This window comes from Lagopus leucura, unplaced genomic scaffold (assembly GCF_019238085.1).
Source record: "Lagopus leucura isolate 7727_CA_CO unplaced genomic scaffold, USGS_WTPT01 Super-Scaffold_100159, whole genome shotgun sequence".
NCBI lineage: Eukaryota > Metazoa > Chordata > Aves > Galliformes > Phasianidae > Lagopus > Lagopus leucura.
The window spans coordinates 31,201,108-31,345,286 of record NW_024962335.1 but is presented as its reverse complement, the minus strand read 5'-3'; the positions used below and the strand labels follow the sequence as shown (position 1 = coordinate 31,345,286).

General features: G+C 40.0%; 1 protein-coding gene across 3 annotated transcripts; it reads left to right on the top strand.

Moving 5' to 3' along the window:
• Positions 1 to 39,470: 39,470 nt before the first annotated feature.
• SHISAL1 (shisa like 1) lies at positions 39,471 to 81,966 on the top strand. 3 transcript variants are annotated; one of them, XM_042890258.1, is made up of 5 exons: positions 39,471 to 39,537; positions 49,466 to 49,679; positions 57,581 to 57,910; positions 60,683 to 60,712; positions 62,652 to 62,692. In XM_042890258.1, the coding sequence occupies exons 1-5, from the start codon at positions 39,471 to 39,473 to the stop codon at positions 62,665 to 62,667; spliced, it is 657 nt and encodes a 218-aa protein (XP_042746192.1). In that variant the 3' UTR covers positions 62,668 to 62,692. The 3 variants fall into 3 exon arrangements, with proteins under 3 accessions (XP_042746192.1, XP_042746194.1, XP_042746193.1); XM_042890260.1 differs by lacking the exons at positions 60,683 to 60,712; positions 62,652 to 62,692 and adding an exon at positions 81,608 to 81,966; XM_042890259.1 differs by lacking the exon at positions 60,683 to 60,712 and having other exon boundaries at positions 62,652 to 63,106.
• The last annotated feature ends 62,213 nt before the right edge of the window (positions 81,967 to 144,179 follow it).

The following is a 144,179-nucleotide window of genomic DNA, read 5'->3' as shown; positions in this document are numbered from 1 at the left end:
GCAACAGGGTGTGTTCCGAGGTGAACTTAGCAGTACAAATACTTACCTTGATCTATCACCAGCACAGTGTAAAGCTGTGACCCCTTCTGCTTCCCTAGACAGGGGCTTGAAAGCATAAATGTGTATCTGTGTACATGTGCATATCTGTGCATATATTTACCCCTTTGTAAATCATGTGACCATGCATGTTTGCACTACTATCACTGAATGTTGTTTTACCATTGGTATTTTATGTTTGTTTTCTTTTTGATGTTTCTTTCAGAAATCTAACCAAATTAAAACAGTAACAAAATGTTTCAGCTGTAGTTAATCCTTCCAAAGTCATTGCTCCAGTAAAGCTAACAGAAGTACATGCCAGTGTTTTTGATTCTCACCCATGTTAAGTATCAGTTTCTTCTTGCAAACAGCACATACACATACATACACATGTTCGTGAATATACAGCTTGAAGAGAAATAGTGAGGTCTGTCCCTGAGTCATTTCCTTGACATTTGGTTTTGAAAAATATCTTTGGCAATCATTCAGGACCATGTGGTAGCCAGGGCCATGTCCAAACCACCTGAGTTTGGACTTCCCTGTTGGCAGTCAGCACTCTGATTATTAATTCTCTGCAGATGTCAACACTTCTCATCTGGTAGGATCTAATGCCCTGAGTGTAACTTGTTAGCATGCAAGTGCCTCACAAAAAATTGCATGGAAGTTCTCCCTAGATGATACTCAAAGATGAGTTATAAAAGATGACTGAAACAATACTAGAACACAGTCTCTTTTCCAAATACAATGTGGAAACACTGTGCATTCCATGTTGTAACAGTCCAATGAAATCTATTTAAAGTACTAGCGAAGGTGAATTAGCCTCTTCACAAATGAATCTGATACTGACATATGCTATACTTCTGTGCTTATAGGGCATCATTAAGATTCCTTCGCATGGCATAGTAAAAAAGCAGTGTGTATGCTAGTAGTTACACAGAAAATAAAAACACACGGAATTGCAAGTATGGAACAATACACCCTTGTTGGGTTTGGCAAAGTATGATCTTTAGTGATGACAATCTGAGAAACTTGGGGTCAATCCCACAAAGGCTTACACATATGCTTATCTTTATGTATAACTCGTGCATGCAAATCATTACTGTGCTGTAAAGCCTGAGGTGTGATCTTGACATTATTGGAGTTAATAGATGGGACATTCTGTGTAAGCCAAGTTATCTGTGAGCCAGCATCACTGTTCACTGCATTTGGAATTAGTACTGATCAGAATTTAATTTCCATTTCTTGTTCTAATTTGCATCTTCAGCCCCATGGGTTTGGGAGCTGACCAGCGGAAGGCTCATGTCAGTAAAAGTCCAGTATTTCTTTCTGTCCTAAAAAAAGTGTCAAAAATACACATCTTCCCACCTGCTTTTTCCTCTCATGCATATACACACTCTATAATGTCTGCTCCTCAGGACATAGGCATAAATAATCCACAATCATTTGTGTCTTATTTAAAGAAGCTTTTCCTTTGGTCTCTTAGGACAATGAAATGGAGTGAAAGTGGCACTCTAATAGAGAAGCCCAGTAAAGAAATAGGGATGTCTGAAGCCTGAGCACCTCGCAAGAATGGCTTTGAATCTGCATCTATGCAGGGAGAGGTTTCGTGCTACCATCTGCTTAAGAAGAAAAATAAATGGAAGAAATAGAAAATAGTTTATTGCTCTTGTCCTGTCAGGTTAAGTTAAAACAAGGTATCAGCACTACTACAAAATTGTAGGAAAAACAGCAAACGTGTTAACTGCTGGTCCACCATTCCTGTGCTCTGTAATTACTTTATGAAAAAACAGCAGCACCCACCTAGTCATAGAGTTTTATTTGGTGTCTGTAGAAGAATTAGTCCCACTGGGGCAGTATAGCCTAGTTTCATGCGGCTGTGTAATGAGGGATCCTCCTGCAAAAAGCTGGTACTAGATGACAGGGGACTTTGATTTCTGTTTGGAATCATTCAGCTTACAGATTTAAACAACTGGCTGATTTTGGTGATGTGAAGGAAGTGAGAGTATATATTGCTGCCCGATTTCAGAAGTACATCTGCAGCCACTCCTTTCCGCGTGCAACACCTATGCAAAAAGTGCACTTCACTTGCTCAGATATCCAAAGCATACCTTCACCCGGGACTATCAATCAAAATATGTCAGGGAGAGAGATCCTGCCTGTAGGAAAGCAGTTAGAGCGTGAGACTGTGTTATCCAGCTGCCTCATTTAACGTAGCTCCATCCCCAAACAGTAAATAATGTACATGTGGTGGGCATGAGTCATCGCAACAGCGTCAGCGGAGCTCCCTGCTCTGCACGGTTTACGCATTAAAGTGTAAATGAAAGAGAGCTTTTATTATAGATCGAATCCGTACGAGGGACCATTCCGAGGCAATGGCTTAGTGCCGTCTCCTCCGGTTGGGCCGAGCGACTGCGGCACAAGAGGAGGGCGGGCGGAGGGAGGCTTTGCCATTTTTAGCAAAGTGAGCCCATAAACCGGCGCGCACCCTCTGTGTCTCCCGGAGTCACGCCGTCAGCGAGCAGCGCCCGGCTGTCGTCCGCATCAGGCCGCCCCTGTAGTACCGTTAGGAGGGGGCTGCGCGGCGCCCGCCCCGCAAGGCTGAGGAGAAGCGCTGGCGGCGGCGCCCCACCCTAAGGCGCCGTCCCGCCTCGGAGCTCAGCGCCTCCCATTCCCCGTCGAAGGGGCCGCACCTGGCCCGGCCGTCCTTCCCAGCCGGTCGGGGGGAAGTTTGCGGGCGGGACGAGCACAGCCGGCAGCCGGTGCGGGGAGAGGCGGGGCTGGCTCTCCGACGTTCCTCCCGTCACACGGGGGCCGCGCGTGGGAGAGCCGGCCCAGGTGGAGGGAGTGTGGCTAGTTGGGGCGGGGCGGGGGAGGGGACGCGGGCGGGGACGGGGAGCCGGGCGATGGGGAGGGAGGTGGAGGCTCCGGAGCGCCTCGTCCCCTGTCTCGGGCTCTGACGTGCCGCCTCGGCAGCCACCCAGCGCTGCCCCCGGGACTTCCCCGAGCGACCGTGGGAAAAGGTGCCCCGAGAGCGACCGGGTGCCAGGTGAGCGGGCCGCGCGTTGGGGTGCTCTGGCTGTTTAGGGGTTGCGCTTTGCCTTTTGGCACCCGGGCGCTACCTGCCGCTCTTGGGAAACTTTGTGCGGTGTGCGAGCGGCTGAGGGCGGCTGGTCAGTTTGGCCAGGAGCCGAGCTGCTGGCAGCGGGATTGTTGTGTGTGCGCTGAGCTCGTGAGTCAATATTGATTTGCGGGACTCAGGTATTAACCGCTCGCGTCTTAGAAGGCTCATTAGCGGTGACTCGTTTCCATGACAACGGGACCCCTCTGAGGCTTCGGGGTTATCTGTTTGCCCGCCTTCGTCTCTTTCCTGTTCGTGAGATGGACTCGTGCCACTGTCATGTTTTGCCGCCGAGGAGAAAAACAAGCAATAAAAGCGGAGCGATCCGCGGCCCCAGTTCAGCGTTCCCGGCTGCGGTGCCTTCCTTAACGATGCACGGACGGGACTGAGCAGCAGTGTGAGTTGCACTAGATCTCTTAGTGTTTGTTTTACTTCTCTAGCCATAAAGCTCAGACTAAAACATAGTTTGAATCGTCACTTGCTCCGCTTCTTCAAGACGCCAGAAGTGCGATGTTCGTTGTCTTTGCGTGTCGTTGACCCCCTCCCCCCGGGGCGGCTCTGTGCTGGGATCTCTGTAGTTTATTGCTGCAGCACAGAAGTGAGGATAGGCTTATTGACTTCTTGTGTAACTTTGTCACCTTCTTGTGGTGTGACCTTCACAGGTCCTTAACTGCCCTGTAACCTCTGGGGTCTTAACGGGAGGAAACGCTGCCTGCTGGTACCTGTGGTGCTCTGAGCTAATCAGGCAAACGGTTCTTCTGAGGTGAAGTACTGTTACATTTGAATGTATCGTTTTGTTATGAGTAGTAAATGCATCTTTCGTGTTCCTCTTCTGTAATGACCTAGGTGCAAATCTCACCCTCTTTTTTTCTTTTTCTTTTTTTCTTTTTAATTCCTATCTTTATTTAATATAGGGTAGTCGCCTTACCTCTTCAAGATGCTGTGTCCTGTCATTATCTGGCTGAAATCAATAATTCTAATCCCATTTACACAAACAACCAGTCACAGCCTTCTTATGTTAACTGTGTCGGGTTCGGGTAGAAATGGAACTCTTTGGCAGTTTTAAATTTGTAGAGATGTCAACTATGATAAAGAGTATATCTCTAGGAAAGAGATAAAATAGTAGAGAAAGAAAAGTCTGTAGAATTGAATGATAATCTTGGTCACTTGTCTTAGAATTGCAACCAAAAAGGGGCTAAGAACCTTTTTTTTTTTTTTTTTTTTTTTTTTTTTTGAGAGAGAGAGAGAGAATAAGCGCACACTTTTAACTGTATGTTGTTAAACATCTGAAATAATTCAACCAGTTTTCATAGTTTTCCAAGAAACGTTTTATATGTAGCATTCTTCATAGAAGCATTAAGAAGGAGTGTGTAAACGTTTTAAGATATACATGTCTAAACCTAACCAGTGCCTGACTGATGTTTGGCAATAAGAATCTGAGATGATAGCAGTAGTAAGTTAGAATAGCAGGGGAGCTTCAGTAGGAAGTGTACGTTTCTTTGCTGAAATGCTCCTTTCAAGTGAGTAAGCCATATCTGTTCTAAAATACGCATTTCCTTCATACCCTGAGGAAGAGCCTATCCCAAGCTCTGTTCAGCAAAGTGCTAAAACATATGCCTCATTCCTAATGCATTAGTGTTCTCTAATATCAGCAAACTGTGCTTCCAGCATTTACTTAAATATTCTAAAGAATCAAGCCTGTGACCTTGTCTTCTTAGCAGCTTGGCAGTGAAACATCTGTCTGAAAATATCTTCTGGGAATTGAGGACTTTCTGACCATTACCAGCCCTAGTGAAGAAACTTAATGACAAACCTACATAAAGAAAGAAAAAGAAATGACATCTGAATATCTCATCTCCTTTAGTTGTCATTGAATTATGTTTCTATATTGAACTATTAAATTTTTACTACTTAGTGCTGCAGTCAATGCAGGTAGACAGAAAGTGAGCCAGGTTTTATTCTGTGCATTATGCTTTCTGTAAAGCTCCTTATAGTAGTAAGAACAAAAGATATTCCATTTCACTTCTGAGACCCTAGTTGCTATGAGAGGGTGGTAAATATGTATTTCTTAAGACTGATAACAGAGTGGCAAGAAAGATACTTTCTATAAAGTCTACATGATTTCTATAGTTGCTTTTGAGAATACTATTCTCTGAAGATGTCTAATTGTATGAGCTGATACTGCTGAAGGTGTTCTGTTTGAAGAAGCAGAGAGGAAAAAAGCAAATAGATATGGAGACTAAACCCATAGGTATAGATGATAACGTGGGTTCTGTATTTTATTACACCAATGTAACTTGGTTATAATGTACTGGTTATGTATTTTTTTAATAAACTAAAGTGCTTCTGGGAACGTTCATTTCCAAGCTATGTATTGCTCAAGCTGTATGTTGCTTCAGCTTTACTGGCATGTAAAAGTAAACTTAGCATTGTTTCTCTGGTGTTGGAAGTCCTTCAGGTGGTTTGGGAAAAAAGTAAATACAGCAGATGGTTGAGCTACTTTCTCTGTAACTGATCTGCTTTGGGCATATTGCTTTACACCCCTATTTCATCTTTTCCCTATTCTCTCTACTTATCTGTAGTCTTATTTGTTTGGAGTGTAGGTTCTTCAGTGTAAAATCTTGTTTTGTGCGGGTATGGTGCCCCGACAGATCTCTGTTGGAGCAGCAAAACGTTGCTGCAGTACAATAATGAGAAATGATAGGCTACATTTTTCCTGTATCAGTCACCGAGGTGTTTGCATGAACACTTACTGCTGTCTGAGAGGCAGTAAGATTGTTACACATCAGTGTGAAGGTATAATGGAGGAATTGTTTCTATTGCTAGAGACCCTTTTGTTCCTTTTGTTGCTGGAGAAAAAGTTCACGGATATAGAATTTGAGTAGTGGCTCACTCTTGCTTTTCTTGTATGTGTATGTTTGTTGTCAGGGCAAATGTACTAGACTTATGGAGGTAAAAATAATGCAGTCATGCATTTAAGATTTGCATGTTGGTGGAGTAGGCTCATCAACAGCAGAATCAAGCACTAAAGAAATGAAGTAGAATCCCTATTATTCATTTATTCATTCTTTCTCTTTTTCCTGTGTTTGTAGGTGGGAGAAAGGCAGATGAGTTTCCAAGTATCCTTTTCAAGCTTATAAAGCACACAGCTTCATATAACAGCAGTAAGTAATAGCATTAGGCAGGTATGAGAGCTGTCACTGTATTATTCCAGCTGGGAGCTTAATTATGCTCTCGATAAACTACTGTAAGAATGTTTATACTTCAAAATATGATATACTTGGGGTAAATCCAGCTACAACTTTTTTGTTTGGTCTTTTCAAAATTACTCTCCTAATGGATAGTGGAGATTTCTGATAAACTGGGCTTTTAGGCTGAGGTCCTTTTCCAAAAAAAAGGTTTACAGATGAGAACTGATTTTTTTTAACTAATCACATTTCTGCTATAGATAATAGATTGACTTCTTTTGTCAGGATTTAACTGAAAAAAATAAAATAAGGCGAGGAATATATTTTTGCAAATTATTGGAAGGTGAAGTAAAGCTCTTCTACTTTGTTCGTTTTATTCCTTTTAAAAATGAGAACTTTAACATATGTAGATCTAGAAAAGTTCTCTTCTATCTTTTCATTTATTTGCCTCATTTTTAATGAATTCTGTACAATGATTTCAAAGTGTCTAGAATTTTAAGGCACAAATATGAAACAACCCAAAGGATTTTTTTAAGATATCCCTGGTGGAGAAAAGGACAGGTCTCTAAAACACCTGATGTTGCAAATCTGCAAGTTGACCCGTGCAAATTCACTGGTGACTCTGGAAATTTTGGACCTGGATCTGTTTCCTACTTACAAAATAGATACAAGGGTACATCAGCTCAAATTTGTTACCTCCAAATTTTGTTGCTCAGACAGTGGAATTCAGTGGCTGTAGGGCTCAGCCAGTGATTAATTTGTACATCACTGCAATATAAGTTGTAGGAACTCTGAAGGGAAAGGCAAAACTTCCTTCTCACAAGGTCCCACTGGGTGTGATATGGACTCCTACATGAAAGAAGCGAATGCATGGAAGCTTATAAGGACTTAAAAATTCAGGAAGGCATAAGGTCTGTGAAGACAGACATTTCAAAATACATGTGCAGATGCTAGGGCTGTGGGTAGTAACAGTGGCATTAATGGTCACGAGAAGCCTGGCACAAGTAGAATCAGACCTGAGAGCGAGTTGTCTGGGCTGCCTTACTGCTTCAGAAATGCCAAATAAAACAATCTGTTTTCAGAGGCCCTGAAAATAAAGCTATTTGCTGCCTTTTATAGATTCCCCAGTGTGGAGTGCGAGTGTTATGTTATGCTTTTAGTGCTAGTGGTGGCAATGGTAATGAGGAGACGATTGGACTAGATGATCTTATAGGTCGTTTCCAACCTTGTGATTCTATGATTCTATGATTCTAAGTCTTCATGATCTGCATGCCTTACTTAGCCTCAGTTGTAAAGAGTTCATCTTTCTGGGATTGGAAATGTCTGTGGTGTGCCTGATTCAGACAGGATGTTTCTTTTCAAGAGAGAAGCAAAAATCACGTGGCAAACAATTTGTGTTTGAATGCCAGAACATACGATATGGCAGATAATAACCTGTAGACTTGAGAATCCACTACCATCTTTAAAATCTAAGAACAGCATAGTGCAACCTTTGGAGCAGTTAACTTGCTTTAAATCTGATTTTATTTTTTAATAATGGTAAAAAAAAAAAAATAAAGACAAATTAACCTATTAGCAGTTTCCCCAGTACAGGACAGATTTCTGCCTTTATTGGCACCCTACACGCACATACACTGCACACCAAAATGGAAATGATGAGGAGTAACACCCCGCCCCCAAGAAATCAGTACCAGCATGCAACACAGATAGTATTGCCCAGGTACACCTCAGTGCCCCCTGTCACTGTAGAAAGTCTACAGAGGAGCCACTGAGTACTTCACGTGACATCACGTCCTTTTGATGCTGATGCTGCATCTGATTACCTTATCTTCAGCTGGCAGCATCGCTGCTTTTATGGTAGGGCTGTTTTCTTCATTTCTTCACTTGCAGGCGATAGGCTCGGAGCACAACAACAGGTGGATCTACCTGGCAGTTTGTGCAGGATGGAAGCTAAGGTGCTGATTTTCTATGTTCTCTGGAGGTAAACAGGGAGAGATCTAACGTCTGTGTGTGCAGCAGCTCCAGCAGTGGCATTCGTGCTTCTCCCTTTGAGTCTCTTGATTTGTAGTTTGACCTTTTCGCAGTGGTGAAGCTTAGCAGGCCCACACGATTTTGTCACTTTATGCTGGGATGTCTGATGTTGCAGACAGGGAGTCTGTTCCCGTTCTATTTGGAGTCAAGGGCAAAATTCTCACTAATTTCCATAGGAACAAGTTGTGTTCCTAAACATACTTCAGTAGCTAGAACGAAACTTCCTAATAAAGAACCAAACTATAACACTGAGCATAACAGTGAGCATTGTTTTATGCTTCAAACCCCTCGACAGTAATATGCTTGCAGACCAAGCATTGCAAGCAACAAACCTCAGGGCATTCCTAGAAGGACTGTGGAGGATTGCCAGCTCTCAGGCTGTGCTGAGAAACAATTGAGTCTTGATCATGTTACTGATAAAAAAACAAAAAAACAAAACCAACAACACTTATTCTAATGGGCACTATTCAGTCCATTAGAATTCCTTCCTGATACAATCTAAAAGCAGTGAAGTTTTACTTAGTGGCATTAAACAAAGGATTCACTACCTCAGAGAGAAAAGGCAGAGGGATTTCTGTTTACCTGGAGAAGGAAAAGGCCCAGCACTGATGGAGGAGACATCTGAAAGACACCAAGAGAAACTTTGGACTGCATCCTGTTGTCTGGAATTGTGATACTTCAGACATATTCCTAACCAGTTGTCCTCCTCTCACATTTGGGTATTAGTTTTTTTCTTTTTCTCTTTTTTATTTTTTTCCTTACTTCTCTTAATCTTATCTTTGCTGCATTTCCTATGGCTCACGTAACAGAGATGCTTGTTCAGTTACAGGCTGGGAGGAGCTGAAGTGAAGTGCCTAGAACCCATTGGAGGAAGGCAATTAAAAAAAAAAAAAAAAGTATTCTGCAGAACTCTGCAGCTCCATGAAAGCTTTTCAGAATCTCTGTATTTCACTAATTTGTTGCTAGAGGGCTACTGTGCTGTACAAAACTGTCAAGGTATAAGGAGGTAGTTGTCTGGGTCATTTACTTTGCACATATGTTGTCTTTGTAGCATTCCCAAATACGAAGACACCAGGACTAATTTTTCCATACCATTTTCAGCCTGTAGTAATTTGAACACTTCTTTCATTGTTAAACATGCTTCTTCTGGTAATCTCTCATCTTGTGCTAATTTGCTTTTTTGTGGTGAGAATATGAGAGATTTTTGTATTCTTGCCCCACTCAATACTAGCAGTGTCAACCTCTGACCAACAATACTTACACTTTAAAATTATGTCACTTTTGCATTATCTCACTTCCAAGACAGTTCGTCTTACTATTCAAAAACATAGGGGAAGTTCTGCAGAGGTAAACTTTTGCAAGGAAATTTTATTCTTTTTAGATACTTTATCTTGAGTGAAAAATATGAATTTTCAGTACATGATAACATTCAAAACACTGGATTTTTTTTCTACATGGTAAAGGATGAATTCTTGTATTCTTTCTTTTTTCTGTCTTTTTTTCTTTCTGTCTTGTCTTTTCAGAATTACCATGGTGTGTAGTTTGGAAGGAATGCTACCAAAATAGATTAAATGAGAAGTTATTCACACAAAATATCTCCCAATAAGGGAGCTGAATACAAACCTGATTGACTGATATACTGTAAAGTTATAAAAGACAACATAAACCTAAAGGCAGAAATAGCATTAGCCCACATGGTGAGAACTTAAACTATCCAAATGATGGGAAACTCAACAATTGTCTTTATAGGACAGACTTCACTACTCTTCTGTGAAAAATGTTATGGCTCATTCTTCTGAATATGTTTTTAATTGTACCAAGTGTTAAGTTACATTTACAGATACAGACAGGAGCTCTAACGTGAATAAAGCACTAGTTGCATCTATGGTTTAGTGAAAATACTGAGCATTGACATACTGGGCTAGAACTGAAAAGTCATGAGAGAGTTGGGTTCCGGCTGTTCTCCATATTGGATCAATGTTTCTGAAGTAAGTTTTGTATAATCATCCTTGTTATCTTTTTTTTGATTGTGTGGAGATTGAGTAATTCATTGTGATCCTGTTGTAAAGCGTAGTGACACAGCAGTATTTCCCTGATTAAGACACTGCTGAATTTTCATACTTAGAAGTAGTATTGGCAGGGATTTAGAAAGCTGGATTCTAGCCAGAGAATAAACAATCCGCAGAAGCCAACTATGCAAGAAGATTCTATATACACAAGTCAGAGACTGTTAATTATTGCTTTGCATTGCAGGCTCTCTTCTGTGTTTGGGCAAATCTACTTCACATGGGTGAATTCCCATGTGAAGTAACTCAATACCTATGCAACCAGTGCAGGGGTATCAAGGTATGAGCCAGTGCAGTGGCAAATGAAACGGATCCTTTGGGCTCAATGCTTTTCTACTTCTAATCTGTGATTTACAACAGTTCAGAAGTTGTTCTATTGCTAGAAAAGTGGCAATGTATACAAATCATATGCAGTGTGGATCTGTGCTGCAAAGATCAAATTCACTCAGTGCTATTTTTCATTCCTATTCTTCTTCTTTTTTTTTTTTTTTTTTTTTTTTAAGACTGTGAACTCTGCCATTCATCTGTTGACTGTAAAGGTGTATACTTTATGTAAGAAACTGGCCCACATCATACATTACTGGTATTCACTTTTTAGGAGCCTCATAAATAGAACTGTGTTTAAAAATTAAAAGCTCGTATTGGATAAAAGAAACAATTCACTTTTTTTTTTTTTTCCTTCCCCTTCTCCCCATTCAGAGTAGAAGAGCACAGGTGAGGAATTACTTAACAAGTCTCAAACTTTTATTTTTAATTTGAAGTAACTATTTTCAAGACACAGACCCAAATTTTATAAGACTGTGGACAAATTCCTGTTTATTTGAATGGAAGCAGAGATGAGCCCCAGGTGTGTGAAGAATGTTATTGTGAAAGCAAAGCCGAACCCCTTCTGAGTCCTCTCTGCAGGAATCAGGGTGGAACTACTGGCCAACAGTCTTAAGTATAACAATGTGATATTTGTGAAGAAGGGAACTGACACTAATAATACTTTTTTTTTGCCTTTCTACTTTTTATTGCTAGGATCCCATGTTTTGGGGTCATTCTTGGCAGAGAACTGTTCAGTCCATTAATTGTCTTTCTTAGACAGATTCTATCTTCCCTGCTATGAATGTGTCATTATGAGAGAGAAGGTTTTATCCAACTTTAGTCTCTTCAGCCCTAAGGCCAGAGTCTGAAGCTTCGTTTTTTCTTTTTCCCCGAATCTATTATATTCAAGATAAATTAATGTATCTACATACACACATATAGGCATACGTACCTAGCTTTCATTAAAAAAAAAAATTGCATAACGTGTTCATTTTGTACTTTTGTAATAATAATTACTTTGTAATAATAACTTTTCCCAACTCTTCCTGGCTTTTCCCTACATCTTCTGACTTCAGGCTACAGTGAGAGATTAACAGTAGCTTGAACACAAATCCAAATGTCTGATTACTGCTAGGAACAAAATGTATTGCTTTACCTATTGAACATAAGTAACAACTTCCTGTGGTGGTGGAATTGAAATATGGAATAAACATATTCACAATAGTTTGTTTAAAACATTTAATAGAGTATTTTTCTTTCCTTTTGTTCTTCTCTGAAATACAAAATTTAATCCAGTAGTACAATCTAATGACTAGTACTTACAGTCCAGCCTTAAAACATCAAGTAAGAGCTCTAAAAATACACACATGCTTTTTAGATGTGTTCTTCACTGCACCTGTCTCACTCTGAGCCTTAGTGGACTCTTGGTGCTAGGTGCTTTTCAAGGAAAGATGAGAGGAGCAATATTCTCAATGCATTCAGCACCTTTCTAAGCAGGCTGTGTTTATAGTGGTGTCTGTTTTGATAATGAGGCCTTAAAAGCAAGCATTGTTTTTGCATAATAGTTATGTTTACCTATAACAAACAATTAAAAGCCATGTATAACATATAAATAATGCAAATGAAGCTGTAGTGATATCACTTAACAGTCAGAGTGGAGTATTCTCTTCCTTTCTTTCTTTTCTCTTCCATCTGCCTTCTCAATCACATCTCTCTCTTCAGATGGATTTAGACAGGCATATAGTGGAGAGCTATATAGGACCTTTGTCCTTTTTTTTTTTTTTTAATATAAATTATCAAACTCAAGACTATGTTCTGCAGCATACTGATGTCATGGTCTGGGTCAATAAAGCTTGGTGTCCAGCAGCTGCCCAAGACCACCTAAAATATGCCCAACTTTTTTTCTCAAAAAACATTTATTGTACTGTTTTCCACTTTGTATCTAGCCTAGCTAATGGTAGTAGGAACAGTGGCAATATTTTTGTTTCGTACAGTCCTGATCAAACAAGGAAAATCCTCTTTCATGAGCCTAATCTCTATTTCCTTTAATTTTTACTTCACTTTTCTTTTGTCTGATTTGAAGTAAGTGTTTTGGCGTTTTAATTTCATACACCAAGACTAAACAAATGTTTATTGCATTTCAACATGAATATCCGCACTGATTTTTTTTTTTTTTTTTTCCAATTCTGCTGCCAAAACAACAAAAATCAGTTGGTTGCATACCATTATTGGAGAATTTATATGTGACACAAAATGGCCTTGCAAAAGAACACGTTTTTTTCATGAATTGAGATTCTGCGCTCATAATACAATCAGTCTGGTTCCAAAGTCATTGCTGTAGCAAGTGCTATTTGGAAGAGAAGTCCTGCCCTCTTGCACAAGAGCTTTCTCCCTGACTATGAAGCCAGAGGAACTTGCAGTTAGTGAAGGCTTTAGGAGAACATTGTGATGAAATGAAAAGGTTGGAAAGAGCTTGTTTTAAGAAAATAAACTGCACGTGGCATTTTCTTGGGAACAAAGCCAAGTCATGGTTTTTAAGGAAGTTTATAATTTGAATTCTATAACCATAGTGGCAATGCTTGCTATAGAATCACTTTGTTACACAAGTCCAAATAAAGTGTTTTTACTATGAATTATATATAAGAGAATAATTTTACAGGTACCAACTGGTCATATGGCAGCATTGTCTCACATGTAGTTTGTATATCGATGCTGAATACAATCCATCAGTACAAAGATTTTGCTCCTTTTGGGAGGAGGATAGTGGGCCTGGAAGAGGAAGTTGCTTGAATTAAATTACCTAGTTATTAGTAGCAAAGCAGATCCAAAGAAGAAAGCCATCTGTTGTACAGCTTATTATTGGTAATAAATGTAATGATACTGCAAATTCAGAGCTTGGATTTTGAAGCATTGAATGATGATGGATGTAACTGAAATTCAGTGGGATGGCAGAGACTCAGACCTTCCTGCACCTGTGAAAGAGATCCAAACTTTACAGCAAGACTAAACTTGCCAGTGTTTTAAAACACATAAATAACTTCATGTCATGGAGTTATCTAGATCAATCTGTGTCCATGACAGGGGCAGCAGGCCTGCAGGCTTACCAACCCCAAAAAAAAGGGAAAGAGAAAAAAGGGCAGGTAGGGAAATGGGAGCTGGGCCTCCCAAAAAACAAAACAGAGGCAACAATCTAAGGAGGAAACTTAATTTTGCTTAATATGATATTGGAATGCCAGATAACACAATAGAATACAATGTAATTGGAATTGAAGCCAATAAATCAAATAAAATGAGAGTGAGAGTGTCCAAAACCAAAAGCCTTATTCTGAGCTGGAGATGCACAGCTGGGGAGCACAACCATGCACTGCCAAGCAGTGAGAGAGAGAGTATCCCATGAATTCCTTCTGTGACTTATCTTCCCCTCTGAACACAAAGTCCTCTGGGGTTTGTATATTCTTCTGAGAACCAGGTATCCGGTAAGTTGTCAGTCCATGGGACTGGAGTATTAACACTTTAATTCTCTGTGCTTCACATGATGTTATGATGTAGAATATTGATAACAAGCATCATAAAACACAACACTTCAGTATTGCTGAGGTGCTTTGTTCTATCACAGGAGTGAAGGATCTCTGAAAATGCAACGTTATAAATGATTAGCTGTGCATCTACCCCATTAGAAGGCTGAAGGCTGATATCTGAAGAACATGCTTTTTAAGTTGGAGGTAGTAGTCTCAGAATCAACAAATAAATGAAAATGCAGTAGAAAGCACTCTCAAAAAATACAGGATATCAGGAAGACAGAAGTAAGGCATAAGAATATGTGCTGGGATTTAGACTGTGAGTCGGGACAATGGGAAGATTCTAATTCCTGTCTCCTTATAATAACAAATGGGATCTGCTGCTTTCCTAGAAGTAATTTAACCACAATTCTTTTTTTTCTTCTTATTCTTCAGAAACTTATTCTTCAGAAACTAACAGCTCAGTAGTATGCAGACTAATCACTTCAATCTGCAGAAGTTTTTATCTGCTGTATACCCTGTGAAAGGTTATGCAGAATTTTTGAGTTAAATAGATAGTAGTTTTCTATACATAATAATAACTCTATGTTAGTACAGGAGCTTTGTCCTTTTACAGGAATCGATTTTCAAGGTGTAAATGTCCATTTGAAGAATTCTCTTGTGTGCTCTGACCCTCATTAGTGACTTCATTGTATGCTGTGAAATGAAAAGTTTCAAAGATGGGCTAACTCTTCAGTGAGACACAATGAACAGTAGGTTCTAAGTATCAACTGGTGACGTCTTTATTCCTGACCATCTGAACTTGAGGCTTTGCTAGTTTGCATGTGCCCATAAGCAGCCTGGAATAGGTCTTCTAGTACCGAGTTATTTCCAGATATATGCTCTCCCAGATATATACTCTCCCAGCTCCTGGCCAACTGCATCACAGGTACTTTCTGCATTAAAGATCATAGGTTGGAGTTTAAGAGCTGTTGATGGATGCTTTTATCCATGAAATGTGTTTGTTTTTAGAATGTAAGTAGGCTGTTGTCATCAACAAATCCAGTTAAGCTGTATGTTATGTGGGGGGAAAAAAAACAACGCACCTCTTCTTGTTTATTTTTGACCTGCTGCCTGCCAACACTGTTTGACTTGCAATTCTTGTATCATGAGAAGTGATGCACAACTGGTGCTTATTCAGCTTGTACATGCCACTCCTATAGACCTTTGAGTTCTCTTTGCAGCTGAATCTTCCTTGTTCATTTAATTGCTCGGAAATATTTTACCTCTCTCCTGTTCTCTTTCCACAGTGCTGTGTTGTAGCTCTGTGCAATTGTTATTGCACAGATGAAAGTTTCAGAAACAGAAGTGGTACTTGGTGTTTGTTGTTACGCAGTGTTTTTGTCAGTAGTAGGAATTAAACACCGCTAGTGCTGGGAGAAGAGACTTTCAAACTGATTTAGATACTACATGACTACTTTAAAACCGAGACTGAGGTATTCAACAACTTTTTTTGCCTCAGTCTTCACGAGCAACTGCTCTACACAAAGCCCTCAAGCAGATTATTTGGAAAGTGGGATCTGGGAAAGCATTGCCCATTCCACTGTAAGTGAAGATCAGGTTCACAACCACTTAAGGAACCTGAAAATCCATAAAACTATGGGTGGGTCCTGGTGAGATGCATCCCAAAGTCTTGAGGGAATTGGCTGATGTAGTTGCCAGGTCACTCTCTATGATATTTGAAACATCATGGTGGTCAGGCGAAGTCCAAGGTGACTGGGGAAAGGGAAATTTCACGCTCACTTTTAAGAGGAGTAGAAAGGATGACGCAGGGAGCTACTAATCTGTTGGCCTCAGCTCAGTGCTGGGGAAGATCATGGAGCAAATCCTTTTGGAAGTTAAGGCATATGGAAGAGAGGGGGGGGTCCAGAGAAGGGCAACTAATCTGGTGAGGGATCTGGAGCATGAGCCTTATGAGGAGTGGCTGAGCAAGCTGGAGTTTTTCAGTCTGGAGAAGAGGAGGCTCAGGGGAGACCAAATTGCCCTCTATACCTGAAGGGAGGTTGTAGTGAGCTCGGAGTCGGCCCCTTCTGTCATGTATCTAGTGACAGGACTAGAGGGAATGGCCTCAAGTTGTGCCAGGGTAGATTCAAGTTGGATGTTAGGAAATAATACTTCTCCATAACAATGGTCAGGTGCTGGAATGGGCTGCCCAGAGAGGTGGTGCAGTCACTGACCCTGGAGGTGTTCAAGGAACATTTAGAAGTTGTGTTCAGGGACACAACAGGGTTTAATGAGAACTACTGATGATAGGTGAACAGTTGGACTGGATGGTCTTGAAGTTCTTTTCCAACCTCGGCGACTCTGATTCTACAAGGTGATAACCTTGTGGGATAACCAGCATGGCTTCACCAGGGGCAGGTCCTGCCTGACCAACCTAGTGGCTTTTTATGATGGCATAACTGCATCAGCGGACAAGGAAAGAGCCTCTGATATCATCTATCTGGACATGAGATAAGGCCTTTGACACATTCTCCTATAACATCCTTCTCTCCATATTGGAAAGATACAGATTTGATGGGCTTTTCAATGGATGATGAGCAGGTAGTGAGATCATACCTAGAGAGTGGTGGTCAATGATTCAGAGTCCAGATGGAGATCAGTGATGAGTGGTGTCCCTCAGGGGTCATTACCAGGACTAGCGCTCTTTAACATCTTCATCAGTGACATTGACAGTGGGATCAAGTGCACATCCAGCAAGTTTGCGGATGATGTCAAACTCTGTGGTGCAGTCAACACATCCAAGGGATGGAATACCATTGTGAGAGACCACACTCCAGCAATGGGTCCAGGTGAACTTGATGAAGTTCAGTAAATCCAAGTGCAATGTCTTGCAGCTGAGTCATGGCAAATCCTGCTATTGGTATAAACTGGAGGATGTAAAGATGCCGAAAAGGACTTGGGAGTACTGTTGGATGGGAAGCTCGACATGAGCCAGCAATGCGCACTTGCAGCCCAGAAAGCAGCCCGTATTCTGGACTGCATCAAAAGAATCATGACCAGCAGGTTGAGGGAATTGATCCCTCTGCTCTGTGCTGGTGGGGCCACACCTGGAGTACTGCATCCGGATGTGGAGGCCTCAGTACAAGAGAGACATGGACTGTGTCGAGAGGAGGCCCACAAAAATGATCCAACGGATGGAACATCTCTCCTATGAGGACAGGCGAAGAGAGCTGGAGCTGTTCAGGCTGAAAAAAGGCTCCAAGGAGACCTGATAATGGTCTTTCAATACCTAAAGGGAGGCTGTAAGAAGAAAGGGAATGGACTCTTTTGCAGGACAAGGGGAGATGGTTTCAAACTGAAAGAGAGGAGATTTAGTTTGAACATTAGGAGAAAATTTTTTACAATACAGGTGGTGACGCACTGGAAAAGGTTTCTCAGAGAGGTGGTGGAAGCCCTGTCTTTGGAGATGTTCAAGATCAGGCTGAATGGGGCCCCGAGTGACCTGATCTAGCTATAGGTGTTCCTGCTCATTGCAGGGGAGTTGGACCTTGAAAAGTTCCTTCCTATTCAAAGCATTCTATGATATGTGTGTGTGGTACTTGGCCTTCTCATGTAAGGGAATCTCAAGATGTGTCTCCTCGCAAAATTAAGAAAATCTTTAAGGTTGTCGAATCAAATCCTCAACTCAAGTTTTTCTCATTTGGGAAACAAACAGTATCATCAGATATTTAGGGTGTTTCCCTCCTCCGGTCTTTACTTTTCTAAAGGGTAATGATGACTCATACCCTACCCAAGGTACAATTCTGTAACTGTAAAAAATGATCTGGATCAGTGTCTATTGACACAAAATGTGCCTCGCCAAAATAATGAAGGAGTCTACTAATCAGTTAGTCTTTACAACGGTTTATATCAAGGACACAGAACAGTATCAGTTCATATCAGATTTCAAAGAAAATGCAGTCATTTTTGCAGTACTCTTTTCTATGTTGTGGCATCCTTGTGGTCATCCTCAAAATTTTGAGGTGCCTTAATTTCCAAGTATGTTAATAGGATTTTTATTTTTAGTTGACTTATTTTCTTGCTTTGATTTTATCTCTCAATTCTAGTTTTTTCCAGAGCTGTTCAGACTCACAAATCATGCTCCTTTTTGATGTTTCTTTTGGATTGAGGCATCAGCATTGAGAGCATTAACCTTTTATGTAATGAAAATATCTATGATTTTCTTTCAATTACTTTCTTACTCGGAAATTAATCTCCAGAAAACTTTCCCATATAGGAGGTAGGTACCAAGAAGGCGTAAATACCCTCTGTTTCTCTAAGACCTTTAAGCATAACCTTTTGTTGCCTAAGGCATAGGAAATATTTGGAGTCATTAGTACCTCCAGGTCTTTCTTTTTCACCGTATTTGGTTCTTCTGAGGCAGTGTCTTAAGTTCTATGTTCTTTTATACTGCAAGTGCATTTACTCTTTGCTTTTGTATCTTTTAATCCAGTAGCCTAATGACAAAAGTCTCCTTTTGAGATCTGTCTTAAGGCATAGATTGTAGGCTTGGTCTTTTTGAGTTCTCTTCTTTCCCTTCCTCTGACATGATAACAATGTCCTTTGACCTTTCATTAGCACTTTTAGATACATATGAATTGTCTGTCTAGTGAGCAGTGTGATAAAAGTGATGGATAATTCTTCTTCTGCCTTATTGTTATCAATTTTGCTTTTTGTCTACAAAAACTTTGTAACTCTTAGAATGCTTTTGAATTCTTTATTGACAGTATTATCATTTGTATTATGCAATTTCTGGTGCTTTGTATATCTTGGTAAGTGATGTGATCCCATCATATTCACTGAATCTTCATGAAGCAAGAAGCTATCTTGGCATCAGTTCGCCACAGGTTCATAGGCAGTGTTCTGTATCAGATTTCTTTTTTTTAGTAGTTCGGGTTCTCTGCAAGTTATATGGTGACTGTTCACCATATGCTTACTTTGCCTCACTTGACAAATCCTCATCTATTTGCAAATGGTCAAGCTTTCATCTTCCTATGTGGCCTTTCTTAGCTTCCTATTGTAGTTACAGCCTGATGTCTTGTCAGTACAGTATTCCTCATTCATCTCCAAGGACGTCACATAGCTGGCCACATCTGCTGAACTGGGATAAAATATTTAAAAGGTAATTAACTGCTTTCAGAAGTAACATTTTCTAAAGCCAACATTCTTTGGAGATAGGAAACTGTGGAAATGGAAGATGTGTCTGTGAAGATCACACAAAGGTGCCTGTTGCATGGTACTGATTAGATGTTTGCCAAAACAAAGCAGACATTAGAAGATTTAGTTGTATCTCAGATGCTGGATAACAAAACTCTGGAAGTGTTTTGAATGCATAAGTGACTCATAACATTGTTCAATAATGATTACTATGGAAATACAAAATACTACTCTTGTTATTTTCATTTAAGTCTTTCAGCTGCACTGATTTTTACAAGAATTGGAACAGACTTTGAATTTTATTCCTGCATAACTGGTCATAGTTTCGAAGTGCATTTAGGGCAGAATATCCTTTTAACTATTACAGTGTTCAAAAATAGTTTCTACCTCATAATTGACTTATCAGTAGTGAATAAGTGCCAACATTTTTAACTAAGTACATTGCCCTAAGCATTTAAAAAAAGTGCTTTTATTACTTGAAGATGGATACTTCTTCAGTAAGAAGCTTTTTTCTTGCCTCATGAGCAGCACCATTTTCATTTCTGTATCATGTTGCTAAGAAGCTTTCTCACTCATGGATGCATCTTCTCACTCCTCATTTTTATTAATATCCCACTTCATATTACTGTTTCTTTTTTCCCTTTACATGTGTATTATGTTCCAACACTGTTATCAGGTGATACTACTGAAAAACAATAAAAAGGTTTTTGGAATAGAATAACCCATTTTCTGTGGGTTGAAAACCTGGTTTGTTACTTCTAGCAACTTATGACAGTGTATTATAATTTCTTAGTTTGTGCAGATACAAATGATCAAGCTAGTAAGTGAATGTGTCTTCATGAGCTCACCAAAATTTAAAGTTTTATGACACTGCACGTGTAATATATGTTTTGGTGATGTAGATCATTGATTTGCTAATCATTCAAGGTTTAAATGCTGTGTCCTAAGTGGCTACTGTTTTTCTGAACCTGTCCTGCTCCCAGGTCAGAAAGTAGAGAAATCCTGAATAACAGGAGAAGTTACTCTGGTGGAATGTGGTACCAAAAAAACAAGGCCCTTTTATAACAAACCATTCAGGATAGTGTGTCTCCTGCTTTGCAGATTACAGAGTACAGCAGCAGTAGAGTGGGCAACTGCATAGCATTATTGGTGCGGGTGTAACATTGCTGAAAAAGGATCCTAGCATTATGGCTTGTTTAAGAAAATGGTAATTGTTGGCTTGTTTAAGAAAAACAGGTAACTGATTTTTGAATCACTTTAGCATGAACAGCTGAGAACAAATGTTAAAGCAGAAAAGCCTGAAATGCCATTTCCATTGCGTTGTGAAGCATGTGTAACAGTCAACTTTCAGAGGCAAGTTTTCTGTGATTAAATTAAAATCAAGAACGTTGCCAAATCTTTGGCATCCATTTCTGCTCCCATCTGCTGCTTGCATTAAATATTCTGAATTTCTCCAGCACGGAATCCTTCTCTGTGACCAGAAGAACCAGAGTAACAATGACTTTGCAGAATACAAAGGGTTAAAGTTGAACTACTACATGCAGGTGGGGGCTTTGTTGTTGTTAAGGCGGTATTAATAAATGCATCAGATTTTAAAACCGTTTAGAAATTCTGTGGGGAGTGGGGGAGAACATTAATATCCAAGAAAAATCCCTGTCACTTAAGATGAATGCCTGAAAATATGTTGTCCCCAGATCCTACAGGAATCTTTCAAATACTAGGGGGTGAAGGAGAATCACTTTTATATCATGCACTTGTTTTCCAGATGCAAAATTTCCTAGTGTCTGAATAGAAGTTATGCTGCCTGCATTAGTGGCAGAACCATTTTACTTATTTTTTATAAAACTTCTTCACAAAAGGAGAGACATTTAAAAAGGTGCAAAACCATTGAGAGAAGTAAAATCATTTATTTTTTCAATCTGGCTCTCACTTTCTCAGAAAGCCTTTGTTAAACCAGACTGCATCAATGCTTACATACTGCAATGCTGTGACAGAGCTAAAAGGGGAAAGAGGGTGTGCATACAGTGATGTGTCAACTACTCAATTGTCAAACATGAGATCTAAGTTCTTAATTGATCATGGAGTGCTTAAGTAACTGGACAGATTTTTAGCCTCTGTGTAGGTAAAAATATAGAGTACCTCTTAGGGCTGTTTAGGAGCTGCCTGCAGAGTGTGCTTAAGTATTTGGAAATAATCTGTGTACATGCTTTCAAATTGAATCAGGTTTGCAATAGAGGAAAAAATACTACTGCATTTTCACCAGTAGTCATATTGTATTGCAACACTGCTGATTTTCCTGATGGAAAACAGCTGTATTTATTTATGCGATTATCTTTTTCCAATAAGAAAATTCTGGAGGATTAAATCATTCGCTTCAAGTTATATAGTTTTAAATTGCATCAATTTCCTCGTAGCATTGAGTCCATGGAAGAACAAACATATTTGTCTTCATGTGAAAGAACAATATGATGTATGGATTTGTATGTCAAAGCAATGTGAATTACACAGAATATATAAAGTTTTTGTTGTTTTTTTTCTTTTCAAAAATAAACTTTACTAGAAGCAAAAAAGTCTGCAGTTTGTTTTTTAGCTGTAAGAATGGATAGCATCAGTATATGTTGTATAATATAAATACTTGAGGCTTATCATTTCTTTTTTCTGAGAGTACGACAGATCCTTCCAGATCTGTTTTTAATGCTCCAACTATAGAGGTAAATTAAAATACAACAGAAGGTGGATAAAAAGTAGCAGGCTAATTAGGTGCTGCAGTATGGTGCTGACAGGTTGCTACATACATAATAGTGGAAATGCTTTTGCTGTAATGCCTGCTATGTTACTTGTAATAAAACCAAACAACTTTGATATTGCATTGCGTTTTCTCTCTTAAATACAGAGACACACATATACATTTTCCCTTGTCTATTTCTGCTCACGCTTTGCCGGAAACTCTCTGGCATACAAGAAGACCAGGCTTTGTAACTAGCAGACGTGCTGTAGGGGACAGCTATCTCAGCTGCTTCCCTTCTTTTACTACCTTCTTATTAACTAGTAGCTTAGTAGTGGAAGGAGAGGCTTGACTGAAGAAACCATGGGTAATTTGAATGCTATTGCCTTGTGAAACAAAGATTAGAGTTGTCACTGATATTCCTGAGGGTACTGATGTTTGTGTGAGTAGTTTCAGGTACCCACCAACATGCTGGTATGCTGAGTAAGGCTGAATTTAGTTGACTCTTTTTTTCCTCTACCTTTAAGACAAATAAGAGAACTTAAATGCTTGCCTAAGTTAAACAGGCAACACTTTTGATCCCTAATTTGCTGAGAAACCTTGTATCTGTACTTCTGTGGTAGTGCTGCCTTTTTAAGAGCGGTGCTGGCTTTCAGAAAGCCATGCTGATTGCTCTGTTCTAACCAGGTTTTTGTTTATGTGGGTAGTCACACCAGTACACCACCCTGGCTTTTAAATGTGTGGCTTAAATTGCAAATGCTTTGTTAACTATTAACATGGATATACTTCTCAACTGGTTTTGTTATATGGCTGCAGTGGAGACAGCACTTTATTAACAGCTTGTTTCAAATTCATTGAGCTTATATTCCCACAGGTCCCTTTTTAAGTGCCTCTATTTGTTTTGTGTTACATGTGTTTAGAACTCAATCAGAAGTCTTTAGTTTAGAAGTCTATGCACTGCCAACACGTGCATTGCTGTTTGGCTCCTTTCATTGCTTGTTGAGTTACAAACATCAGTAGTCATATTTGTCTTCATCCCTATACAGTTTTCATTTTTGCCTGCTTTAGTAAACAATGTTCTCTAGTTTTCTTATGAATTGCTTCATCCCAGATACATTCCTACTGGATAAATGAATTGGTTTACTCTTGTGTACATCAGCGATTCTTAGATGTGTGCTTTTTGCAGCTTTTACCTTTATAAATTATCAAATTACTGTGCCTTGCAAAGAAGCAGACTGTGATGTTTAATTTCTTATTCCTGCCTTCTGACTTCCCTGGAAAAAAAGCACTTCTTCGTTTCACTGTCACTTCTTCAGATGAACTTTGATCTCATCTCCAAGCATATTTTGCAGTTGTTTTCATTTGAAGAGACCCTTTTTGAAAAGGTTTATGACATTAGATTGCAGTTCCAGTGCAGATGCTTAGCCTGATTATGAACCTTTTTGTGAAAGATTAAGTAGAACTTGGTGCAATTTCAAGCTGCAAGCCTTGATTAACTGAGAAATGTTTTTTTTTTAAGTGTGATTTTCTTAAAATAAATTCTTTCTTAATCAGTGCTATACTTCTCGGTGAGTTTTCTTTTTAGGCTGAAAGGAATTTGTGTTTTTTATAAGTTAGAATAGCCTTCCTAATTATTGTGAATTACCTTATAATATAAGGAAGGTAATTGCATGAGTGGCTTTGGAAATTCATTTGTTTAAAGTCCTGTTCAGAAACTGCTACACCTAGAGCTTAGAAACAAGATGAAATTGCATTTTTAACCATGTTACTTGGGCATTTTCAGTATACAGTTGATATAATGATTTGGGTAGGGTGGAAATATGAGCTGGAAGCATCCAGAGAAAGAAAATAGCTCCTAGCAAGGGGTATGCTAGGTTAAGAACAAGGCTTCCTTTGACTTTGTTATTCCCTGACTGGCATTTGTAATTGATAGGGTTTTTGAACTACTTATGATGTAATTTCTTCAGGAAAACACAATTTTTAAGCTATGTAAACATCAATCTAATTTAATAACTTTGAAATCATTTCTTTATGTCTTCAAATTATTGGTGCTTCAATGCACATTCATTTTCTAAGTGTAGCTCTGAAATAATCATTATGATCCAAGTTCTATGAAGAAACAATTCTAGCTTCCTAATCAAAGATTTTTGAACCCCCATATTCTCACAGGACACATGACACAAAGTTTGCACCAGGCAGAGTACTGAAAGGATTGAAACTGTATAGTGGGAAATGGGTTTCAGAAAGGGCATACAAAATTAGAAATGATATAACAGAGAGAATGTTAGTCTGTTCAAATAGCATTTACTATTCGTTTAAAACTAATCAAGAGAAGTAATTGAGCTAAAAGGCCTGTGCTGATAAGAGCTCCACAGAAGAGCAAACACAGAAATAATGAAATAACTGTGTAATAATTCAGTGTTACAATAATTAGAGTTTCCAGTAGTAGATTTTATTTTCAAGACATTGTGAGCCTCTAATTACAGGGATATCAAGGAAATTTACCTGTAAGACAAGTTTCTGCTTGTGTCCATTTTCAAAAGCTAGCAGTCTGGTCTGGTAAAAGAAGATGGAACACATGACTGGTGTGACAGACATTTTTGTTAGGGATTTCACTGTAACACCTCTCCTATCTACTGAAATATTTCTAAAAATCAACTATTAAGAGTTGAAACTTCCATTTTTGTTCTTTTATTGAAACTTAAGGCATTGACTTTATTGTAATGAAGTTGGCATTAGAATTAGATTTTTGAGTTAGTCAAATGGTAAAATTAAATCATATTATATAGGAGAATAGAGTGACATTAAGTAGGGTTAATCAGAAACATTTTTGCTCTTTCAGGGAAGGAAGAAAAAGCTGTCAAGTCAACCAAGAATGTTTCATTTGACCCAGGGCAATGTGCATTTCTCTTATGCTATACATCAGAAAGAAATTGAATAAGCACTCAGATATTTCTAGGAGAATATTTTATGGTTTTTGTTGTTGTTGCTGTTGTTGTTTTTCTCGTTTTCTTTTTCTTCAGTGCCTGCATTTAGAATGTTTAGAATTTTTAAAAAACAACCTTTTTAGTTGACTTTGAATAATTATTCTCCTTAGAAATCTTAAGTTTTGATGTATACATTACAGACAAAATATCCTGTTCTGATGTACACTACAGACTAGTAGGAAACAAAGGAAATGGTTCTTCTGCTCAGAGTAGACTTTATAAAAACCAGTAACTTGTGTAAACTCTTATGATTTAAATTACATGGGAGAGAAGTAGATAATTGGATTAAGAGAAAGATTGGAGCTGAACTTAACTGTCTAGAGCATAGCCCTTTGAGAGCAGTGCCAGCCTGGCCAGTAAGCAGAAAGCCAGAATGATTAAACTAATATAGTGGCTGTAGCAAGGTAGAAGCTACCAGGAAAGAAGGAAGGTGGGAAACTCACATTTTCCACTTCCAGTGATTAATCTAATCTTTTATTTCTACTATGCTTAACTGTCATGAATACACATCATTTTCAGAAAATGTGTGTTTATATCCCATATTAAGATGAGGCTACAAAATTAACAGTGTCTCAATGCAAATAAGAGGCAGAAGAAAAACATAGAACTCATGCAAGTGGAACAAGATATTACTCTGGTTTTTGAGAACTATGTAAGCCATCCTTAAGGCAGCTGATTTCCTGCAATCAATAGGATTTCAGTGCTTAGAATCTTTTCCATATTGTGAACGGGGCAGGTTCAACTTTTCAATTGTATTATCAAAGAACAGATAAGATGCTTAATAAGAACAAAATTTATTTTTAGCAGAAGACCTTGGATTCCTTAGAACTTCTTGGGAAGGCTGTGTTCATTTGATACCTTTTGCTATAATAACTACAAAGCTACCTGATTACATTTAAGATCTATAGTAGCTACAACAGACAAGGCACTGGCTATTCAAAAGCCCTTGGAAAAGGCTGAAGTGGGTCCTTCACTATTGTTGTAGTGCTTGTAAGGCATTGGGCTTCAAAATAGGGCAGTAATCTTGAGTGGAGATGACATGCCACAAAGTGCACCTTAACGCACTGCAGGTTAACTCCACCTTATAACTGAGGTGGAGACCAGCTGTTATGTCATGAGAGTTCAAGGGAAAAGAAGTTTATCAGTATAAGGATTTTTGTTTTGGATTTTGTGTGAGAGGAGGGAATAGCACAACCAAGAGAACACAGGTTAATGTGTGAACTTTGCTCAAGTTTCACAAACTAAAACAGAAAATAGTTGGTTACCAAGGAAGCTGAAGAGCGGACTGCTGACTTGGAATTGGGGATAGAAAAGATCATATATCAATAAGCTTTAGAGATGACAAGTAGATAGAGAAGGATTTTGGTGGCAACCAGAAACAATAAAATTCAAGATTTGAAAGTGTTCTTCAGAAGTCCTCTGGTCACTTTTATTTCCATTATTTCATCTGTAGGGATGAAAGCATGAATCTAGTAACTGAAGTGGGTAGAAACTGGAAAGGGATAGGATAGTTTAGACAAGAGAGGGGAAATCACCTCTTCATGTGACTCATATTTCCTTACTGGAAGACCCCATTATTTTTCATTACAGTGTCACTTAGTTTCTAATTTATCTTCTCTTTTGCCTCTTAAAACATTAATAATCTCTTCCTCAGAGTTTTCCAGAAATGTCTCTCTGAGTTGATACTTCAAGTAAAATGAGGAGGACAGATTTCAATTATTCTTTCTGAATACCAGACCTTTTCTTCTGGGGGTTGACTGGAAATTAGATTTGGAACCTATAGCTGAAGTGAGTTAATCCAAAATGAAAAGCCACTCTGCACTTCACAGACCTCGTTAGAGTCAGTTTTACTACATTTGAGTTCTAAGGATTTCATAATTCAGTGTATTTTGGATCTGATTTACTGTCCCAAGATGGAATTGATTGTCTGGGGTATATGACTTCATCCATACTGATAAATATATTACATAGTAGGCATGAAAAGCCTTATGGTTAGTGAAAAGAAAATCACTACAAAATGAGTATTTGTGGAAGCTGCCAAAAGAATTACATTTTTATTAGTCAAGAGGATCCAAAAATGTTGTGACAATAGATACAATGTTTGTGAGCAGACCTTGAAAACCCATAAAGATATTACTTTAATCTTAATATTCTGCTCATAAAATTTGCATGCACAGTGTTCTCCCTTTGGAAGCTGTAGCAACAACTTCTCTGTTGTATGTGAAGTTTTATGATCAATTTTTTGTGTTGCTCATTCGAATAAAATAGCTTAAACTATTTGTGCTATAGGATAATAAAATCAACAATTAACAAATTAACAAATGTCACTTTTCTAAAATACCCCAAAGAATGGATCTTTGCGACTATACTGTGAGAAGTAATTCCATATGCAGTTAAGAGATTCTTTACTTCGACCTTAGTGAGGTAATGCATATGATATGACATTACTGCAGAGAGGAAGTAGTCTTTTGACAGCAACTTCCAGAGAAAAGTATCATCAAAATTTTCAAATCATTCCTATTATCTAAAACTCTGCCTACTTATTTGGTTTTGCTGCTACACCCAAGTCATGTCCTGTTCCTTAATGTTTCTGTATGTGAAAGTTCTAACTCCTCTGTAAGCATGTTTTGTAAAAAAATGTTTTAAAGCATGATTGTCCCATGATTTGGCTTGCCTGGGAATATTCTCGGGCCATATATAGTATAGTCAATGTATATAAGAAACAAAATATATTTGCCAACTCTCCACTATTCTGTCTGCATTACTGCTTTTCTACTAATATCTTTGCTGTGTAACGTACAATGAATGCCATACTTTATTCCTTATGTATGAATTATTGGGAGTTAGTGTTTTGTCAGTGATGTTCTGTGTGCTGGTCTGCAAGGTAAAGAGGAAGTGATTGTTACGTTCAAAAAGACAGTTTCAGAGAGTTTTTCAAATGGAACTACATTGGTTATTGCAACCAGAAGTCACGTAATATGAGAGTTGCTCTGAAAGTAATGTTTCCTATTTTATTATGTTGGTCCATGGTATCAATGGTGGAGGTTGGTGGGCTGGCTGCAGAGGGGCAGCCTGACAAAATGATATCTGACATGGAAGTGGGTATCAAGCAAAGGTGTGTCACTGAATTCCTTCACATGTAAAAATTGCACCCACTGACATTCATTGACGCTTATTAAACAGTGGTTGTGAGCTCAGCGAGATGGCAAGTGATGCATTTCAGCAGTAGCCACAGCAACAGTGGGTCATCTGCACTGGTGCAGATTTTTACAAGTGTGGCGTGCAGGTTCTTGTTCATCACTGATGAGAATGCATAGCTGGTGGTGGTGACTGTTGAAAAATAGCATTTTGTAGATGAGAATTTGCTCTGTCAAATAGTGTTATAGTGCTCTTTGTATCTGTTGTATTGTCCATGGAAAGAAATAGGTGGTGTTGCTTTTGGAGTGACCTACATAGTTTGAAACTGCACGTGTGAGCAGCTGATCCTATTGACTTCAAGACTAAAGTCCCACCAACTTCAGTAAAACCAGTGTTTTACCCTAGAGCTTAATTATAAGTTACCTAAAGAGCTAATCAAAACACCATGGTAAAGTAAGTTTGCACAATATGCAGAAATAGATGCCCTTTTTTATGTGAAGGAAATTTATGTGTCATAAATCAATTGATCCAAATGAAAATGTGTGGATGGGTCATGTTTATTTTATGCATGACTCAATGCACTTTCCATCTGCAAGTCATAAGGTGCTTCCTGTCAGGGCATGCTGATTTAGAATGATGCTGACACTGGAAATGAAATACTGGCTTAAAGATGGATAAATGGTTTTATAGGAATGCTTTGTTTTCCACCACAGAGCACAGTTGTCAGCTCAGCATCTGACACATGGACAGGGAGGTAATGCCTCACTTAGTTGCTTAGTAGTCACGAGTGTGTGTTCTTAGCATCATTCACTGTCGAGCGCAGTGTGGGATGATTGTATCAGCGTATATCGAGAATACAGTGTGGGCTCAACTTCCTACCAGACTTGCACATGTACCAAGCCAAGGTGAAATTGTTTCAAGTGTAGATGACAGCAAAATTTTATTTCTGTAATGACACAGTTCAGCATCCTGCTGAATTCAATGTCTGATGCAAAGTACGTTCATCCATCTTCATGACAGCATTTAGTGCAGTTGCATTCTTACAGGCATTCGCTGTTTTGCATTTAAGCTGCACCGTTTAAAAATGGAAAACTAATGCCTATCAATACTAGAATTTTTGAACAAAGTGAACTATTCAACTGATTATGCAGAGAGAAGTGTACAGATAAGTCACATGATCAGTGCTAGCTTTGTGCAGGTATGATCCAGAATAGCCTGTTAGAACCTGTTTCAGGCGTAAGCTGACCTTCAGTCTCTCCTAGCCTGTATGTTAAGCTTTCAGAGCTTCTTTTGACACAAATTGTCATGTGTACTGCCATAATTAAAGACATATGAATGGCAAGTATTTGGGGGTAGAAGCTATTTCTTAGATATGTGGCCATTTGAGCACAGTATGGCGTTGATGTCTGTGGCTTATGACTAGGTTTCATTGTACTGCTGTGCTATTTGAACACCAAGGAGTGTATATATAAGGCATGGATGTCCAATGAACGCACATATGTATTGAACAAAAGATGTCACTCCTAAATGACTTGTAGCTTCAATCTGAAGTTAAAACTTCTGGTAGATCACTGGGGTTTTTTTGCTTGGTTCTTGTAGAGTCAGTGGGGTATGCATTTCTCTGCTTGATCCATGTGTAATCAAGAAATAACATTTTCATGAAACTCATACAAGTCTCTTCAAGTAGCTTCTCTCATACCTGCCTCTGCATGAGAAAACGTGCAGAAACCGCAGGCTATAAGTAATAAGCACTTTTTGCATCCTGTAAAACAAATAATGTGAAACAAAAATGATGCCTTTGATGTCACCACCAGCAGCACAGCTATGTTTTACTTGATATTTCAGCTTAAAAAATGCACATTGAAAAAATTTCTACATTATCAAAAGCCACTCTTCTGTTGCTCTGCTTCTTTTTTTTCCTTCTGGTTTGCAATCTTCCCACCTGCCAGTCTGACTATTAACAATTGTTCTTTCCTTTTGTCCTCTAAGTATCCCTGACTAAGAGAGGAAAAAGGATTCACTAGCATTCTTGTTATCAGTTCAGTGTTTTGAAGACTCCAAAATCTTGGTGTTTTGTTTTTATTAGAATAGCAATACACTAGTGTGATTGCAGTAGCACTGGCACATAATGTCCTTAAAGCCAGCTTTCTGAAGTATTTTTTAAATGTACTGGAGTGAAAAAGTGCATTTTCTACTGTAGAACAACAAGGCAAAAAAGGAGGTGAAAGGACTTACTCCAATCTTCTGGCACAAAGTTTTTCTCTCTAGCAGTTGTTGGTTCAAGGTTTGCACACGAGTTCCTTTCTCCTTAGCTGATGTGGCCACAGATCCTTATCCTTTTTCCAGTCTGCATTAAGAACTGCCTTCACTTGTGATGTTACTGGTGGAATTTATAGAGCATTTTGGATATACCATCACAGATGTCACAAAGAGGAAGGCTGATTGTTTCTCAGTTCACTCTGACAGGTGATTTTCATCATTTTCTTTAATGAGAGCATAAGCAAGATTTGATCATAATGTTTCCTGGAATCCAAAGATGTATTTTACTTTTAGGGGAATGCTGATGGCCGGTTTCAGATTTGAGAAGTGAGAAAGTGTTGCCCTTTGAGCAGATTTCTACAGGAGCTGTCCCCTCCAAAACCAATGACACACAACGATAAATTGTGTGGGATGTTCCCAGTTTGCCCCATGTGACATGACTAAAGATTTTTCTTTTGCTTAACTTACTCCCTGTATTTTTTCTACTTTTGAGCAAAATAATTTTTGAAACCATTTTACAAACCTGGAGTAACGAAAGGTTAGAAACAAATCTATTTAGAAACAGATAACAGTATTCAAGAACAAGAGAATGAAGTAAGATTTGGATGCCAACAGACTTCTACAAAATACTTTTCCAGAAGAGGCAATTGAGAAGTGATCTTGCAAAGTTGTTCTTAATTTCAGCGTATTCCTGAAACCAAGGATTTACCAACTTATTTTTCACTGGATAAATTATTTGTTAACATGGTACCTTTTTTATCAAGAGGATGATAAGAATTCACTAGCCAGGTTCTCTTTCATCTCGATATGTACATGTTCTCAGGTTCTATTGCTTTTCTGTAACACAGATTCAAAATATTTGTCTGTTAGACTAGGGAGATTTCAAAACATGTTAATAATAAAACTTGTATGCAGTTTTACCTTCACAACTTCACTGTAATTTTCCATAACATCTTTAAAATCACATGAAAAAACTGTTTCCAATAAAGTAGTAAAAATTTGCTTTATTAAAGACTCGGGGTACTGTGATATTTTCAATTAAAATGTTTGCTCTATGCTGACATAGCTCAAAACGTAAGCTTAACTTTCCTTAGAGAATTTGGCATTTCTTGCCTAATAAAATGATATCTTGATTACCAGAAGAATTTGTAGTAATTTTAAAATGAATCCCATCCTGCTTTTTAGCGCTTATTGCAAATCTGTGTATGTTTCATTGTCATTCCTGACTCATGAGAGACCAAGATGATCATTCATAATTTCAGAGTCATATTTTAGTTGTTTCAAATTACTTCATTCTGTGAATGTCAGAACAGACTTGACAGTTTCACCTTGATTATGTATGTTTGTATTAATTAATTTAACCTAGCAGTCCTATTAGCCACCTGTGTAAGCTGGAACTGGAAGTTGTTTGCACAGGATCACTCAGCTGCTTTGCTTAATGCAGATATATATCCAGGTACATTTCTGAACTGAGGTGTGTCTTCAGAAAACTGGGTTGAGTTGATTAAAAATAAGGATCCCGGATGGCTATAATAAGTCTTTGTCAGCCGCATATGCTTGTGCAGATACAGTACACGGAAATGAGAACGTATGAATATTTCAGCTTTCAAAAAGAGGGAAAAGCTCTGTTCAGAATATTAGGAGAGGTTGCTGCTGCTGTCTGCAGAGGGAATTTTGCATTTGAAAAGTAAGAAAGTTGCCAGTAACTTGTAGCTGAAGTTAGTTACTGATGTCAGTAAATCATCACAACTGTAACTGCTATTTTTACACATCTGACTGTCTCCATGAAGAATTTAGGTATTTTTTTCCCCCAAGTGAGGTCTAATGCACACAATGGAGAGGTAATTGTGGGACAGAAAGCCATCTATCATTTCCTGACCTTCACTGGCAATAAATCCAGGAAATCATGTATTTATCCTACCAAATCCAAATAGAAAATGAATTGCACCAAGAAATTGATTACCTGAGGTTTCTTTGGAATTCTGCAGTAAAACTGCATTGCCACAGTACCTTTAATATCTTTACTTTTCTAACAGAGATGGTAAGGAATTTGGCAGCCAATAAAGATTTCACGCTAGCTTAGGGAACTTTCTCATCAGTTCTATTTTGTGAATTTAAAGTCTGAATATGCCATTGATTCTCTAACATCAATTATACTGTTTTCTTAACAAATCTTTCTTACTTCTCTGTCATTCTGCTGTGCAATATACTGCATGGTCAGAGTAGGAGCTGCTAAAATCCATTTCCACCTGGCATTCACATGTATCTCTCAGGGTGTAGGAAAGTATTAAATGTATGGATGAAATGGGAAAGGGGTAAGAGTGGCAGGAGATAAATGAGCAGCTTTGGTGTTTCTTGATGACAGTTGTAGTATGGTGTCTTGGTGACAGTTGTAGTATGTACAAGTTTCTTTGCTTTCTCTTATTAATAACAACAATAGAACTACTTGAAGCTTGCAAGATGATCTGCAGGAAGTCCTTCATTCATAGCTTCATGTTTTAGCACTTACGTGTGTTGTTTCCTCATAGCTATTTAGCAAATAGGAATAATAATAATGACAGTGGGGTGCATGTGAAACAAATCCATGTTTTCAATTTTAAATTTTATGAAATAAGGGGGAAGAGTTTCATGGCCAACAGTTTATTTGCAGTTGTGTAGAAACATAAGTGTCTCTACATCTTGCATACTTAACTTTGAATATATGTATTAAGATGCTTTTGGGGAAGTAATGAGCCATGTTAATGGTGCACTCTAATCCAGAAGGTTTCTTACCAGCAATTCCTTCGCATAGGTCTGTTTTAATTATTTAAAGTAATCTGTCAACTTAAAACTAGTACCTGTTTTTCATGAACACTTTTTGAGGTTATTGCAGTGTGAAACCATTCTTTCTTTCCTTCCAGTTACATTACTACCTTTGTAATATGGCTGTAATTTTGTTGTAGTAGCATGCATGAATTCATTCTAGATGCATTTTTTCACTCTGTTAATGTGAGAATTTAGCAGAGCTGATCTAGAAGTTAGGTTTAGATCACAGCCTCATTTTTGCATTGAATTTTAAACAGTTTTCTCAACCGCTGTGACTGCTACAGTCCCGTTACTACAGTCACAATCCAGGCTGTGTTGTCTGTTGCCTTGTAAAGAGCTAATAGGTTGAGAGGAGGCCACTTCCCTGCTAGTGACCCTCCTTGTCCATGCAGTGTAAGAAGTGGAGCAGAAGATGGTTTCTGTGCCCTTCAGCAAATGGAAGACGAAGAGGAGGGAAACCCATCATCACATCTGCCACTGGTATGATTTCCTGGGGCAGGTCACTGGTACTCACCAGGATTGGAAGGCCTGTTGAAGATTGGTGAGAAAAGACAGTGTCATCCTTAATTATGCACATGTAGAGGCATGTATCTGAGTACAGCATACCTATGTATCTTTTGATTAACTGTGAGGGTTAGTAGAAGATCTGTGGCTCTCTGCACATTTGTAATGCTGTGATTTTATTTAATATGGAAGAGTTAGCAACCACAGGGGAATTTAATAGAACCTTCTGGGCGCCGATAAAGTATAAATTAAACAACTGAAGTCATGTGAACAGAACTATATTACATCTTTATCATAAACTGTAGAGCAAGATATATGATGAAGTATAGAAAATATATTCTTAAAGGAAAAATTGTAAGAAGTGGAAGCTGTTAGCCTAAGAAAAAAAAAGACTGAGTGGATAGATAGGATGGCACTTACTGAATGTAGTAATTGAAGACTGACATGGAGAGGTGTAACTGACGCGTATCTGGGCAAATTATTTCTGGTCCGCTGAGTTCAGGATGAGATTTAATCAAAGCAAAGGAGCTGCAAGTTAGGCATAGGAAAACCTTTCTAGCCATGAGATTAGAGAAGTGCTGAAAGGGAAATACCCTGGGAAGTCTAGGGAACTACTCTGTTGGTGGTGCTACCTGTGATTTAGGTGCACTTGATCCTGTGACAGTTGAATTAGGTGATCTTCTAAATCAATACTAGACTTCTGCTATTCTTTAACTTCTGAGACAGTGCTGATATAGTTAATAATCCTCTAGCTAGCACCTTTTGTTCTTTATAATAACAACAACAAAAAAAAAAAGTTCAAAGCCTCTCTTCTAAACATACTTGTCTTTTCCTTTGAATTGAGGCGGAAAATATTTCTGCATAAAATCTCACCACATTAATTGGTTATTTATCTGAGCAGCTTTTCTTTTAAATGATTCACTGATCCCCCTCAAGAACAGGCTGCTAGATGAAACCATAAGGATAACTGAAACAGTGTACACACTAGCAAAGAACGAGCTAGAATGTCACAGTGTGGGACTAAAGAGTAAAGTCTGGTGCAAAGATATGATATGTATATTTGGATGTTAGGGGGAAATTCTTTACAGAGAGAGTGGTGAGGTGCTGGAACAGGCTGCCCAGAGAGGCTGTGGATGCCCCGTCCCTGGAGGTGTTCAAGGCCAGGTTGGATGGGGCCCTGGGCAGCCTAGTCTAGTATTAAATGGGGAGGTTGGTGGCCCTGCCTGTGGCAGGAGGGTTGGAGATTCATGATCCTTGAGGTCCCTTCCAACCCTGTGATTCTGTGATTCTCTGCATATCTTCATCTAGGGATGACATGGCGAGGGGTTAGGAAAATGAAGTCAGTTTCTGTAGTGGTGGTGGTGGGAGTAGAAAGTGAGGGGCAAACACAGGTTCTGTCGGCAGGAACAAAAAGCTGCCCACCTGCTGTGTCTCATATTAATGTCTCTGCTCCTTGATCTTAACATCTCAGCACCTTTCTTATGAATTATGTTCTCTTTGAATCATTCATTGTTGCATCGTCATCAAGGGAAAGCAATATTCCTGACATAATCTCTATTCTGTAAAAAGAGAGCTTAAGAAAAATGTGTAAGGACCATTATTTCTATTTCATAACCGAAATGTTGAAAGAGGGAGATAATTAAAAAGCAACTGTCCTCTAAAGCTATGGTTCTTCAACTATTTTGTTAGCCTTCTTTATTGTGTAGCTGTAGTGGTACTTAGGATTGCTAGCAGAAAACAGAATGTGGTGTAAGACAAAGAATGGGTTGTCAAAAGCCAAGGAGAAGGATGACCATATTGACCTCAAATAAGATTGAAATGGTGCACTGAAAGTTAAAATTGGGCATTAGACCACACATCACTGATTTACAAAATGAGGAAGAAAGCTTAATTGCTTACCTTCCAAGCCCTTTACCTTTCTATTGGATTTGTCACGTGCTGTTCAAATTTTATTGAAATAACAAAAAAGAGTTCCTTTTTCCTTATTTTTTTTTTATTTTAAAGCATTCTGTCAGTCTTGACTAATAATAATCATAACAAATTATTCAGCTGTAAAATAATTATAATACATACTTATATCACTCCATCATGTGGAGTAGCATTAGGATGATTTCTTTATGATTTCAGCCCTTTCTTTTTCTGTACCACCAGTTCTCCTGCCTGTCTATTCCACCTGGCTGATTGAGTTTTATGAGGGCTGCTCCAAAAGTAATGCCTCCTATTTTATTGTGTTGGTCAACAGCATCAGAGGCATTGGTGATATGGCAACAGAGACTGAACCTTGCCAACAGTACTCCATTACATTTTGTTACTGCGCAACAAATGGCAGCAGAGAGGCAGTCTGACAAAATGATGTCTGACTTGAAAGTGCATGTGAAGCAAAGATGTGTCATCGAATTCCTCCATACAGAAACAAAATGGTACCTATTGACACTCATCAACACTTGTTGAATGTTCATGGAGTCCAAACAGTGGATGTGAGCATAGTGAGATGATGGGTGTTGTATTTCAGCAGTGGCAAAAGTAATGTGAAAGACAAACCATGTTCCAGAGGCATTATTTTTGGAGCAACCTACTCCGGAGCTCAGAGATATCGTCACGATGATGCACTTAAATATGATTGCTTTAGTTGAACAACAGTATGGAAAGAAAATAATGATAACAATAATTGTAAAGTAGTGAATGATTAGTTGTATCTCCATCTCACTGCAATGGTCATATTCAATTTAATGCACTGAATCAGTAGTTACAAAATTGAACATTTCCCTATGTCTTTCTCTATATATATGTATCACACATATATATTTGTATCCCTTCTAGGAACAATAAACACACACTCACTCTGGTTTCATGGTATACCATATGACCATGTGTGTATATACAGAATGACTGATAGATGATGCACTGTATCGTTCCTACACACAAACATACCCAACTCTGTCATTTTGTTGTAGATCTTTACTGTTTTTGTCTCCCCACTTTTATCTTCTGAGCTGGCACTTAACAAAATTGAAACATCACAACCCTTGGATTAAAATGCCAGTATCATTGTTGCTACTTCTGTTGGACATAAGTATAATGTTCCTCGTCTTGAAAATGTTCTAGATTTCTGTTGTAAGGTTGTACTCTATTACCTATAAGAGTGAAAATTAAAAAAGAAAAAAATGCTTCTTTGTTATTGTCTGAGTTAATCTTCTGTTGACAATTGACATGCAGTGTTATTATTTTGCATTTTCGTCATTTTTTATTAAATTGCATACTACTACATAAAATATTTTATTGAAATCTGCTATATTATTACTATCTTTATTAGGCAACTTTCATCAACAACAGAATTGAGAGCCATAAAATGTACTTTTTGTAAGCCCAAAGTGATGTACATTAATTACATTAGTCTCCTTAATTAGTTATTAATTGTTTTTTACATTTACCATTCCATTAGTTTTCTCTGTATCATCATCAGGCTCACAAGCTTATATTTACCTAGATTATGCAATTTACTGCTTAAAATGTCATTAAGTTTCTTCTGAATGCTACCATGTTTTTCCCACCGGAATAATGGGGGAAAAAAAAAAAAAAGGATCTATATACTCCTTTGCCATCCCTTCTAAGATAATGAGATACAAATTACACAGAACTGTGGTTTTAAAATTATAAACTTTGGTATCAACTCATTAATGTCATCCTAAATTATTCTTGATATGGAAATATTTAATAGTCTCAGCCCTACCAAACATCTGTCTCTTCCCAGATACACAACAGAGGTGCATATTGATCCCTTTAATTAACTGTTACTAAAGCCAAGGTTTCCTTCTGGTAATTAATCACTATCAGAATTCTTGCAGTTTTGGTTTACTCAGGAAATTTTTCCTTACACAATATAGGAGGTAACTCATCCTTTGTACCTGTTTCACTTGATTAAACTTCCACATTCTTAATCTCTGTCTTATGATCAGTATTACTCTTTTCTTATGAAATTCTGACTTTATATCTGCTTGGTGTTTTAACTGATGTGATGTTCCTTCTGGAGAAAGATAATGACTTTTTCAAACAGTATTGATGTTTAGAAGTATTCTTAATATGCTCCTAATTAGCATTTCATGATTTTCTGTAATTATTTCTCATCTCTTACTGGCATGGTCTCCAATTGTTTTTCCTTTTGAATTGATTTATTTTAAAGCTACAAGTATGATAGTGGTTTGGACATTATTCACGTTTGCAGATTACAGTGCATTCTATCACAACTTCTTGTACAAAAGTTACCACTGATTTATAGGTCTGTGATCCGTTTTCTTCATCTGCTAAGATGACTTCTTACAGAATCTACTTGTTCTGGACATAGTATTTTTTTAGTGAGAAATCTGTTGCCTCTAAGCACTGTCAATAGAACTGTCTCCCCTCCCGTGCCCACAAATGTTACTCATAATGCAGTTATTATAAAACTGATATATTCCCCTTCTTTTTAAAGTGCAGGTGCAATTGTCTTGGGATTTTAATTTGCTTCTCTAGTCTATGGAGGACATCAATCAGTAAATTATGTTGTATTTATCTGATTTCATAAGCATTTGGCATCATGTTGGTCTTGAGCTGTCAGAATCAATTTAATTTTTGACATAAAATGCCATTTTCCTTTAATTTTTTCCAAGTCACTCCTTTATAAAAGCCTTAATTTTTTTTTTTTTGTTTCAACAGCCCAAGTATAAGATGCAACCCAACAGCCTTCAGTAGTAAAACCTAGGTTTTCTGATGTATAGGCTAATCTCCCAGTGTTGTACAGGCCAACAATTTACCTTCTTATTATTTTCCAGTGTCCGTGTGAGTTCAGGATGCTGAAGACCAGCATTAGTCTGCATTAGCAATGACAACAGGTACCAGATGTTCCTGCTGGTGTTGGTGACGCTGTTTGCACTGGAACAGAACCTCTGCCATAGCTGTGTGAAATGCAGCTGGTGATGTTGAATCAATGCAGATGTAAGATGCGTTTCCCCAGCTGTAGGGCTTTTCTGCAAAACAAACTAGGCTATCCTTTTTATGAACAACTGCCAGCCAAACTGATCGCATCTCACCCTGTCTTCCAGGAAAACCAAGAAATAGGAATAATTCTACAAAAGTCTTTTCATTAGAATCAAAGTAGTTTTTTCAAATGTTTCCAGCCATCTCAGTTGTTCAACCCACTTTCTGAACGACTGCACCCTCTATTGGAGTAAAACAGATCGACTTCCAAAGCAGATAATTTATTTTTACGTTGTTTATATCCTTCTGGTTCTTACAGGCATAATACAACAGCCCATTCATGTGACAATAAAACAAGCACAGTCTTGCTGATCTTAGATTACAGGGGAAGTGTGAATATCCAATAAATACTTTATATGATTTCTCTATACCCTGAGTTAATGAAAAGTATGTAAATAGCTCTGTACATTCAGGGTAAAATGAGAAAGGAATAATAGAAATATTTTTTTTTCTTGTTGTGTGAAGCTATTTCAATTAACCAAAGCTCTGTGGGGAAGTAAATGTTTGAACAAACGAAAGTGATATGAAATAGACGATTAACCATGATGTTGCATCTCATCAAACAGGTGATTCTCTAATGGACCAATGAAAGCCAACAATGACAAGTTGTGGTCAACAGTCCTTGAATGTGCTGATGGTTTTGCTTTCATTACTCTTGTCAGCAGGTAACTAACTTTCATATCTTGAATTTATCTATCAATGTCATGAGGAAAAAAGTGTTGCAATTTGATATCAAATTCCTAAAAAACCAAAATGTTCAAGTGAGTTGTTAATTGAATAACAAATAAAGCATCTTTACATCTAACAACCAAGGCTGAAATGTGAAATGCAATTGAAAATTCAGCTTAAGAAAGAAGAGCTGGTGGGGCAATGACATAGTTTAACAGAAAAAGACACTGTTTTGCTATAGTAGTTTTTCAGCTCACTTAAAAGAAAAAAAAAAACAAAATCTGCACCACCATAAAATCCAATCATTTTTCTGAATTATCATCTATTTGAAAAAAAAGCAAGTTGGGTACCAAATGTATGCTTTTATGTGTACACAAAAACACATGTGCATGTGAAAGATTGAGCACTGAACTTTAACTGTATTTGAAATGAGTTCACATCAGATATGATGTAACTTACATTATATTTATATATATACACACACACATACTTAAAGAAAAATGTATGACATGATAGAATGCCAATTTTCCCAAATCTGAAGAACTGACAGAACTAGAAGGGAATGTATGTTTATTTCTGTAGATACTCACTAGATCTGCCCTAGATATTTGGTACTAGCACACAGATTTTGCAGCAATCTGTCAGCTGTTATATTGAGAATTAGTTGAGTGCTATGATTGCTAGTTGCATTTGTTCTTCAGAAGATATCTGCGACATTGAAGACATGGAATTTATTTACTTATTTATTTATTTATTTTGTAATGATAGATGAATGTTTTCATTTACAACAAAAAGGAGGGGTGAATATTCACAGGCCAAATAGATTTGGTCTTAGGAATTATTAACTCTGACTAAGGCTTCTTTTGCCCTCCTTTCCTGAAGTGCTTTTTAACTGAAAATGTGGTTGATGTTTTTTTCCATCATTGCTCCATATTCCCTTATACTGCACCGCATCCATAATCACCATGCTTAAAACTTTACCAGAGATTATATATCTTCAGATATCTTTGTGCTTCAGTAAGAGTTGGCATATTATTGCATATGTGTGATGTCTGTAATGTGCAATGTTATATCCCCATCAGTTATTTGATGTATGGATTTTCTTTCCCACAGTACTGGTGCTTGTTTGCAAATGTTCAGCTTGATTCTTACTAAGGATAAATAATTACCTAGCTATAGATCTAATCTCCTTTTGTGAAAAATGTTACACTATTATCAGCTAAACTACTTGTTGGTGTAATATTAAAATTTTATTTTCTTGTGGAGTCTTTTCATTTCTACCAGCCTCATGTGCACAAGAATCAGGCATGGGAGATCAGAGCAATCTCTTTGTGTTTTTTCAGGTTCAGGTCATTTCAGAAAGCTATTTCCCTGGTGTAAAAGAAAAGTCAGTTATTCAAGAAGACTTCAGTGATTATATCCCACTGATCAAACATCACAAAGCTGTTCTGGTCTCTTCTTTTGATTTTTATTATGTTTTCGTACTTTTACTGCTCATTTTAGGGGACTTCTACTAGAGACCACCTGAGACTTCACTTTTCCAATCATTTTCCCCAAGATAATTTAAATATATCTGTGTTCGAGTAGAATGGATGATAGCACTATGCTTGCAAACAGTAGTAGTCATCTGCTGCTACATAAACACCTGTTACCTCAAACACAAGCAAAAAGCCAATGGCTTGACATATTTTTTTCTTAGGAGACAAAACTTAGTGCCTCTGATATACAGTTTTTTATTTGAAACTAGTTATATATGACCTTTAGTTCTTACATAATGTACGTACCAATAGTAGTAGTCAGTGTAGAGTGCAGGCTTCATTTGGAGTCACCACAAGTCTTTCATGCTAGCTAAGTTCCACTCACTGGGGAATTTTACTACTGACATCTGTAGGATTAGGTTTAAACAATTGCTAAATGACCTTTCATGGGACATGAATGAAAGGATAACATTTATTATTTGTTATTTTGTAGACAGCATGTGTGTACTTTTTTTTTTTTTTTTGCCTAGGATCAGCTTCCATAAAGGAAAACTAATGGCTTAATGCACTGAGAGTGATGAGGGGAAAAAAGAGATTGCTACTCTCACTGAAATTATACAAACAGCATTCTTAAACTGAGCTGAAATGAAAATCTAAAGGCAAAACTTCTTGAGTTTCCTAGATTTTCAGATTTTCACCTGTGAAACTGTGCCTCACTTCCAATCTTTGACGTACAAATACTCAAGTTCTTAAATCTATACGCATGCTTGTAAACTGCACTCAGTAATTTGAAGTGCAATTGGCTCTGCAGGCAGAAGGAAGGGGCAGAAGTTAACAGGCAAGTTCCCAGAACAGCTTTTCTCAGGGCCCAAACTCCTTTGTGTCAGAAAAGGAAACAGTGGCAGTAGGTCTGGTACTGTGGTGGTGGCTAAGGATGAGGCTAAAATTCGGCAGCTTGAGCTGTGTGGTTAGAATTACAGAATCGTGGGGGTTGGGAGGGACCTCCCTGCTAAAGAATGTACCCTATAATAGGTCGCACAGGTAGGCATCCAAACAGATCTTCATATCTTCGCAGAAGACTCCACAACCTCTCTGGGTAACCTTTTCAAGTGCTCCTCCATTGCCCATTCTGTAAAGAAGTTCTTCCTCATGTTAGTATGGAACTTCCTATGTTCAAGTTTTGGCCATTGTTCCTTGTCCTATAGCTACACATCACCAAGAAGAGTCTGGCCTTATCTATTTGCCTCCTAATTCCTTTTAGATATTTGTAAACATTTATCAGATCCAGTCTGTCCTCTCTTCCCCAGGCTGAACAGACCCAGGTTACTCAGCCTTTCCTCATATGGAAGATGCTCCAGGAGCTTTATCATCTTTGTGGCTCTCTGCTGGACTGCTTCTAGGAGATCCCTGTCTCTTTTGGACTGGGAAACCCAGAACTGGACACAGTAGTCTAAACATAGCCTCACCAGGGCAGAGTAGAGAGGGAGGATCACCTCCCTCAACCTGCTGGCCATGCTCTTTTTAACACACCCCAAGATGCCATTCCTTCTTTGGCAGCAGAGCACACTGCTAGCTCATGGCTAATCCTTTGTCAACAAGGACCCACCCTCATGTCCTTCTCCACAGAGCTCATCTCCAGCAGATCATCCCCTAACCTGTCCTGATGCATGCAGAAATAGTTATAATAGAAATATATAATAGAAATAGATAGAAATATATAAGAGAAATAGACTGTGACCCCATGAAGGAAAAAAAAAAAAAAGATAAAATCAAATTGGGCATACTAAAACTTCAGACTGATTTTGTTTTATCACAGTGATGCACAATTTCAGAATACATGGACGTTTATTAACTGTACTAACTGAATAGGGAGCGTCTAATAGAGGGAGAAGCAGCATGCAGTCATACGGTAAGAATATCCTCTCAGGCCACTGTAATGGCTATTTTTACTGTACAGGAATATTGATAGTTAGATTCATGTAATGGATTGAAATACATAAGGGATGGCATGGAAGCTTATACTAGCAAGCAAAATTTGACATTATTTGCATGTTACATTAATTATCCTTTCAATTAAAACATGAATGTTTACATAGCAAAATTGTCAGAGACTCTCAGATGATTGGTGTTGTGCTAAGTAAAATGTAAATATGTGAGTATTTGTATGGATTTATTTGGAAAGCTTATAATGATCAGCCATTCTGAAAATTCTGGTACTTGAAAAATTATGTGACTAAATTAGAAAAAAAATTGCACAGTTTAACCATGAACAGGTAGGGCTGCAGTAGCAGCTTCATATACACTGGCTGTTTACTTTTTATGGTAGACTGGATAAATTTTAAGATGAGCTCAAATCAGTCTGTTGAAGCATAGCAGACTATTCTCCGGAAATTAGTAGGAACAGAGATAGGAGCATCTATATCATCAACCTGTTCAGTAATGCCTTTTAAAAACAGGATGATAATTTGCACATGCAAATCCACTCCAGAAACAGCTGCCATCTTTGCAACAGACAACCCACAGCCTTTCAGCTACATTACTTTTATCCTAAGTATTGCTGTAGAGACAAGGCTCTTTCATGCTCAGGATTTGAGTTATTTTCAGGAAAAATATTTTGTAAAACATTATACTTTAGTTTGCTCTAGGAATCAGAGATCCAATAAGCAAATACAGCAAGTGAAATGATTGATTTATTGTAAACTGTGTAATGCTTTGTCACGCTGTACTGGATTTGGCTGGATGGGATTATTTTGCTTTCCAGCAGCTTCTGTGGTGCTGTGTTTCAGACTGATGACCAATACAGCATTGATAGCACAGCAACGCTGCAGCTGTTGCTGGACGCTGCTTACACAGCATCAAGGCATTTTCTGTTTCTCATTGGGGCTGTACAGCCAGACCCCCTGAACCACAATGACCAAAGTGATATTCCAGAGCAGATAATGTCATGCCCAGCCATAAAGCTGTGACAGGAGTTTGTTGCTTTTTTTTTTTTTCCCCCATTAATTGCCGTTGCTTGGGGAATGGACTAGACATCTCTCCACTGGTGGTGCGTGATTGCCTTCGTGTCACCTATTTTTTTTCTCCTGTTCTTCTTCACAAATTAAACTGCCTTTATCTCAACCCACAAGTTTTCTCACTTTGCCCTCCTGATTTTCTTCCCCCTCTCACTGGGAGGAGGAGTTCATGAGTGACTTTGTGGTGATAGCTGCCAACTAGGGTTATCCCACCACGCAGTGACTAGCAAATTCAGACCAGAACTCAAACATCACTTCATGCTTTTTTTTGTCTATTTATTGTAATCACTAGCACACATTTTACTATTTAAGGGTTTGTTTGGGAATACATTTTATTAGAAGCTTAACTCACGCTCTGACCCAATGTTATCTTCTATTCTGCCTTCTCTCTGTAGTCACCCTTCCCCATGTTTTCACCACCAAATTCAGCTGTGTTTTAATTTTCCTTCAGAATGGTCAAAGAATCTGCCTAGGGATCAGATTTCACATGTGCTGATAAGTAAACTACTTTGCAGTGAGGAAGAATCTAAACCTTCCTGGAGCCTTTTAATGCATTCTCGCAATGCAGTTTCTTTTTCAGCACTGGATAGTTTCAGAAGCGTGGAAGTATTCCATTGCTTATGAGAAGGAGTTTCAGTTCTGACAACATGCACTGGAGCCATATACAACTCAAGCCTAACCTCACAGGGCTGTTGTTCTCTTGCAGTAGTTTAACCTGGCTGTAATTTACCCAGGCTAAGCTGCAGAACTATATATGAAAACTCGTAGTTTTGCTATCCTATTATTTTCAAAGCTAGTTCTAGCATTTTCTCTTAAAATGTCCCAAATTTGAAACAACAATCTATACTAAACACTGCAAAAATTACTATGTAGCTGTAATGTAGTAATCTAACACTTTTGAAGGAAAAAGGCATCACACACACAAAAAAAAAAGTCTACATTTAACATGTATATGTCATAACATTCATCTAATTATATATCAAGTAAGCATGATAAATGAAGGTATAATGAGGTACATCTGTAGGTTGCTCTGAAAGTAATGCTTCCTATTTATTTCTGTGGAAATTGTAACAGATACAAAGAGCACGATAAGAGTATTGAATGCAGCAAATTCTCAGCTACAAAATGCTGTTTTTCAACATAATCACCATGATTAGTTGTGCATTTTCATCAGTGCTGAACAAGAACCTGCATGCTGCGTTTGTAAAAATCTGTACCATCAGAGGTGATCCACTGTCACCGTTGCCACTCCTGAAATGCACCACCCACCACCTCACTGTGCTCACAGCTACTGTTTGGTCTCCAAATGTCAGTGAATGTCAATGGGTGCCATTTTTTTTCACACGGAGGAATTTGATGACACACCTTTGCTGCCTCCACACTTCCAGTACAGACGTTATTTAGTCAGGTTGTCCCTCTGCTACCATCTGTCTCACAGCAAGAAAATGTAATGGATTATTGGTGGGAAGATTCAGCCTCTGCAGTCATACTGCCAACACTGCCTCTAACGTCATTAGCCAGTACTATAAAACAGGAGGCATTACTTTTGAAGTAGCTTGTATATATCTTAAAAGAACATTTTTTGCACAGCATAACACAGATATGTCTTCATTTGAAGCATCTGAAGCAGGCAATTTATCAGAGAAAGATTAAATGGATACTCTTCAGCTCACTACTGTGAATAAAAATGCTATGAATAAATGTCACTATTGAAGTGCAAGGCTACTCCATGAAGGCTACCATTTCACTCAGATTTACTAGGCCCAGAAACGTGACTAATAGGAAAGCTCCCTGATTGTAAAGAGATCTACAGTAAAACACAAAGCAGGCATTACCTTGATATACTGATCTGTATGACTACCAGAAAGGAGGTCAATGTTCTTTCTGTTTGTTGACATTAGACATGGATGCTTTTTTCCTAGTAACAATGATTAGTAGAACTATATGCATTAGAGTGTTTGTAATGCACCCCTGCAAGCTGGTATTAAACATTTACAGAATGCCTAGGGCACTTTACAAGAGCTTAACCATGTTAATTTAATGCCATTTGACTTGCTCTAGCTCATCCATGTGTGCACTGGAGCTATGAGAGACCTGAACTTCCTTCACTGAAAGCTGGAGAGGAGGCAGGACAGACTGGGGAAATCTTAACGGGCACCAGAGTTTTGTATTTAAGTAAATGAATCAAGCTTCTGGTCATTTTAGAAATCAAATCATTACTGAAATACTCTGTTTGGTTTATGAATTTCTTCTGTGCCATAGGTCTCAGCTTTAATAATAATAATAATAATATAATAATAATAATAATAATAATAATAAATAATAAACGTGCATAGTTAAAACTAAAATGTTGATGGAAGAGAGTGCACCCCAGCAAGTTTATTGATGATGCAGAAGTGGAAGGAGTAGCTGAGAGACCAGAAGTTCATGCTGCCTTCCAAAGGGACCCGGACAAGCTGGAGATTTGGGTTGACAGGTATCTTGTGTGGTTTAACAGGAGAAAAAGAAGGTCTCGTCACTAGAGAGGAACATGCACATGTGCATGCTGGGACTGCCCAACTGAAAAGCAACTTGGTAGAAAAAGACCTGGGAATACTGGTGGGCATCAAGTTGAAAATGAAACAGTGGAGTGCCATTGTATTTAAGATAGGTAATAGTGTCTTGGGTTGCAAAGTATTGCCAGCAAGTTGGCGAAGGTGATCCCTCCGCTCTACTCAGCACTGCTGAGGCCACATCAAAAATACTCAGCTGTGGGCCCCTCTGTACAGGCAAGAGACAGAGATAATGAAAAGAAACCAACAAAAGTCTATTAAGATGAAGAAGTTTCTGGAGCATCTCTCATATCAGGAAATGCTGAGAGACTATATAGCTTAGAGAAAAGAAGTCTCAGGGGAATCTCATTAATGCATGTAAATACCTGAATATGCAAAGAGGACAGAGCCAGGCTCTTTACAGTGCTGCCTAGTACCAGGACTAGATGCAGTGGGCACAAACTAGAATACAGGGGGCTCCCTATGAGCACTAGGAAGCAATCTCATCCCATGCAGTTGACAGAGCCCTGGCACAGATTGCCTGGAGAGATTGTGGAGCCTCCTTTTTGGAGATTTTCAAAAGCTGCCTATCGGCTTGATCAGCAGCTCTCTGGTGGCCCTGCCTGAGCAGGGGTTGGGCCAGGCAACTTTCTTTCCAACCTCAGCCATTGTAATTTTTCAAATGTGGATCAATCATGGAACACCTACATTTTACTGCTGTTGTTTAAGGTGATGGGGCAAGGGGAGAGAGAAGTTAGTACTTGTTCAAACAAATACATGTGTCTGTATTCCTTTGGTAATCACAGCATTCTTCAAGCTCTTCAGATCCCGAGTGACATTGTCTATGAAGGGATTTTCTTTGTTGTTAAAGTAATAATGACAGGTGTGTGTGTGTACATAATGTGCATAATAGTTGCATTATCCTACCAATCCATATCTGAGATTACTTGCCTCTCTGAACACTGTGCTACACTAATACTAGAGCTTAGGTTCATCTCAGCTAATTTTAGGCATGGAGCTGAGGTCTGTTTTTGGAGGATAACTGCTGTAAGATCTTCAATCAGTAGAAATAGAGACAAGTGGAGATACGAACTTTCATAAAGGGTGAATCAGGTTTTGTACACATTTGATTGTCCTTGGAGGCCCTCATCTATCTGGTTTGGTGTTTTTTTTTTTCTCAATAAATTTGTGGTTACAAAACCTAAGTTTGCATTCTAGGCACACATGTCCTATTATCAAGGAGGACCATGTTTCAGGTAAATGAAAAACTAAACATTGGCATGAGAGGATGCAAATGAATTCCTGCACTGATTTCATGAGATTCTCATGCAATTTTTTTTAGGCCTCAGTTTAGCCATTAAAATAAATACATATTTCAGACTGTAAAATGTTTAGAGTAGTTTTCCTTCATTCAGAAGGGAATATGTGACCTTGTTTTCTCCTCAGTTTAATGCTTTGTTCTATATCCCTCTATACGCATAAATAAAGAAGTCATTTCCACTGCAATGATCGTTAAAATTTGATTAAGCCCACAGTAAAAGAATGCGAGAAACCTGAAAATAAAAATGAGAAAGCAACGATTTTCAGTCAACAGGAACTGTGTGTGGAGAGATGCTGTACAGTTAAGCTCAATCTATGCCAGTCATTATAAGTATCCTCATGTACTGATAAACATATATGAAAATCATACATCAAGTTAGAAGATTTAATTCTGCCAGCCTAAAGTGAGCATCTTCAGTCCGTGTGACCTCACAAAGCACAGTTGCCCACAGCATTACTGTGCCTCTGTTCTCTAATCAGAGTAAAAACATTTCACTGCCACTTGTGCATTCAGATTCTTGACTTCTATATTTTGTTCTCTTTAGAGTGGAAGACCTTTGGGCACCCTATGGTACACATAGCCCTTAATACTGCAGGGCCTTCCACAAAAATGAATCAGAATGGTGACGGTATATGGAGCTTTTTTTGTACAGGACTTTTCAGATGTACAAAGTACTCACATGTAGGTGATTAACAACCATGCTGGAAGGGCTCTCTCTGCTGCCCCTCGGCACGCTTGCTTAGTTCAGGCAAACTGAGGTGATTGCATGGCTTCCAGTTCAGAGCTGCTGGTAACCAGCAGGCTGCCTGCGATCTTACCATGCAGCTGTAACCACAGCGTGCCAGTCACTGCAGCAGTCAGCTGCATTCAAAGGGTATGGATGGCCTTCCTTTTATGTCTTTTTCAGGAAAAGTGATGGTAAAAGCATTGCGACAGTCCAGGAAAAAATGTTCTCAGAGGGGTAATAAACACTTTACATGAGAATTTAATAAAGAAGACCTGTAAGAATTCCCAGGAGTAGCTGTATTTCTATTAGTTCTGTCTCCTTGCAAATTCAAAGTTGTTGAGATCTGTTAAACTGTTTTGTACTTCCTATATCTGACAGAATAATCCTTACTGAAGAACTACCTTCACAGTGGAAAAGAGATTTCTATCAGTAACAGTGACCAGAGATCAAGCATCTTCAAACTTTTGTTGCAGTTTTTATATCAGCTTTTTGTTTCTATGAAGTCATTGATGGAAAATCAAACATGGACATTGTTAGGTGTTTGTGGATATCTGTGTACACACCGTGAAAATGTTTTCCTAAATACTATTGTGTTTCTTGGCTTGGAAAGCAGTTCTTCCCTTGAAATAAATGGCAGTTATCAGAATTATAGCAGTAGTAAAAGTCAAAAAACAACAAATTCTAAATGCTATGGTTTTTAATATAAAATGTTATAATGTTGAAAGTTCTGAAATATTAACTTTTTCAGAAATCAAAGAACAGTTGTTTAAGCTTAACCAATGAAAAACTGTAGTTCATAGCACACAGATGACAGAAATGACTCACCATGCTAATACTGTTCTTTGTTTTACAGTGTTGTCCGCACATTTTCGGGTCTGCGAGCCATATACAGACTACAAAGGACGCTACCACTTTGGTTTTCACTGCCCCCGTCTTTCTGACAATAAATCTTACATCTTTTGCTGTCACCATAACAACACAGTGTTTAAATACTGCTGCAATGAGACAGAATTTCAGACTGTTATGCAGATGAACTTAACAGGGAATGTAGATGGATATATGCATAAGTAAGTACATGAGTTTTAAGTGCTCTTCACCAAACTGTTCCTGGTCTAGTAATGTAGTCTGAGGTGTACTTAATGATAGGAGCAATTAAAATATTCACACACAGAGAAACATTGCTGAAAGGCTTTTGCTATTGTAGAACTTTTAAAAGAAATGGTATTTTAGCTTTGCTTTCATTGCTTTGGTGCATATTATAAACATTGTTTGGACAGTGTGTAAGTAAAAGCTGCATATAAATACAAGAGATATAAAGATATATATAAAAGTTACAAATGAACAGTCTCTCCTCAGCTTCAGTCTTATCTGAACTATATTTAAATGTACGTCTGTAAAAATAAACCTCAAAACCACATCCATGGGGGAAGAGGGAGGGAGCTGACTTTTTCCATGTCAGCCCTGTATTGAATCTCTGATATTTCACATGTAAATCTCTTGTAATCTCTGACCTTGGGGAACAGAATGTATTTGCTTATATACCAACACTGTGTGGTCTCCTTGCCTCTTACCTGAGATACTTCCATGCAGTTCTGGGCCTATCCTTAGGTTAAATATCAGTTAGTTTTGTTTTGTTGGTTTTGTGGGTTTTTTTCATAAGAAACTAATCTGTAGCAAGCAGATGTTTGTTACTGATTACTTATTTATGATGGCAAAATGCTCACTTGTGATCTGTCTTGTATCATATTTTATATTCTGGCCACACTAATCCACTGTAATTTCTCTTGGTGCAGAGGGCAACTTTCAGCTGATGTAAACTCCCACAGTCAAATTCTGATCTGTCTGCTTTTCCCTGACATTTTATTCTGGTATCCAGGCCCTTCAGGGCAAGAAGGGGACAGTTTAAAGACAGCTGGAACTCCAACCTATTGATTTTTGGTTACTATGGGGATTTCAGTGTTTTGTTTTCTGGTGCAAACCTTGGTCAGCTTGTTGTCATTCATCTATATTGTACAAGGTGCAGAGCTGGAATACTGATGTTCTGATGTTGGCTCCTTTAGCTTTTAACTGCAGCAAGCAGCAGCCAGCTCAGTGTTGTCTTCCTTAACACCTTTCCTACAGCTCTGCCTTCTGATGTTTGAATCTTGTGTAGATTGCACACTATAACTTAAAAGGTGTTAGCAACAAGCACCTAGAATGAAGGAGCCTGTAGCATACGTAGTGTAAAAGAGTGATACTTGCATAGTATCTCCTGGGATGTAGAACATTTCTCTGCCACTTGCCTTGTTGTTTGCATGTGCATTCACGTGTACATGTACACACACATGCATGCACCCACAGAAGTAAACACAGAGTTCTTTCTATTTCAGGGCTGTGATGTGTAAGCAGTTCATCAATGGGAAAGAAGGTCATTTGGTATTCTATGGGCTATGGGATCTGGCTTTAATTAAAATACTTAGAGCCTAGTGTAACTTGATTTTAGTTTTAATCAAGCAATCACTTCTTTAAAAGTCACTTCATGCAGCTGTGATGGAGAAGGGGCTATTTCTGTAGTGTTTGTTGGTAAAAGTCATTGAGAATCACTTGCAGAGTGCATAACTTACATATGTCTTCAGTCCAGAATTTCTTGTGGACATTAGCTATGTGCTGATCAAAGGTGCAAAGCAAAGGTGTGAGAGAAAATGTTAAATACAAAAAAGAGCTTTTGGAGAGATAGTTTAGAGAAGTGCATGAGTGAAACCACTGTTCCCCTTTTGTAACTTTCTGAGATATTAAATCCATCAGGGCCAGGAAAATGAAGAGAAGCTAACTGTCTATTAAAAATCCTCCAGTGTAAAGAGACAGAGAGAAATCTCCTCATCTTGAGCTCACTGAGATTTGTAGAAGACTTTCTTATGATTTTAATGTGCTGTAGAAGAGCAGAAAGAAGCGAAGCCTAGATGCCTGCACTTAGGTCATTATAATAAACATCTTAACACACTTGGACTTCATTTAATTTTTGTAATTTTATTTGGATTCTAATACATCCAGGATTCACTATACTGTTACAAAGTCAGCTATTTGTTTAGATGTAATTTCACACACCAGTGAAAAAAAAATCTGGTGAAACCTATTGTACTGTGGCTGCAGAGAATTAATGATTTAGGATATGGGAGTAGCAATGAACTGAAAAAAACAGCATTATAGTTATTAGAGTTTTAAGGGAAGAGTGATTCAATATTATTAATATTTTGTTATTTTTCCCCTTTGCCATTCTTGTGATCATCAAAACACATCTCTTGTTTTATCAGGCAACTGAGGGGAAAAATTAATGAAGTCATATGTAATTCCTTTGTTGTGACATGGCTGAAAAACCACATTTGTCTTCTGCAGTCATACAGTGTACTGATAGTGGGTTTATTTACATTACTTAAATTTCCATAACTAAACATTTCTGTGTTTTGGTAACTGCAGAATACTGGTCTATATCTTTGCAATCACACAGACTAATCAGTTTATAATATTTTTAAATGTTAGCAATTCATGTAGTATTAAATATAGGAATACCAGTGATGTCTAACAGACAAAAAAAGGTTCTGCCATCCAAAAATTTTTCCATAACACTTTGTCTAATAAGTTATTTGATTATTCTTAAAAATTGTATTAACCTGAGTCTTGTATTTGTCCTCTCTCAGATTCTCTGTTATGCATGTTCTGGTAGGAATCAGCAGCAGTACTGTGTTAGGAGTCCTTGATCTGACACTGGAACAGTGTTATGGCAGTCTGTAATGCATCCGTGGTTTTTTTATGTTTTATTCCAGTTTTTCAGAGTTGAATGGCTTTAGCATAGCACACTACAACACTGCACCAAAAGCAATGTGAGACCAGAATAGCAGTATCTTTCTCCATGTGCAGCATGTCCCCTGCAGAGCTGGCATTTGGTTAAATATCTCACAGAAAATCTTCTTTACAGAAAGCAAAGCTAAATAAATACATAAAATTTTCATTTCCACCACCAACTGTTCCAAAAAGATGCAATCTAGCTGGGAAGACCTCTTAGGTACTGCAGCAGTGGATTCTTCAGGAAAATAGAAGATGGGACAAACATCTTTAGATATCTTCTATTTTAGTGTGTATGTAAAAAAATACTGAGGTTTCCTCAGTGATAGAAGTACCAAGGAATTTGCAAGGAGGTAAGCTTGCATTTGCTTGGGGCAACACTTAAAACGTGTTACTACTGCAAGCAACAGTCCTTTTAAACTAGAATAGGGAAAGAAGCATTTTCCATGGCCATCTGCCCACATTTATACTGCAGCTGTAGAATTCTGCTCACAATTGTTTTGATTTGTTGGGCTTTTTTAAGCCCGAATTCCTTAATGAATTATTTTCTGTTCGTGTGCGGCATATAAAAAAAACCAACAAACTCTTCTAAAAAGCAGCCTAGTCCAAAACCTGCTTGCCATCTCTATTGAAAAGGTAATAAATTAGATTGAAGGAATTGCATGGGTAAAAATAATAACATAATCTGACTATTTTCACTTCTTTGTAGGGGTGTCAGAGAAATCTGTGTAGGATTTTGTACATGGAATTGGATGAGACGGGTAAAAAAAGTATTTATTTTCCTCAGAGAGCCCAATTCAAGGCTTCTTGAAGCCAGAGCAAATATTTACAAAAGTAAATATCTGCATCAATTCTATAGCATATTATGTACATTCTATTTCTTTAAAAGCCGAAGTGTCTTGAAATAAAGAGCTCCTAAGCTTTTGTGGTAGATCCATGAATTATTCTGTTTCATGTACAAGCTAGGAAGGAATGATCATGTAACTTTACTCCATATTCAGTTTTTCTATCTGTGGGTCTTTGACAGCAGAGGACTGGGCAGGATGGCCTTGGAAGTCACTCCAGCATTACTATGCTAACCTTGTATGGAAGCTAAAAGCAAAGCTCCAGAATCACCTGTTGGGAGGGTGGGAGAATTAGGAGATGAAGACAGGCTTTTCACCCAGAGAGGGGGAGAAGGAGATACAACCACACCAAAGCAACCAAATTAGACTTGTCTGTCCTGGTGAAGGAACAAACTCCAATAAATTGAATCTTGACAGATTGGGAATCCATTCGGACTTATTTTTTTTATCAAAATGAAACTTCTGCACAGAAGCACAGAAAATACAAATTGCAGGGTGAAACTTTTAAAATTAAATAATTCAGCTCAATGAAATGATACAGTCCTAGGTGCTTTGATTCCCAGTTCTTTGCCCTGTCTCTGGCCCTACTGTTATTCAGCGGTACAGACGTAAGGTTGTTTATTATCTAATTAAGGTATCTTCTCAATTTGTAGGGAAGTTTTAATTTTTAATGTAGTTATGAACATCAGCAAAATTAGTATTTTCTACCAACTTAATAGTTTGAGAAACAAAGTGTATCAAAATACAGCATTTCTCTCTGTGTATGAAGCGCACTACTCTATTAGTTTTGCTTGTGATCTTTCACGAGGCTCCTTTGATAGTGATGCTGGCCCACTGTCTGTTAAGTTAAATAAGGCACTCTTTCATTTCAGTACTTGTGAGGAACAGATGTTATTTAGAAGGAACAGATGGAGAATTCGTATATGGCATGATTAATAAATTGTTGCTTTAAATTGGAGCACTCAAAATAACTCTGATTTTCACTAAACCAAAATTCTGATGGGTAAAACTAAATGCCTGAAATAGCAATGAATTCTTCTGAGGTAACAATAAGAAATGTTCCTCCCTCTCAAATTGCTGCTAAACAAAAATAATGTTTTCTAACATTTCCATTCTTCCTGTGGATCAAACACAGTTCACATCTTTGTAACACAGACACTGTTGGCAGTAATGGTGCAGAAAGACAGGATTTGTTACAGTAGATTTCTTTCTGACTTTTGAATTAAGGGCTCTTGGAAGCACTATGCTTTGTCTACTTCCAGTCCTTCTAGGAATTTACTGAAAAGTTTGAAATCCTAGGCTAGCTTAATCCTGCAGTTACGCAGAAGCGCCTGTTAACAGCCCCAACCTTCCTGATCGTTTCCTTACGATCGTTTGCTATGGAGCCTCATTTAATCTAGGTGTGTTTATCAGCTTAGTGGAAAGATCACTCACTGAAAAGGGGAATCAGTCTTGTTATGTGCTTACAGGCAGCAACAGAAATTAAAATTCTGATTTCTCATGTGATTTCTTGTTTCAATTACTGACTTTTTTTTTTTAGTATAAAATGAAAGAGCCATACAACAGTTTAAACAGAAGTGAAGGTTCAAAGCAGGAGCTTGAAATGGTTTAGGTTTGAAAGAGTTTGGGACATTTTTTCAAACTGTCAAAATATCTTTCTTTCTTGTGTCTACAATACATATTCCCAGCCTTTTTTCTTCAGGCTTGACTGATGTTCTGATGAAATGCAATTCCCTCAAAGTTTCCCTGAGTGTCTATGAATGAGTATGGTTGAGCTGGTACTAGATTCTCTTTGTGTAAGTTCAGCTCCAAACAGATGGGAGTACTTACATAGTACTATTACTCTGAGATCATTTTCTCCTATGGCTGTCTTCCTAATGACATTTTTTATTAGTGTCTCTTCTGCTTGTTCATTTTCATAGCCTCCACACCTATTTCCACATAAGCTCTTAAGTCTAGATCAGTGTTCTTTCCTGCACACCTAACAAATTCATTTTTACTTGTTTCTTTCCTTCTCTGCTCTCACCTCATCTTCCTCACTCAGAATTTCCAATCCAGACTGCACTTTCATCTGATAGTTGTTTACTTTTAGTATTGTGTTGCCTGCAGAGCTTTAGCACTTTTTCCCCTTTTTGTTCTCCCAGTTCTCGACCTCTTTTCTTTCTTTTTTCTTTTAATAGCTTTACTCATCTGTCCTAGCTTTAAAGCTCTGCATACCATGCCAGCAGCAGATAATTTTACTGCCTTTATCCATATACACCCTATAGCTACACCAACATGTACATACAAATGTAATAATTTCTTCTTATTGAATGCATAATATAATAAGATCTTGTCAGTATTTTTCCTTCTTAAATTTACTACCAGCAAACTAATGATCTGAGAGGTACCTGTAATAGCATCTGCTGCATCCAACAATAATTAGTCAGAATACTGAAGGCAAGTCCAAGCACTGTGAGCTACTTTTAAGACTGGAGTTTTGTAATACATGTCAGCAGTGACTGTTTTCAGTAGTAGACACCTCCTCAGGGTCAATGATTGCAACATATTTTCATATGGTTATCCTCACCCCTATGTGTCCAGAGAAGGGCAACGGAACTGGTGAAGGGTCTGAGCACAAGTCTTATGAGGAGCAGCTGAGGGAGCTGGGATTGTTTAGTCTGGAAAAAGGGAGGCTCAGGGGAGACCTCAGGAAGACACTCTGCAACTTCCTGAAGGGAGGTTGTGGTGAGGAGGGATTTGACCTCTTCTCCCAGGCAACAAACAGGACCCAAGGAAATGGCCACAAGTTGTTCCAGGGGAGATTTAGAGTAGACATAAGGACAAACTTTTTCTCTCATAGAGTGGTCAAGCACTGGAATGGCTGCCCAGGGAGGTGGTGGAGTTGCAGTCCCTGTCAGTGTTCAAGAGATACCTGGATGAGGAGCTATGAGATATGGTTTAGTGGCTTGTGGTAGCAATGGTAGTGGAAGGATGGTTAGACTAGATGATCTTGTATCTCCTTTCCAACCTTGTGATTCTATGTTTCTATATAAATGCCTTGTTGCTTCCAGAGAGGTTATTCTCTGGGAGAAGGAATTTGCAGAATAAAACACAGGACCTGTCTGTAACGCTATGTGGAAAGAGAATGTCTGCTCTTTTAAGGGTATCTGGTCAAGGACCTCTTTCAATGAAACAAGAGGTAACAAGACAAGGAAGCAGTGATGGACACCAAATCTGGTCAGTCACACTAACTTATGAGAGCAGGTAAGAGCGTAGGAATGTTTATTCCTTTAGGGTTAGCTGATGGATGACTTTTAAGGTGGGAAGCATCACAAGAAACAAACCTTCCAGTCACATGCATTGGCAGGCTAATGAGCTGCAGGTACTGCTTCTAGGAAGTATGAACCTTGCAACTGATACAACTGTGATCCAATGGGGCCTGAACTGGGAATGTGCCACAGAGCTCTGCAAACCCAAGGAGGTGTGCAGGGGAAGGGGTAGTATATATTCACCAGCAAACTTCAAGCTAGACCATCCAGCAAGTAGGACACCCACGGGGCTCAGGGTGTGGGGAGGGGTGCCGGGCAGACTGAAGGGCTGTGCCAGGCAGTGCTTAAGGATCAGGGCAGAGGAGTTCTGGGCAGACAGAAAGGCCATGCCAGTACCTGTGGGGTCTGGGGAAATACTAGATGGACAGAGGACCCATACCAAGTGCTTGAAGGATTGCAAATGTGTGTGTGTTCATGAACGTAGAGGGAGATGTGTGTACGCCTGTACTGGTGATCTTATGTCTCTGCCAGGCAGAGAGAAGGAAGGGGTCTTGGCTGCCTGTGTCTGTTCTACATGAGTGCTGTGTGTAAGTGCTGTTGAAAGCAGCCCTTGGCTGGAGCAGCCTGTCTGTGACTCTGGAATGTATGCTCAGTTTTGCTAATGGCTAAATCTGTGAAGGGAGAAGCAGCAGCCCTATCCCTCAGCCTGAACAGAGACCCCAGGGAACTGGGCTGCACTCAGTGGCAGAGAAGGAGTGGTCCTAGGCCAAAAGAGATGGACATTCACTCTCATTGCTCTTCTTTACCACACCTAACATCAACTCTTCGTTTGTGGTCTCGTTTAAAGCACTGGAGTTAATCACAGACCACATTTATACATTGGTATAAATTGGTATGTCACACAGTATTTATAATTTTTAATTATATACTTCAAAAGAAAATTTTTGTTTTCTATGCATTCTACTGACATAATTGAAGAAACAAATAACTCTTAATACAATGATGATTACTGACGTATTACCTGACTTGTTTTCCCTTCTTTTTTTTTCACAGCAACTACAGCGCACTGTTAGGGGTGTGGATCTATGGTTTTTTTGTGGTGATCTTGCTGGTACTGGACCTTTTGTATTACTCTTCAATGAACTATGATATTTGCAAATTTTACCTAGCACGGTGGGGAATCCAGGGAAAGTGGATGACACAAGGACAGAGCCGATGGATTAATTCTGCTCAGGACCCAAGCCAAGTACAGACTCAGCCTCAGCCAGAGACACAGCCTCAAACTCAGCCTCAGCCACAGCCTCAGACGTCACAGACAGTACATACTCTAAAAGGAGATGCTTTAAGCCCACCCCTGATGTCTTTTCAGAGTACATCTGCCTGGTAAGTAAATTAAGCCATACTGTGATGTATTTTTTTACTCCGTTACCTTGTAGTGTGAACAGTCATTTGCGTTTGGAAGCATCTGCAAATTCAGGGTTGTGGTACCATTCAAGTACCTAAGACGTAATTCTTTGTATTATGAATTTTCTTATGTAATTGCTGCTTAGGAGTTATTTGTTATTCTGGAATGTCTTACATCATCTTGTAATACTGTTCTCTCAGAGAAATAGATGCTGCCATTTTTCAATGGTAAATAGTTATGTTACTCCCATACAACATCCTTGTCTCTAAATTGGAGAGAGATGAATTTGAAGGGTGGACTATTTGCTGAATAAATAATTGGCTGGATATCCATATCCAGAGAGTTGCAGTCAATGCTCTATATCCAGATAGAGATCAGTAATGAGGAGTGTTCCTTAGAGGTCTGCACTGGGATTGGTGTTATCTGCTATCTTCATTAATGACATAGACTGGCATTGAGTGCAGCCTCAGCGGATTTGCTGATGACACTAAGATGAGGATGCAGTTGATACGACAAAAGGAAAAGATGCCAGCCAAAGCAACTTAGTGAAGCTTAAAAAGTGGGCCTACATGAAATAAATGGGGTTCAACAAATGCAAGTACAAGAAGCTACACTTGGGTGGAGGCAGTCCCAGACATCAATAGAGACTGGGTGAAAAATGGATTTAGCCCTGCACAGAACTTGGGGTTCTTGTAGACAAAAGGCTGGACATGAACCCACAGTGTACACTTGCAGCCTGGAAAGGCAACTGTAAATTTGGCTTTATCAAGGGAAGGTTGGCCAGCAGGGCAAGAGCGGGGACTGTTTCCCTCTGTTCTGCCTTTGTGAGGCCCCATCTGGAGTACTGCATCCAGGGCTGGGGCACCCAGCACAAGACATGGAGCTATTGGAGTAGGTCCAGAAGAGGTCATGAAGTTTCTTGGAGGGACAGACCTCTTTTATGAAGAGATGCTGAAGGAACTTGGTGTGTTCAGATTGGAGAAGAGAAGACTCTGGGGGACCTCCACAAGGCCCTCCAATACCTTAATGGCACCTATAGGAAAGATGCATTCATTTTCAGAGAAATATAGTGACAGGACTGTATTCACTTTAAGCTGAAGAGAGTAGATACAGTTTAGATATTATGATTTATTTTTTTTTTTTTACTTGGAGAGAGATGAGGAACTGGAACAGTACAAAATAGTTGCCCACCGAAGCTGTGGAAGCCCCATCCCTGGAGGTACTCAGAGTCAGACTGGATGTGGCCCTGGGCAGCCTGATGTAGTGGGAAGTGATCCTGCCTACAGCAGTAGGGTTGGAACCAGATTGTTTTATTAGGTCCCTTCCATTTAAAGATTCTATTCTGTGGTATAAATAAATTATATATTTTTTTTCTACATCAACCATTATGAAGTTAATTTTCATCTAGTATCAAAGACTATTTGTCGTGTGTATCTATATGTCTGTTGGTCTGGTTTTAAAAGACTGTATAAATAGCAACACTTGCTTCAATGTAAGATGTCACAATTTCATTTGGGGTATGAGACACAGAAACAACATGAAAACCGGGTTAGTTTTTTATATGCATAGCTGAAAAAAGCATAGCTTAATCTAATTTGACAGGATGACACAAGTAGGCTACTGTAAAGTTAAATGCAACCAAAACAAAACAAAATTAAAAAAAAACAAAACAAAACAAAACAACCACAACAAGACCAAATGGGAGACAGGTTCAGAAACAGTGAGAATGTAAAATACAAACAAAAGAAACCAAAAGACTGATAACCATGGAACAAATTGTCACAAAATGATTTTTGACTGTTTTTTACCAAACAGAAAAGAATCAAAGGAAGAGACCTGAATAATGTGATATTCTGAATAAGATGTCAAGTGAGGCAGGTGATTTTTTTTTAATTTTCTTGTCAAGAGGAGTTTTCTACACAGCATACAGACTCAGCCTGGGGCAAGAGGGTGCACTAGTGTGTTTTAGAAGTGTTTCAGAGAGTGGAGTTTTGGCAAAGTAAAGTGATCCACGAATGAGGAAGGTGTAAAAGATGATGGTAATTCTGATATCATGAAGCATGTAAAGTCACAGCGTTGGTCTTGATCTGAAACATTTGGGGAGTACTGTGTTGAAAACAAGATGATGGTAGAAACAGTCCTTTTATTACATAACGTGTTCCTTAACTTTAAATGTAAATCTAGAGTGAAAATCATTGAAGATTTTTTGTGATTAACAGAAAACTTGGTGATGGAAAGGATCAGTGAAAGAGGAGCTCATCTGTCATAGCAGTCAGCACTGAATGTATGTGGTGCAGTTTAGACTTAGCAGGTCTTGTCCAAATGGGAGACTCCTAATAGTGTCACTTAAGATTGTATTTAGATAGAAGCATTCTTCTTTTCTGTTCTTCCACTTCTTTTTTTTTCTTCTTTTTTTCTTCTCCTTTCAATCCCTGAAGCTTTTCTGCATGTGGAATTCCCAGTCTTTAGTCCAAAATGCCATTCAGGTTAAAACCAACACTTCAGTCACACACCGATCGTGTTTTCAGCTTAATGTGTGTGTGTATACAAAAGTGTAATGACTGTGTGGATATATGCACTTATGTTTAAAATATTAGACTCGGTGATATCAATTGGTAATTCTGCCATATGAAAGAAAACTATCCAGTAATTTTTGAAGAATTCTTGATCACTTTCTTTTACTGACTTCTGTTGTTTCTTTGCTTTTTTTTTTTTTTCTTTTTTTTTTTTTTTTTTTTTTTTTTTTTAAGCATTAAGCGGAGAATGTACGTTAGGATCAGGTGAGCATATCACATGCTCTTTTTTCCTGTGTTTGCAGGAGATGAGCATTGATACATCACTGTACTAACTCTGATGCCTTCCCCACCTCACTGTCTGTCTATGCTCCTATTAGTTCCCATAAAATCATTTACTTTTTCTAGTTCCTTTCATTGCTCAATGAAATAAAGAAGTAGCTGTTTCCTTAGCAAATCTGTACTTATCCCTTGTGTTTCAGGACACAGCAGAAGATACCATATTTTCAAGCTTATAACCTGCAACTTTTGAAAGCTCGCAGCCCTTGAAACTAAATTCATAGATGTCTCAGTCTGCACTTAACACAGGAAAATACAGAGGAAAGTGCAGTAGGCAGCGACGATCACAGGCAAGGTGATCAGTGTGTGCAAGAGGTTTTTAAATAGGGAGCTCTTTCAGAAAAAGTTAAGTCTTGTCTACTACAGCACATGCTAAGACAGTGGGGAATAAGTGTAGGTTGCCTGGCTATTTATTTCCCCATTAGATAATCTGCAGGTTATATACATGAAAATATGGAAATTTTGCCATATATGTATGAATTAGACTTAGTTTCAAAGTCTGTTTCTGCTGCAGCCTGTGTTTGATAAATGATCTCAGTACTGTCTTCTCACAGTTTAATCATTCTGTCAGTGAAGGAGTATAACGGAGTTACTGGATTTATCATTTCCATCACTTCTTTTAAGACTGCCAAGTTATTAGCCTCTTTTAGTTCTGTATTTTATAGTTGAATTTCCATTATTCCTGATGATGACATCAACCTCTTGATCTGCTCTGATAACAGCAAGATTTTACTTTATGAAATCAACTTAAAGCATCAAAATTATCCCTGCTTTTTCCTCCACTGAGAAAATAAACATTCTTTTTTAACACCTCACAAATACACTCACATATATATAGTTGGTGTCATACTGTAAGAATAGCTCCAATTTATAAATGAGCTTTCTTTCTGCTCAAAAATAATAAAATACTATATGAAAATGCAAAACAGATTTTTTTAGTCCTGTGAGATATGCATATATCCCAGGATATAAAACTTGCATACTGTTAAAAATGTTTTCCAAAAAAGTCCACAGGGTTTCATGATGACAAAAGATGCCAAAGTTTTAGTTTCCTGTCCTACATTTTTCATAATACAATTAAAAAACATCTTCATTCTAGAAGATAGTACTGTATGATAACAGGAATGTGATTCTTGCATATCTTGCATATCATTCTGCCCAGAGAGGTGGTTGATCTCTGTCCCTGGAGACATTCAAGGTCAGGCTGGATGGGGCTCTGAGCAACCTGATAGAGCTGCAGATATCCCTGTTCATTGCAGGGAAGTTAGACTATATAACCTTTAATGGTCCCTTCCAACTCAAATGATTCTATCATTCTATGAAGAATCAAAGCAACACTGCAGACTTTTTCTCCTTCCTGTCCTTACTGACAGCGTAAGCAAATATCCCAAGAACAGCATCAGGATTAACACACGGCTTGTAAAGCAATGTGGGGTCTCCTTGGATTTAAAAATTCGTGTAATGCTCATTCTCTTATCATTTCATTTAATGTTTAGTTTACATACTGTGAATTGGCTATGAAACGAGTAACTGAGACAGAGATGTCAGAGAGAAAAGATAAAGCAAGCCAATAGGATATGGTGGGTGGAACCATCCCCGAGGTGTTTAAATCTTGTTGTAGCAGACTGCTCCATTATTTACTTGAGACAAGGAGGGCCATGTATAGTCATAATATTAGTATAGCTAAAGAAGTCTGGAATCCATTCTACAAGCTGCTGACTGATGTGTAGAGGGCTTGCAGTGTTGTGTAAGGACAGGGAAAAAAAATCATTAATCTCAGAAACATCAAGCGTGATTTAGAATAACATTTCTTCACCATGTAGTGTATAGATTTGTGTAGCCCAACTAACGTTGATTTCTTCCTTAGTATGGAAACCATCTGAGGGCTGTCCTAAGGCCTTTGTGGTCTGAGTCCAGGTCCTGTTGGATGTACCTCCCACAGCCCAAACACCGTCACAGACTCAAAAAAGCAGCCTGCAAGTGGCTGAGCTTAAGCCATTGTGGTGGCTCCTCCAGGTCCTTGCTGAAGTGTGTGAGCTGTGTCCTTCCACGCTTATTGGTCCATGTGAGAATCTGCAGGTGGAGCAGATCAAGAAGGCTTTTTAACAGCTGGATACCAAGCAGCAACAAACAGCGTGGAAATCCTTACTGCTGCTCAGCTAAGTGCAAGCCAGGGAGCAATACAAGGAAATATTCTAAGTTGAAGAATCAACATCCAGACCAAAGCAAAAAATGGTCTTGCTACTCCAGGAATATTCATAGTCAGTAATGAATAAAAAAGGTCAGGGTGACCACACAAAAGCACTGTGCACAGGGGCAGCCTAGCAGTGTTTTCCAAATTTCCTGTGGCTGTGTTGTAGCTGTTGAACAGATGAATGTGATTGCTTTGTTCTGGTGATGTGAAACTCCTCCCCACATCCATCAAGGATGCATAGTGCAGGGATGCTGTCATGAAGGTGAACTGCTGCCTCTGTCTTCAGGGTTATGTCTACTCTGTATGTGACCATATATGTTATGCCACATGAGTCACAGTTTCAGAAATTGCTGCTTGCCCTGGATCAGAAAAGTTATCAGCCCAGCAGGGTGAGCTTGTGATTAGTTCATTTATGCAGTTGGAATGGGTTAGACAAAAGCAAGTCTGTTTTAACTTCCCTACATGAAATGTTGCAGCCTGCTTTGGCTGCAAGTTCCTCTGAGATGCATTGTCTTTAAGACAAAAAGTAGAATAACTTTTTAGCACACCAGTACTTCACACCTCTTCCAGTGACTACCAAACATCTTACAGAGAGGGAAGAAAACAAAAACATATTGGCTGAATACAAAACCTAGCAGGTAACTGAGCACATCCACAGTAGCTGTGCAAAAAAAGCCACAGCCACTTTGCTGGTGGCTAAAGACTACGTGAAATAATTCTTTTCTTACTACCTTTTGAAACACCATCCACATTTGGTAGGTCCTCTGATTCAGTAATTTCCAAGAGCTGCAGAGACAGCCTTACTGCTGTCACCTCACTAGGGACACTGACTCTGAAGAGAGGCATCTGTGCAATGTGACCATGGCACATGACAGTACAGCAAAAGTACTCAGTGCTGGGGCAGTGGGAGGATCCTGGGCAGAGGCTGCTGCCATAGAAGATACTTACAGCAACAAACTGAACAAAATCTGCCAAATTCAAGGCAGACTTTATTTACAACTCCCTAGCTAGACTGTGGTATTGTGTTCAAGATTAAGTATGGCAAACTAGAGCACCAATAGTTTTTTTTGTTGTTGTTGTTGTTTTTGTTTTTTAAAGAAAGAAAAGAAAGAAAAGAAAGAAAGAAAGAAAATGAAATTATCTGTTAGAGCTTTTGTGAGAGAGCTACCTAGGAGTTAAAGTCCTGGAATATCTGCCTAGTAACAAATGTTAAATGTATCTGGTAACATCTACCATTCCCTTCATAATTTATTCATTTAGAATAAAGATATTGTTAAGCAGATTTTGTCTAAATATTCTTGTATGTTTGCTAAGAACTGCATAATGTAAAAAGCAGAAATTGCTTAAAAACAAAGCTAGGTGAATCACTTTATGGTCCTGGAAGAGCCAGAGGATAAAACTGATTTTGCATTGCAAATCCATTCTGCCTGGGCTCCTACTTGATGTCAGGGAAGGAAACCAAGAGCAAAAATGGACAACAGACTTGGAACCGAGCACCCCAGAGTCATTAATGCTCTGATTCCTGCCTACTTGCCCCATGCAAACAACTTGAAAGTTTTGAATTTCATCATTTTGCTTTAATCAATTCAAGATAACCAAGTTACTGTGTGCTTTCTTTCCTGTTTTTTGAAATTTGCTGCTAATGAGAAGTAAAGACAGTATGTAAGGGTTCTGCCCACTTCAGTCTAAATCCAGGCAATCCTTTGTATATGCTGGTAGACACTGCCTCTTTTGTTGTTGCATAAATGATACATGTGCTTTGTTTCATACCTATCCTCCTTTTCCTTTTGTTAAGTCAAACCCAATATTGCAACATTTATCTCTGTATGTTCTTGTCACATACAGATTCAGTGGATATGGGATGATCAATACTGTCTACATACTTATTTCTAAGCCTACCCATCAAACACTGTATTTATCAATACAGACTGCTGTATTTATCAACTTCATGAAAGTCTTTTCTTTTAAACAATCCATTGAAGTCATTTAACTAACTTAAATGCGGTAACAAATTGTCAGAAAACAGCAATTAGTAGAAAAGTGAGTAGTTAGATGATTATCTGAAGAAATTGCTAAATAAATTCTACACACTGAGAAATGAAAGTAAAATACTGAACACTGGCCCTGAACAACTTCCATTTTCAATTTTTCTCTTATATTTTGAGTAGATTCACAGAATCACAGAATCGTAGGGGTTGGGACCTCCAGAGATCATCGAGTCCAACTCCCCTGCCAAAGCAGGTTCCCTACCCCAGGTTGCAGAAGTAGGTGTCCAGGCGGGTCTTGAACATCTCCAGAGAAGGAGGCTCCACCACCTCCCTGAGAGTGGCTCAGCAACCACCTCTGCCAGCTCCCTCAGCTCCTGTGGATGCATCCCATTGGGTCCCATGGATTTATGAACATTGGTGTTGCCTGGGCGCTCTCAGAGCGCCTCTTCCCTGACTGAAGGGAAGTCTTCCATTCCTCAGACCCTCTCATTAACCTCCAGGGTCTGGAATTCCCAAGGGAGAGCTTTTTCACTGAAGACAGAAGCAAAGAAGGCATTCAGTATCTCCACCTTCTCAGCATCCCCCATTACCAGAACACCCCCCTCACTTAGTAGGGGAGCCACATTCTCCCTCGTCTTCCTTTTACCGTTAACATACTTTAAAAAGCCTTTTTAATTATCCTTTATCACCTTTGCCAGATTCAATTCCAGGAGGGCTTTAGCCTTCCTCATCTCATCCCTGCAGGCCCTGACAACATTTCTATATTGTTCCCAAGTGGTCAGTTCCTTTTTCCACATTTCATGGACCTTCTTCTTTCCTTTGAGTTTGCGCACGAGCTCCTTGCTCATCCACACAGGTCTCCTTCTGATTTCTTGCTCACGGGGATGCACTTATCCTGAGCTTGGAAAAAGAGCTGTTTAAATGCCGACCAGCTCTCACAGGACCCCTTCCCTTCTAACACCCTAGCCCACGGGATAGCTCCAAGTAGGTCCCAGAAGAGATCAAAGATGGCTCTCCTAAAGTCAGGGTAGCAATCCTACTTTTCACTTTGCTTCTTCCACTCAAAATCTTGAACTCCACCCTCTCGTGGTCACTACAACCCAAGCTGCCCCTGACCTTTACTTCCTTGACAAGCTCCTCCTTATTAGTGAGAATAAGGTCCAGCAACACCCCTCCCCTCGTCGGTTCCTCCACCACCTGCATCAGAAAGTTGTCTTCAACACATTGCAGGAACCGTCTGGACCGCGCATGCCTGGCCATGTTGCTTATCCAGCAAATATCTGGATAAGTGAAGTCTCCCATAAGCACCAGCGCCTGGGATCATGATGCTACTTCCAGTTGCTTGTGGAAGGCCTCATCAACCTCCTCCTCCTGAGCAAGGGCCCTGTAGTACACCCCCACAACAGTGTCACCCTTACCAACCCCCCCCTTGATTCTCACCCACAAGCTCTCCACTGCTACACCACTCTCCTCCCGGTGGAGTTCAATACATTCTAGCTGCTCTCTCACATAAAGAGCAACTCCACCACCCCACCTCGCCAGCCAATCTTTCCTAAGAAGCACATAGCCCTCCATGACAACATTCCAGTCATGTGAGCTGTCCCACCACGTCACTGTGATTGCAATGAGATCATAGCCACGTGACTGCATGCAGCGCTCCAGTTCTTCCTGTTCATTTCCCATACTGTGCGCATTAGTGTACAGACACTTTAGGGAAGCAGCATCCCCCTGCCACTCTCCATCCCTTCAAACTCCACCCTTATCACCCATCAAGCTCTGTTTTGAGCCTCGAACTACCCGCTCAACCCCAGCAACCCTCATTTTGTCCCCTTCCCCCTTCTTACCTAGTTTAAAGACCTTTCAATGATGCCTGCCAGTTCCTGGGCTAGGATCCTTTTACCCCTTGCAGACAGGTAAGTTCCATCTGCAGCAGTCATGCCAGGAGCATTGTCTTGAGCCAGATCCTTTGTTCACCTGCACTGTAACAAATCCAGAGATACGTTGCTGAATTACCAGATAACAGCATAAAGTCCATACAAAATCAGAAGAAATCAACTAAGCCTGCAATTTTACTGCATAATGTCACAACACTACGGTGTCATACACAGGAATGAGCACAATATCACAAGTTTTATCAACAAATCCCATCATTTCTGTCACAACAAAAGCTGCTTAATTTTAAAGGCATGATAATTCGTTGAGTAGTTCGTTCTCCTACCCATTACCTCCTTCTAAGAGTCGGATGCTCAACAGCATAGAAACTAAATGAAAATCTCATTGCTTTCAGTGTCTTGGAAAGTCACCACAAACATAGATTTTGGTTATCAAGATACAGATAGTTTATTTCCTAACTCATGTAGGAGCAACATAGGTCATGTACAGAGCAGCTTATCGTTCTCAGAATTATTATTAAACGAAAGCTATATGTAATAATCCTTATATAGGGCTGCAGAAGTTGTTTGAGAGTGTGTTAACATTTCTACATGAAGTAATGGCGTGCCATGGAATGCCAAACAATAATTAAATCATCAAAATCTTATGTAATAATGCTGAATGTGACCATAAATGGTAACAGTGTCAGGCAGTTATTTGCATTGAAAGCTGAGGTCAAGGATCTGCAGCATCATTACTTGTATTATCACTGTTGCTGATTAGTTCATGATGCAGATAACGACAGCAAGAATTAGGCATTCCATCAGAAAGGTGATAAAACATGTTTGTATGACCTTGGTTTTATATTGATCTTTCACCACACAGTTCAATAAAAAGCCAGCAATTAGACACAGTCAGCATGTTCATCATTAGGAAAATATCAGAAAAATGGTCTTTCTAGTCTCAAAAGCAAAACAGATGAAAAAGCCTTGAAATTTGAGAAATGTTAGTCATTTACTGTCCATTAAGCCATGAGAGAACATCTGTGTCTATCAGCAAACTATTTTCAAGAATTTAAAAGCTTTTGGAGAAGTTAAATGATTAATGTTATCATTTAGTGAGAACTTTTGGTGTTAGAGGGAGGGTTGGACTGGATGATCTTGTAGGACTTTTCCAACCTTGGTCACTCTGTGATTCTACGGATACATGTACACAGATATCTACAACTGCGATTATAAAGAAAATCTATGTACTGCAGAAAAAAAAAATGCCTCTGGAAAGACTTTAAAGTTTGCCATAAGAAGTTCCTAGGAAGTCAGAAATGATAAGGAGATGAACCTGGTTTAAAACATTAACAGCAGGAGTATGACAAATATAGCTCAAGCAATTAAAAATATCAATAATGTTAGTCCAGCAGCAGGTAATAAATTGATCCCAGACTGAACAAGGAGGCAAACCTGTGGTACATGACTTTAAACACTGCAGAAGACAGGCTAATCAGCATAGCAACATGCTGCTTCCACAAAGCAGCATCAAAGGAATAAATGGTGGAAAATGGGTACCCATCTTAAACAACAGGAAGCCAAGAAGCTGAGGAATACTCAAACCACCTCTCTTTACTACCCAATAGGGTGATCTGTTTCCTTTTGTTTGTGTGTATTGGTATCCTTACGCTTCAAATAGCTTCACAGATGTAAGGATGGTGGAGATATGACCATTTACAGCAGCTGTTATTAGCAGCGATGATAAGGGGTTTGCTCTGAGGGTCATGCAATCACCTGGCAGAGCAGAGACTGATGGGCTTGGATTTAAAGGGCAAAAGTGCTGCCTACAGTTTTTCTTTCTGAATGACTGGTGCTGTGGCACAAAGTTGATTAGATTATGCATGAAGGAGCCTTCATGGCTGAGGGAGATTCTGTGTGCTAAGAGGAGCTAATCACACCGCTGAGGCGATCCCTGCATTAGAGCAATTCCTTTCAGTCACTAAAGCGATGCTGCCAGGAGAGCTGAAACGCACTGAAAAGCCTGCCTTCTTCCTGTCGACAATCATTACTATCATGTAGCAGCATGTGGGCCAGTAATTGCAATGAGTTTCATCAAAAATTACAGTAAATTAATTAAAGTCATTAACTATATTCTAGCTTGATTAGCGATACAGATTTTAATCAGTCACGCAGATGAGGGTGGCACATTATTTTCTACTTCTCATTCTCAACTTCTCATCTCTTGAAACTGATGAGTCACTGAAGCTCTGAGCACAGAACCTTTTATCATACTTATACAAACAGCTCATCTTGATCACAGTTTCACTTGAAATATTCTGAAGAAATTCTGATTGAAAATGGCCAGAATTCATCCTCTGTAATCACTAAAAAACTCTCAAACTTCTCTTACGCTGCTGAAGTTAATAACTGAGATAATCTACAGAAATGCTCACTTAACTTACATTTTTTAGACATCTAAGAAAATTACACGAGTGGATGGGGACTGACTTTTTTCCTCTTTTTTCTATTTTACTCTTTCATGAAGCCTCTGAAAGCTCAGAGCAAGAAGGGTGTCCCTGCTAAAAGAGCCCCACCATTTGTTTGTGCAACTAAAATAAAGTAAAAATGGCAATGAATTTTTTTGTGAATGTGTTAAAAATACAACCAGGCTATGGTGCTACTGAAACCAAAAATAAATTTGGTTCAGAATATGCCGGCTGTTGCTTAGGTTGCCTCTTTTCCCTGGGAGTACGTAAAGTAAAAGGAACTTAAAGAGTGAGAATACCTGAAGCAGTAACACAACTATACTTAACCTGTAATCCACAAAATAATGCTAGCTGTAAGGGAAGATTTACAGAGAAGCACAATAATAGCAAAAGAGCTTGTTAAGCAATTAGGGTAGTGACGAATAATCCAATTCCCATTACAAGACCTGATCTTCCAGTGATTACATGGGCAATCCCTGCCTTATTTCCTTTGTCCCTTTCTCCCATTTAGATTACTTCAAACATGGTCTGGGAAGCTTAGATAAGATTTTAGATAACAAAATTAGTGATAAATTAAGGAATTTGCTAGTGTTTCCTTATCTTTTTTGAAGTCAGTTCTCATGACCATTAGCCATAACTGGAGTTACACACTGTTCTGTATGCTATGAAAGGAAGTGAATTCTTAATGCTCTGAGATGTATTTATCCTCACAGTGCTTACGGTACTTTATTTTAGTGTGACAGATGAGGCAGAAAAGCTCATCTGGCTACTGAAAGCCCCACTGGAGGATGTATTTGACAAGGGCAAGAATCTGACCCTGCCCTTCTCCCCCGAACTAATATCGCGGTTTCCAGGGATCACCCGTTCTTTATAACTAGCAGGCACTAAATCCTAGGACTGTGGAGGTACATAGATGTCTATAGATTCTGGCTCCAGCTATCCCAAGTTCAGCCTGCTCCACATACAACATAGGTGAATACCAGTTTTTCCAATTGGGTTTCGTGGAAACCACATGGCAGCACAGTGAGTGGATCTGCACATATAAACCTCATGCTAGGGCAAGTTTCTTGGAGGCTGACAGAGGAGGCTCCTGCCTTACTGGAGGCTGTGTGAGGATCTTGCCTCACTGCACCAAGATGCACATTTTGCATTACGTAGCAGATGGAGGATATATAAGAGTCAGGGAAAAAGCACAACCTATTCTTAACCGTTATGCTGCAGGCATTGCTGATTACATTTAAAATATCCAGGAATACAATAGGTAATTAGCCATCATGAGCTTCCTGCAGCACATCATGACTAAGCGAGCTAAATAAATTATTAAGTATATAAAGATGGAAATGCCAATTAAAGGTAGGGAGCTGTTATCTCACTAGCGGCGATGAGAGTGCTGGAGGGAAAACATCGCCTTTACCACCTGTAGCAAAAAACAAGCTAATAGCAGGTGGGAGATCATTTGGAAAAGAGCTGTGGGCTGGTCTGAGTTTTGGAAAGTCTGTTAAACTGTAAGAACTTTAAAAAGCTGAAGGCTAAAAAGAGCACTGAAAGTTAATTTGATTCCAGTCTGTAAATTCTTGCGAGGAGATTTCAGATAACGATGGATTGTAGCAAAAATGAAAACATCTAATACCTGATTGATCAATTTATTCAAATTTAGAGTGGTGAGAAAGAGAAGAATTAACCTCAGTCAGCTTAGCCATCTGAAACTCGAGCATATACCCCAAGCCAGTTATATAGACATCCTCCCTGACACACTGAGAGAAAAATTTCCAGAGGGCTGCTCATCTCCCTTAGGATGGACTGAATCACTTGGGTGATTCTCACTCTTATCTCTTTTTTGGTCAGTATATTGGAAGATGAGCTCATTCATGTCACTATCATTGATCCAACTGGAGTTTGGCAGGGGTGTTCAGCTCACTTAAGTGTACATTTCTGCAAGGAAATATCTTGATTTGCACCAAAATACCCCTTTAGGTATGATTTTATAACAAGGCAAGATGACTTGTGAAGTATAAGCAAGAGTCTCTGTCTTGGTTGCATCATCTGAAACTGCACAGGAGGCCAAACAGAGGAGCATAAGCAGAACAGCTGGAGAACGTGTGAGGCTGGGCTCCCAAAAGACACATACCATCATCAGTATTTCTAGCACTGCATTCACATTAGACTTACAGAGAAGAGGAACCAACAGCTGCAAATCAGAATCACACAATGCTTTTTCCAATTGTTTCATCCTCTATGTCTGGGAACGCAGGGGACAAACATGTCCTTCTTCATCCCCAGCTCTTCAATAAACTCCTGATTATGCAGCTGCTGCACACTAGCTGCTGATGCCAATAGGACTCTGTGGTGGCTGCGTAAGCAAACCAAAGCATGGAAATCTTTGAGCAAATTCTGGTCTTAGCATCACCTGCTAATTCCTTGTCACTACTGTTCTGTGGGCACAGAAAGCCTATGGTGGTAGGAGAGATGAAGAAGTGAACATTATTTTTGTATGTTGCCAGCTTCCCATTTTTTATTTAGAAGTACTCTAAGATTATAGTGGATGCAAGAACATTGACACAGCACAGCAGGATTCTCCATTACACTGAGTGCATGTGATACCTATTGTTGAATTATTCGTTCTAAATTATTACTTCCTTTCTGCCTCTCGTCCAATATTAAAGTGCACACCTGAAAAGCACAGGGCAGCTGCAAAAAGCATGCATATGTCATGAAAAAATGAGCATGCAGTGGATCCACAATACAAACATGCACAAACACAAACAAGTGAACAAATAATGACGAATAACACAGAACAGAGAGCAACATCCAGTTGGCCATCATAACTGCTCAAAACAGAAATTTCCATGCTTTATAAATGATTGTTCAAACCAATCCATAGCAAGTGGGATACCTCAGCCAGATGGCACCAGGCAAGCACAGCTTTTCTTCTTCTGCACTCAAGAACTGCTCCTCAGCAGGGGTCATGCGCTGTCACAGATACATGCACAAAGCTCCTATTGCAACCAAAGCAAACTTTATGCCCCAGCAACCCAATACAGCCATGAGATAATTTAAAGGCAATAAGCCAGTCACAGTCCCATCACCGGAATCAAAGCTTTTTGCTCTGTAGAGCTGAATGATGCAGCTCAGGTAGCCACAAAAGAGAAAGTACCTGCCCTCTGCTGAATTGGATTCTTCTGTCCACACCAACTCACCTCAACTTCTCCAGGTCTCACTGTGTGTGTAAAGCAGGGAGGGAGAAGGAAGGGATATCCTGCAGAAAACTTTTCTACAGGCAGCGCTGCTTCCATTGGTGCTCTTGCAGGTGCAGCTCTTCTGCTCTTAACTACAAATAACGTTAAGAATTGCATATTGCTTTAGTAGTTATGTGCAAAACAAACATATACTGGACCTACAACAGGAAACCAAGCACCATAACCAGATTACACCATGACAGCTTTGCTCTTCATCTTTTTAATTGTTGCCGCAATCATTCTGTTAACATTAAAAATGTTCTGTGTTCCTATTTGGAGTGTATTCAGACATTTATTTTAGCAGAAACAGGTTTGAATTTCATACTGCTGGAAAAGCCATGCAAATTCTGTTGAAAAAAAAAAAAAAAATCCTGCAGAAAAAGAGCAATTACAAGAAACACAATGCTGTGATGTCTCCTCCTACACTGAAATCTATCTCTTATCACAGAAATTGCTACCTTTTTTTCTTGAGCTCTATATTGGGAGACTAGCCTTCCTAGTATTGAAAAGCAAAAGTAGAAAATAAGATGCTTTGGTAAAAGAAACAACTATTTCAAGAGGTACTTTTTTTTTTCCCATATGTCACCAATAAGCATTTAATTTCTAGAAATGAATGAATTTCCTGTATGCTGCCAAGATAAATTTTAAAAAGTGGATTTAACAAAGAGCAAATGTAAAACCCTGAGGTTTGGGGATCAGAATTCCAGTGCTGCATTGGAATTCTTCTTCTTCACTGACTATTCTGCAGCTGGAGCAAGTTCAGGCTCAGACAGGGCTAAGGGACACAGCATGTGCACATTGCTCCAGCCCTCGTGGAGGCGAAATGAGAGCTCTAGAAGTTCTTCAACATACAGGAGAGAAAAAAGGATGGAAACAAGAGCAAGAGAGGAGCATAACTGAGGAAGCCAAACAAGGGCTGAGGTGAAGTGGGAACGGAGGAGTGCATCCAGCATGCAGAGGGACCCGGGACCTCCCTGGCTGCTGGGTGATACTGGATTTGGCCACCTCCCTCTACAAGCAACCACACAGCCCTCAATCCCTGCATGCCCACCCTGCTAGCAGGGAATGAAGAGCTTGGACTGTTCCACTGCACTAGGAGCCATTGTGGATGATCCAGCTGAGATTCAAGCAGTACATTTATCTCTGCTTTGCAAACCAACCTTGCTGCCTTCTTTCTGGTGGAATCTAGAAAAAAAATCTGCTTCTAATGTAATTATTCTGCAAATTCAATGTCTTTTGGTTTTATTGACCTCCACAGAACTTGAAAGAAGTCAGAACCTTACAGCTCTACAGATAGCACAAGCACACTCAAATCTAAACTGCTTCAGAAGATTCCAATGCTCCGTTTCCAGGAACATAGGAGTTTAATCCGCTGTTGGCCTTCAGGAAGTGCCAGGCAGCAATTCTAATAAGTGGCGTCTGGCTGATGCCAAGATGGTAGAGATCACAAGGGCAAAAAGAGATAGGATGCCAGGAGCGGGCTAGTCACCAGATGAAGATTAGCCCACTTTTGTTTAGCTCAGTCAGTCCTTCTTGAATTTTGTGAAGAAACAGGGCTAGTTTCTATACTGTGTGTCCACTTACATAAAGAATCTGTCAGAGTATTTACAGAACTTGTCAGCCTGATGAATATAAATTATGAATACTAGGCAAAATGTTAATGCAATATGCAGGTGTACATACAAATATATGTGTGTGTACTCATACTCCTATACATCTACCTACAATACTTATGTATGACCTCATTTTTCATTCACTTGGTATCTTTTCTGGGCAGTTCAATTAATGTCAACTCCTAAACCATATGCATCATCCTATAAATTTTATGGAACTGTTAAATTCAAATTGTCAGCCAGCATGAAAGGAGCCTTTTTCTCATATCGTGTACTTCAATTTTACATAGAAGGGCATGCTCTTGTAAAGCCTCTTGTACTTCTCATTGTGTTCTCTTGGATTTTAGAGTTACATCTGACACTGCTGTGTTAGAGCTCTGCAAATGCAAAGAACACTTGAATATCTTATGTATGTCACAGCCCCTTTGTGGAAACAGATCTTGAAAGCCCGTAACATCAGCTTTTGGGAAACTGGGATGAGCTGAAATTGGGGACATTCAAATCATTCAGACCGTTTAACACTGACATAAAAATATTCAAAGGTTCTCAGACTTTTTTATAGGGTTTCAAAGAGCATTTACTGTTTTAATTAAAAAAAAAAAAAAAAAAAAGTAGAATGTTAAGGCCTGCCCCAAAGAGCGCCCATCCACTGCCCACTTACAGGGGCATGAAGCACCTGCAGTGTAACTGTGCCTGGGGTATAGCCTCAGGGGATGCACTCGTCATGCCTCTGAGCCACTGGGACTTCACAAGAGAGGGGAGAAACGTTTGGCACTGCACATGTACATACAGTGTAAGAAAACACGTGAGAATGACCCCAGGCTCAAATAGAACAAGAAATCTGTTAACTACATACTCCTACTGAGTTTGTCATCAGAACTCCTTGAAGTCTTGACAAAAATCAGAAGTAGTTCAAACTGCACATAATAAAACCATTTTTTCTTGTGAACTATGCAAATTAATTGGCCTTCAAGTACATCAGTTATTTAATAGTTGCCACACATCAGCCTGCAGGAAATCTGGGCAACAACCAGCCAGAGGAATTGTATCTTCAGCTGATCCAGCTTATCAGACATTGATGGTGAATGGAGGATTTCAGAAGGCAAATCAGGCAGTCCAGCTTGCTGCCATTTTACTTACAGGTGGTGATCCACACATCTAAGGTGCTTTGGTAGTCCCAGGATGTCTGGAGTATACATATATTTTTAATAGCTTTAATAGAAGGAAGAAAAAAATTCAAGTAATTAAAGAATCAATGTACTTCAGTGAGGGAAAACACATAGAGTTTTCAGTAATCATCTTTCAATTTATGCTTCAAACCTTCATCTGTCTCTCTATTCAATACTCATAAATCAGAAGTTTGAACACTTCATATTTCCTTCAAAAATACTCAATGTCTCCCCAGCTGAGAGGTCCAGGAGAGTTGTGTTGGGGAGTATCTGCCAGAAACTATCAGATGAAACACATCACTACTAATTGAAAAGTACATATTTCAGAAGCACAGAATTACTTCAGAAATCATCATTCACAGTTCAGGAACCATTATTCACAGTAAGTAATACATATTTATGTTAGCCACTCTATTGATTTCAATACACTATGCTTGGTGAGTATTTTAAAATATAGCCTTTAGTAAAATACAGAAAAAACTGTATCCTGTTCATCTTCATTCCTTTCCCACCCAGCCCCACTGATGGGACAGAAGATGTATTTAATTTGTGCAATCATAAATATTACTAAAACCTGTTTTCTCTGTTAGCTTAATTAATAGCAGACCTGAGATCCTAGCACATCCCAAGCTTTGCTTACCAAAAAGCTCTGAACTTTTGTGCGTAGTCCTTTCTCAAGCACTGTAAGTATTCTCAAGCACTGAGGCTTGAGTACTCTCGAGTATGTGTCCAGTTTTGGGCCCCTCACTGCAAGAAAGACATTGAGGCCCTGGAGCGGGTTCAAAGAAGGGCGACAAAGCTGGTGAGGGGTCAGGAGCACAGGGCTTATGAGGAGCTGCTGAAGGAGCTGGGAATGTTCAGTCTGGAGAAGAGGAGGCTCAGGGGAGACCTTACTGCTCTCTACAACTACCTGAAGGGAAGTTACAGTGAGCTGGGGTCAGCCTCTTCTCTCGCTTAACTGGTGATAGGACCAGAGGGAATGGCTTTGAGCTGCACCAGGGGAGATTTAGGCTGGACATTAGGAAACACTACCTTTCTGAAAGAGTGGTCAGGCACTGGAATGGACTGCCCAGGGAGGCAGTGGAGTCACCGACCCTGGAGGTGTTCAAGGAATGTTTGGATTTTGTGTTGAGGGACATGGTTTAGTGAGAACTATGGGTGATAGTGGATGGTTGGACTGGGTGATCTTGAAGATCTTTTCCAACCTTGGTGTCTCTGTGATTCTGTGATTCTGTTAGCAGTAATTGCTACTGTTGAATGTACTGCTGCACTGCTCCAGTATTGAAGACAGCTAACAGAGAATTCACTTTTACGATTTGCTTCAGTAGGACTGCAGTGAACCCACCCCAGAAAAAGTTTTCTCGCATGGTGTTGAAGTCCTGGGCACATGCCAGCACCCTTCTGAGCACATTGCAGAAGACTTATCAGTAGGCCTCAGCCTTCCAGAACACAAGAGATAAATGCAATCTCTTCCAATCCACAGCTGATCCCCATTGCAAATCATAGAATCACAGAATGGTCTAGGATGAAAAGGACCGTAAAGATCATCTAGTTTCAACTCCCCTGCTATGTACAGGGTGCCAACCACTAGACCAGGCTGCCCAGAGCCATATCCAGGGCTCCATGTTAATGCCTCCAGGGATGGAGCATTAACAATCTCTCTGGCAACCTGTTCCACTGTGTCACCACCCTTTGAGTAAAAATACCTGCCTTTTGCTGATGCTCTTGAATCAAGATGATGGCTCATGAGCTATGAGGACAAAAGAGCAGGTTATGTCCTCGAGAAGGGCAAGGCAGAGAAATCCCAGTAAGGTCTCTCTTAAAACAGCAGGGAACTGTTCAATTTGCTAAGCACTCTGGTGCTACACCCCAGAACTGTGATTCACATTTCTCCATCTACGCTTAGTCCAGAGCATGTAGTAACCTTTCTAATCACCACTCACATGTGCATTGGGTTAATCATGGGCCACCAGCTTAATGCAGTTGGTGTATGCCTCAAAAAGGATACCCTCCAAAACACTCCAGCAGAATTCAGCATACCCTCAGTCCCATGCCCCCTGGGCTTGTGGGCCTGTCAGTAAGTCCCAGGGTGTTTCTTAACAGCTCATGTACAGCAATTTCTCAGGCATTTGTGACTGCTTAGCAAAGGGTCCAATTCTCAGTTGGCCTCATTTAGGTGCCCCCACCTGCCAAGAATACACCTAACAGGACAGAAGCTTCTGGTTTTGTCAGCCTCTTTTTCTTAGTCCTGCAGCTGAGGAATAAACTTCACTCTGATCAATCTGACATTTGCTACATATTCATTCCATTTAATCCCTAACACTTCCCGGGTTATTGGCTTTCAAACACTTTGAGACATTTCCACCTTTGCAGAATTGTCAGCTAAAGCAGAAAGAACATACGAGTTGAAAAATCAGTCTGTTTCTCAAGTCAAAAATTTCCAGTGCCTGGGTTTTGTTTAAACTCTTAAGCAGCAGATGTCTCTGCCCTGAGCCAACTGGTATTTTAGAAACATTAGCAATGGCTACCAGTGACAGCAGTAATTTTGTGTAAAGATTGTAACAAAACCGATTTGCCTCCATTTAAAGGCAGCCCTTTTATCAGACCCCCTGAAGGTTCTATGATGCATGGGAGAATCTGTGGGGCCCCAGAGGCGATGTAAGCCAGCAAGAAATCACAGCCTGGGGCTGAAAACAAGGGCCACACTGATGCTCCTCCATGTCAAGATAGCAACATCCCATGCCACTGCCTGATGTTGAAATGCTCATAGCTCAGAAGAACAATATTTGTGGCCTCTTCAGACTACTGCTCCAACCTGAAGCAAATGTTAGTCGTGTCTGAAGTGTTGCCACTACACTGGAAAAAAGTGATTCACTCAGCTATTTTGGTGTTCTCCCAAAGAAAGAAAAGTTTTCCCAAAGAAAGGAGACAAGCCCTATCTAAAGTCTGAGGCTTTCTGCTTTTCTTTACCCAAACAAGGGAGCCAAATTAAGACTGCAGAGGCAGTCTTAAATTCTTGCATTTCATACCTTTTAGGATTTAGAATTGGTAACCTGAGCATTCTTTTAGCATACATTTTGGATGTTGCGTTGTTTGCCTTGTATAACACAATCATTGGACAGTACAGTACAGATGCCAAGCCATGAAAACTATTTTCCTTTTTTTTTTTTTTTTCCTTTTTTTTTTGCATACTCCTTAGGCAGAGGGATTAGATTATGTTCTATTTCTTTCTGCTTTGCCATATATTTAGACAACTGAATGGCTTTTCATTTGGTACTTGTCCTGCAATTCATTTTCCATATCCTTTCCTTTCAAACTTGCGAGGCTTTTTTTCAGACTCTGGTGCATTGTGCATTGTTCTCTCTTGTCCTTCCATTTATGGGAAAGGAGGACATGCCTGGTGCCTATAACAATCAGTGCATCCACACAGGGTTTCCTGCTGCTGAAAGCTGTCTGTTAGTCCAGCATCTGAGCTCCTCCTATAAAAAACTTTTCCTCCACTTCCCAAACAAGCAGAGCTGAAGGCATTGCACCGGAACCTCGAGATCAGGGTGGGTGCGTTTGATCAGCATAATACAATTTTATACCAGAGAGAGAAGAGGACATTGCAGAGGCTGTTCACTTTGTTATCTCAGCAGAGGGTGTTTGCTTTGTTATCTCGGCTCTGGTGGAGCTGTAGTGATTGATAGTGTTTTTATGTGAACACGAACTTTGCAAGAGGCCTTGGAACCAGGAATGTGGCAACTGTTTACTTCATTTGTCAGAAAATGAAAAAAGTTCCCCCAAAAAGCCTTCTCTCCAGAGGCTCTGCATCACTCCTTTGTTATTAATGGATGACTTTTTTTTTTTTTTTTTTTTTTTTTCAGTGGAGCTAAGCTGCTTTGCAAAGCCATTGCTGTGAAGATAGAGGCAATTTCTTAGCTAGCTACTTCCTTGTCTGTCAGTGTGAATGGATGCAGCATGACGGGTCTGTCCCCTGAGCAGCCAGGCAGAGCCATAATAATGGCAGTCTGGGTAACACGTGGATGGTGACCTGTGCTAGTGAGTGACAGCAAGCTGAGCCAGCTCCAAGTGCATCAACTCTTAATATGTAAAAACCCAATATAAGAGACCACAAGACAAGGTTTTGTTGCTGAAAGCACTCTAGCTAACCATGCATAGAAATTGGCATTTCTTTCCCTTAGGAAAATGCAAGCATTTCCAATGATCCCACTGTTGTCAAACCTCCCAGTTTGACTGGTCCATCATCAGTCCAACCTGCAGTTACTGCCCCCATACACTTCTCATTCTAGGGCATGGGTCAAGCTGAGAGGAAGCAGAACATGGTCATGAATTGGAATTTACTGGGCCTGTGTGCCACTCAACAGGTTGTAAGCAGAGAGTTGCACCTTTAGCAGCGACACTTAGCCTGGCGTCTGTGCTGACTGGGCTCAGTTCCACCAGCCACAGCCAGAGCTGGGGGAACAGAGAGTGGGTGCCTCCTTCTTGGTGCAAGAGGCTGGCTTCATGGCAGTCTACAGTTTCTTCATACGGGGAGCAGAGGGGCAGCACTGATCTCTTCTTTCTGGGGACAGTGACAGGATCCGAGGGAATGGCATGGAGCTGCATCAGGGGAGAGTCAGGTTGGGGGTTAAGAAAAGGGTAGTCAGGCCCTGGAATAGGCTCCCCAGGGCAGTGTGCATGGACCCAAGCTGCTGGAGTTCTAGAAGCATCTTGGCAGCACTCTCAGCCATAGGGTTTGGACTTTGGGTTGAGCCAGAAGTTTGTCTGAGTGGTTTGTGAGGGTCTCTTCCAACTCAGGATATTCTACATCTCTGTGATTCTATGGGTCTGATCCAATCTGAGCTATAGCCCATGCAGCACTCCACAAAAGAGTGAAAAGAAGGTACCGAAGGTGTTGTAAAGGTCACAGGTGGCTCCAAGCCACGGCACATGCTCTCACTCTTCTTTTTCCCCTCTTTCGGCTGTTTATTAAATTAGTGATAGCCAAGTGTCAGGAAGTTCTTTTCTAGATACAAGCAAACTTACTTTTAAACTTCTGCCTTCAGAGAGGCAGGTCTGCAGATTTGTTAGTGGCCATTTTTGTCAAAAAAGAACAGTGAAAAAACAGAATCCAAAATACTTTTGCTCTATTTCTAATATGAATAAGGCTATCAAGGATATAGTGAGCATATACTGCCTCATACACCAAACAGATTTGATGGGTAGATAGATAACCTCAAGCACTCTGATTCCCATGGATATTCTGCTGTCTGAACTAGATGTTTCTTTGCATTTTATACGTTAATGAAATGCAACATGTATAATGTAGCGCATGGACTTGGGAATACCCAGTACACAAAGAAATCTTCTGGGAGAGGTTAATAAAGTATTGCTGTTACTAGGATACCTAATTGTGCCTCCGACAGCTTCTACTCATACCCTTAATGCTTTCCTACTCAAGCAAGCAGATGCATCACTTCAGTTTATCATTATGATTAGCAGTCCCCGTCTATCTCAACACTTTCTTTGTTAGGCAACTTCTACATGCTATCACAGTTCCTGTATCACATAATTACACACTCAGCACAAGGTGAAGATGGGTGGAGTTACACCGTTGTTTTTGTTGCGAGCAAAAAAATAAACACAACAATTCTGTAAGGAAAGCATAGCTATAACATACAGTCATTTATATATGCAGAAGTAGAAAAAAACAGCATTTTCTCATCATATGAAAGGAATTGAGGTTGGAGTAATCCGTCTGTTCTTGATCTGATGCGTACCTTGGTAACAAGTGCAAGAGGAAAACTCCAGGATATTTGCTAAAGGCATTTACAATATGGTCACAGGAATACCTTTTGCTCATGTAAACAGCAAAAGTAAGATTGTGTAAGCAAGTAAAATTTACTTCAAAGTAAATTTATAGTTGCAAAAGGAAGTCATCTGCACTTTGTACTGTCAGAGTGGACAGCTTGCACTGGAAATGAAGAATTGAGCAGTTGTTACCTTTTAGGTAAATATTTTATCTTTTCATCACACAGGTAGAAGGTGGCTCAGCAATGTGAAACAGTAACCCACATACACATAGAAAAAAAGAGATTTGGAATATAATCTGATTATTGTCTTTACCTCAGATCTGAGTGTCTGTAGTTTTTTCTTTCTCACCCATTTCCTTGCTCTTTTGCTACCTTCCCAGATTAAATTCACACCTGAGAATACTATGCTTTTATCTTTACAGAAAGTACTTTGATGCTGAATGCTTACAAAGCGTTGTGGGAACCTGTGTCTTTTGTGTCTTCCAGAAAAGTATATTGATGTGCCTCAGGATGGGAGAGGTAAGATCAGACTCCATGGAGCAGCTTTCAAGGAAACAACTCAATGACAAGAGCTTAAAAAATGGTGGATAGAAGCAGAGAGAGAAAAAGGACCAGATGGAGGTTGACCAAGTCACCTGGAGAGAAACATCTTTCAGACAACCTCTATAGGCAAACAATGTAGGAAGAATTTCCAGAAGACAGTAGTCCGTAAGCAATATTTTAATTTTAGACCAACAATATTATCTTTGAAAGGAAACATAATGTCTGAGAAAGTGCTCAGTAGGAAGAAAATAAAGTTGCTCTGGCAAATCTGGACAAAGGTGGAAAAAGATCACAAGACAAACCTTTGGTACATAACTTTTCTTTGCCTCCCCATCCATCTATTGCCATTTGAGCCTAATCTAAATGTCGGAATAAGGAATGTGAGTTTTTCCAAAGTTCTCTGGTGATTACTTCGTCGCAATAGAGTAGATGCTGGCAGTCCCCACGTTGTCATGCATAACAAGGTATGTGAAGCCTTTAATACCAATCAAACTGCAGGATAGCATCTGATATCAAACACCTGAATACATCTCAGCTTCAACTTCACATGCTTTTCTGAAGAGGGGAGCTTTTATTAAGAAGCATCAGACACCCCATTCCTCCCCCATACTCCTTGAAGCTGAAAGAATATTAGAAGACAAGCAACAACCTTTGTATTACAAAAGCAATAATACCATTGTCCCTTTGCTTTACAAGGCAATAACCCAATTCCCTCAGCCACTGACTGGTGTCAGAGTTTATCCCTCTCAAATCTAAGAGTTCACTTGTAAGTCAAAAGAGCAATGATGCTGCCACAGAAGGACATGGAGTACTTGGTCACTAAGTTATGATAGCTTAACTTAACTTTCCACAGGACAGGCTTACTTAAGAATCACACAATATCAATTACACAAACAAATTCTGTGAAATGTAATCATTTGTTAAGATCTATGTGTGGAAAATCTGGCAATGACAACTAAGCAGAGTTCATCTAAAAATTGCAACACAGTGTCATGCTAATACCACATTAATTTTTCCTGCCTAATCTTTTGTCCCATGGATGCAAGTAATTTTATGATAATGACATATTTGATTGTACAACCAGCATGAAGAACACTTTGCCAGTGAGTATAAAGAAGCACCTTGTGAATAAGTATTTTTTTATTTTTATTTTTTTAGCCTTTTTGATTTCAGAGCATTTTAGTCTTAAGTTGAACTCAAAAGGGATAGATTCCTGAGAGATCTGAACTAATTCATAGCTACTGAAGTGCATGACAGTATGCAACTGAATTCCCCAGGAACAATTACTGCTGGGGGAGCCAGCAGGACTAGAGAGCATAGGAGTGCCTGGTCTCCAAAGAAGATCTGAAGAGGATACTGATATGCTCAAGTCCCTTTTCTTTGCAATCCAACCGGCAAAAATAAAAATAAAAAAAAAGCAGAGTACCTCTGTACAGAGGCAGGCAACAACTAACTACCAAGAACTCAAATGCTGCAGATAAGTATGTCAGCCTGCAGGTATTAGGCTCCGTCTTGCTCTAGGTAAGCAGAAGCCTGGCTGCCCTCTCTCTTCGCAGAATGTGTGTTCTTCTTTGCAGCGCTTCAAATAAAAAGCAGTCAGTACTTTTTAAACCTTGTTTCACTCCAAACACAGCGGACCTTAGTTTTTCACAAGAACATTTCATTAGTGCATGGCAGAAGAATTAAGGAACTTCAGCTGGGAACAAAAAAGAATCTCCTGCAAACAAGCACCATAAGTAGCTTGCAGATATCAGCACAGCCCCAGTGGCTCTATCGTGGGAGCCTGGAGCTTCAGCAGGGGAATAAGCTGAGCTCTGAGAGTTGGCAGATCTCTCCTATTGAGGACACATGCTGATGCTAGCAGGGCCACCTTGCAAGAACAGCAAGGAAGCCAAGTAGCTGGAAACAACACTGTCCATGCCTCTGCAGGCATCTTGTCCTCTCCCACTTCCACATTAGCTCCAAGATTCACGATCCCTTGCAGACAGCCACCAAAGTATCTATGCCTACAGCAGTCAGTCCCACATTGGTGTTTTGCAGTAGGTGTTTGCTCCTTTGGCCTTCTGTCAGCATCTTCTTTCATTGTGAGGCAATGGGCCACAGAGAGCTTTGTAAAAACTTATGTTCATGGAGGAATTTGTATTAGATACTGATTTGTGTGAATTACTGTATTTTGTAAGGGTTTTTTTCCCTCTGGGAATTGTGCGTTATTAATGAGCAGTTTTATGCTTTACTTCTAGTACATGTATACCTTGTAATTGATGAGCAGTTTTCTTTGTTTTCCTTTGATTCTACATACAAAGCCAGTTTATATAAGGTAGATACTCTCTGGCTGAAGTTCTGATTTTGCCTACCAATTAATTTATGGATAAATCCACATTGTAGCTGATGATGTGCATCAACTGTGTTGCTATAATCACCTGATAGCCTACCTAGTTTTGCAGAATAGACCTTGAATAAGACTAATGCTTGCTGGGCCTTAAACTAAAGGGAAGCAGTGCATACACATTTCCCAACCTTGACTTCTGTCAGCCCTTCTCCCACAGTGATTCCCCATACTGACAAGATGTTGCAGAAGAGCACTGCTAGACAAAAGGTAGCCTGAACATGCCAAACTTCTGTATAGCAGAGGTCTGATCGTGCCATGCATTCACCTGACCAAAGTAATCATGGTGTACCAGATGAACTGCAATGAATCATTCAAGTATTTCTGCAGAAAGAGCCTGGTTCAAACACGATCTCTCTCTAAAAGAAAAGACGTAGGCTAAAATATATTTCTCAGTTTCCATCTTGATATAGTTTGGAAAACAAAGGATATAAAATTAACAAAAAGTGCATAATTTCATTGTACGCCCTGCACACCAATGGCAGCTACTTCAGTGGCTGTTAATTACATTTGTGTTCCAGAAGCCTTCTTCCTCATCCAACTCATCTTCTCTCCTACTTTTTACCAAGAACTGAGTGTCCAACTTCTTAATAACTGCTGTGCGTAACATAGAACATAAAAAGATACATAATACAGCTTGTGCAGGACTTGGTGTTGTAATTAACCATATTTTGTGCCTGGTTATCGATTGTACAAAAAAACAGAAAGTGATAACAACCTGGCCTTTTAATGTATACATCAGCATATTGTAGCAGCTATTTTAGATAACTGTTTTTAATAGTTTTACTATGGTTGTAATTTCTATACGAGGACTGTCCACTTGCAGAAGTGTTCAAATAATGCATCAAAGCAATTTTTGAAGCCAGTTCTATTTAATTACCAGTGGTGAGGTATGAAAATTAGGACAACTGAAACAAAACCCAAAACCCAACCAACTCACTGGAAGGAAGCATATTTTCTCATCCTTGAAAATTCTAATTTGAAGATTGCGTAAGACAGACATTTTTTTCTAGTCCTCTTTTTATATAAGTAGTAAATCACTAAGAAGATAATAGATACAGTACAATAGTCCATTTTAATAGTCTACAGTCAAATTTTAGGCTAATTAAGCAAACTAGAAATTCTAGGGTTACAGTGATTTCTCACTATTGATATGCTGACGATAATACTGTTTACATAACACTCGATGTTTGAAATCAATATGTGCCAGTGTCAGTGATTTGCTAATCTAGTTTTTGATCTAAACCTGTCCTGTTTTTTGCAGCATACTTAACTTCATATTATGAATCATGTTGTCTTTCTAAAGTGGTTGCCAAGTAAACCAAAAATGTGTTTTACACTGCTATTGCACTGCTCTTGTCTTTATATACAGTAGTTTTTATAAAGATGTCCTTAGGTTTTAATAAATGAGTGTAATGTAAACTATTCTCTATAATAAAACTTGCTTTAATGTTTCAAGACCATCTGGAATAGCTTTAGAGGTCTGAGTTTCCAACCTCTTTCGGTAGCTTGAGACTTCATGTCTTCCCTCTTCACGTGCAGGGAAATCCCCAGATACCAATACTCTGTAGTTTATATAAGTGGAAACGAAGAAGACTTTGTATTTAGCACAAGCAACAATGCTTGGGCTTGAAGGGAAAAAAATAAAAAAGGCTAAGGCTTTTAGATTGGTGTCACAAGTAGCACTTGCCAACACATGGTCCATTAAGTCTGCATTACATTTCCAGCAGCTACTAATACCAGATACTTTAGAGGAAAGTGTGGGATGTTTAACAAAGACTCCTAGAAATAAACATAATCTTTCCACTACTCAGGACTAGCTGAGAAGCCAAATATGCAACTGAGCAGAAGGAATGTACCACACTGCTTTCCACACATGTGATGGCAGCTTCACCACCCCAGCTGAAGTGGGGTGAATACATTTCAACTTGTTTGTAAAAAAGATGGAATCCACAGCTCACCAAGGCAAGGCTTACATTTTTCTTCTGTTGGACCAAAGGACTCAGAGTTTCCCAGAAAGGCTCAGACCTTCTGAGCACATGGTGCTCTCTCAAGTCCCTTTGTCACACTGCCAATATTCCAGAAAATCTTTAGCATACCTAGCTGAAATTTCAACTTTTGGACTAGTCAGAGGGGGCATTTTTGACTGCCAAGTTGTACCTGTACAAACTCAGAGAGACAAACACAATTACTGTTCTATGTTGGTAGCCTTGCTTATACTTAATTCTTCTCCTCCACTCACCCACTCCTCAAGAAAAAGTCTCTGGCATCTTCAGTAGCACTCAGAGTGAGCTTGGGCCCTAGCACAATGCATGGCAACACAGAGAGGACTTGGAGGGGCTTTCTGCCCTCTGGTGTGATCTGTGTCCCCAGACAGAAGCAGCTCCTCTCCTGCAGCTCCTTGGCTCCCTAGTGAGTGTTCTCCTACACTGGAAAAGGCAGAGGAACATCAAATCAAAATTAAAATATAGACGTATCTGAGAAATCCATTGTAATGTCAATTATTTCCTGCAATAAAGATCATTCCTGCAGTTTCTATATCTGCGCACATCAGCTCAGAAATACAACATTTTCATTAAAGCAACACTTTAATAATTCTTCCTTTACTTGCAACTGCAATTACTTCCCACTGTGCTCACTCACAGAGACATATGGCAAAGAATGGGAGGACAAAAGATGGTTTTAAAAATAGCTACAAATAATCATAGCCCACTTCCCTTCTCAAACTGTATTTGCAGTTATGAAGACAGACCCATTCATAAGGTCAGACAAATGACAGAAGAGGAGTAAATTGATAGATGAAGTGTGTTACAGCTCCCTTACCGAATTTCCACAATGTTTACAGCGCATTTCTAGTAATTGAGTAAGAATTATATTCAAGACATTATGCTCAGCAGGAGCAGCTTTTATATACCAAGCAAGCAAATGAGATATCTCTGAAAAGTCCACAAAAGATGTTAGGATGTCGATAGTGACTTAGAGACTGCCATTACCAAGCCATTATCGCCAACTCATAAACAGGAGCATCAGTTCCTTTAAATTACATGCTTGCTTTGCTGGAAAGCAAAGGTGGTGTTGAGCTGCTCATCATGCACACATACAGACAGAAAGACAAGAAGAGAAAAGTGTCTTTAGTGTTGACATTTACTTCTGAGACAACAAAACTCTGCCCAGCTCTCTTTAGATATTCTCATCAGTTAATGCAGTCCATGTGTGAAGTGGAGGCTGGGGGGACACCAATCTTTTAGGCATGTGTGAGCATTCATGTGTAAGCATAATGTGTTTTGAATTTCTGAGTCAGAATTCTGATCCTGTGCTTTGGAATGCTGTGCTGTACAGAGCCTCAAGATCTTTACATTTTCAGTGCATCATTCAGTGCATCATCATCCTTAAGTGTGATCACTGGGATTTATTTCAGGATAAAATTTCAGGATTTATTTATAAGGATAACAAGAAATCCTCCAGATTTTAAGATGAACTGAGGAGTCACATAGAGAGAAAAAAACTCGTGCCTCTCAGCAATACCTTTCCATCAACTAGCCTTTGCACCTTTCTTTTTACATACATTTCCAACATAAACACAAAGCGATTTGCTCTGCTGCAATGCAAGCATCCAGTTGAGATGCCTGCATTCCCTTCTGCCTCTGCCTGCACAGGACAGCACTCCTAGTGATTCTTCCATGCACTCTTCCAGCTTCCCAGTGGGAGTGCAGTTCACACCTCCTAGGGGCTGGTGCTCGTCACCAAAACAACACAGCTTCCTTAATGTAAGTTGTGTGCCTGCATACATACTTCTTATTGTGCAAGGCTGCTTTGTTTTTCTGATATTTTTTTTTTTAAGCTAGGGAATATTGACTTCATACTTCTCAACCATTGCTATCCCTTTACTCAGTTAACTCAAGTTTACTCAAGTAAAGAGCTATTTTCAGTTGACCTCAAGTTTTACCTCCCCCACAGAGAACCTACCTGCTTCATTCTCCAGTATTAGCTAGCCCAACCATTAGTATATTAGATCACCGATAATTAATGTTATGTGCTGTCAGACTGCTCACTGTGAATTTCACTTCCTCCAGCATTACCGATTTTATTGGGAAATCCTTTACTGGGTGGCAGCCTTGTATGACATACCACTCCTGTTGATGATGGGGCAGTGAGGGCTGGCTCTATATGCTCCATTATAGTTTTAACTACATAGCACACATCCTCTTTCCTGAATAAACACTTCCAGAAAAAGTCAATTGCAAATTTATCCAGTAAAGAGATCCCTGTGCTATGCCTGTTGTTATTCTGCAGAAACAGGTTAAAGGCATCTTTTTCCTGTAGATAATAAAAAATTTAGTGGAAAGCCCCAAGCCCTAGCAGAATGAACCATGCAACACTGTCAGCCTCATAGATTTTATGTTCAGTTACGCCACTCATACAAACACACATAAGCCCACAGTTAAGTTCTTGTCAAGCCCATGAGCTGCACAGTAGGCAACTCCATGGTGTTCATGGTGAGCTTCTTTCAGCTCTGATTCCTCCTCTCACTGAAGCAGCAAGTGCTTTCTCATCCACCTGCAGATGCTCCATCTTCCCACCTCCACGAGGCAGAGCCATGCCTCTGAGCACTGAGCATGCCTGCACATAGGTGCAAGGACCAACGCTGGGCTTCTTTGAGTGCTTCCACTCCTAGGCTGCACGTGAGCTTTTCCCAGTCATGGCACTGTCTGCTGATGCCACTGGTTGCAGTCCTGTTTCCTTTCCCAATGACCATCACTCTCACAGCAAGGGGATAGGTACCACAGACACTCAGACATGCCTGACGCTGGAACTGATTCAGGACTGAGATAAAATAGGTTACTTGGGTTACTTATGCACCACTTTTTCTCTTACATCCTCCTCCAGCTTCCTAATGGTCAGACCACAGGAAATCAGGCATTATGGAGGAGAATCAGCAACATTAAGAAATCCTTTCTTTTCACCTTCTACCCATGACATGGGTGAATGCATGCATTAAAGCTTCCAGCATCATTTTGCACAGACACACGTTCCTTCTCAGCAGGAATGAACAAATTGAGCAAATTAATTCTCAGTGCCATATCTCTTTCCTGACAGCTAAAAGCTGGATCGACGTTTCTGTTCCCATTCCTCCAGCTGGTACTAGGCTTCTGTTCTCCTTTGCAAGTCTTGTAAGCCTGCACCTGCACTCTCTGGGACAGACAGTGCAGGGCCACTGATGCAGGGTCAGTGCTGTAGGGCCGGCATGCTCTGTCCCAGACATTTCCCCAAAGAGTCTCCTCCTCAAGAGCAGTGGAGGGCTCTTGCAGTGGATGCTAGAGCCATGTTTCTGCAGCTTTGTTTGACATTCCCTGCTGCTGTGTCCTTTCCAAGAGACTAAATACTGAATCCCTGCAGTTGCCTTGGCCAGGTCCTGCCTTGTCAAGCATCTGTTTTCCCACCCCACTATGACTTGTAGACCTTGCTGTATCTCAAAGCCACACTTCGCTCCTTTCCACCTTGAGCCAGAAAAATGTCAGTGCACAAAAGGAGCAAAGAAATTGTTGAAACTGAAAACACTTCAAATCGCCTCTCTGGTATTTGCTGTTTAAAGCCAGGCTCTGCTGCCCAAATCTGTCCAGTTTGTAGTGAGGCTGTGGGTTTGTTCCTGCCCAGGCTCTGGAGAGAAGAACCAAGGAGACAAATCTCAGGCTGGCAACTGGAGAACAAACTTTGGGGAACAGCAGAGTAAAAATGGCAGAGTCTGAAAGAAGGCATGTCTGCTCACTGGGAAGGGAGATGCTTTGGGCTAGCAGTAACTCAACTCCTGTTAGCATGGCTATTTGCTCATATCTATTAGCTACACACCTCTGTCAAGCTCTTTTCCCATCACAAAATCAAACATTAGGAGGCTACCCTACATCCAAAGAAGCACATACCAAGGATGGTCTGAAAGCATTAAGAGTGATCTGATGGGAGCTCATGGAGGCCAGAGTGTTCCACCTTCTTGGCTCAGGTCTCAGCACAAGTCACCCACTCGACCACCATGATCGCACGTAAGTTGAATCCCAAATGCCTCCCAAACCACTTCACGTCAGAGCTCACAGAACAATATACAATTAGATTGCATTGGTAGAACTTCTGCAAAAAAAAATAATAATAATAAATAAAATAAAATAAAATAAAATAAAATAAAATAAAATAAATAAAATAAAATAAAATAAAATAAAATAAAATAAAATAAAATAAAATAAAATAAAAAGAGGCTTTGCAGCGATCAGATCCAACAGGTCAGCACTGATGCTGCTCTTCATGGGACTTCCATGGAAGACAGAAAAATGAAAAAGGCTGAGCTACTTCTTGTCATAGGCTGTGTCAGAGGGAGAAAACAGAAAATGTTCTGTAGAAAATTGTGCTGCCTTCTTTATAGGCCACCTTAGGAGAGACTTACTGGACATAAATGTAAAGGCGTTTTTCTAACATCTTTATACAGAAATCTACGTGCATGACAAAACAGCTAATCCAGGCCCTGTTAGAGCTTTATGAAAACTATTCTGGCTCATGTATCCTCAGAGTCTGCTGCTACAATGCTTCCTTGTTGAAAAAGGAAGAAATTCAATAAAGGCTTGTAATTAATTCTATAACAATAGACAATAAGGAAGAGTTTGGTCTTAATAAACAAAGCAGAACTACTGATTTAGTGCAAACGTATTCAGAAGATCAGTATATCTCACACACAAAAAAATATTAATATCATAAGCAAGAACAAAACAACAATAATCACTTTCCATAGAAAATATTGCTTGCTCCCTGGTGATTAATAAACCCCAGGAAAAATAAAACAGATTGAGGTTTTTCCTTTCCTGTTTTCCCCAAATTGAAATGCACGACAGAGATAAATGCTGATCATGAAACAAAAGTCAAAACTTCATTATGAGCCTATACTATAATAGAAGCATAGAGAGGTCTCCCTCCCCCAGGAGCTTGAGATTACACTGATAAATGAACAGTAGGGAAGGATTCTTTCTTCACTGGAAATTCAGCAAGGCGTTCACATCCCCAGTGCCTCCAGCTCCTGGCGCTGATGCAGCAAGCTTGAAGCAGCCCAGGTGTTTTGGCTGGAGCAGAAGGAGCACAGGACCAAGGCCCACCAGGACACTGTATGTGACACCATGCTGGGTGTGCAACAACCCACCCACGCCCTGCTCCAGCAATGGGAAATATACATGGAGAAGTCTCTAACGTCCTCAGAGGTGACAGAAAAGAGCTGTAGGTTAGGTAGCTGTAACAGCAGTCTCTCACCATTTTTCAGAACATGATCTGAAATTTCAGCTAGAACAACGAAGCTCTCCAATTGGCCTAAGCAGGACAACCTTTCCTCCCCTGTAAGCCACAGTGGCTGCAGCTCCATTACAAAGCAGGCAGCTGGAGCACATGCAGCCTCAGTCAGCATCAGTGGTTAATCCCCACTGAAATGACATTGGAGAATCAGCAAAAATATGATTGCAATCTTTTCTCATCAAAGCCCTCAGCTCAAGAGGACATTTGATGTCATACGGGCACTAAAAAGTTTTAGATATTTTTATTATCCTTTCTTGTTATGTTTTGGTTTTTTTTTTCCAAATAAGCAGTAGCAGAAATATGTATACATTATGGGTTAATAATGGTTTGTCAAAGGTCACCAGGGGTTGTTTGCCTCACAGTACTCCTTAATACCGCTTTCATCTGAAATATCCTCTCCAAATCCACCCTGCTATATTTCCTCAGCATTCAGTGTGAGCGCAGTGGGAGGTTGGTCAGCTCTTGGCTGCCTGCAGCTGACTGCAGGCCCTTAGGCTGCGCAGTCCATCTCTCCTGCTATTACAGGTCCTTCATAAATGGACACAGGGAAACTTGCACATCCAAGCCCAGAACTGCAAGGGAACAACCTGGGAATTTTTGTGAAGTTTCTGATGCTCTGATGGAGAAGGCAGAGAGAAAGGCAGACACTTTATATGCACTTTGTTTTAGGCCTCTGAAAATTTTCTCAGTAATTTGAAGTTGAAGTGTATTTCTCCAGCCCTCTTCTCCACACTATGGCCACCTCGCCCCTTCCTTGCCCCACACCACAAAGCCACTAAAGGACCGATCACACTGTCTCTGTGAGTGACGTGCCCTTTTCCAGTGCCTGTTTCCCTCCACATGTAAAGTCTTTCAAGCCTCATTGCAACACACTCACCTCTCAGTGCTGCGTTCATCAGTAATTGCAGAAACACCCCGGGCACGTAGAGCCCAGTGGCATTAGCTGACACCTTTGTAGACAAGCTGAGCTGCTCCTTTACAATGAGCTTTTTTTAGGAAGCCTCACCAAAGTCACATGTAAAGGAGAGGTAGAAACATTCAGCAGAACAGCAGTGTGGGCATTTTGCTTGCTTTTTAGTTCGGGGCTTGGGGTTTCCTTGGCATCTTGTTTTGTGTTTCTGCACCATGTGGCAGAGGCATCAGACCTTTGTTTTCACAAATGCATGCGTGCAAGAGCACATCTGCATGTGAACATTGCAGCACTGGGAGGGAGAAAGCCTTTGTTCAAAGACAAAAGGTTTGTTCAAATCCTTCACACTACTCTACCTGCCACTTCTGCCTCTAAAATGAAACTGTCATTTTCCTTCTGACTCCTCCTTGGTGCAGGATGCTCAGTGACTAAACCTCAGACCCCAGGGATGACTCTGGCTGCCCCCCAGGCCAGAAGACCAAAAGATGCACTTTTTAGGAAACCAGATTTCTAATACAATAGTCTGATGCAAGCACTGAGATACATGAATGTCTCTTGATCCTAGATTTTAGTCCTACAGCTAATGGATTCCCAATAAGCTTTGCTTAAAGAGATAAAAAATCCCAAGAAATCAGAGCTCACACCAATAGTGCAAAAGAAGGGTTGGAAGGATTCTGGCAAATTATTTCAACAGCTCCACAGAAATCAATGTATGTAGTAAGGCAGTCTCTGGACACTTCAAAAGACAAGTCTGAAGAAAGACAAAGAAAGATAATTTTGTAATACTTGGTGTGAGTCCTCAAAATAAAAAGCACTATGGATATTCGTTTGAAATAAAAACACAATCCTTCATTCCAGCTGTGCTCACATCCTGTCTGCTTTCCAGGGTTAATCTGCTGAAGAGCTTTTAGCTAAGATTAATGTACATCCAGCTGTCTCTGGACTTTTCCATTTTATCCAAAAATTGAAACACACCAAACAAAAAACTACTGGCAACAACATATTAGCAAAAAAGCCTCATTTCAATTTTGACACAATTCCCATGACATTGCCTCTCATTCTAAAAGAATAAAGTGATTAAGCTTGTTTTCCGAAGCAAAATAAAATGAAAGGAGACAAAAAAAAAAAAGGTACTCTGCAAATTTATAGCATTGCATAGAACACAAAGAGATTAAAGCAGCTAATGGCTGGAAAATGCTGATAATACCAATAGTGATAATATGAACATGGGTGGCGTTACCAACAGCAGTAATGTTTTCCCCTCATACCACCACAGCCATCAGACCCTATGGGCTTCACTTCAGTCTGCTGAATCGCTAGGTTCCCATTTGTATCTTCAGGTGATAAGGGAGACAAAGATCTCCTTGTGGCCAGGGTGGGAGATGATGTCAAGCTGTGGAGCAAACCTTGCTATGTTCACCTGCCTCCATTGGGTTATGCATACTGGAACCCTGCATCCCTCAAATCTCTGCACTAGGCTTCCTCTTCACTGGCATGAAATGGGGCTCCTGCATTGTTCTCCTTCTGCATGTCCAGGGAGCATTCAGATTCAATGCCAAGTTTTGGGCAGAGACTGGGCATGGAGGAACAGTTGGAATGCAGATGTGCCTCTCAGAACCGAAGTAGCCAACAGCATCCCTGCATCTCAGGATCCTGTTCCTTTCATAATTGTCACCACCATGAAAACAGATGCTGTTTTGTTGAATCAGGGACTAGAGAATCAAAACAACTTGCCAAAAACACAAGCAACTTTTAAAAAAACTTGATCCCCATGGCTTGCTTTAGCAAGGCCATCTGCTCAGCATATAAAACAGTAACAACAGAAACTGTCAGAAGCTGGGATGAGAAGTGATGTTCAGGTGGCAGTCCCTCTCTGTACAGGTGCCACGGTCAAGGAGACCTGCTGCGAGCTCTGAGAAGCACAACACAGCTGTTTGCTGTCCTTTGAGTTGACCTGGAGGAAGGTTAATGCAAGAACAATTATCAAGGAAAAAAAAAGCCTACCCAGTTCTGGGGAAAAATTCTTCCCCAAAACCAAACTAACAAAGAGAAAGAAGACAGATGAATAAGAAAATTCATATTTTCAAGTTGAAAAGTTAAGGAGGAACAGAGTGCCGAAAACCAACCAAGATGGCACTGACCTTGACATGTCAGTCTTAGAATCATAGAATTATAAAATTGGTTGAGTGGGAAGGAACCCTTAAAGATCATCTAATCCAACTTCCCCGCACTGAACAGGGACATCTACAGCTAGATCAGGTTGCTCAGAGCCTCATCCAGTCTGATCTTGAATGTCTCCAGAGATGGGGCATCAACCTCCTCTATGGACAACCTGGGCAACCTGTTCCTGTGCCTCACCATCTTTATTGTATTTTTTTCTTTCTTTAACCTAATTTAAACCTCCTTTCTTTTAGCTTGAAACTATTTCCCCTTGCCCTGTCACCACAGACCCTGATAAAGACCCTGTCCCCTTCTTTCTCATAGCCATACCATTAAATACTGAAAGGCTGTTCTCATGTTTCCCCAGAGCCTTCTCTTCAGGCTGAACAGTCCCACCTTTCAGCCTGTCTTCATAGTAGAGGTGTTCCATCCGTTAGATCATTTTTGTGGTCCTGCTCTGGATGTACTCCATCAGATCCATGTCTCTCCTTTACTGAGGACTTCACATCTGGATGCAGTACTCCAGGTGAGGCCTCACCATTGCAGAGTAGAGGGGCAGGATCACCTCCATCAATCTGCTGGCCAGGCATCTTTTAATGTAACCCAGCATATGGTTGGCTTTCTGGGCTGTAAGAACACATTGCTTTTTCATGTACAGCTTTCCATCTACCATTATCCCCAGGTCCTTTCCAGCAGAGCTGTGCTCAATCCTTTCACCACTCAGTTTGTATTGATATTGGGATTGCCATGACCTAGGTCATGTACTTACACTTGGATTTATTGAACCTAAGGTTATCATTCTGGGCCCACAGCTGAAACCTGTGTGGTCTCCCTGGATGGCATTCTATCCCTCAGGCATGTAGACTGCATGACTGTTTGGTGTCATCTGCAAACTTGCTGAGGGTGCACTCAATTCCACTGCCAATGTCACTATTGATGAAGATACTGAACAGCACTGGTCCCAGTACTAACCTGTGTGAACATCACTTGTCGTTGATCTCTATCCAGACAATGAGCCACTGACCACCACTCTCTGGATTCGAGGTATCTTTCCAAGACTTCCTGGATGCCCTAGTGCATTTGCATTGCCAAATATAACTTGAGTGTATTTAACTTAACATTTTTACTTACAACTTTCATTTCTGTACTCACAATCTGGATTTTTCTCATGGCAAAGTTACAATCATTTCATAATGCACTGCTAGGTGCTGGTGACTGTGTGGCAACTGAAAGTATCACCCTTTTTCATCAGAAAGAATTAATACACTCTTAGAAGAGCTACTATCCCTCCATATATTAACCACCACCATTGTCAACAACTTTTTCACTGACAATGGTCACAACCTCAGCAAAGGCCCCACAGTAAAAGTATTTCACTTTTTGAAAAACGATGAACCTACTTTCAGCTCTGTGTAAAATTTGTAGAGGCAAGGCTGACTGTCCAGAGGAGCATCAAGGAGGAGCAGAGAAGTTTTGTGAGCTCTGGGAGGTTCAGTGAAGGCCGTACAGGAAGGTTGCCTGCTCAAGGACTGGGCTGGGTCCATAGCTGCAGGAGATCCCTGAATGGGGCACATACAGGAGGTGGCCAGAAACCAGATGGCTTTTCACTAACAGCTTTTCAGTGGGAAATGTCACTTTGCTTCTACCAAAATTGGAAGAGAATGCAGTGAAATGATCTCATAAAAGTGAATTTGGACCTTATTCTGTCACAAACATTTCAGAAAGAAATATTTAAATATGGATTTTTTTAAAAAATATACAGTTTCTAGCCGTATGGACTATATTACATTTTCTTCTGAAGTCTAAAATGGAAATAAAATGAGTTCTTGCAGTCTCTGGAAGTGCTTAATTTGAAGTGAGGAAGGGGAGCTCCTTCAAAGTCTGAGTGTTTCTGCAGGATAAAACAATCTATTTTCTAATCAGAGCTACTAGTACATACAACTTTAGTTGCTCGGGTCCATCGCTTGCCTGACCCACAGAAAATGCACATCCATCAGAGCTAAAGGGAAGCTTAGCTGGTGATGAAGAAGTGCCTGAACTCTGGTTAGGAGTTCCCCCTGTTAGCAACTAGCAAAAGAAACAAGAGGGAGTGCCATTTTCCAATTTCTTGCTTTTGTGGGTTTGTAAAAAGATTAGCCTTAAATGCTGTAGCTTACAACACTTTTGTTTGTTAATTCTTTAAGAAGAGAAAAATAACAAGAGAAAGATTTTCCAACATCAGCTTACTAAGAAAATTCTTCAGAAGGATCAAAACTTCAGAAGAGGTTGAAATGCTGACAAGCTGACAAGGAATGGGAAATTCAGCTTCTCAGAAGTTACGGAATTAATTCCCCAAACATCTGTAAAAGTAATTATCAGAAGAATCTTACAGCATGGATTTGTTTGCTGGACTTTGGGCCTGATCGAGTTTCCCTGCAGAATAACAGTGAGAGCCGAAGCCCAGCCACATCCAAAGCAGCCTCCCCAAAGAAACTACTCAAAAGAGCTGAGTGCATTCCCAAATGTTCCAGGCACCACAGTATCCAAGCAAATAGACTGCTGGATGCAGTGTACCTAAAAAATATGTTTTAGACTGTATTAAAAAAAAAAAATCACTTAAAAAAAAAAAAAAAAAAAAAAAAAAGCAATCACAGAGAGTGCAAGACCTTAAAATGGGAATGTCTTCTGCAAAATAAGATGTCAGCAAAGCTAAAACTAGAAACTAGCAGTGACACGATACAAAGGAGATGAAAATAGGCTCAGATATTAGCGCTGTTTCTGGATCACTGCTACCAAACCATCCCCACCACCTCCTGGCCTGTTCATTAATAGTCCCCGTTGTGTCCCTGCAGGGAAGCAGTAATTCAGCCACATAGCCATAAAATTGGCAGATTTAATACAAACTAAATCATTTATTGTCTTCTCTATAACATCGAAGTCTGGGTTATATTGGTAGACCACTGAGGAAGGCAGGATTTCCATTCTTCTCACCTTCCTTAGGAAACAACTACAGGTCTGCAGAGGCATTTCTGCCACGTCCCCTGAGCTATCACAGTTGTATTTATCCTCAGGAAGGATCATAGGATGAAGCTGTCCTTATCTCTTTTTACTTCCAGTGGGCTGTGACTGCCCCAGAGCAATGGGGTTTCCATTTCAGCATACCCCCTGCACTGGCCTGCTCTCAACATCTTCTACCAATTTCATCTTGGCAGGTTTTCTGTTCTGTAAGCAGCCTTGTTCTCTTCAAGTAAGGAAAAAAGAATGGTTGGGGTCCTCTGAGTCCAAACTTTATATGCCTCAACTATTTTTCTTTGCATGTAAAGCAAAATAACCAGCTTCTATAAAAAAGCCAGAGCACGCCATCTGCCAAAGTGAAGGTATCATTGGAAAATTCAGGCACTGCATTTCCACAGCATGGGGTCTGTAGCCCTCCCCACCACAACAACAGCAAGCATGCAACCAAGGCTTCGGTAACACTAGCTCAAGAAGCTCAAAATTACCAAAATAAAACCCAGTCAATGCAATGTGTGAGGCATGAGATATTTTCCCTTTCTTCAGGGGCAGTTTATTTAGCAGGCTTCCTGCTTTATTTTTAATGACAGAATCTGTTTATTTTATTGGGCTGTTTTCCAGCAACTTACAGCAACTTCTGCTGCATTTGCTTTGGAGCTGTTTTGGTGCTCACTTGTGCTGCAGAAGTCACATATCATGAAAATAAGGTGCTAGCAAACAAGCAAGCTGTTGAAAAGTTGATGACACCACAGGGCAATGTCTGATTGGACCAAGTTTGACCATGAGCCTCATCTATCAAGTGTCATCACTAACTCATGTATGTCCCTCAGTTTCGCATCCACATTTCTTGGATACCTCCAGGGGCAGATACTCCAGCACTCCCCTGTGCAGTCCATTCCAATACTCAACAACCATCCCCATGAAGAACTTCACAGTGTCCAATTAAACTTCCTCTGATGCAGCATGAGGCTGTTCCCTTGCCTTACTTGTCACCAGAGGAAAGAGACCGAAGAGAGTTCATCCATGTTCTCAGGGGGGTGGCTAGTGGCACCCAAACGATCTGGGATGGGAGCAGCATCCGTGGGGATGTTACAGGCCTGGGAAGATGTGGAGATGTTTGGAAGTGCCTTGCACCATACTTCCCAGCACTTCCCACGTTCCTACAGGGTTTACCTTTGCTGCAGAGCTGTGACCATGCCCTCTGTCTTCATACCCCAGATTGCTGACAGAATTAGGAATCAGTCATCTCTTCCTCTTTCTCATTTACATCATTTCACCTCTACTCTTTTTTTTTCTTTTTTACTTCAGTGTTGTTTTTTTGCTCCCTTTATTGCCTTCTTCCCTCTATTACATGTCTGCATCAAAGCTTTTTAAGGATTACATTGTATTTTCAAAGAAAACATAAGGCACAGGGCTAGAGATACATAAACTGCTCCAGAATAATAATAATAACCATCACAATATAGATCAACAGCATCTTCTGAAATGCTTCCCCAAAAAGGAATGGATTTGTCCCATCTCAGCATTAAAGAGTTGTACAGACCCTGTTGCAGCCTGTTTGCTTTGTTCTGCTTCCACTCTAAAACAATTAGGCTCCAGCAGGCTCACAAGCAGGCAGCTCTGCAAACAAAGAAACCCTCTTTCTCTCTCTGTCTCCCATACTGTGCATGCCCCGATTACCAAGAACACTAATGAACTACCAGACCACAAACTTCCAACTCATTTCCCTGGGTTTGCTATTGCCATCATTACCCACCCTAGCAAAAATAGCTCTGGAGCTTTCTTTCAAGCCTGTGGGATCATGCAGAAAGTTCCCTAATTCCAGATGATTATTATTATTTGCAGTTAAAGTTTTCCATTCCCATATTTATTTCTTATTGTTTAGCACCTGTAGAGCACTGCCTAGCTGGGTTATTTTTGCTATGTAATCATTGCTAATCGGAAAAACCTCACAGCCTTCATGGGGATCATAAAATGGCTTGAGTTGGAAGAGAATTTAAAGCCCAGTCAGTTTCAATTCTCCTGCCTTGGGCAGGGTTGCCACCCACCAGATCAGGCCACCCAGGGTCCCATTTAACCTGGCCTTGAACACCTCCAGGGATGAAGCATCCACAGCTTCCCTGAGTGGCCTGTGCTGATGTCTCACCCACAGCCTTGGCATTATCAGCTCCACAGTCAAGGGATACTACAGCCTACTGCCTTCTCCTTTACCATTGTGCACATTTTTGCTTCAGACAGCCATGGAAATGTAGAGAAACAATGGAGTGATGGTCCTGACACGTTAAATTTAAGTATTCTCATTTAAGCCTGCTGAATGACTACTGGGCAGCCATCAGCTGGGGCTCTCCTTTCAAGGTGCAAAGGACATCACTATTTTTCCAGTATTTTGATACAGTAAAATGGGGTCAAACTCATCCAATGGGAGGTAAAGAGATCCACTCCAGCCAGAATTTTCAGTGGTTTGGGAGTTTAAAAAAAAAAAAATAGAATGTAAGAAATACAGTCAGTGTATTGACTATGCTCTCATCCTGCTCTCATCCTTATATTGGCTTGTAAGAGGGGAAAATATCAGCTGAACACCTCAGTCACAATAAACTGGAGGCAGATCTGAAATTGAGATTTGAAGAGAGCGCACAGCTGTGGACGCTCCAAATGCTGCAAACCCCATGCAGCATACACGCATTTGGACCTTCCTGTCCACACTAGATAAATCTAACACATAAAAGGCAAAATATGCAGTAATTGCAGCTTTATAGTAGTATAATGTGGAGCACAACTACTTATCTTACATAAACAAAAGCAAAATGAATTAAAATATAGGGTAGCATAAGACTAACCAGGCTTAAACATCAGAGCAGTAAGAATTGCTTGAATTAGGAAAAGGTTTTTAATGGAGACAGGTATTGAAAGTCTGTGGCACTCTAAAATCAAAAAGCTCAGGAGATTATTCTTAAAACTGATTACTTGTAAAGCAACAACATTCTGTTCTCCTTCAGGGGTCCTTCAGTTAACAAAAGATTTTTTGTAACTGTCCGCCTATGATTATGAGAACTAAAAACTTATTCTTAATAAATGAAAGCTGAAGTTTCAAGCAATCATTTGACTGTGGAGAATGAGACTTCAAAATGGAGGTGAAAAACAGCTGAGATTTGTGATAAAAGCTTTGGTAGTTCACAATAGATCTGTGCCTAGATAGATTTGCAAAAATGTATGATTTCTTATAAGTGTATCCTACAATATGATAACAGACATTTCAAAATTTCTCTAAATGTTTGTCAATACTCAGAAGTGTCCTTCCATCCTTCCCATGGGGACCTAAAGGGAAGAATCATAGTCATAGAATGGATCTTAAAGATCTTCTAGCCCCAATGCTCCTGCCATGGGCTGTGTTGCCACCCTCCAAATTGGGCTGCCTAAGGCCCCATCCAACCCGGCCTTGAATACCTGCAGGAATGGGGCATTCACAGCTTACCCTGGCAGCCTATGCCAGTACCTCACCACCCTCTAAGTAAAGAATTCTTTCGTAACATCTAACCTAAATTCCCTTTCTTTTAGTTTAAAGCATTCCAAATGATAACTATTGGATCATGTAAAAAAATGGTCCTCCTCCTTTTGCATATAAGTTTCATTCAAGTGCTGGAAAGCAACAGTGAGGTCTCCCCTTCTCCAAGCTAAAGAAGCCCTACTCCTTCAACCCTTCTTCATATGTGAGGTGCTCCAGCCCTCCGAACAGCTCTGAAGCCTCCGATGGACCTGCTCCAACAGCTCCATGTCTTTCTTGTTCAGGGGGTCCCAAGCCTGGATGCAGTACTCCAAGTGGAGCCTCATGATGACAGACTAGAGGGGGACAATCACCTCGCTTTCCCTGCTGGCCACCCCTCTTCTGATGCAGCCCAGGAGAAAAAAAAAAAAAAAAAAAAAAAAGGATTACAAATAGAGATGTAGAGATGAGAGATTATAAATATAAATAAGGAGAAAAACAAACAAAACAACAGCAACAAAAAATAACCAGCAACAAGCCTAGGCAGAAATGGTCCTAAATGTAACCTCCCTGATTCAGATGGCTTCTGAGCCACAGGTGTTTTTGGATGCGCTCCACACGTGCCCCAGTCTGGTACTTGCTCCTAAGAGCTCAGAGTCTGCATGTCTGTGCTGGGATTTTCTCCTGAAAGGAAGCATAAAAGTCTGTATGCTCATGTGCTGGATGCGCACCGCAGCACACCAGGCCACAAAAAGCCAAGTGCACTGGGAATGCTCTACAGAGGATGTCAGATGGACGCCAAGCAAGGTTCTCCCTTTGCTGCCCAGCAGACCTGCTGAGCTTTCACATCCCTGTCAAACTTCCCAGCACCCGACACGAGTCATTTAGCAGCTGGAGATGTGTCTTGCCAGCACCAGTTCAGGTCTCAAGTTTGCTTATTCTCCTCACGTAGCACAGCTGGCAGAAGAAACAGAGCAAGATCAAAAGGGAAAGAAACAAGATGGAAAAAGATGAAGTATGAAATAATACTGGTAACAGGCTGCAATTGACGATCAAAGGAATGAATCTGGTCCTGACTTAAAAATACATATAAATAAGGAAGCGCCTTCCCCCAATTCTGAAAGGAAGAATTTGCCATTTGCTCTTAGGTCACGCAATCCTTTCAAGTGCAGTTATACTTAGGTAGCAGGAAGGACAGAGTACCTCAAATTGTATTTATTTGCTTCCAGCATCACAAAAGAGGGTTCTCTTGGCATCTCACTGTTTTCCCATTCGGGTTTCACATAACCCACAAAACCAAAATCAAACCCCAGAGTATCTCCCATTCCAGCTAAGCTAGTGTGGTGCCAAAACTTGGTCTCATGGTCGTTACCAGCTCCAAGAAAATGGTCCTCAGCAGCCAGAGTGGCACCATTTGCCTCCAGCCTATGCTCTGATATTTTACGTCTCAGACCAAAGTAAATCAAAACAAAAACACCCCAAAATTCCAAGAGGAATTCTGTGGTGAAATCTCTCTTTGGCTTTAAAAGCCTCAAACACCATTCACTATATTTTTTTGCAGTAATGTGATTCAACCCCTCTGACCACAGCACACTGAGGGACATGAAGACATCAAGATGAAATCCAGGCTGAGAGAAGCTCAGAAGGAGCCCACTAGGGGATGGGAAGCAGCAGCACTCCTGTGACAAATCCCAGAGGCACTCCAGGAATAGGCCCAGACCCATCTCCCCTCTTGAGGGGGCATTGGTGCCAGCAACACCATGCACCCTTCTTGCACTCTGACTTCTTGCACCTCAGCAGGGTTTCCTGCCACAATAGCTGGTCTGGCAGCAGGACTGCACAGAGAGAATATGAACTTTAAAGTGCATTCACCAGACATCAGCGATAACAAAGGGATACTCAGCAAAACCCAGCATTAAAAGTCTCCGGACTCATGAGAAGGGCTGAGTTTCACAAGACCTGGTCTCTTCTGGGTTTTACCAACAGCAATGCGCAAAAAACATGGCTCACCCAACAAAAAAAGCTGTGGGTTTTGAATTCTGCTTTGTTTTCATGCATCAGCTCTGAAATACACAGTGTCCTTACAGAACAAAAGTTTCCATGTAATTTGATGCTTGCATGCCAAACTTTTTCAGTATCACAGCTCCTGAACAGAAGGTAGATGTTAGTAAACAAGTTAAAAGCAAACACACTGCTGTCATCGGAATTAATTCCTCCACTCCTGCTGGAAAAGGTGGACATATCCCCATGAAAATCTGAACTTCACAAACTGCATGTTCTGAAAGAAAACAGTCCTTTCAATAGTCTCTGCTGTGACACCAAGTCAAGAGCCTATTTCATCTCCATCCCTTCCCTCTTTGATTTATTTAAATTACCCATGGAAGCATCCCTCTTGCCTTATTACAGTTTTGAAGTCAGGTGCAACTCACCTCAGCTCGAGCCCCAGCTGTAACACAAATCATTTTGGCATAAATCTGTACTGGATATATCTTCAAAACATTTCATTTTCTGTACATTAGTTACCTAATAAATAATTGGCAGACAATAAATGTCTCCTGGTGCTTTTGACGGGCATAGTGCTGCTAATAATAAAAGTGTTATCCGTCAGCACACGCTGTCTCACCGAGGAACAATAGCTGCGTGGATTTATGGCAGTGCAACACAGAATGTGATGACAGCCAAAAGCATGGAAGCTGGATGGCAGCTGCAGAAATTGAGAATTTTGTTTGGCTCTGGATGGAAACTGGAGCCGATCTCAGCCTTACATTTTCAGCTGACTTGGTTGCAAAGTGTTTAAAATGGACCCAGTTAAAGCAGTGATGTGGGGCTGCTCCCTAAGCTGCTGTGCTGGCCATGTGTCCCAGAGCCATGCTGTCATCCCAGCATTTGAGAATCTGGGCTTAGCTCACTTCCCAAACTCAGGGACGTTCTTCCCAGATGGAGAGCCATTCTGTGTAGAGACAAGCTGCTTGCTAGCTTTGACATCTTCATGCCCTCAACTCACCTTGAACCACATCACATACTCTGGGCGTGCAGACTGAGTTGGTGTCTCCTCTTTGGCTTCACCCTCTTCCTTACATTCTACCCTCCTTACTACTCTGCCCAGCATCCAATGTGACAAATGAAAAAAAAGAAAAAAAGAAGGAACCTGCTTTGGCAGGGGGGTTGGTCTCGATGATCTCTAGAGGTCCCTTCCAACCACTACAATTCTGTGATTCTGTGAAATGATGTGGGCACGGAGACCTGCTCAGGCCATCCCTGATAGGGATAGGAGAACAGAAAACTCTGGACCACAGAGAGCACAACTTTCACCCAAACAGCTTCATGGAAACATGCCTGGTGCTCCAGGCCTGCTCAAGTTCCATGCTGTGCTGGAAGGATGCACAGGTCCTATTACAAGGCAGATGCAGCAGCTATGCCTGGACAGAAACCTTTCCCAGAAAGACATGTCATGCATTTGCAGGACCAGAAGAATACAGAAAGGTTTGGTTTACTTTTTTGGTTGTTTTGGGCTTTGGGTTTTTTTGTTTGTTTTTTTTTCTTATGTAGGCTCTTTGTTGTCAGAGGGTTTTTCTTTAAAATGCAGAAAAGCTGCCAGAAATAAATTTCTAGGGGAGAAAGCCCTTCAGCGCTTGATTACTGCTGCCTGTTGGTTACAATAGCATTTGCACACTTCAGTAACTCCCTCCCAACTTGTAAAACAATGTTATACATCATTTTAAAAAATTGTCCTGGAGACAGCTTTATTCTTCATTCTGTTCAACACAAGTTTAATGTGTGCTGTCTACAAAGCAGCAGAAGAGAATCATTTGTTCTCTTGCTCTTATCTCTATACCCACTTCCATTAAAAGCATGTGAGAGCATGTTAGATTATCCACTGATTTTTAGAAATATATACATATATATAAAAAACAAAACAAAAAAAAAAAAAACAAACAAAAAAGAACACACAGAAAACACCTATAGTCAAGCATGATAAAACCTGAGTCTCTTTGTGGACCAGGGGTGCATCCCTGCCTCCACCCGCACCTTGACCCCATTCACTGGGCTCTCAGGGATCCAGGGTGCGTATCCTTCCAAACTACCACCTTTTCTCTTAGTTCAGAGTTCAGTAGCATTAGAAAATATATATATATAATTCATCGTTTTTATGTCTCCTTGCTTGAGCTAAGAGTTCACGCACACGAGATTAAAGCCCCTGTTGGAAAACTGAACTCATCAGAACCAGCTGCCCTCAAAAAGCTCAGCCTCGATTCATCTACCTGAGAAAGGGACAATATTTGCTTTAGAGTGTGAGTTTGGGGGCTGATTATTATGGCCTGGAATGTCCAAAGGAGTATTCATAAAATAATGAAATGTAAGGCATAGTCTGGGAGCCTATTTTTAGAAAACTAAATTATCAAGCTCGAACATTAAAGCTGAAGCTGGAGCGCTGCAGGACTGAGCAGAAACATAATGTCACCATTTTTGAATTCATTAAATATTTGCTCTTTTAAGTAAAATTGTACTTTTGTTATCACTCAATTTAGAGAAGAGTTTGGGGAAATATTCGTGCGCACGATCTGACAGCTGAATCACCTCCATTTGCTGTGCATCTCATTTGCTTTTTCTGTATTATTCACTACCACAGAGACACGGTGATTTAACATTAATTTAATTTGCATATATTAAATGTGCTCAGAATATTTGCACAGCTTGACTAGAACTATGGGACCTGCTTTCCACATGCAGCTAACTTGGTGATAAAGCCCACAGGACACAGTTATTTGGCTGTGGAACACAGTCACCTCTTAACTCGTCCCACTTTAAATATTCATGAAGAGTTAATTATTTCTGTTCAAGATATCCTCAGCAGCTTGGCAAGCCTTATGCAATGGCATCTTGATCCTTTTTCAGACCCTTGCTCTGCATCTGCCACAAAGCCTTTCAGAAAGCCTCAGTGTTAATCGATAACTTTTCTTTTGGAAATCATAAAATGTTACAAGTATAAAAAAAACTTTTGTCATTTGAAGCACAAAGGGGATCTGGACCTTTGCAGCTGTCATGTTGTTTCTCAAGTCATTTTAAGACTTAGTCTGCCATGCTGACTAGATCATGGGTTAAACCACCCTCATTTGGCCGGTATTTGGAAGGACGTTTGTTAGGCTTAGAAGCCATGCATACCTGTACACACCCCACAGTCAGTACCAAAAAAAACTAGTCACTGTGCTAGCTGATAGAGATGTAGGGGCTATCATTTTTTGCTTTTAAACCTGGAAGATAAGGACAGCCTAAATCTTCACCCACAGATCTTCATCTGAATTTCTATGAGGTCTGCGGACTGTGGGTTTGACACCAGCATGACAGAAAGACTTCTGCCTGGCTGAGGCTACAGCTGCACTGACATCCCATGACTAGATCTCAACCCTTTTCCAGCAAATCTTTTTCAGTCACAGAAAGAAGCTTGTACCTGAGCTCCTCCAGTGAGAAAAGCAGAGCCCTGCAGACATATGGCCATGGGCACAGCATGACTCAGGAATTCACAGACCAGCAAAGCTTTCAGAGGGCTGCTTACAGCACTATTCCTGGTAGAACATCACAAAAGCCAAAGAAATTAAGGCATCCAGCAGTATGCTGCTTTCAGCTCCTACAGAGACTCCCAGAGCTTACACATTGCCAAATCTCAGCTCCAGCATTCTCTGTTGCCCTAAGACAGCAGTACTTCTACAAACTCTTCCAGGCAGTGTCTAAGTGAGCTGTAGCTACTTAAAGCTTTTTTTAAAATCAGTTGTAAATGATCAGAGCTTGGATACTGGGGGGAGGGGGGAAGCAAAACCAAAAAGCCATAAAAAACGACAGATTAATAAAACACATACCTGTTTTGAAGTTTTAATCAGCTTGAAGCAAGGCATGGCATTTTCTTTCCTCAAGTGAACAGAAATTGGCCTTAAGTGAAATATGAAACAACATATTAATATGGCTTTGGTGTCAACAGCTCATATAATAGGTACAGTAACACTAGTAGTGTTCCTCCGCTGGCATCACAAAGATCCTTGTATCGAAAGACAATCTATTCCCAAAATCCAATGTAGATGATGCACTAAGGTCTCACAAAGCAAAATCCAGAGACAGCTCTCTGACTAAAATGAACAGTTAACAGCTCTGTAAGTTCAGCTCTGGGAAGAGAGAGAGCACAGGCAATCATGGTGTGAGAGCATCCCAACACAAGGGTGGAAAGATCCATCTAGTGAATGTGCCTGCTCCAAAAGCCACAAAGAAACCACCAGAGCCTGGCAATAAGGTTAAGATTTGTAGTAAGGGATTAAAAGCACCCACAGGGAGTAGATACAACAGAGAATAGGAGATCAAGAATGTTTCCAGTGTCCTAAGTCTCTGTAATAGTAGGAATAGGTAATAACTCCCAGAAAAACAAGATGAAGCACACTTCACTGCAGAAAAGAAAGCTAAAAAGCAATTTGTATTCCTTGCCAGTCACACCTGAGGAACTGTCCTTTCAGTTTCTGAAGGTGATGATGTATTTCACTATGAGTCACCAAGTAAGACATAGAAGTACCACCATCTCCTACATTTAGCCAAAGGAGTAAATTCGCTTTTAGGCTGCTTGCAGAGACATTTGAAACCCTAAAGCATGAGATTAATGCAATATAAATGTGATGCTATAGCAACCCTGTCTCTTTCTAAAGACCCTTAGAAATACCTATACGTAATTACAACCTGTATTTTCTGCTTGCTTGAAGTCCTCCGTTGTGCTACAAAATCCCTTTTGTAGTGTTATGTGTTTTGAAGCCCTACCTTACATTTTGGGTTATTTTCCTCAGAAACATACATAAAGACTTTTTTTTGTGTCCACAAGTTCATCTCTCAGATGGCCAAAAACTTTCTTCTGCTCCGTAGATTGGTTGCACATAAAGCTAAACCACTCATTTTGTGCGGTTCAAGTGCATCTGTCTGAAGCAACCAGGACTAAACACGTTACGCCAAATGAGTCTTCAAGGCCACAAACAAGAACAATACTATTTCTCCGTTCCTTGGATCTCTTTTTTTAGCAGAAGCAGGTACAACCACCTCTAAATAACAAGTACATCCAGACACATCTATCCCCTCCAATTGACTTGCTATCCTCTGCTTTTAGCAAAATTTCTTCTTACTGATTGCAAAGTGTTCTTCATCCCACCTCTCTCACTTCATTAAAAAACATCATGCAGTTCTCCATCTCACCTGAAGATGTGCGGCTCATCCATATTTGCTAAGAAATATGTTGAGCTGGAACAAATCCCTCACCATACAAAGAATCATCTTTTAAAAGGAGGGGGAGAGATTCATTAATTAAAAAAGAAACCAGCCTCTTCTGTACTGCTTAAGCATTGGAGGCACTTGAAGTCTTATAATCATCCTCTTTCAGCTAGCTCAGGAAGCAAACATTTTTGAATGGCAAACTTCTCTCCTACAGAACACAGCATGCAGAGGTACACAGCACTATTGTGAAAAGTACAAGGAAAGACAAGGAGTTTAGCTCAGCTCTTCTTGCTCATTTTGGGATGGCAGTGTGGAAGCAACATGAAGAATGGCATACACTGAAAGAAGGCTGCAACGTAACGAAACTAAGAGAGTTAACAGACAAACTGCAGACAGGAATTGCTAATTAGCCATCAGTGACAGCAAAGAAAAGTGTGTGGCGGTGGCAAGCTGTCACCACTGTCTCTTCAGGGCGCACTCCCCCAAACATCTTTTCTTCCCATTCTATCCGTAGGAAGGAAAGCAGAGTCCTCGGGGATCATCTGAACAAGAGCAGTAAACCATGAAGCCCAGCAGCAAGGCAGACCCAGCACCAAAGCACTGACAGCTCAAAGATGATGTGCCTATGTGAGCTCGCAATGCTTTTGCACTCCAGGCTGGAGATGAGCAAGATTTTGTGCTAGTTCTACAGTCATTGTCCTCCAGCCTAGACAGACTGAGAGCTGGCAGAGTTTCACTTTCACTGAGGCTTTGCCATGAAGCTTTTGTCTTCTTTTGTCTGAACTTGAGCTGGATATGCAGGAGAAACCACAAATCAGAAGTCTTCTGTTTATTAAACTGTATATAAAATTATTATGTCACGTGGGTACCATCTGTGTTAGCAGCAGTGGGGTATTAAAAGCAGACAGTGGAAGGCTGAAATTCATATTGCTCCATAACGACAGTTTGAGCTAAATGAGGCTCCATGGTAAAGGTGTTACATGAAAAAGAAATCGGAAATCTGGTGCTAAGGCTGTTGGCAAAGTTTTGCTGAAGTACCAATTAAAAATAGGGAAATGAAATTTTGATTTGAGAAATACTTAAAACACTTTTCATCTGTATTTTCCACTTAACCTATACCTGTGATGAAGAGCACTCTTGTAAAACGTGCTCCCTCAGACGGCTTTCTATAATTGTTTGTTTTTTAAATCTGTTATTGCTCTTCTTTTGAAAGCAAAATAGAACTGATAGTACCGATATTGCAGTATTGTGCTAATTCATGAGAAGCAGAGAGATAAGCCAGCTAGAAACAAAAGGAAAAGTCCATTCTTTTTCATTGTGTACAGAGTAGTACAATACGGGGAATTAATGAACAGGAGAAATAGGAAAGGTGAGAAGGCAAGAGAGAGAGGGATCTCTCTCCTACTCTTAAACAGCCCCTTCCTCCTGTGCAAAACCACTGCTTTACAGAAAAGAGCCTATAGTAACCACAGGACACCAGCACACTTTGAGACACTGCCATCACCTACCACCGCACGGATGCAGTGTTTGTGCCTATGGCCCATCCAAGGCCATGGCACTGCAGCTGCTCACTGCAGACCCCAAGCTCTGAGCCCAGAACTTTCTGGAACACCTTCTCCTCAACCCGCACTTTCACAGCCCGCTGCATGGCCACGCAGTCCTTTTCAGAAGTAGAGCTTCAGCGTAATAAATTAGATAATCACTGCCACTTTTACTCCTGCACAAAGGGAAAACCATTCCTTGGACCCCAAAATACACCAGATCTCCCCTGTATAAAGATGGTTTAAATAAGCAGAAAGGCTAAAGAACCAAAAAACAGTCACTGTATAGTATGAGTAATCCTGAAAACACAGAGGTTTGCAGCAAACTGGAATTGAATTTGGCACTGACAGATCCTAAATCTGTCGTAGGAGTAACTGAAGAATTGCAGAAGTGAGGAAAATGAGTTTTGGCACTTATTATTCTTAACTTGGACATGTTTTAAATTTAAAATGGAAAGGGCATATTATTACAAAGAGGATGGATAACATATGTTTTCTGTAAGAGCAGGCAGAAATTGCGTCAGCATTAACACAATAACTTGAAATTGTGGAAATGCATTAAAACTTACACAAAGCTACCTAGTCAGAGCATCCTTTTTCAGATATTACCTCACTGGCCTTTTAGTTTAAGCAAAATAATTTTTATAAGTCATGAACACTTGCACTGCCTCCTTGAATCAAGCATTTTTCAAATTCAGTTTGGGGTGTGTGGCAGCAGGAAAGAAGAGTCCATCTGTATTTTTAATTAAAGTTAGCGTTTCTCTACTTGTTTCATTCCTAGTGACAGAACTGGAACACAAATGCCTGTGGGGAGCCCCAGTAACAGCAGAAATGCAGCCCAAATTGTTCATCATCAGGTAGCAAAGCCTGGCAGCAGCCACACCACTTTCTCATCCTTTCTTTCCAGATGCCCAGACAGGACAACAGCCAAGCCAGGGCTGTGTTGCACATCAGAAGGCTAAACAGAAAATAAACACCCCCAGATGACTCAGCAAGGGTATTCCCTGACCTTGATTCAGATGCACCTCTGCAAGATGCTTCTCTCACATACCTAGCTCAGAAAAGCTAGGTATAAAAGTAGAGATCTCTCTTTTTTAAAAGTATACTTACTGGTTTAGAAGATAGTTGGCAGAGCTTTGGTTTTAAGGAGACTTAGCTATTTACTCACACAGTCTGCACTGCGTGCATCAGATCTCCATTGTGGGTGTGTGGTGCCCCTCACATCTACAATGAATCATGAATCAGAGAGTCAGAATAGTTTGGGTTGGAAGGGAACATTAAAAGCCATCTAGTCCAACTCCCCCTGCAGTGAACACAGATATCAACAGCTAGATGAAGTTGTCCACAGCCTGGACCAGCCTGACCTTCAATGTCTCAGGAGTGGAGAACCCACCACCTCTTGGGCCAACCTGTTCCAGTGCTTCGCTATCATTATTGTCAAAAAACTTTTTCCTTCTAACCAATTTCAATCTCCTCTCTTTTAGCCTGAAACCATTTGCTCTTGTCCTGTTACAAAAGACCTTGATAAAGAGTCTGTCCCCTTCATTCCAATAGCTCCCCTTTAGATACTGAAAAACCACTATAAGTTTCTGTATAAACCACTAGAGCCTTCTGTTCTCCAGTCTGAGCAGCCCCAGCTCTCTCCACCACATCACCAGCAAAGTCAAATGTGGTGGCTTCACATGCCAGAATGCTCTCCCTTCCTACAATGATGTCATTTTCTATCACAGAAATTGAGAAGAGTTTAAAAATACAGACTTAATAAGGTGGAATTCCAAGACTTAATGGAAAACAATGGAAAACCTCAGCTACTGAGATAAAATAAGTGCACCCTTTAATATTAGATGTTCTGAGAGAGACTGCTTAAGCCAGAGTAAAAGACCAGAAAGGGAAGGAAGGAAAGGATTCTATCTTTAAAGAAAATAAGTACTGTTAAATGTGGAAGAAACCCCATTTCCAACCAAGATGAAAATTGCTACCTTGTCAATAAAACAGTTCACATTACACAAAGTCTCCCACTGCCTTTTCGGAAAGAGATCCAAAAGTCACTGGAAGAGAGGAATAGGAAAGGTTGCAGTGCTGTGACAGACAGTAGAAACCGTACTGCTGTCTACAACTGAAGGCACTGAGAACATGCCCACTGGGTTGATGGAATGAAGCTTGTGCGGAAGAAAAAGTTGGATTTTACTTTAATCACCATTACATCATCTTCCTCTAAGGGGAAAAAAATTAGCAAACATTTGTATCCCCTATTTGATAGCAATACATTCAGCCCACACATCCTCCCTGAAGGCCAACAGGCTGTGAAAATCCATTTTCAGCTGTACAGACACTTGTCAGATTGCAGCTAAGCTGATCACACAAGTGCTCAAACACACCCAAGTGGAGAATCAGAGCACACTTGTTTCTGCCAGCACTGCACCACATTTAAGAATCTACATGCAGTGAGGGAGGGTTGGGAAACATCTCCTGCATCCATCTCTCTGGAGATAAAGCCTGGAGTTTCTCTCTGGAGAGAAGAGTCAGAGAACCGCTGTCACACACCTTCCGTAAGACATCACAGTATTTACACTGCCTTTGTGAGGCTTGGCTGACCATCATCCCAGGAATTCAAATCCAACATGGCAGTGAGATTTAAAAGATATTCATGCACTCAGCGCTGAAGACAACACACATTTCTTCCTACACTTCCAGGTGCAGTGTCCGAGTTGCCTAAATAGGCCAAGTAGCCAAGCGCTACACCAAGGTACCAGCACTCTGAGTATAAATTCACCCTTTTTACCCATAACGAGTGATATTCAGTCACCAAATCATCCTGTATCATTGCAGGGACAATGATGTCCCACCCAGTCTGTAGATACTCTTGTTTCAGAAAGGTGCATGCTTTCTTTTGTCATCTTTATAGTGTTTGCCATCCAGGTTCAACCGCCTCAGAGTTCTGAAAACATTTTGTTGGCCCCAGGACCCCAAATATGAGCAATAAAATCCTACCTTGTGAGGACTACCCAAGTTATTACTTGCATAGCTTGTGGCAGGACTAATTCTTGGACAACAACCTTTTCCCTTCACTTTTAATTAAGTGCCTCACTACCATTCATGGTTCAGCAAGATCCACTTTCACACTCAGGAATAATTAACACCAGCAAGACATTGATCTTCCGCAGATAAGTTTATGTACATTTTGAAATCTTGAGGATAATCTCTCCCGGATAAAGAGTAACTGCCATGAACACAAATAAAGAAAACAACAGTAGTTTTAACAGGAGGCAGTGAGGAATACTCACAAGATGCTTTTTGGACCAACAGGTTCAAAGCAGAAGATGAATATTATAGCTCAGTGATTGTTATTCAACATGCTCTGCCTGATTTCTGGCTTTGCAATGACAAAAACCAGACTGAATTTCATCTGCTACATTCATGATATCAATACATGCAGTGAATTGGAATGTCCTATTCTTCATGCCAGGGGCTGAGCATCTTCTTCCACAGACTAAAAAAAATTTGAGGTTTCATAATCTTGATAGATTAATCTCAAGAAATTTCCTTCAAATCTTCCAAGCCTCATATAGAATTTCAAAGCAATTGTAATTGCTCCAAATTGGTCATATCAGCCTGAAGGAAAAGGTATCATGAAGAGTATGCTGACACCTTAAAGCTCACCTGGAAAAGAACAGCAATTTAAGTTTTTCTGCAGCATGAGAGAGAAATATGAGATCCTTTGGAGAAATTTTACAGTCTCATAAGTTAGAAAGAATGCTCTTGATCCTATCCTGGGATGCATTCCTTAAAAAAAGTTTTGCAGAGATTGTCTACTTACAAACACTACTCTAATGAAAAAAAACTTTAATACTAGTGATATTATGGATGATTTCCTTACTGGAAAACAAACAAGCGAAACATTACTCATGGTTTCACCTAATCAATTCTGTTAATTTTCAAAAATTAACTATCAGAGGTCTACACGTAGTTTATCTCATAGGTTCAGAAGGCTTAGACAAAGTTGATGAATTAATTTTAGCAAAGTAATATCAGGTGGCTAGGTGTTGATAGACGTGCAGAGTAAAGTAAAGAGGGACGGAGGAGCACTTGCACTGTCATGGAAGGAACAAAATTACTTCAATAGTCTCTCTCCATTTATAATTCCTACAATTATCTCACAGGAAAATAACATCCAGAATGTCTTGGGCAATGACACTTCTGTTCAGCTGCAGCTTTCTCAGACATTTTATCACATAGCATTTTCCAGAAATATTTTTTCCTAAGGTACCCCTTTCTCAGATATAAAAGGTCACCAATGTGCCAGCTCAGTGCAGCTAACAGTATTTAGATTGGTGACTTTATTCACAAACAAGCAGTATCTTGTTTGGTGTAAAATTAATGTGTTGGAGGTTTGAGTGCTAACACTCAGGATATTATTACAGAGCTAAGCACCACTGAACAAGCCCTTCTGTTCCCCACAACCCCACTCAACAGCATCAGCTGTTTTAGAGGCTGAATTAGAAGGTGCTGAATTAGAGGCTGAGGCCAAGTAGCTGAACACTAAAATGTCTCTCCCCGCAGAGCACTTGGCAGAGGGACAGGCAGGAGCAAAGCACAGCATCATGTTTCCCAGAACAGGCAAGAAACAGGCGACAGCAGCTTTATTGCCTCAAGCTTACAGCAACTTGCATATATTGCTGGGTGGGCAAGCAACATCAAAGGGCAGACAGGGATCCAAGATTTTTGGTCCTGGACTTTGTTTCTGAAGTCATCAAGGACAGTTATTTTTCATGAATGGCAACAAAACGCTGCCTTGCTTTCAGAATTAGACCTTTCCTATGGAAAGCTCTGGATAGCACTACTACCAGCTTCGCTCCTACAGAAGCTCATAACATCTCCCACCTGGACTGAACACTCCTGTCCAGCCTGATTCTTTCAGGATCTATTTGGTGAAACTGGAGAAAATTCTTTTCTTCCTAGATTACACAATTACTCCGTGAAAGTGAAGCAGCACTGGGGTTTTCTCCCAGCCCCAACCCAGACAAATGAAAAAGAGTCTCTCCAAAGGGTCACAGATAAGAATTCTAGTTCCTCACATCCTCACTCTCCACAACCACTATAGCCCTGCAATAGCCATTTATCATTTCTTTAGGTTTCTTAGTAGAGACTTGGCCTTCCTTCTTTGTAGAAATCCTGGCAGCAGAATCAGTCTTTATGATGATGCTCCTCACTGTAAGACAGATGCTGAATTCTCTTTCCACTGTCCTAACTACCCAGACAGTGGCAGTTCCTGCAGTTCATACATCCATTAGACAAATGGGTGAACTTTGCACGCAGAAATGTTTCTTTTCCAACACAAATTGAGTAGTTTTCTACCCAAGTGGGCTGAATATACTTCATTTCTTTTTAAAGACAAACATTTCAAAATAGTCCTGGTAAAATAAAGAGTAAGAAATCAATAAATAACATAAATAATCCATAAAGACATGTTTTCCAGAATCAAAGGGGTGCAAGGAAGATGAAAGGGAGGAGGCTAAAAAGTAATCCCTGGACACAATATTTATCAGTGCATCAGCACTCCTAAAATAAACCCTGAAATTAGGAAAGCTGGGAACATGTTATTATAGGACACAGAGGTTTAGCACATGACTCAAAGCCTTGGCTTCTAGAATCACAGGAGCACAATGAAATTTAACTATCTGATAAATAAATCAATAATCCAGCCCGAGTTGCTGGTAGAACACATATGAAAATATACAAGAAGGCACAAAACCAAAGCATGGAGCTCAGAGGAAAAACTCACTCATTCTGTTTTCCAAACAAGGTTTTCTGGCCAATGAGAGCATATGAGCATAATACAGCTGGATTTTGTTCTGAGAACTGCAATCTAATACAAGTAACATTAATTTGGAGAGCATCACCATGATCATGTGTAAGAGATGCAGGCAGTCCAGTCACAAGTATGAGATACATGGTAGCATATCTAAATTTAAGTAGGTTTTAAGGTTAGCTGACTTAAAGTTAGCATCAATGCGAAGAGTCAAAGGCATTTAGGAACATTCATTCAAGTTAACTGAATGTGACAGAAGATCACCTGGATGAAATTACTCTGTACTCAGGGACTGAAAACAGAAAGTGAGGGGAAGGCCTTGCAGGTACAGGTGCTGATTGGCTGTGGGATTCAGATACTTGCAGAAGCTAGCAGCTATCAGTAAAGAGGATCAAGAAGATGCAATTCATTTACCTAATACAAGCACCACTGTTAGGGAAAACATCACCCTTTAGCTTCTTCTCTTAATACGGTTTACTGAATATGGCATTAATGTTTCTCCAGAATTCCTTGGATCTAATGGACAGGTCTCAAGAACCTGATGTCTTTGGCAAAGTCTCTCAACACCAAGAAGAGAAAGAAGTACATTCTGAAGTTGCTACAGACCCTTTCCCCTGGCAACATGTGCAAAGCTTACTGGAAAGGCACTAGCTGAAATCTTGGCCCATTATATTAGACAATGACCAGTTTTCTCTTTTGAATATGTATTCATATAAAATGTGTCTGGTCATGAAAATCTTTTCATCCATCCCCTCACCCCCCAATTTTCTTGTTCTTATATATTCTATATTTGAAAATATCACCTTCCTCAGTTACTATTCTATCTCACACCATGTTTTTCCATGCAATACAAGCCATCATATGCTTGGATCATACAGATGGGATATCAACAGCACATCTCCAGATGCAAAAATAGAGATGCTTGCAAATAAGCACGTAGCATCCTCTCCGCAGAAGGGCATAAACCAAAGTTCCCAAGAAAACAAGACTGGAATTGAGAGTGGTCCATATTCCAGGACCTGCTGTGTTGAGTCTGGATTAAATTCAAAATTAATATCTTGGCCTGCTTTACAGGCTTAATACCCAAGGAAACCTCATATCTGTTCAAAAGGAAAGTTAAATTGAATCAATTTTGCAATAAAAAGAATAAAACAACAACTTAAAAAATAATTATATTATAGCTCTGGCATCCAGAGAAATACCTGACTTTCAAAATGTCACTGTAATTACTTCATAATTACTCTGCTATGAAACTTTCAGCCTTTAGGACTTCCTAAGTTTAGAAAGACCCAAGTTTATGCTTTGTTCTTTCTTTTCTTTTGTTCTGGCATGGAGTACCAATCCAAATATAAGACATACAAGTTTAATCTCTTAAATACAGCAGCCCATGAAAGACCAAATGTTTAAATTCCGTTGAGGCATGTATAAATGAAAAGAAAAAAACAAGTTATATTCAATAGATCCATAAAAAGGCTTTCAGAAACAGTCAGCATTTCTAAATTCTGATCTTGGAGCATTGTGTCCAGGTCTGGACTCCCCAGTACAAGAAAAACAGGGAACTTGAGAGAGGCCAGCAGAGGGCCACAAAGACGGTTACGGGGCCTGGAGCATCTCCCTTATGAGAAAAAGCTGAGAGCCTAGATAAGACAAGGGAATCTTAACAACACTTGTAAATCTATTAGGGGTGAGTGGCAAGTGGCTGGGGCCAGGCTCTGGGCAGTGGCACCCATCAACAGGATAATGAGCAATGAACATAAATTGGAACAGGAATTTTCGTAGAAACATGAGGAAAAACATTTTACTGTGAGAGTGACAGAGCACTGAAACAAGATGCCCATAGAGTCTGTGAAGTCTCCTTCTCTGGAGATATTGAGAAGCCACCTAGATACTCTCCTGCACAACCTACGTAGGGACCGAGCTTTAGCAGGGTGTTGGACTTGATGATCTCTAGAGATCCCTTCCAACTCTTACAATTCTGTGATTCCTAAACAAAAACAAAAATCCCACTAGTGCAGGTATGGTGACAATGCTTTTCAAATGAAGCATTAAATTCAAGAACTTAAGATCCCTTGGCAATCCTTTTAAAATGAGACTGTCCACCTTCCCATTTTGCCTACAGTTTGACTGGTTCCTCCTTTCACCGCCCACCTGGAATCACTTAATGGGATCGCAATTCATGTAGGAATGGATCTTTGCTTCCTGTCCTTAATGTCATGTAGCATTGCAGCAAGTTGGCACAGTTCAATACAAGGTATTTGAGTGCAATACACACACTTCGGGATCTTTGGAGACTTTAGAGGAAACATTTTGAAAACCATCATTACATAAAAAATTTTAAACAGCAGACCCAGAGCCAGGTTCATTTCAGCAATAAAAAAAAGGATCCATTTATTGTATTGAATTGACACTGAAGAACTCATTTTTCAAACAGCATCTAAATTTATGCCTGTTGTTATAAGTACAGTTTTTTTGTATCAACTGGATACTTCAACAGGCAGCTAAATGATCTGCACGCTGAGTTGCTTCTAGATATAGAATTCACAAAGGAAAAATGTACAGACAACTTCGATACTTCTTTGAAAATATGAACGTACTGCCTTAAAGCTCTAGAGACAAAGCCTTACCCAGTGTAGCATGTGAGCTCAAAAAAAAAAAAAAAAAAAAAAGAGGCTGTGAGGACTTTTTTCTTTGTTCTCACAACCTAATACCCATATTAATTTTTTCTAATTTAAAAGCATAAACTATAAAATAAAGACAAGGTTTTGAATTGCAATGCGCTTTCTGTTTGAAATATCCTAATAATACATGTGTAAGGAGTTTCCCCTTCTCACCCATGTTCTTTTTCTTAAGAATTCAGTATGAAATCTTCAAAAGCTTGAAAAACTCCAATATCCTTTGTTCTGTTCTTACTCCATAGAGTGTATTTTTCCCCAGTCTTATTCATTCCGCTCCTGAATTGCTCAGGACAGTTTCTTCCATCAGAATTGATAGCATTTCATTGTCTTTCCTAAACATATATTACTTTATAAAGCAGAAAATTTAGCCATTCATAAGGACAGAGTGAGAAAAAAATACATCAAAAATGCCTTTAAATCCAAATCCTAGTGAGTCATATTTGAACAATAAATGACTGTAAGAAGGTAATTCTATTTTCTTGCCATCATAAATTTCCACGTTATCCTATAAAATAAGTCTACAACAGAACCATCAACAACTGTGATGACAGAAACTGGGTGGAATAATTTAGATACGTGAAAATGTAGCTTATCAGAACAGCACAGACAAATGCAGCCACACCAGCTAGGAGGAGCTCAATGCTGCAAGATGTTAAACGTCTTAAGAAAAAAGTCCTAAAAAGAATGCTAGAAATGTAAATGCTATTTAATTTGAAAATTAAAAAAAAAAAAAAAAAGATTGGGGAGTGTTCTGTGCGCTGTTAAGAATTGTCTGCACAGACTCCCTCCTACCAAATAGCCAGCTTAACAGGAATGGGAGTGTGCATAAGTCCGGTATAAAACTAATCTTCAGAGACTGGAAACAACAGAAGTCTTTTCACTTCTCTTTCATTTGAAGAATAAGCCAGAGGACAAGCATATTGAAAAACACTGCAAAGTTGAGCAACACAGAACTTCAAGTGCTTCTTCAAATGATGCACAGCACTCCAGGAGGGTCATTACTGCTCGGAGATCTTTGATCAACATTTCAGATGCTGTTGTCCATCCTCAGCTCACTAGCAAGTCATCCTTGGACTCTACAGATGCAATTTAAAACTTAACAGCTCTAAAAATAACCTTTCATCTTTAATGATATGTTATAATCTCTCTGCAAAATACAAATAATTCATAAGTCTTGCTGAGGTATTGGTGTTTACCTAAAATCCATAAGTTTAGAGTATTGAAGTGCTGCAGTTGAGAGGGTGGTGACCAAGTCCTTATTCAAGCACATTCATTTTCATCTAACTTATTGATTTTTTTCTCTCCACACTTCCTCCCCTGTCATTTAGAGCCAAGGAAAGAAGGAAAATAAATGCTATTTCCACCAGCTTTCTGCCCTTTCCTAGCTTTATTCCTTTCTTACTTCTTTCAGGAAAAGTCTCCTATGAAAGACCACATTAGCTCAGAGTGGCAGAAAGTGGCAGCTGCAGGCAAATTCAAATAACAGGAAAGCTGTGATTAGAAGGGTCATATTGTTACTGAGAATTTGCCATACTGATCACATACATCCTTGCATACTGATAATTAAGACACTGATACAGATTTCATGAAAATGTTTGTAGCTCATGGCAACTGGTGGTCAGTACTGCAGGAGGAATTAATGTGACAGAGCTGGGAAAAAAGGGGCTGAGGCCCAGAGAGGTGCCAGGAGATAGGGTGACCTACACCCTCATATGACTCTCTGACATTGGATATCACTTCTAACTATCATCATTTCAAGGGGAAAAGAAAAAAAGAAAAAATATTTACTATATCCTAAAAAAGAAATTTAGGATCACTCAAATGCTCAGAAACTCAGCAAAAATTGAGACTTATTTGTTTTTACTTTTAGTTTCCCATTTTTTAAACATCTGGCATTTTCTACGTGCTTAAGGGTTGAGAATTGAATTTCTTTCACTCTTTTCTCTTTCACGTTTAGATAAGCAGTAGTTATCTAGAAACACACTATCCAGCCCAGTTATTTTTTGGTAAAGCAGTAGGTTACAGAAGGTTAAAAACAGCATGGAAAGAGTGCATAAGGGTCTCATCACAGGAAACCAAAATAACATGGCATGCACAAACAGAAGTGAGCAATGGGGACCTTTGCTATAGTATTGTGCCATCACGGATGAGATTAAAAAATCACAGTGACAGCAGAAAGAGAGAGGAGAAATAGTTTTGAGATAATCTCTCCTGTAAAATGACATTTAGTTTAAAACATAAATTCAATCATTTCCTTTTCCATTTTCCAGGGTGACAAAGGGCAGTCAGAAGACCCCCACACTGGTGGGTATGGAGGCACAGTGGGATTGGTATTTAACATCACCATCCGTACCTATATTGTATATTTAATGCAAAAAAATCACTGCTTGCAGGCTAGGGTGCCATGCTGGCATTTCAGATACTCACTGAGACTGAGTGCATTTACAGCAGAAGCCTCCTTTCTCTCCCTGGCTGTAAAGGGAGCCACAGCAGTTAAGAAAGGTACAGATATGAAAGGTGCCTAATGGGGCTGAGGTCCCACATGCAGTCTGGAAATGTTTCCAGGGTCTTGAGACCAGTCAGCCATCACCCAGAAGGTGCTTCCCAAGTTCTGTGTTGGGAGGAAAGGGAAGCCAAACACATCTGAAAAGCTAGGACTCCCAACACAGGAGCCATTTCATCAAAACATCATTCCCTTCAGAAAAAAAAAATCAGTAACATGTGACTCAAATTGTTTCTGGAACAATGTTTTTGCACTAGCATCCTAGAAGAGTTATTGATATACTTCAGGATCAATAGACACCTTCAGAATTTCCTTTGTCCACAAGCTGCTATGAGCTCTGGAAAGCTGCACTGTAGAAATGTTCAGGTTAGATTCCATGGGCATGATTACCAGCCCTGACCTTAACTGACAGATCACTTCACTGGAAAAGATACAGCTACTCCACATCTTCAAGCATTTGTTCTTTAAATAGATAAACTCTGCAATTTTTTTCAAAAGTTTTCCAACAGAATATATCAAGTTAGGACAAGGAGATTTTTTAAAAAAGCGAACACCTGCAGCTCGAAATAAGGGAGATATTCCTTGCAAGATTTTCCACTCTTCTGTCTTCAAGTTTCTACATAAAAATCTAATCTCACTGTGTAGTAATTGCAACATGCACAACATTTATCACTGAAATTTTCATTAGTTAAAATTCATTCACATCAGTAAAAAACACAGATGGCTCCTAAAAAGCAGCTTTTTCTATGCCAAATGTCCTATCCATCTTCATCACACACTTTGCAGGCAACTTAACAAAATTCCTGCAAAATCCGGGTTCCTTTGTGGTGCTAATGTGAACCACATGATAATGTATATGCTGCCATTAACTGTAGGACTACTGCAAGAGTAATTCAGAGTGCTGTCAATGAGGGTTTTGACATTAGAGGGATATCTCTACAAGCTATTAGTCAGTTTCATAAATCAGTTCACCAACATTTACTGCATCTGTGAGGGTATAATGAAGAGTGCGTAGCTCACGAGTTGCATTCAAATTGGAAATACTATTACATTTCATGAAACGTCTTTTAAATTTGTAGTTATGGCACAGTGTATTTGTCAGCTTACACAGTTCTACAGGCTGGTGTGTTTGACAGGATGCTAGTAGAAGACATGGCTTTTCTCAGCTGCCTGGCTGAAAGGACTGCTCTCTGAGTAGAAGGCCCTGACAGAAGGACTTAAGCTCCTTCACCTCCCTGCTGGTGGCCTCTATGCACCTTTTGCTTTTCTGTAGAAGTGGCAGTGAATTAAGCTTTCAGAACACCAGCTGCTGGGTGACTGGTTGCAGACTGACACAGCTACTAAGAAAACACTTAAAACATCCATTAATCTTACAGAGCTAATGAGAATTAGAGTGGAAAACTGAGACCAAATCATTCACACACCATGTACTGGTATATTTATACAAATGAGCAGCAGTGGTTGCAGTTCCACCTACCTAGGCTGCTCCTAGCAGCTGCTTTTTGTTAATGGGTGCTTGAGAACTAGGCTGAAGGACTATCTTAGAATGAGAAATGATGTAAAGAATGATTAATTTTTTTTTACTTGCTTACAACACTTGTCCATGTAAACAAACATTTTTCTAAAGCACACACATACTCCCATTCTTCCTTCCATCTAAAATACTAATTTCCTCAAGAGGTTCTAGCCACAAAACATTAGACCACCATCCATCAAATTTCTCAAATTGCTACTGACCAGCCAAAATTATTTCTGCTATTCTAAATTAGCAGCAGACTGATTAATACATGTCAGGCTGAAATGCCAACTCTACAAAGAATGAATGGCCAAAATTGACACTAGGTGGATTGTCACCATACTTAGTGGCACATCAGTGACAGTAAGGATGCCATCCACTCTCCAAGATTCAATATTTAATAGAACCAAAGCACCAGACCTGAGAAGTGGATTTCCTTTTCCATAAAGAAGCTTTTCACCTTTGTGGCTTGTAAGACAGATTTTTTATTTTTTTTTTTTTTTAAGACAAAAACCACTTCACTTATCAATACTTAGTCTGAGACAGAAGTACCTCAGTGAAATTTCACACTGTAAAGAAAGGGACAGGGTAGAAGTTAGTTAATGGACTTGTTACTAAAAATGTGATAGAAGTACTACTCCCCCTCCTATTCTATTTATCTATTAAGCATAACAGAAAAGCTTGTGGAGTAGGTATTCTAATGCAAATGGCGGCTTATGAATATAATATAATCCAATGAACACACTGCAAGCAGTAAATCTCTTTAAAAAAGGCTCCCTTTGTTTCTTTGAAAAATTGTTTCTACCATTAGTACTAATGTGCTAAACATGAGGCTGCTAAACACAACACGTTGCACATCAATCACTGAGTCTGCTTTGGTCTGCTCTAAGAGAATGTAACTTCACAGATTTCAGAAGATAACCTGGAAAAAATCCTTTGCCTTATATCTTCACATCAAAATTAAATAGTGAATTGGTTCTAAAAAAAGAAACTCATTCAAGAGCAAACCTGTGTTAAGCAAGACAAGCACACAATTGTCAGCAACTGAGATTATCATACAGACTAGGAAATCCCCCTGCATCAAAGCCTGGAAAAGTAAGACCAAAACTGCCCTGAATGGCACTGGCAGCTTCCAAATTCTCAGTCTAGTGAAGAAACCTAAGAGCGTGCCCCACTAACTTCTGTTCAACTACTGATTTACTGCAAGGTCAGCATGTGCCAGGCCATAACATCATGCTGTCCCTGAACAAGATTAACCACTCACTGAAATAATTAGTGAAGAGATTTAACCTTTCCTCCAGTTCATGTACTGTCCAAGAAACAGCCATAAAACATTTAGAAATTTTTCATGCAAAGAAACACAAGGTCGTATGTTCCCACATACAGAGTGCATAGGAGGTATGAGCACTGCTATGGCATGGCATGCTCTCTGTTGGTGATTTGTAATTCATGCTGTATGCCTGATTATTTGAGTCACTGGGCAGTATTTCTCCCGAGAGGTTTCCAAATGGCCAATTAGCACTTCTAGAGCAAATATTTGGGGAAAATATTCTACTGCCTACACATCTGTTTATAAGCTTTTTTTTTTTTTTTTTTTTTTTTTTTTTAGAAAAACGAGTGCTTTCTACAAACAGTAGACATTAAAGAAAATCAAAATATAAGAAAATAGTTTCAAATCTTGCGAGTCGGTATGTCATCGTGCTTTAACTTCAAGTAATAATGATAATCTCCTAATAACGACAGCATGATTGGAAAATATAAGAAACACAGAAATTGACATCATAGTTGTGGGACAACAGGAATCAGAAACTGAAACGATGCACTGCAAAAAAAAAATATTCTATGGAAAAATTATTTAGTATGTTACTTTATGCCTACAATAATGATAGTAAAATCCTCTATATTTTTCCTTGTTTTCTCTTTTCCCCGTGAGTCTAAAAATTTATCTAGTTTGAACATTAATTTCAACCAAAGGGATGCTGTGTTTTAACCAAAGACGATAAAAAGGATTAAGGCTTTATGAAGTCAGAGAAGAAACTCATTATAGATTAAATTCTGCCAGCAATCCATCATGCTGCCTTCAAGGCAATTTAAATTAAGGTATTAGACTGTGGGACTACGTCTTTTTATCCAGCTCACACAGTATCATTTCCAGCTCCTGATTAGAAGTTATCCATGCTCATTTCTGCCTCCAGTGGCAGGGAACCACTTCTGCCTCAGGTATCAGGGCACAACCTTGGAGAGCTACCTTCCCTGGTGAGGCATTGTAGCAATTGGACAGATCAGTGTGATGGGAAAGGTGTTACAACAAAGGTGCAATGGCAGAAGGACCAGCATGAAAGAAAGGTGCTATATAGAAAGGGAAGAAGATTGCTCACCCATATCAAAAGATAGCAGGTTCACAGGGGAAAGCTTCACCACTGAGGGATCTCCAACAAGAAACCCTTCCCCAGTGGCAGTCAGCCCTTAAATGAGGTCTAAGAGAGGTGCAGCCAGTCTTCACTCCTTCTGGTCACACAGCTGAATTGGCTTCATTTGTGCTCCCAGGACTGACCCAGTCCTTTCCCCAGATGATCAGCCAGTGGTTCAGGCCGTGACTCAATATTCCCATACAGGTATAAACCAGCGCATGACCCTTCAACACAACCCCCTGACTGCAAAAGGAACCAAGTACCCTGATACTTTAGGAAACACCTCCCACTTGCATTGGGAACGATACTGTGTAAAACACCACAACTTTGGGCATCTCAGTCTTCAGATGTCTCACTGCAAAGTGAGACTGACTACATGCTGTTCAAGACAGCATCTATATTAATTAAAAAAAGCAAGCTGAAGAGACATAATATCAGAAACCCAGCCAAAAATGCTGCAAAAAAAAGCAGAATGTGTAATTTGCCTCAGTTCAGAAGGAATACATAACAGAGCTGGGAATTGAAAGCAGAAAGCAGATCTTCTGGCCTTAACTTTGAAAATATCTGTCTTCAGCACTACCTTTCCCAAGTGAGACTTGATAGAAAAGCAGCTGTTTGATTTGTTCTTCCTTTGAAAGAAAATCTCACTGTAAACAAGATGATAAAGTGAGGCAGGACCTAATCAGGAATGGGCAGCATCTGGGAAGGCCATCCGTCAATCCTGCTGCTCTAGGAGCTCCCTAAGGACGCAAGGGAAGGCACTTGCTCTCCAGTCCGTGAATCTATCTCAAAGGTTAGCTTATCCAATAGCTGTGGTAATTGGATGAAGTGAATTCCTAGGGGGGCTGGGAAGGGGTGTTGGAGTGTGGGTGGAAGGGTACAATTTAGCTTCAGTAATAACGCATGTAGCTGAGCTTCAAAAGCCATGCTAATCTTCGCAGAAAAGATGAAAAAGCTTTGATAATAAAACAACTTTAGGTTAAAAAAAAAAAAAAAAAAGAGGATGTCCATTTTAAGACAACCTAATTTTTTATGAGACTAGCGCCATCCTGTTGTTTACAACATTAAAGAGGACAGCCTCATAAGAACAAAGTCCTTAGCTCCTTTTATGTTTTAGAAGAATTGCAAATTCAGTAATGTTACGATCTTACTACAACAAAACTGCATCTGCAACTTTTTTACACAACGAGTCAAGAGCCTAGAATAAATCAAGGCGTAGTCTGGCTCCATTTGCACTGAAAACACTGCATAACACATATTCTTTCATATGCAACTACCTACTACAGCTCTGGGAAGCAGTCTGTACAGTCACAATGCATTTAAGAATGAGTCTGGATTCTGAAACTTCTGGTCCTTCCAAGGGAGCCTTTTTTTTCCCAGGTCCTCATAATCACAGTTTCCAAGACATTCTGTTCTTTTTCAATTATTCATTTATTTCCTTATATATTTAGGGAATATATATTTGAAAATGTGACTATAGCAGTTTTTCTTACTCCATTGCTATCTTTCATGATATTTGTTGGACTTCAGCACCTTCTTTTCAGAAATCAGATGAACTTTACAGGTTTTTATCCAAAAAAAATCTGAATTCTCTTACAATGTTTCATATTAATCACATCAGGACCGAAACACTGTGAAGAGGCTGAAAACAAAGAGAGCAAAGATTTCACTGGCAACAAGACATTACTATATAATACATAAGTAGACTCAGATATTTAGAGATACTAGAGTACCCAGCTTTCAGAAACAGACAATTTCTTCTTTTCTAAAAATTTCAGACCTAAGCAAAACAGAATTAACGCCAATACACTGAACTCCCTCCTTGTGATACAGGCTTTACTACAAATAAGAAGAAGAGGAAAAATATAATTAGTGATGAATATCCAGAGAGATAACTTCTTCTAGAGATTGCCTAAAGAGGGGGCAGCGGAAATCATTGTACAAGGGAAGCATGACGATGGTCCAAGAAGCAGCAGGCCCAGCCTGACTAGGTTTGCAAGGAACGACTCTTCAACACAGAGAGGTCTGTGTTTGCAAAGGATGCGGAAGCAAGGCACGTTTTCAAGAATAAGGCAGATTCTGGAAAATATCAATTAAAAGAAATAAAAAGAAATAAATGAAGAGCATTCAAAAAGATACAGCACAATGCCGTGCCTGCCATTTGCATCTCCTCTGCTAAATGGTGGTGAAAGCGGAAGATCATGGCCAACTGATGGAACAAAAAAATGCAAAGACTCATTTGCAGGAGGAGAATAAAAATGAAAAAGCTCTCCTCAGAGCTGAATAACATGCCAGATTGCCCAGAGAAGGTGGGGGGGGGAGCACTCCTAGAAAAGCAGAGACAAAAGTGTTACGCTTAAAAATGAAGCAAAGAGCAGAATGAAGATTACACTGCCCCCATGGAGAGATAATGAGATGTCACTTCCAGTACAGAAGTCAAAAGAGGTCAACTGAAAGACTAAGCAGAAGCCCAGAGAAAATAGAGGCAAGCTGATGATAGCAGAGACAAAGTGAACAGAGTATGTAAATTAATTTCTTACAACCTTGATCACATGGATCATGGGAAATGGTGTCAAGGAAACCAAATTTTATTTTTTAGCAGGATATAGTAGGAATGAGGACAAAACAAGCTGGTAACAAAAAAGTAAGAAAAAGTTTATGTCCCGTCAAACTTCACCACAGACACTGTCAGAAGCCCAAGTGGAAATGCTTACAGACAGGGAATAATGTGAGAGTGTGAGGAAAATTCCTACTACATGATGTTGAATAAAGGACTGAGAAGCACTTTAAAAGGTCAGATCTGATCTCTGACTGTGGAGAGAGTATCAGTTAGAGCAGCAATATAGACCCAAATACCCAAATACTTAGTCTGAAAAAAAAACCAAACAAGAAATCATAGAATCATTTGTATTGGAAGGGACCTTAAAAGATCATCTAGTCCAACTGCTCTACAATGAACAGGGACATCCAAAGCTAGATCAAGTTGCCCAGAGCCTGGTCCAGTCTGACCTTGAATGTCTCCAGGGATGGAGCATCCACCTCCTCTATGGGCAACCTGTGCCAGTGCTTCACCACCATTATTGTCAAAAAAGTTTTCCATTCTATCCAATCTAAATTCTCCCATCATTTAGTTTGAAAACATTTCTCCTTGTCCTGTCACAATGGATCCAGATAAAGAGTCTGTCCCCTTCTTTCTTATAGACCCCCCCCTTTAAATACTGAAAGGCTACTTTCATGTCTTCCCAGAGCCTCCTCTTTCAGGTTGAATATTTATTAGCCCCAGCTCTCTTAGCCTGTTATTGTAGGGCAGGTGTTCTGCTCCTTGAATCATTTTTGTGGCCCTCCTCTGGACACACTCAAACAGGTCTACGTCTCTCCTGTACTGTGGACTCCACATCTGGATGCAACACTTTGGGTGAGGTCTCACCAGCACAGTGTAGAGGAGCAGGATCACCTCCCTTGACCTGCTGGCCACACTTCTATTGATGCAACCAAGGATACAGTTGGCTCTCTGGGCTGTGAGGGCACACTGTTGGCTCATGCCCAGCTTGCCATCTACCAGTAGCCCCAAGGTCTTTTGGTCAGAGCCGTGATCCATTCTTTCACCACTCAATTTGTATTGGTAGGTTGCACCCAGGTGCAAAACCTTGCAGTTGGCCTTGTTGAAACTCAGGAGGTTCTCTTGGACCAACTGCTCAGCCTGTCTAGGTCTCTCTGGATGGCATCCCATCCCTCGGACATGTTGATTGCACCACACAGTTTGGTGCCATCTGCAAACTTGCTTAGGTGCATTTGAACCCACTGTTGATGTAATTGATGAAGATATTAACAGCGGTCCCATTATCCCTGATGGATACCACTCATCACTGACCTCCATCCAGACACTGAGCCATTGACCACTACTCTTAAAATTTTGTGTGACATTGCCTTTTTCACCTGACCATCATCGCTCTTTAAATATTATTGAAAGTGGCTTGCCAACTACATCATCCAACTCTCTCAGGACTCTGGGATGCATCTCATTTATAGACGTCCAGGTTCCTCAGGTAGTCACAAAGCTCATCTTAAGTTTACAATGGTAGGAACATTGCTCCTCTCATCCTCACCTTCCAAAACATTCACTTGAAGGATTTGTGAAGAGCAGTTGCTAGTAAAGATTGAGGCCAAAAAGTTGTTGAGTACCTCAGTCTTCTCTTTGTCCGTTGTTACCAGCCTGCCTGTATGCTCACTGGATGTGGGGGTGTACACTTTCTTGGACTTTCTTTTTCTGGGCCTGAAGAAGACTTTCTTTTTCTTCTTTACATTCCTTGCCAAGTCCAGTTTCAGTTGGGCCTTGGCCTTCCTGACCCCATCTCTACACAACCTAGCAGCATCCCTGTACTCCTCCCAGCGTACCTGTGCTTCCTTCCACTACCCCTGCATTTTCTTCTTGCTCTGTTTGATAGCAGGTCCCGGTTCAGCCATGCCACTCTCTTGCCTTTCTTTCCTGACTTCTGACACCTGGACATGGGGAACTTCTGTGAACTAAGGAAAGCTTCCTTAAAGATGTGCCAGCTCTACTCCCCTCCCTTGTCTCTGAGAGCAGTTTTCCAGAAGAGTTTGTTGGCTAATTCCTTGAAAAGCTGGAAGTAAATATATATATTCTAAACAGACTTAAGAAAGAAGAAATATCAAAATTAAATCTGGCAAGGCTCAAGAGGAAAAGAAACGTAGTATTAATTAAGGACACCGGAACACTTGACTTGGTGCCCTGAGCTAGAGGTCAGAAAACAGGTTCTGATCCCAGGTTGGTCTCAGACCTGTCAGAGATTAACCTCTGCCCTTGGTTTGGTTTTACTGCTTACACAGTAAGCTCTCTGGAGCTAGTACTACTCCTCACACTCCAGACATAATACACTCCGTTGTGTAACATTAAAGTAATAAAGTAGGGGCAGAGGAATGAAATAAAGAAGCAGATGGTTTACTGATTAGAGAAAACCTAGAAATAAGATTTTTTTAATTTTTTTTTTATTTTTATTCATTTATTTATTTATTTTTTAAAAGCAAGAAACAGAATAACCAGCCCAGAAGGAGAAACACTGGAGAAAGTAACAAAGGCTGTGGATGTTATCACAGCACATATGTCTTGACAGTGAGTAAATGACTGCAACAATGCAGAAGATGGAAGAGAGAAATTCATAAGAGTGTGGGAAGATGAGGAACACTGGCAGATATAGGCTGTGTATTGCACAGCCTGATGCACATGAATATTCACAGGTCCCTATTGGGGACAATGCCAGGCATGTGTCAGGCTATCTATTTGCTTTCATTTACTTTCAGTAGAAAATCTCCGAATATTTCTTCTCCTGGATAAGCATTTCATGCACACATCCCACATGGTTGTACCAGAGGATACAAAGCCCTCACACAGTGTTTCTCCTTTCCAGCCAGATAAGCTTAGCTTTTAAACAGGTTTCCTCTGTCAACAGGTATTTCACAATTTTTTATATATTATGTATGTGCTCATTCAATCATGATTTTCTACTTGTGGTAATCTTCTTGAAAGAGAAAATTAATATGACATGAGAAAACAAAGCAGAAAAAATACATTTTAAAACATGCAAATATTACTGAACCAATTTTTGAATAAGTAGGGGAAAAGGCAGATAGATGACAAATATTCTGTATATTTATGCTTTAAGCTGCAGCACCATATGGAGAGATCCAGGCTCACTTTAAAGGAGTTCTCTGGCTGTGCAAGCTGCCTGCCAGCCTGGTGCACAGTGTGGCTCATCACCCTGCCGTTAGCAGCAGTGGTACTGGACTGCTCAGAGCCTGCTCATCTCATTCAGGCTGCAAGCAGACTGAATACTGAGCTGATACCAAGTTTAAAACTGCGCTCACAGAGTTTATTTTCTTTTAGAATGAGTGGTTACAGGCAAGCAGTTGAGTGAGTGATGGGAAGGTCCACTTAGCAGGTAGAGGCAAGAGCCTGGTAATTTCCACCCACGTTTACGCGCAATGGGAAGGGTTTTTTCCTGTCTCAGCATCAGCCAGAATAGATCCTTTGAGAATGCCCTGACAGAAATCTTTCTGTCTCTGGGCTATATAGCACAGGACACAAGAGACGTGCCTCAAGCATCCACTGTACAAAATCCTATGTACTTTCACAGGCAGGAAAGGTATCATGCAATATTCCTTAAGAATTATAATTAATTACAGTAGTGCCTTTAAGTTAAACCTGTGCTTTTCTTTTGAGCTCCTTTGTGCTCCTTCCCTTCTCCAGGAGGCTGAGCGCTCACATTGTCATGGCCCAAGTGACATGGACTGAAAAGTGCTCAGCCCTAAGGGAGCACACACAGATCAGACATTCTGCATTGATCCCTTCACTTAATATTTCTGACTGAACTAATGAAGTTTGCTTTTTCTCACAGGAAATATGTGGAAGTATTTCTTTATGTAGCTTTAAAAGTTCTGGATACCTCAGGAGGGCTGGATACCTCAGTAGGGCATATTTAGACATCTCTGGCATACCTCAACTAATATATCCACATCAGAATAACGTCCTGTTTAAAATTTAAAAAAAAAGAAAAAGAAAAAAAAAAAAGAAAAAGGAAAGTCATAGATCAGACAAAAATCAGGAAAAAAAAAAAAAAAAAAAGAAAATATAGTCCTGAACATTGTTACAAGATAACATCTTGACTAATGGTACAAAACAGCGCTGTCACACTTGAGCTGTTGCTGATCCTTAACTGTATTATTAAGAGTGAAAAATTAAGAAGTCAGAGGAAAAGCTGGCGAAAGCTTCTAATTTAGAAACCTTAATCACAAAGAAAAACCTAACAGTTCTAGCCCTATATCATATCCTTGTAAAAGAGCAACACATCACCTTGTAGGGAACAATCAGCGTGCTGAAAAGACTGAATGAGTCACAGAATCACAGAACTGTAGGGTTTGGAAGAGACCTCTGAAGATCATCTAGTCCAACTCCCCACTAAAGAAGGTCCTACACTGGGAAGGAAAGCATGAGCAAACAACCTGCTGTGATATGAGCACTTGGTATAAAAGCAATCCTGATCTAGAGATTGCCACCAGTATGTACTGCAACCAAACCAGAGCAGACAAGAAATGTCTCTCTAAGTTTCAGAAAGCTTAAACAGTTCATGGAAGATGGATTATTGTGGAAATATTAAACACATGCAATTTTTATTTTCCCAAGTATATCACCATCACAAAGGAAATATCAGTGAATGATGGAGGCTGGTGAAGGCCCAGGCTGGTGCCTGAATACATGCAGCAATGGACTGTGAGGCCATCAACCAAGGTGCTGTAATGCCAGTGAGAGATAACTGGGACCCTCGATATATAAATTTGGGTACTAGCAGAGTCCAGCATGGGCTCATACCTGGACTCCAGTCAAGGATATCTGTGAGACTTGGATCACCAAACAAGGCCTTGATTGGGTTGTGCTGTGGGACTGCCAGCAGCAGCTCTTGCCTCTCTCTCTCTCTTTTGCAGTTTGTAAAAATTTCTGCCTGCTGCAGCACCAACGAGAGGAGAAGCCTCCAGCCCTCAGTTCTCCTCAGCCTGCAGCAAAGCTGGGGGCCATGGATGTGGCATCAGACTGGACCTGCTCCATCTGCGGGCAGAGTTGGGTTGATGCCACCTATGTAACCCTCTGTTTCCACCAGCTCTTCTATGGTGGCATTTCTGGCAGGCAGAGAAAAACATTAGTTGTGTGTGTGGGCACAGGATCAAGATCATTCAGTACTCGGTGTGGTTGGACAATGATTGTAGAATAACCAAGGTTGGAAAAGACCTCCAAGATCATCAAGCTCAACCAACCACCTGCCACCAATATTTCCACACTAAACTGTACTTAAGTATTCATATACCCTTTCCTTAAACAGATCCAGGGACAGTGATTCTACCACTTCCCCAGGTAGCACATTCCAATGCCTCACCACTCTTATGGAGAATAAATTCATCCTAATATCCAAGAAGAACCTACTACTCCACCTGGACTGTCACAAGTCCATGGGGTCAGATGGGATCCACCCAATTGTGCTGAGGAAGCAGGCAGAGGCGATTGCCAAGCCACTTTCCACCATCTATCAATGTTCCTGGTCAAGCAGAGAGGTCCCACCTGAACTGTAGAAGGCTTATTCTCTTCCTCATCCCAGACTTACAGGTCAGGTCAGTGGAGTACCCTGAGGATAATTGACCTGACTTTTACAGACAGATGTAAGGAAGGCACTGAGAACCTCAGCGGTCACATTCCCTGCCACATCCAGTAAAGGATAGAGGCTCTGCATAGCCTTGCTCTTACTGTCATTATATTTCACAGAATTGCACAGAAATCAAGGTTTTGGAAGGGACCTCAAGAGATCATCAAGTCCACTCCCCCCTGCTAAAGCAGCTACCCTAAAATAAGCTGCACAGGTAGGCATCCAGCCAGGTCTTTAATATATCCAGAGAAGTACACTCCACAAGCTCTCTGGGCAGTCTGTTCCAGTGCTCCATCATCTTTAACATAAAGAAGTTCTTCCGCACGTCAGTATGGAACTTCCTATGTTCAATATTTAGGCCTTTCCTCTTATCCCTACACACCACCGAGAAGAGCCTGGCCTCATCTATTTGCCTCCCACCTCCCTTTAGGTGTTTTATAAACATTTATCAGATCCTCCTTCAGTCCTCCCCAGGTTTAGCAGACTCAGGTTACTCAGCCTTTCCTCATACAGAAGATGCTCCAGGACCTTTATAACCTTTGTGGTCCTCCACCAGACTCCTTTTAGGAGATCTCTGTGCTAATAGAACAAGAGTGAACCTCAACAAATAAAAGATAGACCTCGTCTTCTTCTAATAATAATCCAATCATATTTTCATACTGCCAGGTCCAGGCCACATATAAGTAAATTTTCTGCAGAAAAGGTGCAATTTTTGCTGTTGTTTTTGTGTTGTTCTAAGAAAATATTGAATTTACATCCACAGAGAACGTAAAGATGGTCTGACTTGTTAAGATTAAGCTCTTCATATTTGTGGGCTAAGATGACCAGCAGGATGATGGCAGGCAAGGAATGCTATGTGCTATACTGTGGAAAGCTAGAGGAAAGGATCAGGGAAATAGGAAGTAGAGCAGCTGTCTGAGCCACAGCTACTAATATTTTGATGATGTTACTAGTTTTCAATTCTGTTTAATCCTCATTGTGATGCCATGCTGCTTCAGAAGAGCACCAGTTCTTGCTCACTAACATTTAATTTATCCTTCATTACATTTTGACCTATCACTGGGGTATTGGCAGTATAGATCTGCACAGTGACAGATCCTCTAGGAAGGACTTTGCAATGGTATCTAGGCCTTGTACACTCTAAGGTAGAGATCCTTGCAAGAATCACTGATTTCATACGCATCCATTGGTCAGAGATTTATTCATCGTATCATGCTGCATTTTCAGGAATGTTGGAAACTAGCTACCTAGAAACCATGAAAATTACAGGGTCAGATAAGTTCTGCTGATCAGACACCCAATCAGTTGATTAGCTCAAATTAATGTGGAGTTTGATATCTTAATTTTTCAGCCACCTGCTCCCAGGTAGATTTCAGCCCTTCTCAGTGTAGCCCTTTGCAGCTAGTATCCTTGAATTCTTCATAAACATCCTCCTCTCAAGAATTAAGTTTTGTGCTACTTGTTATACATACAGAGGAACAGAAACTGGGTGAACACTGCAGTAGCACTAAACGCTCACACGCATACTGAATAGAAAGTGTTCACCCAAGTTCTCATTCCCTGCATGTAACCAATTAGAAGAAACACAGCACTGTATTTACGGTTTGCCACAATGCTGTTTTGCCAAATGTTTGCATTCAGAAACAGACTCCTTTTTAGATACATTTGAACTCTCCCTGTTCTGACATGTCTTCCCAGGAGAGGCCACATATGATTTCCGCAGATAAATTTTCAAAGTTATAACAGAGAAATAAAATCACGTGAAGACGCTTGAGAAGTGACAGAAGGTTGACAGTCTTTGCCCTCTGCTTAAACCACCTGAAATTAAGCGTGATCAACCCAAACTCTGTGTGTTCCAATAAATTGCCAACAGAATGGTCACAAACTCCCACAGATACAATTTGAAATGTTGAGCTATTCCGTCTTTAATGCTATGGTCCTATATCTTTTTGATCTTTTTGATCATATATGAGATTCATGTTCAGTTCTTATGTACACAGGTTTTATAAAATTGTTACACTGAAAGAAATGAAGATGTTGCAGATGCACATACAGATGCCATATACCAACTCTAGGTAGCATTGCTCATTATGATAGAGGGGAAAAAACAACAACCACCGTGTTTTTTTTTCCCCTCTACCATGTATTAAAGATCTGCCAAGTATTTAACCCTTTTTCATAGAGAAAACAAGAACAATTCACAAGTAATTAGAGATAAATGCTCTCAAGTGCAAGCTGATATGGGGAATACAAGGTAGAGATACCCTTGGAAGTGAATAGTTAGCTGGTATACAGCTGCTTACCCAAATGGTCTGGGCTGTTTCATTAGATCAGCCATGGCATAGACTCCTGCCATGCTTGGTATTGCCTCTCTGCAGCAAGTCACGAGTGAGAAAGGAGAGAAGTTCTGTTGCACTGAATTCACTCAAGGTCAGAGAACCCAGCTGCCAAACTCCAATGAGCCTCTGCTGATAATGTGTGAACTACAGAGGAGCTGTACAAGATGAGAGCACATCTCTGGTATGACACTTGTCTCAGCATTCAATGCTGTGTTGATGCTTTCAGGAGGGAGAAGCTGAATGTCTTCAGAGTCTTACCAGGGGCAAAAGCAGACATTTCCCTCTTACCTCACTCTTGAAAAATGGCAAAAACCTTCACACTGAAACTTCCCCACAGGACAGAAAAGAGGGGCTGAGGCCAAGCTTGGCAACACCGGCCACAGTAGCTGAAGGCTGCAAATTCTTTAAAGCAGAGTCCACATGCAGGCACGATGACTTCAATATTCTGCTTTCCCTGCCCGGTGCAGAGACCTAACAGGTAATTAAAACATCTCACAAGAAAGTAAATACGCTGCAAAAGATGTTATGCATACATACAGATGCAAGTAAAAATAATTGAGGAGGTAATGTTTCTTTGAACAGATTCCACAAATAACATTATTTTTAATGACTCAACACACAAGTTCATGGCACAATATATATGCCTGAGTTACAAATGCATATGTACCTAAAACACAGAAAGACCACTGCTTATATGCCCTCAGCAGACCCTTGGGAATATACGCACACTTCTGAAAACAAAGGATTCATTCCTGTTTGATCAGGGCAAAAAAAACCCTTCTATCAGCAGCAAGATCTCTGCCTGCACTGACTGCTCAGACAAGCACATGTCAATATAATGTAAACAACACATGGTCAGCTCCACAGGGGCATTCTGACTCTCTCCTGCTTGCTCCTGATCAGAAGCATGATTGTGCTCCTGCCACACACTGTGTTCAGCTGTGCCGTGTGTAGTAAGGTTTATGCACTGTCTCTGCAACAAATATTCCCTAAGTGACATGTAACCCTATAATCACTTTGAATGACATTCTAATGTGGTATTCTTGATTTTTTTAAACGTTAATATTGCTTGCTTGGCTCCAAGTACTGGCTTCTCCAATAAATAATGAACGCATAGAAAGAAGCCCACATTTATGACACCTCTAGGAGCAAAGTACACTGGACTCTGAAGCAGCTGTGATATCTGCGGAGGAATGAGCAAGGGTTTATGTGGTCAAGAGAGTCTGTCACTTGACTCAGAAATTATGTACTCTGAGAGAAACACATGCTAAATCTCCCACTTGTAAAGGTTTGTGTATGGAAAAATAATCAGGCACCAAATCTTCCTTTAGACACGTAGGCAAGCAAAGCAGCTGCTCAGTGGCAGGTCTCTCATGCCATAGGTAGAGGCAGCATGCACTGCTGTGTGCAGACAGGAGGTTAAGGCACATCGCACTCAGATTGCCCCCTCACACTGCTTGCTGCAAGGGAAAAACACCCATACAGCCAAGTATTAAAATATCCAACTTTTCTTTCAGCTAGTAAACTAAAATTGGGTTGTAAGTGTCTGTAAGCCCCATGCAACAAAAAGGCACTGCAGAAGATCACAGGCTGCATCAGGCTGGAAAGGCTGCCTGGTAGCCACCTAGCCCACCACCAACTCAGGCAGCTTGCTGTCTCTTTGTGCTTCCAATAGATAAGGAGTTGGGAAAGGCATATATCAAAATCAGTATATTCTGATTTCCTGCCAGGTAAACGTATGAGGGCTTTTTGGTTACATTTTTTGGCGCAGAACTCCTGCAATGTTGTGGGAGGACTGGAAGCAAGTTGATTCCCTTCTACCCTTGATTTAATTCCAGGATAACATACATTGAATTGTAGAGTTAATTTTCCAGCTAATATTTTGACATTTCTACAATATGATCAAATTAAAATGGTAATAACCATGTTTGGCTTGTTTATCCTGCAGGATGGCTGAACTTACGGGGGGGGGGGGGAAGGGGGGAGGCCTAGAGGGTGTATGTTAATTAGTGCTAATTTGCATTATATTAAAGTATTGGTTGCCCAGAAGCCATGAAATACAGCTTAGAATCTTCTTGCTATGCTGAATTTTAATTCATTCAGATTAACTAAATATTACATGTATTAAGAAGGCACTGACTGAAAACAACTCCAGCTGCACCTGGACTTACATAAGCTCACGTTGGTGTAGCCACATACAAACAGGCATCTGGTAAGGAAAACCCCTGACAGCACCTACAGCTCAATAAAAGGAGCTAAAACTGCTCCGAAGACGTGGCCCTTTCACCTGCTTCTGCAGCAATGCTCACATCATTTCATAAAAGTAAGCATATTTTTTTCTAATTATCAACTCTGCACGTTCAGACTCAGGTATGAAAATAAAACAGTGTTCTTTCCTTTTCAAGTTTATTTATACAGCAGCCTGGGCAGTAAATTACAGACTTATTAGTGTATGTTTTTAACCGTCAGTCTAAATCACTACCCAAGTGTGGTGATATTACTGCTGTAGGACATGATAAGTCTGGTAACAGTGCTGCTTTTTCCTACAGGATTGCTCACATACTTGTTTTGGCTATCTTTCCCTCCTTGATTTATTGACTCAGCAGGTGTCTTCTCTGCTAGGAATACACTCTGTCATCTTTAGTCATGCAAGTAATGCACAACTCCAGTGATTTAATTAAAAATAAGATCAGAGATTAGAAGAGAAAAATCATAACACGACAAAGTAACTACCAGCACACCTCCTTTTGAAGCCAGCGGAAATCTTGGTATGCATACTCAAAGTTAATTCAGACATTAGAGAAAAATAGTATCCCAGTTACACGCCCTGTCCCCCTCCTAAGATGCTTGGCTTCTCCAAAGGTTGCTGAAGTCGCCTGATATCCCCTTTACATCCTCAGATCTGACTGATATTAGGTGCTCTCAGTTGCCTCACACTCAGAAACGTGCATGTCTTGTTGAAGAGATTATCACCTTCTTTTAGGAAATTGTCTGGCTTGGTTGCCCAAGTTTTCCCTGGATTTTTGTTTCTTGGACACATTTTAAAACTCATTTTAAAAATAAATTTACATAAATTATATCTTAGACCATCACAGTCTGCTTTCTGTCTAGCCTTGCCCAATAACCAAGATTCTGTGTATATGGATACCTGAATATAGGTTATAATCTGATGCACAGTTTGTTTTTAAAATTCAGATGCAGTGTCTCAGCTAGATCTTTACTGATAATACAAAATCTAAGTCCATTTTCATTTAAAAATATATACATTGTCCATATTTTTCAGGTCAGCATCATAAGGCCCTGACTTCTGCCTATCCACGGTAAACCTACTGCACATCTAGTATTTTAAAGCCCATCAAACCAGCCTCAGGAGCATCCTTGGCAGCACACCTGTCAGGGCTCTGGTTTATTAAGGCAGATCAGCCCCACCTCTGAGGCCCTAGCTCTGGTCAAACCTAAGAGGAAAGGTTGGGCAGGGAGTGAGGAGCAGGTTGTCAGGAGAAGTGTTGGCACCAAGACCAGGGAGAGTGGGAGCAAAGAAAACGAAAGAGACGCTGCTCAAACAAAATGCCACTGGCAGAGGGCTGGAGGGCAATCCTTAAGAGCTGCCAAACTCTGGCACCACAAGTAAACTTGGCTCCTTTGGACAGCAGAACACAATAGGAATGTTTTCAAGGGAAAATTCCAGAGCTAAGGAACATGCACTGACATCCAACACATATCTTTTCTCACAGGAGGCACGTTGAGCAGCAGCTAACAAATATTTGTTTTGAAACTAGTAGCATAAGGAAGCAGATCCTGCTACCTTCAACTAGGTCAAATAGTTACGCCTATGCAGTCCCAGTGAAAGTAATTATTCTTTCCAGAAATCAAAATGTTTCTTTACTTAGGAAAGCCAGAATCAAAACCTCAATAATTTTCAAACACTGTATGAGGACACACACCACCTGCTCTGGAATGAAAAGAAAGGAAGAAAAAATAAGTAAATAACTAAACAAACAAAAATGGGTTAACAAAGTGATTGATGAGAAAATGTGTTCCTTCACCAGAGACAACGCAATCAGAGGAGAGGGAAGGGGGTAACTCCTGATTCTTCCCAGCTGCACTGCAAGGTAAAAAACACCTGGCGGCGGTCTGTAGTGACAGTCAAATCAATATTCTCTTTATATTTTCCCCAGGAAGAAAGGTCATTTGATCTAAGGTATGCTGCAAACATGGAAAATTATGATGAGATAATGAAGAGAAGACAGAATGACCTGCAGACGGAGCTAATATTGTCTCTGATGGAGAAGCTCAGGAACACCAGACAGTCGTGAATCCTTGCAATTTGAATAAAGCTGCGCGTTGTTGTGAATGTTTACTGATACAAATTGTAGACAAAGGGGCAGCAGAGGTTCACAGAAGCAAAAACTTTCTCTGTTTTAGATGCGTTCCAGCACCGAGAATTAGATGAGTCAGTACTTAATTTGGTATTTAATACGCCATTGGAATGTTATAAATGTAAGCAAATGTTGGCATTCGGGGATGAGAGTGCAGAATGAAAGCAAAAATTACTTGTAGCAGAGTGCTGCTAATTTTCATATCATTAATCTTCATGCCTCGTAATTCAAATGCACAATAACAGCAGTCTCTCTCTCTCTCTCAGCAACAGCTGAATAGCGCTGCACTGTAATCCCAAATTGAGTATGGAGGCAGGGTTGATAATACCAACTATTACAGAAATTACATAGCACTGCCTGCATAGAGCCATGCTTGTTGTTGCTCATAGAGCTGTGCCTCACTTTAGCCATCTAGACAGATGTTGGGCATTTTCCTTAAGGAGATTTTTATGTTTTTAAAGCTTGAGACAAGATAATTTACTTGTTCCTGAAAACATGGACTTGTGAATGGAAATTTTTTTGTCTCTAGTGATATTTTTTTTTTACAAATGTCTGCTTCTTGCTTTATGGTAGCAGTGGGACTCTTATTCATCCCATGTTGAAACTAGGGAAGGCCAAAGCTCCTGTAATAGTTAGTCTGCGTTTCTCTCCACTATAAGGGGTGGAAGTGTACATTTCGATTTTCATTACTGCAGAAAATACACAAAAATAGACTAAAAAGGATATTATGAGTCAAAGAAGCAGGCAGTCAAAATTCGGGATGTGTGAAATTGAAGGCAGAGAGGGCAATCTGAATTCATCTCCCTTGTGCATACAGATGAGGTCGGTGTCTCTAAATATCTGATCCCAGGCAGTTTTCCCACAAATCACCTTCGAAGGCTGCCTGCACAAGAGCCATCCTGCTTCTCCACCATTGCCTGTAGGTTCTGTGCACACCCATCGGTACAGTGGTTCAGCTTGGGCTGAACCCAGAGCAATTCCTTCCCACAGGGGTTCTTTGGCACATTACTACCAGTGATTCCGTATCAATTTTTAAATAAATAGCCTCCACTCAGTGAATGAATTATAAAATTAATAATCACACAGAGTAGATTGATTCCAGCTGTGCTCAGCATCTCTGCAAATCCAGTCTGGAGGGCCTCAAATGAGGACACATTGACCATCTCTGAAAATCTGGCTTTAAAAGATCAAAGGTCTGATCAAAAGATCAGATATAAAGAGACCTGGGCAAGGAACAGTTGTTTGATGGTGATGATGATAATGATGATTATTATGTTTATTATTATATTTTTGTATCTAGAGCTAGGAGTTGCATATGTAAAATCAGTATTTCTTGGTATACATGAAAAATTTACACCAGTATTTTCAAACAATTTCTTCTGGTCACCTTGCACTATTTCTTTCAGGGAGAAGTAATCTGCTTAATTATTTCAGGGGAAGTATTTTGAAAATCTTTTTAATTTTATTCATTATACATCAATTTTTAAACAAAAGTGCCATTTCACATTAAGAAACTAATACATTTTATCTCAAAATCATGGAAACAACCAAGGTCCTTCAGTGTTTTGCCATGGGAAAGGACAGAATTGAGGGTGTAAGTACACTACCACAATTAAACACTCATCTGCTTCGCTCACTAACCAACAAGTGGACAAGGGTCACATGCACGACTACTTCTTTTGCTCAAGTTCTACACTGGGGGAAAAACATTCATGGGATTATGATAGCTTTTCTGTAAATTGCACACAGAAACCAGCATGCTAATTCAGCAAGCTTCCTAAACAAAGGCATTCCTTGACTTTGGGACTTTAAGTGTTTTTATTCTTAATCCCAATTTGGTATTTCCTCAATTAGTTGCAGCTTTCTGATGAATTCTCCTCTTAACAGGAATTTTGACTGATCCTATTCTGAAACAATTTCTGATTTTACGAGTAAAGCTTAAAGATGAAACTCAATATGGACAAAAAACAGTTCCCAACAAACTGTAACTCAAGAAGTCTGCATATACCCAGGTACCCACCAAAGAAATTGATGGATACCCACATCCTTCAGCACAGGTTTCTGATACTCAGACTATTCTCAATGCCTTTGCTGACTACACAGTCAGTGTGAAAGTAGCTGGGGAAAAGAACAGGCAGATGCAGTTAAAAAAAATTAAGATAAAGGTTGCTTACATGCCTACCAAGATAAATATCACTGCCTTTACTTGAACTTCTGTAACCTAACTCACCGTGACCATTCCAAAATTTCAGTGTTTCACAGAAAAAAATAATTTAATCACACAAAAACTATATGTAGTTTGATTTTATATATATAATATTTATTATATATGAGCTTATAAATATATGTGCATGTATATGCAAATAAACAACAATTAATGACTGGCTATACAGAAATTGCCAAAAAGAGTGTGTCACAGGTTAAGCATCAGATTCACTGCCTAACCTGCAGATTAGGGAATGTGATCACCTGAATGACTGTCAGGTTTCACTGGACAGACCGTCATGCTGACCACCAGCACCTAAAATTTCTACTGATCATCAACAACAGTTAGAATAGATTGAGAATTTAGGTGAAGAAGAGATCCTGAAGCTATCTTCAGATGCTTTGGGCCTCTTGGTTTAGAGTTTCTGATGTTGCAATGGTATCTGTTATTACTTAAAATTTTCATTCCTCATTTCAAGCCATTTCTACACAAAACTGAGAGATCTAAGCCAAGATACTATTTCTGCAGTATGTTTATAAATACTTAATTCCACAAGACTGCAGATTCTGAAAGCACGCCAAAGGATTGTTCTGATTGAGACATAAGGCATCATCATAGAAATATCCCTTTTGCTGTTGAAGTGATTTCTTTGGATTACCAAGTGAGTAGATGCCAACAAGTTGGATGGATTCCCATAGCATGGGAGTGAAGTGTTTGAGGTATGCAAAGTTATGCTTCAGCACATGGTCCTACTTAAATATACTCAAAAGGAAGTCCTAGCGATGGAAAGGGATCATTACTGATAGTAGTGCAGCAATAGTAACTTCTCTTCACATGTTGAATACAAGCAATACTTTTCACTTTCACCCAAGTTATATGAAAATTAGAAACCTGAAAACAGATGCATGTGAACTGAATGCAAATCATTTCTGATGTCACCTGAAAATCTCAAAAAAGAGTAGGAAATAGCAATTCAAACTTCTAGCAGCATTCTGAAGTTCATCCATTTTACAAGCTAAGCAAACTGAAGTACCTGAGATGGGCAATTTTTTTTCAATAATTTACTGCAAATTACTAGAGAAACTGGACAGAACTTTGTCCCTAAGCCCTTGAAAATGCACAGGCTTTGAGGAAAGACTTTTATTATATCTTTCATACTATAGCAGATAAGCACTGGAGAAAAAAAAAAAAAAAAAGAACCAGATAGACAGAATCCTTGGATAATCAGCTTTGATTATGGCTGGATCCTTTTCACTTTCACCTCTGCTAATATGATAGTGAATGAGTGTACTAGTCTATTCTAAAGTGATAGTAGAGAAAATATCTATTTGCATGAAAAATTTGATGAAATAATATCATTAGCTCAGCTATAGAAGGTGATTATGATTCCCGGCACATTTCACCCTCATTTCCAAGGTGAGGTTTTTCTCTATAAAACAGTTCTATTTTTCTGTTGCGTTACCACAATATAAAAAAAAATGAATATATATGAATAAAGGGTTACATCACTGTAAGGCCTTCAAGTATCTTGTAGTAATCCACCTCAAAATGCCATGACCACTAAATCAGCTGTAATTTCATAATTAAACGGTCAAACAGAAAATTTCATTTTTAATGAGAACAGTCCCCTACAACAAATTTTTTCCTCTTTTAGGTGTTCAAGGCAATTCTGGTCCAATTATGCAATTTAATATTTCCAATTACCTTTCATTATTATGAGAATACATATTTTGTATCTCCTCCCCTCTTAGAGTCTCAGTTGAAGTACAAAGTCTCCTGTGAAGCAGGAATGAAATTTGTGACCGAGTTTTGAAGAAATTCAGAAAGGGACTGGACTTGTTTCTTGTGGAAAATTTATCTATGCACATGTATATGGTAGGCCCAAGAAAAGCCATAACGCATGTAAAATAACTGAAGACAAGCAGCAAAGAATTCCAGAAAGAAGCATGTGTGTGTAAACCTATTATGCTGTGAAGTTCTCTACACAGGCCATTTTCAGCAAAAAACAAAAAACAAACAAACCAAGAAAGCCCTGGAATAAGCTCTGAGTGGATGGTAAATGTTCTGAGCATCTCTACTTAAAAAAAAAAAAAAAAGTGGGCAGGATACAAAATGGGTGCAACTTATAAGGTAGAGGAAACAGTAAGTGTATTCTGTCTACTGCAGGCTGCTAATAAATATAATGAGGGCACACTGCTGGCTAACAACCAGGACACCCAAAGCTCATCTCCAGCAGGTCAGTCCTTAACCCATCCTGATGCATGCAGTTTTTTCTTCCCTAGGTGTAGGATTCTGCACTTGCCATTGCTGCAATTCCACAGTTTCCTCTTTGCCCAACTCTCCAGCCTGTCCAGGTCTTGCTGAATGGCAGCACAGCCTTCTGGTGCGTCAGCTACTCCTCCCAGATTCATACCATCAGCAAACTTGCTGAAGATGCATTCTACC

Excerpts from the sequence above, each read along its gene's own strand:
- SHISAL1 (XM_042890258.1), top strand. The coding sequence starts at position 39,471 with ATGACAAGTTGTGGTCAACAGTCCTTGAATGTGCTGATGGTTTTGCTT. Across the intron at positions 39,538-49,465 it reads TTCATTACTCTTGTCAGCAG|TGTTGTCCGCACATTTTCGG; the intron begins GTAACTAACTTT and ends TTTGTTTTACAG. Across the intron at positions 57,911-60,682 it reads TTTCAGAGTACATCTGCCTG|CATTAAGCGGAGAATGTACG; the intron begins GTAAGTAAATTA and ends TTTTTTTTTAAG.